Source organism: Bos mutus, chromosome 8 (genome assembly GCF_027580195.1).
Source record: "Bos mutus isolate GX-2022 chromosome 8, NWIPB_WYAK_1.1, whole genome shotgun sequence".
In the NCBI taxonomy this organism is placed as follows: Eukaryota; Metazoa; Chordata; class Mammalia; order Artiodactyla; family Bovidae; genus Bos; species Bos mutus.
The window spans coordinates 51,803,899-51,940,568 of NC_091624.1; the positions used below are offsets into that span (position 1 = coordinate 51,803,899).

Below are 136,670 nucleotides of genomic sequence, written 5' to 3' on the forward strand. Positions count from 1 at the left end.
TCAGTGCTGGGCTTTACTGATAGAGACTAGAAAAGAAGGGAGAGGACTTTTTAAAACAGAGTTTTTATGTGAGAAAAAGCAAACTGGATGTGAAGAGATGAATGGGAATGAAGAGTGGACATTAATCAGAAAATGCTGCTGAGGGTTATGAATACCCTTCATCGTATTTGGGAAATGTAAGAAAATTTTTGAGTCATTTTAGAATTACTCTTTGGTGGTCCAGCTGGTTTCTCCGGTTGCAGCACTGCTTCAAGACCAGACCATGGTTTGCTTCAGAGTCCATAAATACTGATATGTAATGATTAACTAGGAATTTCTGTGCCTGGAGGGGAATCCATGATGCCTAACACTCCTGAACTTCCCAACCAAATTGCAGGAGACAATTCTATTATTTTTTATGTAATTATAAATTCCATAAGCTTTCTACATGTAAATATTTCAGTGGAATTTCTTAGTAGGAATATTCCCATCATTTGCTATTGTGCTCAGTCGCGTCTGACTCTTTGCAACCCTAGTCCGCCAGGCTCTTCTGTCCATGGGATTTTCCAGGCAAGAATACTGGAGTGGGTTGCCATTTTCTCCTCCAGGGGTTCTTCCTGACCCAGGAGTCGAACCTGCAACTCTTGCATCTCCTGCATTGAAGGCAGATTCTTTACCTGCTAAGCCATCAAGGAATCCCATCATTTGGGGCAGAAGAAATTTTTATCGTGCAGGACAATTTCTGACATTGCAAAAAAGTTCTTATCCAGTAAAACTAAAAGCATCTGTTGCTCATTGTGACAAATAAAGATTATCCCCCCCATACACATTTTGTAATACATCCCTTTGAGGTATGGAACTGCCTCCCTTGAGAATGATTGCCACCCAGAGGTAGACGGAGAATACCTGGGAATTTCAGCTCCAGCCTCCCTCAGCCTAACCCTGTCATAATGTTTATTTCACTCCTGCAGTCATCTTGATGGTCTGAGTAAAGGGGCCCCATCCTGAGAGGCATTGTTATGAACTAAACATTTGTGCCCCCCAAACTCACATGTTGAACTCCCCCCAAATATGATGTCTTGGGAAGTGGGACCTTCACTGGGAAGTGGCAGGAGCATAAGAGGTTTTGTGTTTCACCGTCACATGTGATGCTTGCTCTGGATTTTGGTTGTTGTACTTTAATGAGTTAAGGAAGTTTCCAGATATCCTACATGACAAAAAGAGATTTTCTCTTGGTTTCCATTTTTTTAAATTGGAAACAGGTGGAGCAAACACTTTTCCAAAATCTAATTTTTGTAATTTTTCTCTTTTGTTAATGTAACAGATCATATCAAAAGACCTCTAAAGCTGGATCACCCTCACAGTCCAGAGACCAACATTTGGTCGTTTGGTATCATTCTTTTCATACATAGTTAGATTTTATGTACTATTCTTTAAGTCAACTTCACTTCTCAGTTTGTGCCCGCCTGTGATAGTTCAGTAAATGTGCTAGCCTGTGCTCAGCCATATGCTCCCCACTCCATTCATTCATTTTTAAAAACAGCAGTATAGAGTGTTCTCTTCTTAAAAACTGATTATTTTTTTTTGGCTGTGCAGCTTGCAGGATCTTACCTTCTCAACCAGGGATAGAACCCCAAGCCCCCACAGTGAAAGCTCCAGACCACCAGGAAATTCCCCCAAATAGATTACTTCTAATCTTAGCTTTCCTTAAGTAGAATGTACAGTTATGTGGTAGATAAGGCTAGGACGGTGATGTGTTCAAATGAACATACACCAGTGAAATCAAAATAAATCATCAGCTTATATCCCTTGCCACCAATCTGGCTATGGGGGGGTCCCTGAGCCCCCAAAATATAAGATTCCTCCCTTATAAAATGTATCAACAGTTTTCAGTCCTGATGCAGCTTAGATAAAGTGCAACGGTACTGATTTTCCTTCAGTCTCAGGAGACTAAGGGTTTTAAGTATCTTGAGGCCTGTGACTGTGAAGGAACCTTAAATTCTCTTGTTTAATCTCTTTATTTTCCTTCTTTGCTCTAAACAATACATCAGTAAATGTTTTGCCTGTGTGTGAACCAATATGAAGAACACTATTGAGATTTTGATCGTAGATTTTTGTTTCCACCTTTAAGAAACTCAGAGGAAGAAAATTTTTCTAGTGGAAAATAAAATCATCAGATAGAATAGTGCATCCAAAACAGGAAACTAACACTCAGACACTGACTGTCCTACTTCTAAGCTACTGTCCCAGGCAGACAGGAAGAGTTGAGAGTCACATTTTTTTTTTTTTTCTTCCTTTTCAGAGAGGCGGAGCTCAAGATTTAGTTTGAAATTCAGACGGCTATTTATGACTGCTCTGTGGTAGTTAAACCAAGAGAACAAACGGCTGCTCTGCTCACTGATTCAGACACCAGATACAGAGCTCCGGGATGGAAATTAACGTGTATCCTCACCATGCCTTGGGCTTTCCAGGCCCCCATGTAAGTAACTTAGCGATTTGATAGAATTTTATCATTGAAAATGCAATCAGGGAAAAAAAGGAGAAAATGGTCAGGAGGAAGAGGAAAAGCTTTGGTTTTAAATCTATCACACCTAGAAGTTTTTCTAATGTGATTTTTTTTTTTTTAACTGCTGACTCCTGGTAGCAGTAATTCTTTGGTTGCTAGTTGTCTCTAAGTTCCTGTGTTGAAACTCACAGCCTCTTAACAATTCTAAACAAAAAACCGAAAATGAAATATTTCCATAAGATTCCTGATGCTTTCCTCACATAAAGAGGGTAAGCTTTTACTTTTTGAAACATCTGCTTCATAAATGTAGTTTTTTCCCATAAGTGCAGTGTTTACTGCAATTACTTTTATTTTTTCCTTTGCTTTTGAAACATGGTATATAGAGCTGCCTGACTTGTAGTACTTTTTCTCCCAGCTATTTACCTATTGACTGACTATACTGGTGAGGGAAGTACATTTTTTAATTTAATTAGTATCTGAGCCAAATTAAATGGAAATTACTTATGTTTATCTATATATAATATATATCATATCATATGCTATATTATAACATAGCTTATTTAGCCTCAAATTTTTACTGAGAAATATGGAAATGCAGATGTTTCAGAAAATCATCATCACAATTCAGTTTGGTGATTTATTAAAAAATATGTCTATATATATTCAATTTAAAGATCATTTATAGCTAAGGAATTGATTTATAAGCACCTTTCAATCAAATTATGTCATTCTTACAATTATTTTCAACACAGTCTACTAGTTATATCACTAATGCCTAATTTCAATTTATCTTCTTCAATGAGAATTTATTATTTTTTAATAGCACTTCCATTTAAATTCAGGGTCAGATTTTCTGATCTTCTAGTTGGAACTTTGTAGGTTTTTTTTTTTCCTCATGTCATCAATGAAATGTGAGAAATGGTTGTCTCTGGTTACAAAGTTACTCCTATTTTTCAAGTGACTGCTTTTTTAAAATTCACTTTGAAATGACCATTTCATCTATCTGCCTAATGTTTGGTTGTTCTACCACCACATCAGCTGTGAAATTTCACATGGAGTATGGCAGCTTTCAAGTCACTCTCCCACTTGATAGTCCAACCATGTTTTCCAATACTTCTCAACAGAACTTCTCCTGTCAGGGCTAGTCTCAATCCCTCCTTATTATCTTCAACCACACTGTATTCTCATCTAGGAAAATGCTCATGTAAACTGTAAAATGGGTAGGATTTCATGGCAGACTGAGTTTGAGAAAGAAAAGAGAAGTCAGGAGCAGCTCCCAGGTTACTGGGAGGGTGACTACCACCACTGAAAATTAGAATGGAGAAAGGCCAGGTGTGGGAGAAGAGGAAAACTTCACTGCGGCAAACTGAATTGAAATGCCCATGGAACACATGCGGAAAAAGGTATCCTAAAAGGAGTTGGATATTTGGATTTGGACTGAGAAGGCTGGGCCACAAGTTCAGATTTAGAAATAATGTTAATGGTTGTTTTTTAAGCCCCGCAAGTAGATGAGATCACATCGTGCACTAAAATGAGATGAAAGGAAGGCTAAATAGGGAAGCCTAGGAACCTTTAAGTAGGGGTTTGGTGACATATAAGCCTAGGAACCTTTAAGTAGGGGTTTGGTGACATATAGCAGACAGAGAAATTGGAGGTGGGTGGCAAATCAGGAGATATCATGAAGCCCAGGAAGAAGAAAGCTTTGAGAATAAAGCAGTGGGGACTTCCCTTGTGTTTCAATGGCTAAAACTCTGAGTTCCCAATGCAGGGGGCATGGGTTCCATCTCTGGTCAGGGAAGTAGATCCCGCATCCCACAAATACAGATCCCGCATGCTGCAACGAGGGCTGAAGAGCCCGTGTGCCGCAACTAATGCTCAGCACAGTCAAATAAACTGATTAACAACCACAACAAAAAAAGATAGAGCTGTGACCATAAGTGTAAAGAAGGGGTTAAGAGAATAGAAGGTGGAGGGCAGAGAAGATTCTGTGCAATGGGCAGTTGGATGAAGTGAGCTGGAAAAGAGGGAACCTGGCCAGGAAACACCACCGTTTATTGTAACATAAGGTGCAATAAACTGGGTTTCCACGGAACTTTACTCCTCATGCAATTAAACAATGTCGAAGAGTCTATTTAAGACTTATGTAACTACTCTATCTAAAATATTACAGAAAGAGTTCTGAACTGGCCAAGAGTAAAAGCATAACAAACTGGGAGCCAGGAACATAATAAAAATCTGGTGAAACAGGTAGGGCAAGAAATGTAGTTGGCTGCATTAGGCTAAGAGTGAACAGTGTATTTCAAGACAGATACACATTTTATTGGGTGAGTTATGCCTATCACAGGTCTGTCTCTCCAACCCATCTCTTGCTTCAGTCCTCAATCACAAATTCAACGTATCCAGATCAGATTTCATTTTCTTCTCACTTACTCCAGTCCATCCCCAACCTGCTTCTCTACTTCAGGGACAAGCACTGCCAGCTACCCCATTGCTAAAAGTGGAAACCTGTGTCATTCATTCTTTTCCATTGTCATCTTTTCCATCTCATCTCTGCCATCAAGTTACATTCATTTTTTCTTCACATTCTTTTTTTTGGACAGGAAAGTATGATTTATTGGTGGGCATGAGTAAGGAGGGAATAGTGTCAAAGCTCTCACGAGTGCAGGCCCGCTATTTGTCCAGAGGGTCACGATTAGGAATGTATTTGACCCCACAGTCATCCAAGACGAGCCGCTTTTCTGCCACCATGTTTTCAAATTCATCCACATTAAACTGAGTAAATCCCTACTTCTTGGAGATGCAAGTCTCCTGGCAGCCCAGGAACTTGAATTTGGCCCTGTGTAGGGCCTCAGTTGGGCTTCCCTGGTGGATCAGACAGTAAAGAATCTACCTGCAATGTGGAAGACCTGGGTTTGATCCCTGGATTGGGAAGATCCCCTGGAGGAGGGCATAGCAACCCCCTCCAGTATTCTTGCCTGGAGAATCCCCATGGACAGAGGAGCCTGGAGGGCTACAGTCCATGGGGTTGCAAAGAGTTGAACATGCTGCTGCTAAGTCACGTCAGTCATGTCTGACTCTGTGTGATACCATAGATGGCAGCCCACCAGGCTCCTCTGTCCCTGGGATTCTCCAGGCAAGAATACTGGAGTGGGTTGCCATTTCCTTCTCCAATGCATGAAAATGAAAAGTTAAAGTGCTCAGTTGTGTATGGCTCTTTGCAACCCCATGGACTATAGCCTACCAGGCCCCTCTGTCCATGAGATTTTCCAGGCAAGAGTGCTGGAGTGGGTTGCCATTGCCTTCTCCCAGTTGGACATGACTATGTGACTAAGCACAGCACAGGGCCTTGATCATGTACACCTTGTTCTGCAACTTGGACATTATGATTTTGCCAATGTGGACCCTGGCCACTCTGCCCTGGGGCTTTCCAAAGGCACTACACACACCTGTCTGGAACCTAGATTGGGGACAGCATGTCAATCATAAATGTCTACTGGAAAGGGCTGTCTCCAAAATACCTTAGGGCAACCTGCACAGGCTACAGGCTTCCAACACTAAGGAGGCTGCTGTTTGCAGCCCTTGCACACTAGGCCCCCATGGGGAAAAGAGAACAGTTGGCTCAATGGGCTGCAAATCTCTACATTCTTTTGACTCCATTCTCTTGCTTTTCAGTCCCACCACCACCACTACCGTACTGAAATAGTGTTCTTAACTGGCCTACCCTCTCCTAGTTCTTCCTCCTCTTCCCTATCCATCTCCCACAACTCTAATGAAGTAAATCTGATCAGGTCCCTCCGTGACATAGCTGGCTAATTAAAAAAACCTCCCAGTTCCACTGATGAGAAAGAAGGTCTGACCTGCTTAGCATGACATCATGCTAACAAGCCCTGCCCTACATCTTGGCTGACCCAGCCTAACCTGCTGACCCAGCCTTGCCCCACATCTTAGCTGCATCTCAAGACTTTCTGCCTCCTCACATCCACCTTCTAACACTGCTAAGTTTCTCCTTGTTCTTTAACTCACCATGTTCCTTTACATTTGATTTACACTAAAGCCTGAGCAATAGTATTGTTCTACTAAGATCATTAGCTTGGGTGCTGGAAGAGGGCAGAATGGGAGAAGTTGAATATAAGTGATTAGGACCAGCCATAGAGAAAAGAATAGAGGTGGCCATGACCTTCGTTAAGAGATGTGATCCTGCATTGAACTCAGTGCTTATTAGACTGTATTTCTTAAATAAATCACAATTCAAGGGAAACAAGTATATCTAATAGAGATAATGTCAAAGAATTTGTAATTTGATGAGAGAAATAAGACATAGAATGAGGCAACTAATGTGACTGATTTTTCCTAGGTTCATTATAAAATGTCAGATTAATTGCTTTACACTCATAAATATATCACTGACTCAATGGACATGAGTTTGAGCAAACTCCAGGAGATAGTGAAGGACAAGTAAGCCTGGCATGCTGTAGTCCACAGGGTTGCAAAGAGTTGGACATAACTTAGCAACTGAACAGCAACAACATACATATATACAGACATTCAAAGATACTAGATAACTAATAATATATTAGTATAATATTAGTATAATTAACTGATCAATGTACTAATTAATTAGTATAACTAATTATAATTAGTATAATGCTAATATAATATTAGCATAATATTAGTATTAGTATAATAATAATATATGTGAAACATGGTGGCAGGAAAGTGGATCATCCTGGATGGCTGTGGGATCAAGACAAGTCCTACAGAATTTGGAGGACGACAAGAGTATTTGGGGATAGAGTGTTCAGGTTACATTTACAACAGAGATAGAACTTGCAGCCTGAGTAGGGCATACGTAGCAGGAGGAATAACCTTCTAATTATGGGAAATGACACAAACAGAGGCAGAAGAGGATGTGTTCAGGGCAGAAGAATCTGGGTAGGGGAATTATATTGATAAGGACAGGAAGAGGTCAGGGTGTGATTGTGGGGTCCCTTCAATGTGTACTTGACCCCTCGGCATACCTACATACTTTACCTAGCAGAGAATGGGTACCACTGAAGTTGTTGTTTTTTTTTTTAGTCACACCTAGTTCCCTGGCAATGGATGAACCTGTGCCTGCAGTGGAAGCACAGAGTCTTAACCACCGGACATAGTGAATGCAGTCTTTTAAGCAGATTAATCAGGCAGTAGTGTGCAGGACAGATTAGAAAAGAAAGGGAATTCAGGCTGAAAGAGCAGTAGCACAGTAATCTAGGTCTGAGATGTCATAGTTTTTTATTCTAAGACACTATTGAATAATAGGTTTTTGTAATAAAAAGCTCTACATTAAATGTCTACACTGATTATACAATTTTAGGTATATAAAATTACAAAAATGCTGGCATCTCAGAATTAAGAACATAAGATAACGATCTGAACTAAGGTGATAATGAAAGGAATGAGAAGAGTAGATGCAAAAAAGAAAAAATCTTGAAGAATTTGGATATTAAAAGTCAAAGGAGGTTAAAATAAGATTCCATTGTTTTGAGTCTGAATGAAAGTGACAAATTGTTACCATTAAAAGAAGTGGCAAAGTCAAGAAGTAAAAAACCAAACTAAATTTTATGTAGAGTTGGAGGTGAGGAAATATCTAAGCCAATATAAGATATTGGCTTAGAACTAGGAAGAAAGATCAGGCCAGAGTATTATCCAAGGAATTACCTACATACAAGTCATAGTTGGGATGGAAAGCTGAGAGTGAATGACATTCTGAAAGACCAAGTGTGTAGAAGACCAGTGGGAAAAGGTGTCATTGCAAGGGAGTGCCCACATTTCAGGACAGAAAGGAGGGTAGGAGAAAAAAAACAGAAATTATTTGAAAGTTTGACTTAGATCCAGAGTAGGAGCATGGAAAACATGAGGAGAGATTGAGGTCTTCTTTTCACGCTTAGAATTTATTGTCGTTCACCATGTATATTTGAGTGTGTCTTAAGTATTCACAGTCTGGGCTTCCCTGGTGACACAGTGGTAAAGAATCTGCCTGCCAGTGTAGGAGATGCAGGAGACATTGGTTCGATCCCTGGGTCAGGAAGATCCTCTGGAGGAGGAAATGGCAACCCACTCCAGTATTCCTGCCTGGAGAATTCCATGGACAGAGGAGCATGGCGGGCTACAGTCTATGAGGGTCACAAACAGTTGGACATGACTGAGCATGCACACCTCTAAGTATTCACACAGGTATGAAGAAGCCCACAGTGGCATCCAAAGGAACGTCCATGTGGGCCTGCACCTTCATCCTTAGCTGGATGCCAAGTACTAACTGTGGGCTGTTCCTCAGCTCCAGAGGTTCTGGACATATACCTGGGCTGGTTCCTCAGCTGTTGTGAAGAAATCATGAGATTTTTCTGAAGGTTTATTCCTTAGGAGATCCTTTAAAGTCCAAAAGAACATACTTCCCACATTACTCTTTGATGAGCAGTTATTTAGGAATGTAATTTTGTTAATCCAACTTTTTATAACAGGATCAAAGTTAAAAACGAACTAGTTTCTAACACTTTTCCAGTTCAGCTGGAATAACTTTGCCAGTTCAGCTTTCTGGATCCTGCTGGTCAGGGATGACTGAGCTCTCTCTGGCTTAGCTCATTGCCCTAGCAAGACAGATAAGAAACAAAAGTATTTATTAGTGCAAAATATGATACTTTCATAGCCCACAAAAATACATTATGAAATTGTCCAATGAAGGGCAATATTTCACAAAAACACACACATGGTCATTGTATTTATTTGTACTTTTCTTCTATAATTGGGAAAACTAGCACAGGCATGGCTCACCATGGCAGGCACTCTAAAAAGCTAATTGGCTGACATGATTAGTAACTGGGGATGTGAACAGTGATGATATTATCCCCAAATATGAACCTGAAAAAGGCTCCTCTTCTTGTCACAAATATTTTAATCAGGATGTTTGTAAGCATATCTTATAGTCTCATGCTCTTACAAACCTGAAGTTGACCCATACAGTTCGTTCACATTGTTACTGAATTATTTTCAGCCAGTATAAACAACTCTCACATGACTTTCCCAAGAGGAAAAGAAGTGCTTTCTCCTCTATATAGTGAAGCCTCATCAGTGTCACAGAAGTAATTCTCTCTTGTGAGGAAGTACCCACCTGACTTGGTTAGGCTGTAAGCAATCTGGCTTATGCAGTGATACTTCTTTGTAAGGTGTGCTTTATCTCTTTATATACTCAGGAGACTCTGACAATTAAAAGGTCATGGCTGAAATACAGAGTGGGGTAGAGGGAACAGCTAAGGCAAGGATATTTATTAAACAGAAACATCCAGATAATATGGTGATTAATTGCTCAGCTTTTCCCATCTGAGGTCGATTTCTTCATGATACGGGCCAAGAGCAGGAATGGCAAGTTCATGTCACCATTTCCACCTCTTTTCCACACACATCCCACCCACCCCCCCTCCCCCCAAAAAACCCACGTGGAAGACACCACAGTTTTTTTTTCCATTGGACTAAGTCTCGGAGTTTGGTGTTAGTATCTTCTGACTCCAAGGAATAGGGAACCTTAAGAAAAAGAGGGTTTATTTTAAGGATACACATAGTTTGAAGTCAGAGAGTTATTTAGGATCCAAGGCAAGTCAGAGACTGGATTCTTGCCCTATGGCCCCCCTGTTCAACCTCTCGTAATATATCTGTGCTCCCATTCCTTGACTGACCAATCTTCTTTATATTCCACAGTCTAAATGCTTCAGAGAGTCAGTTTAACATGCTTCCTTAATTACCATTGTATCTATTACTAAGCACAGCTTTGGTTCCAGGTTCTGTCATGGGTCATGGATAGGCAGCTCTTGGTTAGGCAGCCCATGGATACTGGTACTTTTTGTCTTTATCTTAGTGGTAGTTATCCAAGTGTGTTCAGTTCATGAAAACCCAAAATTCAACACATGCTTGTTATGTGCAACTTTCTTTGTTGTATTTTAATAAGTTTATTTTTTTAATTATGCCAAACTGATCTCATTCTCTTTTTTGAAGCACATCAGAAGAAAGTCCAGGCATATATGTTCATTTTAAAGATATCTTTAAAAATTTTCTAAGACCATTATGTGTAATTCAGAGAGATATGGGCTGTATAGTAGTTATGTCAATTCTTAACAACTTACCCAAAAATTGACAATTAAGATCACCCTGAAGACAGTTTTCTGTCATGATGTATGCGGGTTCTCCAGTACAGAGAGGAAATGTAGGTCGAGTATGTGGGATCAAGGGCTGGGCTTTTCTGCTTAATAGCTGTTTGACCTTAAGGAATTTTTCCTTCTGTGCTTCAGTATTTCTATCTATGAAATAGAGGTGATAGAGTCTACATCTTAAGATGGTTAGGGGTACTGAGTGAACATAAAGTGTTCAGAATAGCAGGCTACTAACATGTGGGCAGAGAGGCTTTATCATTAAGGTAGAGTAGATGTAGAGGTGGGTAGAGGTAGAGCACTGTATCATTAAGTCACCAAGTTAAAGAGCAATACAAGTCCCTGTTAGGATAAATGTGCCCAAAGTGCCAGATGAACATCTGTCAGGGATGCTGTAGAGAGATCTCTTCTGTTAATGAGAAGGCTGAATTAGATCATCTCTCAAGGATTCTTTGGTGATCTAATTGTGCCCTGAATACTAAATTCTGTTTATGGAGTAATTCTATAGTTTCTCACTAAGAAGGGCTGGAGTCACCCATAACAAAATGGGTGTGCTTTGGAAACATCTGAGAACCCGGAGAACCAGTAGCTCATCCATCTAACGTTAGGTGAAAACATGAGAAAGTTCAATAGCCCCAAGCTTGTGTAAAACAACTACCTGTAAAACTGAAGAATCAAGAAAGAAACAGAGAGGTTTGTCTGCTTCATTTCTTCTTTAAAATGACCACCTGGCTTTAGCCATCATCTGGAATGTACTTTAGGCTCAAAAGGAACAAACATACACCTTCAGTGATTTGCCAAGAGTATCAAGGTAACTGCCTTGCTTTGTTTGCAATAAATGTTTGCTAAATTTTTAAAACTCTGATTTTATTACATTACAAAGCCATCAGTACTTTTTTTGCAGTTTGTAGAGCCCTCAGATTAAAACCAAAGGAAATCAAACCAAACAAAACATAATGACTTGAGGAGTGGCCAAGAAGATGGAGCAGGAAGACCTGGTGTTCACCTCCTCCCAGAGGCACACCAAAATTGCAATTATTTACAGACAAAGTAATGCTCAAAATTCTCCAAGCCAGGCTTCAGCAATACGTGAACCGTAAACTTCCAGATGTTCAAGCTGGTTTTAGAAAAGGCAGAGGAACCAGAGATCAAATTGCCAACATCTGCTGGATCATCAAAAAAGCAAGAGAGTTCCAGAAAAACATCTATTTCTGCTTTATTGACTATGTCAAAGCCTTTGACTGTGTGGATCACAATAAACTGTGGAAAATTCTGAAAGAGATGGGAATACCAGACCACCTGACCTGCCTCTTGAGAAATCTGTATGCAGGTCAGGATGCAACAGTTAGAACTGGACATGGAACAACAGACTGGTTCCAAATAGGAAAAGGAGTACGTCAAGCCTGTATGTTGTCACCCTGCTTATTTAACTTATATGCAGAGTTCATCATGAGAAACGCTGGACTGGAAGAAACTCAAGCTGGAATCAAGATTGCCGGGAGAAATATCAATAACCTCAGATATGCAGATGACACCACCCTTATGGCAGAAAGTGAAGAGGAATTAAAAAGCCTCTTGATGAAAGTGAAAGAGGAGAGTGAAAAAGTTGTCTTAAAGCTCAACATACAGAAAATGAAGATCATGGCATCCGGTCCCATCACTTCATGGGAAATAGATGGGGAAACAGTGGAAACAGTGTCAGACTTTATTTTTTTGGGCTCCAAAATCACTGCAGATGGTGACTGCAGCTATGAAATTAAGACGCTTACTCCTTGGAAGGAAGGTTATGACCAACCTAGATAGCATATTCAAAAGCAGAGACATTACTTTGCCAACAAAGGTCCGTCTAGTCAAGGCTATGGTTTTTCCTATGGTCATGTATGGATGTGAGAGTTGGACTGTGAAGAAGGCTGAGTGCTGAAGAATTGATGCTTTTGAACTGTGGTGTTGGAGAAGACTCTTGAGAGTCCCTTGGACTGCAGGGAGATCCAACCAGTCCATTCTGAAGGAGATCAGCCCTGGGATTTCTTTGGAAGGAATGATGCTGAAGCTGAAACTCCAGTATTTTGGCCACCTGATGTAAAGAGCTGACTCATTGGAAAAGACTCTGATGCTGGGAGGGGTTGGGGGCAGGAGGAGAAGGGGACGCCAGAGGATCAGATGGCTGGATGGCATCACTGACTCGATGGACTTGAGTCTGAGTAAACTCTGGGAGTTGGTGATGGACAGGGAGGCCTGGTGTGCTGTGATTCATGGGGTCGCAAAGAGTTGGACACGACTGAGCAACTGAACTGAACTGAACAGACAAAGTATCCATAAGAGCACCCTGCTGCTGCTGCTGAATCACTTCATTCATGTCCGACTCTGTGCGACCCCATAGACGGAAGCCCACCAGGCTCCCCCATCCCTGGGATTCTCCAGGCAAGAACACTGGAGTGGGTTGCCATTTCCCTCTCCAATGCATGAAAGTGAAAAGTGAAAAGGAAGTCGCTCAGTCGTGTCCGACTCTTAGCGACCCCATGGACTGCAGCCTTCCAGGCTCCTCCGTCCATGGGATTTTCTAGGTAAGAGTACTGGAGTGGGGTGCCATTGCCTTCTCCGAAGAGCACCCTGAGGACTAACAAAAAAGGTCTTCTAAAAGCTAAAGTTACAAAGAAGGAACCACAGTGAGGAGGGGAGGAGGGGAGGAGATGCGGTTAGTCAAGACTCATGTCACCCAGGTAAGTGATGCACAACTGGGAGGATAATTACAGTTGCAGAGGTTCTCCCCCAAAATCAGGGGGTCCAAGCCCTGCATTGGGCTTCCCACCCCAGGGATCCTGTAATGGGGAGACCAGCCCCCAGAACATTTAACTTTGAAGGCCAGTGGCACTTTCTTTAGGGAGACCCAGAGAGTTATGGGAAATAGAGACTCCACTCTTAAAGGGCACACACACAATCTCACACACTCCAAGATGCATGGCAGAAGCAGTCATTGGAAAGGAGCCTGGAGCAAACCCACTTGCTGATCTTGGAGAGCCTCTTGTAGAGGCAGGAGGCAACTGAAACTCACCCCAGGGACATAGATGCAGCCATTTCAGGGAGGTCAACCTACCAGGAGGGCACTGGCGCTGGCAAGCACCACTTTAGAGTCTTCCCTGTAGCTTATTAGTGCTGGAAACTACTTGCCCACCAGCCAGTCAGCAGCAGTCCAGGGATGCCTGAGGCCAGGTGCCCCAGATGGGCAGGGTCTTGACCTCACCCCCTAGCAGAAAGGACTCCTTGAGGCTCCAGCCTTGCGCCAGGACACACCCTCACCTACCAGATGGCCCAGGACGCAGCCCCACCCACCTAGTGTGTCTACATCAGCTACAGAACCTTCAGCCCGTCAGTCAGGGATCCCAGGACACAGCTCCACCTGTGGGTTGACACTAGTCTTGGAAAGAGGCCTCACCCACCTCTGGTAGACACCAGCTCCGTGAACACCAAGACCCCGCAGCCAGCTGTGTCAGGACCTGGTGCACAGACCAGCAGGCTAACACCAACTCCAGGAGCAGCAGGACCTGGCCTCATCCACTAGTGGATGGGCGCCAGCCCTGGGAGCCCTGGGCCCAAGCCCCACACACCGATGGGCTGCCCCACGCTGGGGTCACACGGACCGCTGCCAGCCATGTCAAGACCAGGCCCATCTGTTAGCAGGCCAGCGCCACTTCAGGGTAGATTAAAGACTTAAACGTAAGACCTGAAACCATAAACTCTGGAAAGAAAATAGGCACTACACTCTTTGACACTGGCTTTAGCGATTTTTTTTTGGATGTATCTCCTCACAACAGAGGATGAGATGGCTGGATGGCATCACTGACTCGATGGACGTGAGTCTCAGTGAACTCCGGGAGTTGGTGATGGACAGGGAGGCCTGGCGTGCTGCGATTCATGGGGTCGCAAAGAGTCGGACACGACTGAGAGACTGATCTGATCTGATCTGATCTGATCTCCTCAGGCAAGAGCAACAAAAGCCAAAATAAACAAGTGGCACTACATCAAACTATAAAGTTGCGCACAGTGAAGGAAACTATCAACAAAATTAAAAGGCCGCCTCCTGAAAGGGAGAACATATTTTCAAGTGATACGTGCAATAAGCAATTAATGCCCCAAACACATAACGAATTCATACAACTCAACATCAAAAGACAATTTTTAAATGGCAAGAGATCCTAAATGGACATTTTTCCAAAGAAGACATACAGATGCCAACAAGCATGTGAAAAGATGCTGAATGTCACCAATCATCAAGGAAATTAAAATCAAAACCACAATAAAATATCACCTCACATCTGTCAAAATGGTTAGCATGTGCTGTCAAAAAGATAACAAATAACAGCTGTTGGTGAGGACTTGGAGAAAAAAGAAACTTTGTGTATTGTTGGTGAGAATATAAACTGGCATAGCCACTATAGAAAACGGTAAGGAGGTTTCTCAAAAAATTAAAACTACCATACCATCCAGAAATTCCACTTCTGGGTATTTATCCGCAGAAAATGAAAATACTAAGTATTAGAAAAGATAATGCTCCCCTATAGCAGAGACCCAGAAATCCAGAATGGTCATCTTTACCCATAGAAAAGTGATCTTAAAAACCCAAGAGAAAATGCTTCCTACAGCTTCTTGCTGCAACTTCATCTCAAGAGAACATAGAAGAAAATCCTAAAAAGGGATAATTTAGGGTTAAATGATTCTATGAACACAGAACTATTCAACTATATATGAAACTATAAAATTCTCAATATTGGTCAAAAAACCACAAAATCTATGAGTGGCTTAATAAGTGTATAAATTGTCAAAATTATATTTCCTATTACTACAAGTATTTATATTTCTAGTTACATTTTCCCCAGCTATCATCTTAAGCATTAAGTATTTCAGAAACATATTGTACTTACAATATAAACACAAAAAGTGCACATATTTTAAGTGTACAATATGAAATTTTACAAACTAAACACATCCATGTAATAAGCCGCCAGATAAAAACTGAACATTAACACTGTTTTGATATTATTTTTTATTCAAGAAAAGAAAACTGTTCTGGATAAGGTCTTCTCCAGCACAATTCGAAAGCATCAGTTCTTCAGTGCTCAGCCTTCTTTATGGTCCCACTCTCACATCCATACATGACTACTGGAAAAAACACAGCTTTGACTATGCAGACCTTTCTTGGCAAAGTGATATCTCTGCTTTTTAATATGCTGTCTAGGTTTGTCATATCTTTCTTTCCAAGGAGCAAGCATCTTTTACTTTCAAGGCTGCAGTCACCATCCACAGTGATTTTGGAGCCCAGGAAAGTCAGGTCTGTCACTGTTTCCATTTTCCCCCCATCTTTTTGCCATGAAGTGATAGGACTGGATGCAACAATGATCTTAGTTTTTGAACGCTGAGTTTTAAGCATCAAGAGGCCCTTCAGTTCCTCTTCCGCTTTCTGCCATTAGGATGGTACTACTTGCGTACTATCTACTACTATCTGCATATCTGAGGTTCTTGATATTTCTCCCAGCAATCTTAATTCCAGCTTGAGCCCATCATTTCTCATGATGTACTCTGCATATGTTAAATAAACAGGGTGACAATATACAACCCTGGTGTACTCCTTTCCCAACTTTGAACCAGTCCGTTTTTCCATGTCTGGTTCTAACTTGCTTCTTGATCTGCATACAGGTTTCTCAGGAGACAGATAAGGTGGTCTGGTATTCCCATCTCTTGAAGAATTTTCCACAGTTTGTTGTGATCCACACAGTCAAGGGCTTTAGCGTAGTCAATGAAGCAGAAGTAGATGTTTTTCTGGAATTCCTTTATTTCTTTAATGATCCAACAAATGTTGGCAATTTGATCTCTGGTTCCTCTGCCTTTTCTAAATCCAGCTTGTACAACTGGAAGTTCTCAGTTCATGTGCTGTCAAAGCCTAGCTTGAAGGATTTAAGCATTACCTTGCTAGCATGTGAAATAAGCGCAGTTGTGCAGTGGTTTGAACATTCTTTGGCATTGCCCTTATTTGGGACTGGAATAAAAACTGACCTTTTCCAATCCTGTGCCCATTGCTGAGTTTTCCAAATTTGCTGGCATATTGACTGCAGCACTTTAATAACATCATCTTTTAGGATCTGAAATAGCTCAGCTGGAATTCCATCTCCTCCACTAGCTTTGTTCGTATTAATGCCTCCTAAGGCGGAGCCTGGTGGGCTGCCGTCTATGGGGTCACACAGAGTCAGACACGACTGAAGTGACTTAGCTGCAACAGCAGCAAGGCCCACTTGATTTCATACTCCAGGATATCTGGCTCTAGGTGAGTGATCACACTATCATGGTTATCCTGGTCATTAAGACCTTTTCGTACAGCTCTTCTGTGTATTTTTGCCACCTCTTCTTAATCTCTTCTGCTTCTGTTAGGTCTTTGCCTTCTGTTAGGCTGTTGTTGTTTAGTCGCTAAGTTCTGTTCAACTCTTTTTCGACCCCCATGGATTGTAGCCCGCCAGGGTCCTCTGTCCATGGAATTTCCCAGGCAAGAATAATGGAGAGGGTTGCCTTTTCCTTCTCCAGGGGATCTTCCCAACCCAGGGATTGAACCCATGTCTTGTGCATTGGCAGGTGAATTCTTTACCACTGAGCCCCACCAGGGAAGTCTGAAGGAAGCCTCTAGAATTGGAAAAGGCAAAGATACAGATTCTTCCCTGCAGCCTAAGGAAGACAAAGCTACTGATACCCTTTTTTTTTTTAAATTGAGGTATATTTGACATATAACTTTACATTAGGTTCAGGTGTAAAACACAAGGATCTTGTGAAATGATCACCATGATAAATCTAGTTAACACTGATCATGACACATAGTTATAAATTTTTTTCTTGTGATGATGATATCTATCCTGCTTCTTTTATTTTAGCCCCTCAAAAACCCATTTCAGACTTCTAACCTCCAGATTGGAAGATAATATAATTATATTTTTAAGCTACTAAGTTTTGTGTAATTTGTTATAGTAGCAGTAGAGTTCATCTAGAGTCCAGTGAATCTGTGTGTTCAGATTCATATCTCTTTTGTATATATAATTTATTTTTGGCTGTGCTAGGTATTCGTTGCTGTGCAGGCTTTTCTCCAGTTGCAGAGAGTGGGGGCTTCTCATTGTGGTGGTTTCTCTCGTGGAGCATGGGATCTAGGTGCACATGAGTTTCAGTATTTGCAACTCCCGGGCTCTACAGCACAAGCTCAATAATTGTGGTACTTGGGCTTAGCTGCTCCTTGGCATGTGAGATCTTCTTGGACCAGGGATCGAACTTGTGTATCCTGCATTGGCAGGCAGATTCTTTACCACTGAGCCACCAGGGAAGCCCTAGATTCATATATCTTATTGCCTTTATAATAGTTTCATGTGGCTGTCTCGTAGGCATCTCAAATCTAACACATCACAAATTACACCTTTACTTTTAAATCCCTAAACCTGACTACTCCCCCAGCTTTTCATCTTGGTAAATGGCACCAATCACCCAATTACCAATACCAGACATCTGGAAGTCAACCTTCGTTCTCTCTGTCATCCTTGCATGTGTACTAAGTCACTTCAGTCATGTCCAACTCTTTGTGACCCTATGGACTGTTGCTCGCCAGGCTCCTCTGTCCATGGAATTTTTCAGGCAAGAATACTGGAGTGGGTTGCCACGCCCTTCTTCAGGGGATCTTCCCAGGGATCGAACCATGTCTCTTACGTCTCCTACATTGGCAGGCGGGTTCTTTACCACTGAGCCACCTGGGAAGCCCCGTCCTTTCATACCTAATTCATAATTAAGTTTCATCAATTCTACTTCCAAACTAAATATCATATCCAACCACTTCAATCGAGTTTCACTGCCACCATTTTTTTTTACCATCAATTTTCTTTTCTTTAATATGGAATGCGTGTATATACTACACAATACAAAAGATATTATAAAAATAAATTCAGTGAAAAGTCTATCTCTTCCCAGCTCTGCCAAATGCAATTAGTGGTATGGGTTTTGTGTGTATATGTGTGTGTGTGTATCCTTTCAGAGATTTTTTTTTTCACTACCACAATTCTCAACTTTCAACCAGTCCATTTTCCACAGAATAGCAAAAGTGATATTTAAAAAAGAAATCTGCTGGTACTTCCTTGCAGGAAGGAAATCCCCTAATATCTGTCCTTTTGTGGCTGATGTGACCTCTTGGTGACATCAAGCTAGCTGCAGGGGAACTAACGGTTCACATATATTCTGTAAATTAGAGCATCATTAACTGAAATAAATTAAGTGCAAAAGTTTATTGGGCTTGAAATTCACTTTAGCAAGAACTGACAATGAATCATTAAGCTGTTTAGTTTCACTTGTGGTAAATTATTTACTAGATGTAAAAATATTTTAATATACTGTATCACCAACTCAAAGCTTGTCAGTGGTGACTAAGGAGTTTGAAACAATCATTAGAAAGTGTTCATCAGGAGCTGTGTGAGCCCTTTCCCGCCACTTTCTCTGCCACCTCTATGTTCCTCTCTGTAAGTCTCTGGGGCAGGACGGCCTGGGGGTTCCGCGCATCATAAGGATCAGCAGGTCTCCGCCTTGCCCTGGTCATCAGCATCCACAGATCCTTCTAGTAGACGCGGTTCTGGAGGGGCACAGCTTCACTCGGGAGACGGCTCTGGGTGGACCGCCACACGACCGTATTGTTTTGGTCCTGCCTGTGAAATGACTGCGTGAGAAGGCCTGAGACATTGCCTCTAGGGCTCAAGGCCAAAACAACTACCCGTGAGGCGCTCGGGTTCCGAACTTTCACTTGACAGGCGGAGAAGCTGTCCAGGGGCGGGAACACCGACTGAGAACAAGAGCTGTCGCCTGGGGGCTACGCCACGTCCACGGAAGGCGCCGCCCCGGCCCGTCGTCCTCGCTCAGCCAATCGCAGAATTCCTCGCCGCTGACGTAGGGCGCGTCGGCCGATTTGGCGCTCGGGTGGGCGTGCAGGGCGCGCGGGGTGCGCCAGGAGCGGGTAGAGGCGAGTCATCGCTCTCGGTGCAGAGTGGCGGAAGCCGAAGGGGCTGTCTCGCGCCGGCCTGCGTTCCAGCTCGGCCCTCAGTTCTCACCCGCGAGGTCTGGCGGCGGCGACGCGGGAGAAACAGCGGACCCGCTACTGGTGAGACCTGCGTGCCGCCAGGGACTCGGGGGAGGGGACGCGGGCTCAGGGAACGCCACCTGTCGGGCCCCAGGGCCTTCCTCTTTCGGCCTCCATCCGGAGGCCTCAGATCCCCGGCCGGCGGCTCCGCACCTCATCACGCCGTAGGTCCGCCCCAGGCCCGGGCCTCGCTATCTCCCGTGGGCCTGCACGCCAGGCCCGCTCCTTAGTCCAGTTGTGGGCTCAGCTGTTGGCTGGTGCAGCAGTTTTGAGTGCGGACCCCGGGTGAGTAACCCCGGAGTGGGGCTCGGGGTCTCAGAGGAAGGCCGGCTGCACTCTGTTCCTCCGGCTATCCTGAAAGACGGCGAGCAGCTGCTCACGGAGATGTGCAGGAGAAGGCAGGGAGCTCCGTAAAGATGAGTGGCCCTGGGATGTAAAGTGTCGGACGAAAGATGATCTTGAAGGTCTGTGCCTAACCCTGACTGTACTCTGAGTCTGAGCTTCCTTGGAAGCTTGATATGCATTTATTTCACTATCCCCACCCCCCACCCCCCACCGCGCGCCCCAGCACACTTGTAAAATTGTTAGAGCACGAAAGTTTTTTTTTTTTTTTTTAATCCTGATGGAGAAGAGGCGTAGGGTACAGCTTGGCATTTAGAGATAACTGTTCGAGTCGACTGTGGAAGCTCTGGAAGGAGTCACACCCTAGCATAGCTCAAGATAGTTCTGAATTTCAGACCACTTCAAGATAGACCTCTCCTGATTCTTGTGAGCGTCATCCGGTCTGCACTGAGGGAAGAGAGGGACTCATCATATGTGCCCTTGACTCACGCGGTGCCTGGCAGGAAGGTTTGCACTCATGAGTGCTTATGAAATGGACAGGCAAACACTGGATATGAGGACTATCTTGAGCGCTGATATGGTGTTTGGTTTTGGCAGTTATTAGCTATGATTTGGGGCAGGTAAATTGGTTTTCACTGAGGTATGTCCATTTGTAAAACAGGACATAATAAGATAGGGCTGTGAGGATGAAGTGAGTTAATGCTTGTAAAGTTCTTAACATGTGCTTGGCAATTGTTTACTTTGATGGTTTCCTCTGCTCAGAAGGGCTTCCCTTGTGGCTCAGCTGGTAAAGAATCTGCCTGCAATATGGGAGATCTGGGTTCGATCCCTGGGTTGGGAAGATCCCCTGGAGAAGGGAAAGGCTACCCACTCCAGGATTACTGGCCTGGAGAATTCCATGGACTATAGTTGCAAAGTTACTCAACTGAGCAACTTTCATTTCGCTTCTGCTCAGAAACTGCTTGAGCCAAGTGTCTTTTTCGATAGTTAAACGGGACCACAGTATTTATTTGCCTGGAAAGGGTCACTCACCTTTTTGTCAGTATTTATAATAGTCTTGAGAGAATGTAGGTTTCTCAGATTGCCAGTGAGTTTGAGGTGAAGTCTTATTTTCATACCAGTATCTATGTTTTAGTAGCTCTGGTTACTCTCATGGAATTGAGTGAAATGAATGTAAATATCCAGTCTATCTGCTTTCTGAGCTTTAGGCTTTAAGGACTGTGGACAGTGCATCTTCATTGTTCATTTAAAAGATTTCTCGTTTTCCATACAATATTTTATATATGCTGAAAAGGACAGAAGACAACATGACACCCTCCACCAATCCTCAAGATTTAATACATATTAATATGTTACCATGTTTGTTTCAGATCTCTACTTAAACGATTTTTAAAAAAATGTTTACATAGACAACAGAAACCCTCTAAGCCCTCTTTTCCTTTCCCTTCCCTCCTCCTTCAGAGGTAACTACTTTCTTGAGTTGCTGTATAATTTTACTATAGATCAGTAAACAACATATAGTAATGTTTTACATATTTTTAGATGGTGCCCTATTGTATCTTTTTAGAATATACTGTTGTCATCTAACATTATATTTTAGATGTTTATTAATATTGACACATTTCAATGTAGTCCATTTGTTTTCATTACTCTCTGAGAGTCCACTGTGTAAATAAAAAGTTTTATCTTGTTTTACATTGCACTTTATGCAACTTAAAAACTCCTGGTATAGTTTAAGTCCATTATGTCACATTTATTCATTTCATACTGGTCGTGGAGACTCTGATCACAGTTCTTGGTGTAAAAATGGATCCTTAGACATTCCATTTTATCCAGAACAAATAATAATTATACTGGGCAGTGAAAGAAAATTTGTTACTTTTGTTCCTAGTGCTTCTGTTGGGAAGGTGATCTATTAATGTGGCTTGGTGGCATGTACTAGATTCTAAGTTCCTAAAAACCAGAGGTGAGATCTTCCTCAGCTCCACATCTCTGCTTTCCGTTGCTCTGCACAGAGTCAGTTCTCAATAAACGTTTGTGACACTTTTACTTTCAGGGCTCTCATAACCCTACATATATTTGAAAAGTTGATGGCCAGCAATTTTCAAAATTTCACTATAAAAAATATAATTTTATTTATTTATTTTGGCTGTGCTGGATCTCCATTGCTGTGCAGGCTTTTCTCTAGGTGTGGAGAGTGGGGGCTACTGTCCACTTGGGGTGTGCAGGCTTCTCATTGTGGTGGCTTCTCTTCTTGTGGAGCACTGGCTCTGTGGGATGTGGGCCTCAGTGTTTGTGGCATGTGGGCTCTGTAGTTGCAGTTCCCAGGTTCTAGAGCACAGGTTCCATAGTTGTGGTCCATAGGCTTAGTTGCTCTGCAGCATGTGGGATCTTCCCAGACCAGGGATCAAACACTCATCTCCTGCATGATCAGGCAGATCCTTTATGATTGAGCCACAGGGAAGCCCAGACTTGCACTTTTAGATTTTATCTCTCTGATCTGCCTCTTGAGAAACCTATATGCAGGTCAGGAAGCAACAGTTAGAACTGGACATGGAACAACAGACTGGTTCCAAATAGGAAAAGGAGTACATCAAGGCTGTATATTGTCACCCTGCTTATTTAACTTATGCAGAGTACATCATGAGAAACGCTGGGCTGGAAGAAGCACAAGCTGGAATCAAGATTGATGGGAGAAATATCAATAACCTCAGATATACATATGATACCACCCTTATGGCAGAAAGTAAAGGGGAACTAAATAGCCTCTTGATCAAAGTGAAAGAAGAGACTGAAAAAGTAGGCTTAAAGCTCAACATTCAGAAAACTAAGATCATGGCATCTGGTCCCATCACTTCATGGGAAATAGATGAGGAAACAGTGGAAACAGTGTCAGACTTTATTTTTTGGGGCTCCAAAATCACTGCAGATGGTAATTGCAGCCATGAAATTAAAAGATGCTTACTCCTTGGAAGGAAAGTTATGACCAACCTAGATAGCATATTCAAAAGCAGAGACATTGCTTTGCCAACAAAGGTCTGTCTAGTCAAGGCTATGGTTTTTCCAGTAGTCATGTATGGATGTGAGAGTTGGACTGTGAAGAAAGCTGAGCGCCAAAGAATTGATGCTTTTGAATTGTGGTGTTGGAGAAGACTGTTGAGAGTCCCTTGGACTGCAAGGAGATTCAACCAGTCCATTCTAAAGGAGATCAGTCCTGGGTGTTCTTTGGAAGGACCGATGATAAAGCTGAAATTCCAATACTTTGGCCACCTGATGTGAAGAGTTGACTCATTGGAAAAGACTCTGATGCTGGGAGGGGTTGGGGGCAGGAGGAGAAGGGGATGACAGAGGATGAGATGGCTGGATGGCATCACCGACTCGATGGACGTGAGTTTGGGTGAACTCCAGGAGTTGGTGGTGGACAGGGAGGCTTGGCGTGCTGCGGTTCATGGGGTGGCAAAGAGTTGGACACGACTGAGCAACTGAATTGAACTGGACTGAATGCCTTTAAGGGCTTCCCTGGTGGCTCAGTGGTTAAAGAATCCCTTTGCCGATACAGGAGATGTGAGTTTGATCCCTGGGTCAGGAAGATTCCTTGGAGAAGGAAATGGCAACCCACTCCAGTGTTCTTGCCTGGGAAATCCTGTGGACAGAGGAGCCTGGCGGCTATAGTCCATAGGAGTCACCAAAGAGTTGGACATGACTTAGTGACTAAAAAACTACAACAACAATGTCTTTAAAGTTTCCCATTTTACCACTTGATTCAGAAATGTAATTAAGAACAATTAAAAAGCAAGGTATGTGACAACAATTTGTAGAATATATTGCTAATTGCCTAATACACTCTCTGTATATTTATAAAATATATTTGTATTTATATATGTGAAGAAATATATGTGTATTTTTTGTATATATAGTTTATCTGTAGGAGGATGGATAAGTAACTAGCAACTCTAAGCACCCAGGGAGAACTCCACGTCTGAGGACACAGATGAGAAGACTTTTAGAGCCTCTTGTGCCTTTTCAGTTTTAAACTGTGTGAATGTACTATCTAATCAAAAGTTAGTTAAATTAAAATTATTTTTTAAAAATAATTCTCCCCTTAAAAAAAGGATTTTTACCATTATTACACTTCAAAAAAAAAAAAAAAAGATTTAGCTTTTTTCTTTAAAAAACTTTTGGTCTTAGTAACATTATTGTATTTTTTTCATAGTTTGTGTAATATGGCTACTTTCACTTTTGGTAGAATAACCTTTGAATTATCTGATAAGCACTAAGCATTTTAGAATTGCCAGATAGAAAGTTTACTATTCTAAAATAAATACAAATTTACCAACCATTTGGTTGGTAAAAAAATCCATTTGCTTTGCCTCATCTAGCAAATTAAATATCACCAGCAATTTATTCAGCTCAAATTTAATGAGTGGAAGAAGATTTATGTACAAGAACACTTAGGCCAGCTGGTTTTGGAAAAATATCTTTGTCTCTTTGGTTAGGTAGTGCTTGTGGGAAAAGAAAATGTGAAAGTGTTAGTCGCTCAGTTGTGTCTGACTCTTTGTGACCCCATGGACTGTAGCCCACCAGGCTCCTCTGTCCATGGGATTCTTCAGGCAAGAAAACTGGAGTGGGTAGCCATTCCCTTCTCCAGAGGATCTTCCCTGCTCAGGCATTGAAGCCTGGTCTCCTTCATTGTAGGCAGATTCTTTACCTTCTGAGCCATAGCTAATGCTTAGACCTTACAAATACAACTCTCTTGACAGAATGTTCATTACACTATCTTATAAATGCTTTCCATTGGGTGGAATTAGTTCTTACTGGAGATTATAAATTCTGAGTGGGCCTAATGATGGGCAGTTTGTGTGATTATAGAAGTTCCAGCATAAGAGAGATGAGGTATCAACAGCAGAAGGTTACTGGCAGTATTTCCACTGAGTTTGGGTCTACCTTGATTGAAAAGGCAGCTCCCCTTTTATTGGCACCCTTACTCAAGCTTCTCTGGATTCCTGATCACAAATTCTAAATGTTGATACACTTCCTGAGACCTAAGCATTGAGATTAGTCCATGAAGTTAAACTTTACATTGATATAAGGAAGTTTTAAAAACTCCATGAAACATAACTCTTACACCTTGTCCCTGGTTTTTACTTTTTGAACTGAGAGTACAGGATGGTGGGGGATAGGGGGGCAGAGGAGTTGAGCAGTAGTAGGTGGCTCAGTGGTAAAGAATCCACCTGCCAAGCAGGAGTCTCGGGTTTGATCCCTGGGTTGAGGTGATTGCCTGGAAAAGGAAATGGCAGCCCACTCCAATATTCTTGCAGGGGAAATCCCATGGACAGAGGAGCCTGGAGGGCTATAGTCCATGTGGTCACAAAGAGTTGCACATGACTTAGCAACTAAACAACAACAATATATGTGTATGGTAGGCCACAGTGCTCAGAGGGAGGCAGCGATGAAAAGGGGTGGAGCAGGGAGGAATTGAGGTTTATGTGAAGGCTTTCCAGAAGAGGTGATGCTCAGACTGATTTTAAAGGTTGCGGAAGAATCCAGGCAAGAGGGAAAGGAAGTTTTAGGCAGAGGAACGTGCATCTAAAAAAGGCACAGAAATATGAAGACCCACTGGTTGAACTACATGCACTTCAGCATGGCTTTGGCTCAGAGTAAGGGTAATTATAATGGTTGGAAGAGTGGACTAGGTCCAGATCTGCAATTTGGAATTTATCCATAGGTGATATATGTTTAGCAATGTGATCAGGTTTACAAACTTGGAGAGATCACCCTGAAAGTTTGTGGGAGTCAGGGCAAGACCAGAGACAGGTAATCCACTTTGAGGGGCTTCCCAGATGGCCCTAGTGGTAAAGAACTCGCCTGCCAATGCAGGAGACACGAGAGACACGGGTTTGATTCCCTGGGTCTGGAAGATGCCCTGAAGGAGGACATGGCAACCCACTCCAGTATTCTTGCCTGGAGAATCCCAGGGGCAGAGGAGCCTGGCAGACTACAGTCCATGGGGTCACAAAAGAGTCGGACACAACTTAGACTAAACAACAATCCACTTTGACAGCTATTAGAATTGTTCTGACCCGAGGTCAGGTATTGGACTAGGAGATGTCCTGGTGGGTGGGGATGGAGAGGAGATAGATTTGAAAGATATTCAGAAGGTAGAATTGACAGGGCTGAGGAAGTACTGGGTGAGGAACAGAGAAGACAAGCATGTCAAGGCATTTGGATGAACGGGATTTCATAACGGAGTTAGAGAATAAGGAAGGAGGAACAGGTTTGGAAAAGAAAATGAGTTCCATCTGGGACAGTGACTTTGAGGTGCCTATGGGGAAGGAGATAGCTGGTAGGCATTTGGAGTTGTCAACTTTGTAGGCACTGGCTAGGGATGTGAATGAGGCCTTGAAGATAGGGGGTTTTATTTCGTCTTACTCATCTTTTCCTCAGCACTAATCACAGTGCTTTGTGTGTAGTGTTAGAGTGAGTAACTCATTTGTTATAGGATGTGCTCTTGAATCTTGGGGAAGTAATTTCCTCCCCCAAGGCTTGTCTTTCTCTTTCTGCAAGTGGGGAAGTTGAACTAAATCAGTGGCTCTCAACCAAACTTTTGCTTTAGTCTGGTATGTTGGGATTGATTGTGAGGAATGGCAAGTGATTTTTAATTAATAATAAAGAGCTGATGTTTGCTTGCCTTTTAAATGAGAGATGATTTGTTACTCTTTCCAGACAAACCATACAAAATGGTCACAAGCTTTTGCTTAAAGGGAGAATTCTACACTTGACAGCTAAGTCACAGTGTTATTAGTGAGTTTGTTTAATGTTCCCATTTTGGTTCAATCAAGCTTGTCCAGCTATAGCGTCTAAATAAAGTTAGACTTGATTACAGACCATATTCTAAAGAACTGATTAGTTGCTTTTAACCAGTGCAATTAGATTACCATAAAAGGGGGGAAAGGAGCCCATAAAATTAAAACAAAACTATCTTTCCCTCAACAAAAAAAAAAAAAAAAGAGAGAGAGAGAAACAGTCACACCCTGCAACTAATCCTGACAACTACCTTCATTCACAGTGGTGGTGGTTCAGTCACCAAGTTGTGTTTGACTCTTCCTACCCCGTGGACTGTAGTCCACCAGGCTCCTCTGTCCGTGGGACTTCCAGGCAGGAATGCTAGAGTGGGTTGCCATTTCCTTCTCCAGGAGCTTTATACTTAAACCATGATGGGGAAAATGAATAAAAGCAGAAAGAGGCTATTGCTTTTAAACGTTTCACCACAATCCAGATGATACTTCTAGCCTCTGCTCATGCTAATTTACAACAGTGAATGAGGACAAGACATAGATTTGCTAATGTGCATTTAATCAGCAAAGGACTGGCAGTGTCTGGGCTTTTATTCTGTAATATTTCTAAGACTGTGTCCATTAAATGTAAACAAAAAAGGAAGAAGTCTTGGCAGAACAGCGGAAGTGATGCATACTTGATGATCAGTGGATTTAAGTATTATCTGTGGCATACAGCCTAGTCCATGCTTCAGCTGTTTCTATGGCTTGGGCTTCGTTGGTCTTCCACTGCTCCGCTACATCATTTGTTAATGGATCATCTGGACTGGGAGCACTTAACAAAGACTGGATTGATAGCAGAACTATGCACATCTGCAATGCTGGGGACTACTTGTCTTTCAAAATATCTAAACATTCTTCCCAACTTTTCTACATTGGGATGATAGATTCTGGTCATGAAACATACTTTGGGGGCTGCCATTGGGTATTCTTTTGAAGAAATGGTTCAGGTTTAAAAGTCCCTCCCTTTATCACTATACTTAATGATGGTTAAAGATTTAAGACTGCAAAATTTTATGTTTATATCTTGGATCTATCATTCTGATTATAAATAAACTTTTTGTCTCTGTAATGTCTTATTATTGAAGTACAGTTGAACAATATGTTAATTACTGTTGTACAGCAAAGTGATTCAGTTATACATACATATGTTCTTTTCATATTCTCTTCCATTATGGTTTATCACAGGATATTAATTTTTATTTTTGCAACTTCAGGAACTCTATTTTCAGAACCTCTCAAAAAGAAAACAAATCATGGAGAAGAAAGAGAATAACCGGAAGCTTCGGGTTTGTGTTGCTACTTGTAACCGTGCTGATTATTCTAAACTTGCCCCCATCATGTTTGGCATTAAAATGGAACCTGAGTTCTTTGAACTTGACGTGGTGGTACTTGGCTCTCACCTGATAGATGACTATGGGTAAGATGAAAGCATTTTCTTATGGTATTCTTCATCGCAACATGGTGTACTACTGAGAACTTGGGTCCTGGAGCCATGTGGACCCAGCTTCAAACGCCAGTTCTACCACTTAGTTTTTAGGTGGCCTTGGAGGAGTTGCCTAGCACTTCTGAGCTTCAGGTTCCTCAGTTATAAAACAGTAGGAACTTGTATTGCAGGTTACTGTGAAGAATGGAGATAGTGACATAAAATGTCTATACAGGGATGCTGCCTATTAGATGCTAGTAAATTATAGCCATTATTATTACTATTATTTGCTACTACATTCAGAAATGCCATTTATAAATGTATATTGTGTGACTATAATGTGATTTTATATAATCTGTTTTGTGAGTTCTAATGCTAATCCTACATGAAAAAACTGTATAAAGTAGTAGATACTGAATAGGATTTTAAAAATCTAATCTATAAGATAAAGTAGAATTACCATTACCATTGATACTTATTTTGATGACATTAGGTTTGTTATTGATCACAGTCTAAATATGAAAGATGAAACTTGGGAAATCTTTCAGGGAGCAGAAAGAATGTATATACCAAAGATGAACATTGATTTTGTTATGTGTTAATAATAAAGTGGCTTTAGTGCACCCTTGTGGCATGAAAACATTAATGCAGCCTCTGAAGAAGGTAAAAAATACAATATGAAAGAAGCTTGTGTTAAGGTAAAATTGTCTTTTTCAGACTGTCCTTTAACAATAAGATAATGACAGCAAAAACAAAAACCTGCTTCCAAAAACAAATTTGGCAATTTGCTATAAGAAAACACTTTTAAAGACTAGAGAAGAAACTTATGGATAGCTTAAAAGTTCATAGATTTTTAAAATGTGAAATGAATTTTGGCTATCTAAGAAAATCCGCTTGAGTGTTCTTACATTGTTGAACAGAAATTGGACAAAGTAGAAGAGAAATTTTAGTTACAAACTGAGGTAAAAATCTAAGTGTGTTCTTTTACTTCTTTGAGAAAAGTTTGGCAGAAGACTGGTAGGGGAGAGGCTTTCAAAGAGATGGCGGTAGGTCTCTTACCTGCCTGCCACAGTAATTAAGGGGGAAGGTAGTGTTTGTCAGGTGAGACTGTCAAAATGGAAACTTGACTGGTACTGGAAATACTTGTCTGTAGTGCATTCTCGCACAAGAAACTGGTTGCTCATGGGGAGAAGCACTGGATAACTGGAAAACAAAAGTGAGAAGTAGCCTTTTCACTTATAACCCTTTGTATACTGAGTTTTAAACCATGCGATTATACTATTTAAGAAGACATTAGGGCTTCCCTGGTGGCTAAGTGGTAAAGAATTCACCTGCCACTGCAGGAGATGTGGGTTTGATCCCTGGTCAGGGAAGATCCCACATGCCATGGAGCAGCTAAGCCTTTGTGCCACAACTCTTGAGCCTGTGCTTAGAGCCAGGGAACTGCAACTACTGAAGCCCAAGTGCCCTAGAGCCCACGCTCCACAACAGGAGAAGCCACCACAGTGAGAGAAGCCTGAGCGCTGCAGCTAGAGGAAAGCCCACGCAGCAACGAAGACCCAGCACACCAAAAAATAATACGTAAATAAAAACTATAGGGAAAAAAGAAGACGTTAAATCAACAGAAGCAGTTAGCTACCTTTCTACCTCAGCTAGTTGAATTTTTAAAAAAAAACATCATTTTTATACTCTTAAGAATTGGGCAAAAAAATTCAAATGAATAACAGACTCCTTAGGAATTCATTGGTTCATTTATTCAGCACATTTTTTTTTTCAGATTGGTGTTATAGGTTTTTTTTTTGTTTTTTGAAGTATAGTTGATTACAATGTTGTGCTAATTTCTGCTATATAGCAAAGTGACTCAGTTATATGCACATATACATTCTTTTTTGTATTCTTTTCCATTATCCCAGGAAATTGGATATTGTTCCCTGTGCTATATATACAGTAGGATCTTGTTTATCCATTCTAAATGTAATAGTTTGCATTTACTAACCCCAGCCTTCCAGTCCATCCCTCTGCCTTCCCTGATCGCCCTGGCAACCACAAGTCTATTCTGTTTGTGAGTCTGGTTTTTGTAGATAGGTTCATCTGTGCCATATTCCATTTCATTTATTAATTTGACCACACCATGTGGGCTTATGGGATCTTAGTTCCCTGACTAGGGATTGAATCCTGACCCTCAGCAGTGAAAGCACCAAGTTCTAACCACTGGACTGCCCAGAAATTCCCTGAATTACCTATTTCTTCTTGATTCAATTTTGGTGGGCTCTATGTTTTGTATGTTTCTAGAAATTTGCACATTTCTTCTGAGTGTCAAATTTGTTGGCGTATAATTGTTCATAGTATTCTCTTAGGGGTTTTTGTATTTTGTGGTATTAGTTGAGATTTCTCCTTTTATATTTCTAATTTTTCAAAAATTTGAGTTCTGTCTTTCTTTTTGGTGAGCCTGGCTAAAGATTTGTCAGTTTTGTTTGCCCTTTCAAAGAATCAACTCTTGGTTTTACTGATTTTTTTTTCAATTGTTTTTTTAAATCTCTATTTTATTTCCTCTCTGATAAATTTATATTTTATTTCCTTCATTCTGCTGACTTTAGGTTTTGTTTGTTCTTTTTCTAATTATTTTAGGTGGTAGGTTAGGTTGTTTATTTGAGCTTTTTCTTGTTTTTTTGAGGAAGACCTGTATTGCTATGAACTTTCCTCTAAGAACTACTTTTGCTGCATCCCATAGATTTTTGTATAGTTGTGTTTTCATTGTCATTTGTCTCAAGGTATTTTTTAATTGTTTTGATTTTCTCACTTACCCCCCCACCTTTTTGTAGTAGCATGTCGTTTAGTATCCATGAAATCATTTTTTCTCCTCTTTTCTTATAATTGATTTCTAGTTTTGTGCTTTATTTCAAAGGGATTTTGATTATGGTTCCTGATTCAGATGGTTAGGTATGAACATTCTGTAGGTAGGACAGTCTCAGAATTAAAGCTGTGTTGCAATCTTAGAAGACATACCTGCCAGAGCTTTCCAAATTTGGTAAAAAAACAACCCCAGAAAAACCCAACATTGATGTACATATACAGAAAGGTCAACAACCCTTAATAGATAAATACAAAGAAAACTACATGTAGACATAGCTTAGTCAGTTTGCCGAAGACAAGAAAATCTTGAAAGCAACAAGACCAAAAATTACATTTCTTACAGGGGAACTAATGATAAGAATAATTAACTCACTGACAGTGGAGGCCAGAAGACAATGGAACATCTTTAATGTGCTCAGAAAAGGGGAAAAAACCTCTGCTAACACAGAGTTTTTTCATCCAGTGAAAGTACCTTTTAAAAATAAAGTTGAAGTAAAGATATTTTCAAGAAAAGCTAAGCAAATTATCACTAGCAGGTATGTGCTGCTAAAAATGCTAAGGCAGATGCTTGAAACTGAAGAGAAATGATACCTGTTGGGAACTTAGATCTACAGGAAGGAGTAACTACAAATGGTAAAATACATGCGTATATATAAAAGAAAGAATGCCTTTAAAAAATAGATTTTAGTTTTTAGAATAGTGTTAAGTCCTGCGGCAAAACTGAGCAGGAGGTACAGAAGTTACCCATATACCTCTCTTCCTCTATACATGCATAACACCCCCCACTGTTGGCATCCCCTACCATACCTCATTGGTACATATTGTTCAAACGATGCACCTCCACTGACACATCATTATTACTCAAAGTCATAGTTTAATTGGTTCGAATTGGTGGTGTAAGTTCTATGGGTTTGGACAAATGTATATTGATACGTATCTACCGTTATAGTATCACAGAGTCATTTCACTGTTCAGTTCAGTCAACCAGTTGTGTCCAACTCTTTGTGACCCCATGGACTACAGCATGCCAGGCCTCCTTGTCCATCACCAGTTTCCAGAGTTTACTCAAACTCATATCCGTTGAGTCGGTGATACTGTCCAACCATCTCATCCTCTGTCATCCCCTTCTCCTGCCTTCAATCTTTCCCAGCATCAGGGTCTTTTCAAATGAGTCAGTTCTTTGCATCACCTAGCCAAAGTATTGGAGTTTCAGCTTCAGCATCCGTCCTTCCAGTGAATATTCAGGACTTATTTCCTTGCAGTCCAAGGGACTCTCAAGAGTCTTCTCCAACACCACAGTTCAAAAGCATCAATTCTTCAGTGCTCATTTCACTGTTCACTGCCTCCCAAATCATCTCCTCTACCCATTCACCCCTTCCTCTCCCCCAACCTGTTTCCTGGCAGTAACTGATCTTTTTACCATTTCCATAGATTTTTTGCCTTTTCCAGAATGTCATATTGTTTGAATATCCTATATTATGTAGCCTCTTCTTTCGTTTAGTAATATGCTTTTGAGTTTCTTTTATGTATTTTCATAGCTTGATAGTCATTTCTTTTCAGTGCTGAATAATATTGCATTGTGTGGATGTATGATAGTTTATTTCTGCATTTTCTTACTGAAGGATATTTTGATTGCTTCCAAGTATTGGCAATTATGAATAAAGCATATTTTTGTAGATTTTTGTGTAATGTAAGTTTTCAGCTCCTTTAGGTAGATCAAGGAGCATGATTGCTCCTTGTAAAAAAGTATGTTTAGTTTTGCAAGAAACTGACAAACTATCTTCCAAAATGGCTGTATCATTTTGTATTTCCCCAACAGTAAATGAGAATTCCTGTTGCTCCATATCATTGCCAGAATTTAGTGTTGTCAGTGTTCTGGATTTTGTCCATTCTAATAGGTGTGTAGCAGTATCTCTTTTTAATTTGCATTTCCTTGATGACACATAATGTGGAGCATCTTTTCATATGCTTATTTGCCATCTTTGTATCATCTTTGGTTTAACCCATTTTTAAACTGGGTTGTTTATTGTTGAGTTTTAAGCTCAGGGGCCAAACAAGAAATCCTAAGGGAAATTAGAAAATATTTTGACCTAAATAAATATTACAGTGTATCAAAATTTGTGGGTATAGGTTAATCAGGGCTTATGGGGAAATTTATCATTTTAAATATTAATACTTATGTGAAAAACGAGGTTAGAGGTTAGAGGTTAGTTAAGGATCCATTTCCACTTTAATAAACAAGAAAGAAAATGAAGCCCAAAGTAAGTAGAAGGGAGGACCAAGGGCCAATAGAGTCAAAATCAATGAAATGTAAAAGTAGACTAAACAATAAAGAAAGTTAATTGAGCTAAAAGTTATTTGTTTAAAATAATAAAATCAACAAGCTTCTGCAGAACAAGGAAGGGGTAACACAGAAATTACCAACATAGGATAACAAAGAGGATGTCACTACTGATCTCAGCCATTAAAAGAATAAAAGGAGGATATTAGGCCAGTAAATTGACAATCAATTTAGACGAAATGGACAAGCTTTTGAAAAATACAGCTTACAGTATTTTTTTCTACAGAAAAGATAGAAAATCTCAATAGCTTTATATTAAAGAAATTTGGTTCATTATCAAACCCTATAAAAATAACTTCCTACAGAGAGACCTTCACTTTTGAATCCTATCAAACATTTAAGATCCCATTAAATTCCTATGGGAATTCTCACAGGATTTTCTTTATTTACAATGTCATAGCTTTTGTAGGAAAATCAAAGAAATCTATAAAATGACTGCTAAGCCATCTATAGGATGTATGTAAAAAATCCTTCATAATCTGAGAAAATATCATAGTATTATATGGGTTAAATAGATTACAAAATTGTACTATGATGTATTCTCAACCATTTAAAAATATTATGGGAAAAATTATGTATAAAGTGGTTAGAAAGAGGGACTTCCCTGGTGGTGCAGTGGTTAAGACTCCATGCTCCCATGTAGAGGGTGCAGTTTGATTCCTGGTTAGGGAACCAAGATCCCACATGCCACATGGTGTGGCAACAAAAAAAAGAAAGACATCATGGTAATACTGATGGTGCTGAGTGGTAGGTTTATGCATGATAATTTGCTGTATTTTTCTAATTTTTAAGTAATGTTTTATATATTTCCAGAAAAAAAAATCAGATCTTTTAAAATCTAGTCATAACAAACAGGAAACTTTAAAGCATTGAGAATTGCTATTGCTGTTAAGCATGAAACAGACGTGAAACTGCATTTTACAGCCAATTTAAGCCTACATTTTCATCCCAGTCAGAATTATGCTGCATGAGTGGTACCATATGAAAAGAATTCAGGAGATAATTTTCATCATTCAGAAATTTATAATATAGTACTGTATCGGGTATCCCAGTTCCATACTACTTTTTTAGGAGCATTTATAAGTAACATTTTTTTCTATTAAGTAGCATGATTTCTTTTAAAAAATGTATATATATTTTTCAGTTCAGTTCAGTCGCTCAGTAGTGTCCGACTCTTTGCGACACCGTGGACTGCAGCATGCCAGGCCTCCCTGTCCATCGCCAACTCCTGGAGTTTACTCAAATGAGTAGACTCATGAGTTTACTCATGTCCATTGAGTCGGTGATGCCATCCAACCATCTCATCCTCTGTTGTCCCCTTCTCCTCCTGCCCCCAATCTTTCCCAGCATCAGGGTCTTTGCTAATGAGTCTGTTCTTCGCATCAGGTGGCCAAAGTATTGGAGCTTTAGCTTTAGCATCAGTCCTTCCAATGAATATTCAGGACTGATTTCCTTTAGGATTGACTGGTTTGATCTGCTTGCAGTCCAAGGGACTCTCAAGAGTCTTCTCCAACACCACAGTTCAAAAGCATCAATTCTTGGGTGCTCAGCTTTCTTTACAGTCCAACTCACATCCATACATGACTACTGGAAGAACCCATAGCCTTGACTAGACAGACCTTTGTTGGCATATAATATTTTTAAAAGGAAAGAAAAAGTCGTGATCACTGTAAAATTTAGTCTCTTTTTTCCTAATAAAAACATTCTCCCTCCAGGTGCTCACTGAAGCAGGGCACAGGTGAGACCTGCAAGGTGTGGGAGGTATTGGTCTAGGTGGTGACTATAGGGGTGTTTGTGTAGAAAAAGTAATCAAGTGATCTGTATATTTATGGCCTATGCTTTTAATTTTTGTGTGTAAGTTATACTTCAGTTTATTTTAACAAGGAAATTTCGTGAAATATTTCTCCCTTCAGAGTTAATGTTTTATTAAAATAAATAGTTAAAATAGGGCTATGTTTTTATAGCCCTATATTTAAGAACATGCTCTCACATTTTTATTTCTCCCTGCTTTAGAAACACGTATCGCATGATTGAACAAGATGACTTTGACATTAACACCAGGTTACACACGATTGTCAGAGGGGAAGATGAGGCAGCCATGGTGGAGTCAGTAGGCCTGGCCCTTGTGAAGCTACCAGATGTCCTTAATCGCCTGAAACCTGATATCATGATTGTTCATGGAGACAGGTTTGACGCCCTGGCTCTGGCTACATCTGCTGCCTTGATGAACATCCGAATCCTTCACATTGAAGGGGGGGAAGTCAGTGGGACCATTGATGACTCTATCAGACACGCCATAACAAAACTGGCTCATTATCACGTGTGCTGCACCCGAAGTGCAGAGCAACACCTGATATCCATGTGTGAGGACCATGACCGCATCCTGCTGGCAGGCTGCCCTTCCTACGACAAGCTGCTCTCCGCCAAGAACAAAGACTACATGAGCATCATTCGGATGTGGTTAGGTATGTGTCAGACTTTATTCAGTCTAATGGTGCTTTTGTCCCACAGTTTGGTTATGTTTCAGTCCTTTTGGTAACTGTTGTACATTAGCAGTCGGAAGGCTAAAATTTTATTCATAAATCTTGCCCTGTAGTATGACTTCACCTCTCTGAGACTCATCTTTTCTAAAAGATAGGCTTAATGGACTGAATTTTTGAAATCTATGCTATTTTTATATAACAGAATGCTTTTCATCTGTTAAATACAACATTACAGGTGAATATTTAGTTGCAGGGACAGATCCTGACATATCAAAAAGGGAAAAAAAGGAAGCTACAAATTGTATAATGTGATGCTATTTTTATAAAAAATAATAGCATAATAGAAAAGTTGGTAAGTACACCAAATCATTTATAATATTTACTTCTGGTTAGTAGAATTATGGGTATCTTTTTTTTTTTTTTAGCACAATGAAAAAAATTAATTTTAATGCCTTTCTTACAGGCTTGTTGAAATACTCAGATAATGTTGAAAGCAGTAAGCCATAAGTACTTATAAGGGATTATGATTATTGTTAAAAAGCAGAAGTCATAGTTCTACGATTAGAGTTTGTTAGCCCTGTAAATAAGCCTTAAGGAAGGTTGTTCATTTATCTTCAGATCAATGATCTAGATTCCTGGAAGTTACTTTTTGCTAATCAGAGGCAAATAAAAAAGGTTTGCAAACAATGTCAGTTGGTTAATTTATAATGAGTGTACTATCTTGAGGCTAAATCAGAACTAATTGTCTGTTTAGGTATTTAGGACTCTCTGTGAAAAGGTAGATCAGTTGAATAATGATAATAAATTGATCTAGTGGTAGTATAATTTAAGATTTTAAATCCAGATCACATTAGAACAGGAATGAAATTGGATTTTTTTTTTTACTCTATAGTTTAGCCCATTCTGTGTATTTCTTACCCCTGGACAGATTCATAGCTGTAAGGGAACCTGTTGAGATAATGCTGATGTAACAGACTTCCATCTCTCAGTCTCCCCTTTCTTTTTTAATTTTTTAAATATAAATTTATTTATTTTATTGGAGGCTAATTACTTTACAATATTGTATTGGTTTTGTCATGTATCAACATGAATCCGCCACGAGTATACACATGTTTCCCATCCTGAACCCCACCTCCCACCTCCCTCCCAATACCATCCCTCTGGGTCATCCCAGTGCACCAGCCCTGAGCATCCTGTATCATGCATCGAGCCTGGACTGGCGATTCGTTTCACATGTGATAATATACATGTTTCAATGCCATTCTCCCAAATCTTCCCACCCTCTCCCTCTCCCACAGAGTCCAAAAGACTATTCTATACATCTGTGTTTCTTTTGCTATCTCTCATACAGGGTTATCGTTACCATCTTTCTAAATTCCATATATATGCGTTAGTATACTGTATTGGTGTTTTTGTTTCTGGCTTACTTCACTCTGTATAATAGGCTCCAGTTTCATCCACCTCATTAGAACTGATTCAAATGTATTCTTTTTAATGGCTGAGTAGTACTCCATTGTGTATATGTACCACAGCTTTCTTATCCATTTGTCTGCTGATGGACATCTAGGTCCTTGCTATTATATACAGTGCTGCAATGAACATTGGGGTACACGTGTCTCTTTCAATTCTGGTTTCCTTGGTGTGTATGCCCAGCAGTGGGATTGCTGGGTCGTATGGCAGTTCTATTTCCAGTTTTTTAAGGAGTCTCCACACTGTTCTCCATAGTAGCTGTACTAGTTTGCATTCCCACCAACAGTGTAAGAGGGTTCCCTTTTCTCTACACCCTCTTCAGCATTTATTGCTTGTAGACTTTTGGATCGCAGCCATTCTGACTGGCATGAAATGGTACCTCATTGTGGTTTTGATTTGCATTTTTCTGATAATGAGTTCATGGATCGGAAGAATCACTATAGTGAAAATGAGTATACTACCCAAAGCAATCTATAGATTCAATCCAATCCCTATCAAGCTACCAGTGGTATTTTTCACAGAGCTAGAACAAATAATTTCACAATTTGTAAGGAAATACAAAAAACCTCGAATAGCCAAAGCAATCTTGAGAAAGAAGAATGGAACTGGAGGAATTAACTTGCCTGCCTTCAGGCTCTACTACAAAGCCACAGTCATCAAGACAGTATGGTACTGGCACAAAGACAGAAATATAGATCAATGGAACAAAATAGAAAGCCCAGAGATAAATCCACGCACCTATGGACACCTTATCGTTGACAAAGGAGGCAAGAATATACAATGGAGAAAAGACAATCTCTTTAACAAGTGGTGCTGGGAAAACTGGTCAACCACTTGTAAAAGAATGAAACTAGAACACTTTCTAACACCATACACAAAAATAAACTCAAAATGGATTAAAGATCTAAACATAAGATGAGAAACTATAAAACTCCTAGAGGAGAACATAGGCAAAACACTCTCTGACATAAATCATAGCAGGATCCTCTGTGACCCACCTCCCAGAATATTGGGGAAAAAAGCAAAAATAAACAAATGGGACCTAGTTAAAATTAAAAGCTTCTGCACAACAAAGGAAACTATAAGCAAGGTGAAAAGACAGCCTTCAGAATGGGATAAAATGATAGCAAATGAAGCAACTGACAAAGAATTAATCTCAAGAATATACAAACAACTCCTGCAGCTCAATTCCAGAAAAATAAACGACCCAATCAAAAAATGGGCCAAAGACCTAAACAGACATTTCTCCAAAGAAGAAATACAGATGGCTAACAAACACATGAAAAGATGCTCAACATCACTCATTATCAGTCTCCCCTTTCTGCATGCTTCTAAGCAAGCATTCTTGCACTCTGTTCTGGTTATACTGTTAGCTTTGTATGTTTTCTGAAAAACTTGTAATGAAAGAAAATAACCCTTATAAAGCAGAATACAACAAATTTGTAATTGCAGGGCTTCAGGTTCTATTTGGAACCATTTAAGCAGTTTCTTCTACAGAAGCAGAAGATTTTAAGAAGAGGTGGCAAGAAAACACAGAAGAACTGTACAAAAAAGATCTTCATGACCCAGATAATCACACCCAGAGGGTGTGATCACTCATGTAGAGCCAGACATCCTGGAATGTGAAGTCAAGTGGGCCTTAGGAAACATCACTACGAACAAAGCTAATGGAGGTAATGGAATTCCAGTTGAGCTATTTCAAATCCTAAAAGATGATGCTGTGAAAGTGCTGCACTCAATATGCCAGCAAATTTGGAAAACTCCACAGTGGCCACAGGACTGGAAAAGGTCAGTTTTCATTCCAATGCCAAAGAAAGGCAATGCCAAAGAATGCTCAAACTACCGCACAATTGCACTCATCTCACACGCTAGTAAAGTAATGCTCAAAATTCTCCAAGCCAGGCTTCAGGAATACATGAACCATGAGCTTCCAGATGTTCAAGCTGGTTTTAGAAAAGGCAGAAGAACAGAGATCAAATTGCCAACATCTGCTGGATCATGGAAAAAGCAAGAGAGTTCCAGAAAAACATCTATTTCTGCTTTATTGACTATGCCAAAGCCTTTGACTGTGTAGATCACAATAAACTGTGGAAAATTCTGAAAGAGATGGGAATACCAGACTACCTGACCTGCTTCCTGAGAAACCTGTATGCAGGTCAGGAAGCAACAGTTAGAACTGGACATGGAACAACAGATTGGTTCCAAATAGGAAAAGGAGTGTCAAGGCTGTATATTGTCACCCTACTTATTTAACTTATATGCAGAGTACATCATGAGAAACGCTGGACTGGAAGAAACTCAAGCTGGAATCAAGATCGCTGGGAGAAATATCAATAACCTCAGATATGCCGATGACACCACCCTTATGGCAGAAAGTGAAGAAGAACTAAGGAGCTTCTTGATGAAAGTGAAAGAGGAGAGTGAAAAAGTTGGCTTAAAGTGCAACATTCAGAAAACTAAGATCATGGCATCTGGTCTCATCACTTCCTGGCAAATAGATGGGGAAACAGTGGAAACAGTGGCTGACTTTATTTTTTGGAGCTCCAAAATAACTGCGGGTTGTGATTGTAGCCATGAGATTAAAAGAGGCTTACTTCTTGGAAGGAAAGTTATGACCAACGTAGACAGCATATTAAAAAGAAGAGACATTACTTTGTCAACAAAGGTCCGCCTGTGGTTTTTCCAGTAGTCATGTTTGGATGTGAGAGTTGGACTATAAAGAAAGCTGAGCGTAGAAGAATTGATGCTTTTGAACTGTGGTGTTGGAGAAGACTCTTGAGAGTCTCTTGGAGTGCAAGGAGATCAGTCTTGACTGTTCATTGGAAGAACTGATGTTGAAGCTGAAACTCCAATACTTTGGCTACCTGATGCGAAGAGCTGACTCTTTTGAAAAGACCCTGATGCTGGGAAGGATTGAGGGCGGGAGGAGAAGGGGACGACAGAGGATGAGATGGTTGGATAGCATCACCGACTCAATGGACATGAGTTTGGGTAGACTCCAGGAGCTGGTGATGGACAGGGAGGCCTGGCATGCTGCAGTTCATGGGGTCACAAAGAGTCGGACACGACTGAGTGACTGAACTAAAGCAGTTTCTCTGTGAAAAGAAGAATGACAAAATAGCCAAAACCGGATTTTTTTTTTTTTAAGCCAGTGGGGGAAAAGAAGACATTTTCTGCAAAGCTTTTACCTGCTTCTTGACCTACAATTTCTGATGTCCTCCTTCTCCTTATAGGAAAAATAGCATTGGGTAAGCCACTCAAACATGCAGCTTTGTAACCAGAATATTAATAAATAACAGCCCTAATAAAAATATTAGAAAAGTTAAAAAGACATGTTAACATTTCTAATAATGAAAGAAATACCATAGTAAATATAGAACTTTTGACACAAAACCAAGTAATGGTACCATAATAGAAAGGCTTTAAATAAATGCTTTAAATGTGTGGAAGGACTGAAGCTGCTGAGTTCTGGAGACAAAGGCAGATAATGTCAAAGTCCTACATCACATTAAGGAACCAGTGTGGGATTTGCACAGAATATGTTTTTGCTAGGGATGGGTAGCCGCAGCTCATTGTCCTGTGTTTCCTTTTTCCTTTTTTTTTTTTAAGATGTCTAGTTTTTGCTCTTCTGTTTTCCTTTTTTAATAAAGAAACTGCTTAAATGTTTCCATATAGAGCCTTAAGTTACAAAGTGCAGTCCTGCTTCATTCTGCATTATAGGGTTATTTTCTGTATACTACAAATATTTCTCAATCACACTTAAAGTAGAAGATAAAGAAAAGCTCTCATGGGGTAAACTGCTGGAATTTTTCTTCCTCTTCACCTTCCACTTGCTCCTTAGCAGTAAGTTGTGTAGAATGATCCTCTGCGTGGGACCACAAAAGCTCCATTCATCCCCACTCTCAAAGAACAACTGCTACCAAAAAAGGCACAAAGATCAAAGAGACTCATCCAGTAAGTGTTCTCAAGACAGAGTAAATCGGCAGACTGAACTCCAAGAAAGACCATGGGTTGAGGGGGGCTTGTGACAAACACACTATTTCACTACAGCTTGTTGTATACATTTCCTTTAAGGTTCTTAGCAGTCAGCCTTGGGGAATCATGAATGAATAACTCAACTACTGCATTAAAGGTTGACATCATTCTTCTGTTTGCCAGTCACAGATGAGCTAATTCACATTGTAGAAGCAACACATCATAGTGGGACTAACTTGTACCTGCGGCCAGATTGCAGCATACACATGATGTTTCCATATCTGTTACAGCAGACACCTCTTTAGTTGGTTTTCTTCTCCCCAAGTTTTTAATTCTCTTTGCACTAGTTTCTTTCTAATGGCCCTGATCTATATCTAACAGATGGCCTGAGTTTGTGTTGACGGCATCTTTATGTTTTTGATAGAGTCTCTTAGGCCTTTAGACCTTTTTTCTGCTTTGTACCAAAATGTAATGATGATATCCCCATGCCACCCCCAGTTTAGAACATGATGGGTCCAATAATTTTTTTAAATAAAATTTTGGAGCCTGTAGTCTTTTGAATAATACTGAAGATTCTTAGTAACAACTCTGTGTTACTATTACATCATAAAAAATAACTGCTACTGGTTGAATTTGGATTAATGATAATCATAGTTCATGATAAAGTTGTTCATTAAAATTAATATCACAAAGATATATTTTCTTTCATTAAAACTTAGTGAGTAGGAGCTTCCCTGGCGGCTTAATGGTAAAGAATCGCCTGCCGATGCAGGAGAAACAGGTTTGATCCCAGGTCTGGGAAGAGCCCACATCCCACGGACCACCTCTGCACCGCAGCTACTGAGCCTGTGCTGTAGAGCCCAGGAGCTGCAACGATTGAAACCCGGGTGCCCTAGAGCCTGTGCTCTGCAACAGGAGAAGCCTGAGCACCACAATGAAGAGTAGTCCCCGCTCACTGCAACAAGAGAAAGCCTGCATGAAGCAATAGCAGTTGCTGCCCAGCACAGCCAAAAATAAATAATTTTTAAAAATTAGCAAGTAGAACTAATTTCCAGTTCTATGGGATAATATAGGCACTGTTGCAAAATGGTTTGTATTATTTGACATAGCACTCTTCATCCAAATTTTTACAGTTCACATTTTTGCTGAGGAACTGTCCTTGAGATCCCTGGGGATGAGTGAAGCCTTTCTAGTCTTCTGAACAGAGAAACACTGGCATTCTATTGAATCTGGTGATTGAGAGTGGGGAAGCTCCTGTGCATTATATGAAATTTATTTAATGTTCAGTCAGTCTCTGAACCCTCTGATTTGCAACACATTATTACTCATTGACGATAAGTCATTAGAAACACCAGTTAGAAACTGGAAAGAATCGCATTTTTCTAACACTTTGAAATATTTTGGATTTTAAAACAATGAAGTCTAGTGTCTGCTATTTAAAGTTTTATATTTTGTTTGTGGTAGCAAGCACCTTTGTAAAATGTTAAGTTTGCTGAAGAATCCTTGGACTTGTTGCTAAAAGTTCTTATTGTTAGATCCTAATTTGGATGCCCTGCTTAGATTGTGACAAACTGTTTTTTCCTTAGAATTTTTAAAAGCATAGACCTGGGGGTCTTGCTCTTCAGAAATTGCTTCTTCCTCCTGTAAGATTCTTAATTAATGAAGCCATGTGATTTGATTTTCTTTAAACAGGTGATGATGTAAAACCTAAAGATTACATTGTCGCACTTCAGCACCCTGTGACCACTGACATTAAGCATTCTATAAAAATGTTTGAATTAACATTGGATGCACTTATCTCATTTAACAAGCGGACCCTAGTTCTGTTTCCAAATATTGATGCAGGTAATTGAACTTGAAAATATTCCACCTACCTTTCCAGTTTTTTGCTTCTATCATGTCTTCTTTTGACTGACATTCCTGTCCTGCTCATCTTATCATTGAAGGCCATTCTATTCTGAAATGTATTCTGATTTTCAAAGGGTCATGACCAATTTTTCAGTAGATTGAAGAGTTTGCAATATTATTGTCAAATCTAGTAGAAACTTAGTAGGAAAGAAATACTTCTAAATCTCCACTCTATATTTTCATGTTTAGTCTCTTCCCTCCAGTTTCCATTCATGAGAAAATGCAGTAGCCAAGAGATATAAACCTTAGAAGTTGAGTTGACCACAGTAGAATAGCCATTAGGTATTTCTTGTGAAAATTTTTCCTTTATCTTGTAAACCATTTAACAGTTGGTTCTTTCCATAGGAAGCAAAGAGATGGTTCGAGTGATGCGGAAGAAGGGCATTGAGCATCATCCCAATTTTCGTGCAGTTAAACATGTCCCATTTGACCAGTTTATACAGCTGGTTGCCCATGCTGGTTGTATGATTGGGAACAGCAGCTGTGGGGTACGAGAAGTTGGAGCTTTTGGAACACCTGTGATCAACTTAGGAACACGTCAGATTGGAAGAGAAACAGGTATTTACCTTTATCTTTCAACTGACTAGGCTTACTACATTTGTTTGCATTATTACAGGTATGCATGTATCAGTGCTGTCATATGTGTTTATGAATAAATGAGTAAATGAGGTTAATGACCAACTGTAGCCTGAAACCTGTAGATAGCACACATATTACCAAAGTTTTTAGGGCCCTTCTTGTATTTTTATTGTCTTTGTAATAGCAGAGCTAAAAGTTTCTTAGTTAATTATGGTCTTTAATAGTTGTGTTTGAGAATGTGATTGAATTGTTTAAGTATATGAATGCTAGCCTTTCATCTTCCTGGGTCCAGTAAAATGAAGGGAATCAACAATACCCTTACACTCTTGGTTTGAGCAGTGGGGGGTTCTCTTTCCTGATACGGAGGACCCTGAGGAAGGACAGTTTGGGAGGGGGTAGAATTAAGAGTTCTCTGCGCTGCGCTTAGTTGTGTCCGACTCTTTGTGACCCCATGGCCTGCAGCCCTCCAGGCTCCTCTGTCCATGGGGACTCTCCAAGAATACTGGAGTGGGTTGCTTTTTCCTTCTCCAGGGCAACTCCCTGACCCAGGAATTGAACCAGGGTCTCCTGCATTACAGGAGGATTCTTTACCAGCTAAACCACCAGGCAAGCCCAAGAGTTCTCTGATGGCCATGTTAAGTCTGAAATGCCTTTTAGATATTAGAGTGGAGATGGTGGGTTAGCACCTATATTGTTCCAGGAAGAGCTGAAATTGAAGATACAAATTTGAGAGTGATTGGCAAATGGGTGGTGTTAGTTAGGATATCAGTTCAGCTGCTGTAACAGACACAAGAAAATAGTGCCTCAAATAGATTTTCTTTGTTTCTCACTGGTAAGTCATCAGAGACTTAGCTTCCATCTATCTTTTTTTTTTTCTGTCTTCTTGATGGTTGCTCCAGCTCTTGCTGTCACTTGACACATTGGCACATTTTAGCCATTGGGAAAGGAGTAGAGGGGAAGATACCCTTCCCTCTAAAAGCACAACTTAGAAGTTGCAAGTATTTCTTCCTACATCCTATAGAATGTTGTCACGTGGCCACATCCAAGGGAAGCTGAAATTTATGTATAATCTTTAACTGGGTGATCAGATGTCAAACTAAAAATTCTGCTACTGATACAAAGGATATTGAGGATAATGCCACACTCTGCCAGGAATGATACTGACATTTAAAACCAAGGGTGAAATGAGATTACCCAGAGGGGATCATGTAAATAGGGAAAAGAATGGAGCCCAAGACCAACCTCTGGAGTCTTTCTGATGAGGAGGGAAGAGCCAGGAAGAAAGACTGAAAAGGAACTACCAGAAAATCTGGAGTGTGATATTAAAGCCCAGAAAAGAAAGGGTTTCAAGGAGATGGTGTTGAATGATGCTGAGAGTTCAAGTAAGACATGAACAGAGAATTGAACACTGGATTTGGCACCAGGGTTGTCTAGCAAAAGCAGTGTGTCCTTTCTGCCACCACACTTAAAAACACATGCCCTCCATCCTTTCCTTCTTGCCTTCTTTACATGGGAGGGTGTGGGGTATGGGGTCACCCCTGCCTGTCCATTGCTCAGCCTTCTGTGTTCTAGATCCCCACCCTCCTGCTTCTCAAGGACTATCAGTCATCCTTTTTCTTCCATGTTGCTTCCTTAGCATTTAAACATGCCTGGGCCTCTGGTATGTTAAAACTATAAAACAACCCCTTCTCTCACCCAACAACTCTCCCCAGCCACCACCCTTCTGCTCTGCTCTTCTTCATAGCCAAGTCCGTTGAAAAACATGTCATTGTCACTGTATTTACTCCCTCAAATTGGTCAGAAAATGTATGGAGAGAATGTGACTGTATCAACAGCTGACTGGCTTATCTGACTGATACTCTGGCCTGACCAGCTGATCCAGCAACTGGCTGAGTAGATGGAAGTCAGGGCAGATGAAGAGAGTGGATGTGCTGGATGACTTTATGAATGACAAGTGGATACTGGATTAATTACTTTATTTATTTCAATAAAGAAACCAAAGTTTGATTTATTGTCTTTGGGAATAAAGGAATCTATGGCCCTCAAGTATTTGATATATGGACATATTTCTGCGAGTGCTTGCAAAGGTATAAAGTAGAAAAGTGCATTTCTCTAATAGAAGACGACTTGTTTGAAGCCTTCTGGGTTTCAGGACTAATTATGAGCACGACACACTGCTCATTTCTGTCTTCTCTGGTTTCTCCCACTTCTGAATCACCATGACGTCACTGGACTTACCTAGGGGAGAATGTCCTTCATGTCCGGGATGCTGATACCCAAGACAAAATATTGCAAGCGTTGCACCTTCAGTTTGGTAAACAGTACCCTTGGTGAGTGTATACTTTTAAAGTGATTTAAAAGGGGAGTTGCCTTGGGCACCATGTTCAAGCTGTTTATCCTAACAGCATTCTCACTCTGCATTCTTAGGGGTCCCTGTCTGCTGGTGAGATAGGGCTTGTTAATACCCGCTATGACTCTACCAAGGGTTCCAGTGGAGAATAATTTATTTGTCTTAGTTAATTAATGTAGCACTTCTACCAGGAAATATTGCTTTAGCCTATTTTGAATTTCTGTAAGTATTAGAAAATAATGTAACTGATTTTCTTTAAAAATAATACACTTCAGCGTTTTAATTTAGACTATCCTTTCTGTTTCAAATTAAAGATGTTTTCCTTTACTTGAACCTTTTTTTCTGAAAATAACTTTTTCCCCATAAAAGTAAAGATAAAAAGCAAAAAAAAAAACTTTTTATTATCCCAAACTATGATATATTGGCTTAAAAGAGGTAATTTTCCTTTGATCTTACTGGGATTTTGTTAATGATATCTCAGGCTGGAAGTAGCTGTATTTCAATCAACAGCAGTTTTAGATATTCCATTGATAATATGAAGGTCCTTAATTAAGTGTTGCTGAAGAGATCCAGGTGTTGTTTTATAGTTTAAAGGGAAAAAGCCCAAACTATTAATTACCTGAAGTTTCAGATTCCAATAATACCATGTCCTCCATATAATTTAATATGTGCAAGGAAACACTTAATTTAGTTGACTTTTTGGACATTGCAGTTCAAAGATATATGGGGATGGAAATGCTGTTCCAAGGATTTTGAAGTTTCTCAAATCTATTGATCTTCAAGAGCCACTACAAAAGAAATTTTGTTTTCCTCCTGTGAAGGATAACATCTCTCAAGATATTGACCATATTCTTGAAACTCTAAGTGCCTTGGCTGTTGATCTTGGCGGGACGAACCTCCGAGTTGCAATAGTCAGCATGAAGGTAAAATAACCCCTAAGGTTATAACTTTACATCCCACATGAGTAGTTGATTTTCTTAAAATATGGTTGGAAGGTAGGACTATAAACATACATAAGAGCTTGGACTCATTTGCCAATAGTATTGACGTATAGGTCCATTACAATGCTTGTCTTACTATTTACTAATCACTAACATTTTATTTTTTTATTTTTTTTTTCTAATTTTATTTTTAAACTTTACATAATTGTATTAGTTTTGCCAAATATCAAAATGAATCCGCCACAGGTATACATGTGTTCCCCATCCCGAACCCTCCTCCCTCCTCCCTCACCATACCATCCCTCTGGGCCGTCCCAGTGCACCAGCCCCAAGCATCCAGGATCGTGCATCGAACCTGGACTGGCAACTCGTTTCCTACATGATATTGTACATGTTTCATTGCCATTCTCCCAAATCTTCCCACCCTCTCCCTCTCCCACAGAGTCCATAAGACTGTTCTATACATCAGTGTCTCTTTTGCTGTCTCGTATACCGGGTTATTGTTACCATCTTTCTAAATTCCATATATATGTGTTAGTATACTGTATTTATGTTTTTCCTTCTGGCTTACTTCACTCTGTATAATAGGCTCCAGTTTCATCCACCTCATTAGAACTGATTCAAATGTATTCTTTTTAATGGCTGAGTAATACTCCATTGTGTATAAAGAGGTAAAATTCTCAAGGAATTCAAGTTTGTAGATTTGAGCTGACAATGGGAGACCCATTAGACACCAGAGAGGGCACCTACCATGCAGGAGACCTGAAATTCTATACTCAGTAACAGCTTGGAGCATGAAGCATGTTGATTACTCTCACTGCCCTGGGGAGGGTATCTTCAGATGGTGAGGGGAATTGCTTCTCCTCTGGATCACGATTTTAGTTGAGTTCAGCATACCTTCAATCTCTTAAGTAAACCAGCACCATAACGTTGACAGTGCCTTTATAAAACACCAAAACGTCCATGATAAAATAATCTTTGATGATGTAACAAGGAAGAATAAAGTTACCAGAAAAATCTTTGAAACATTATAGGTGTATGACGTTTCAGGAGTCCATGAGAAATATAAAGGACTTTAAACACAAAGTTGTTTAGATCAATTAAAAAAAAAAGCAAAACAAAACATGATTTTATCTAGTGAAGCCAAAGGGCCTCCTTTATAAAATTTTTTGCGGGGGGCCACACTGCGTGGCTTGTGGGATCCCAGTTCCCTGACCAGGAATTGAACCCAGGACCTTGGCAGTAAGAGTGTGGAATCCTAATCACTGAACTGCCAGGGAACTCCCTATAAAAGTATTATTAGGGAACTTCCTTGGTGATTCCTTCCAAGAATATGCCTGCCAATGCAGGGGACATGGGTTCAGTCCCTGCTCGAGGAAAATTCCACATGCCTTAGGAGCAGCTAAGCCTGTGCACCACAACTGCTGAGCCCAAGTGCCACAGCAACAAAGACCCAGAGCAGCCAAAAACTAAATAAACTAATTTTAAAAATATTACTAGAAAAATGTTTTCTTTAACATATGATGATGATGATGTGAAGTCGCTCAGTCGTGTCTGACTCTTTGTGACCCCATGGACTATAGCCTACCAGGTTCCTCCGTCCGTGGGATTTTCCAGGCAAGAGTACTGGAGTGGGTTGCCATTTCCTTCTCCAGGGTTCTTAACATATATTCCATATCAATGACCAACACCCTCAATAGTGGCAGGTCCAAAGATACACTTATTAAAATCAAGTGGAAAAGAAGGATATTTTCTGCAATGTTATTTAACATAATTCTCAGAGTTAGGAAGGGAGTAAAGCAAGGAATGAACAGCAAAAATGGCAATTGTGCACAGGATAAAAAAAAAAAATTTACTTATAGATAATATGAATAAACCAACAAGCTTGCAGAATAACACAATTGAGTAAAATGGTTAGATATTATGATAAATATGTAAGTATCAATAACTTATATGAAATTGCAGATAAAGATTTGAGTTTTTCTGTAGGTGAGTATTTGTCAACCCTGATTGCACATTATTAGTGTTACATGGAAGCTTTAAAAAATTATATGGATGCCTGGCCCCCACACTAGACTAGACAGATGCCAGTCTCTGGGGGTAGGAACCAGGCATCAATATTTGTTCAAAGCTGTCCAGGTGATTCTGATGCACAGTGAAGGTCAAGAAGCACAATGAGGTTTACTTTTAATGACAATCGTTAGTGACAGTTTTAACCCTTGTAAATGGATAAAAAGCCATTAATGGGCTTCCCTGGTTGCTCAGTGGATAAGAATCCACCTGGCGATGCAGGAGACATGGGTTTGATCCCTGATCTGGGAAGATCCCATATGCCAGACCAGCTAAGCCTGTGCACCACAACTATTGAGACTGTGCTCTAGAGCCCGGGAGCTGCAACTACCGAAGCCCTAGAGCCTGTGTTCCGCAACGAGCCACCGCAATGAGAAGCCCATGCCCCACAACTAGAGAGTAGCTCAGATCACTACTAGAGAAAAAGCCCACACGGCAATGAAGACCCAGCACAGCTAAAAATAAAAAAAAGAAATTTTTTAAGTCATTAGTAACAGAAGAATGGAAAAAGAGATCATATTTAGAACAACATAACTTCTAAGAAAAATCTAAACCAGAAAACTATGTGACCTATATAAAGAACATCTAAAAACTATAAAATAGAAAGCCTTAAAAATCTCCTGGATGGGAGTGCTGAGTATTTTTTAAATGCCAGGAGTTCCCAAATTGAATCGAGTTTAACGTAATTTTAGTCAACATTTCAGTGAGGCTTTTTAAAGTTTAACAACATCATTCTGAAATTTACTTAGAATACACAAGTGGGAAGAGCACAGAAAAAAAAATTAAAAACAAGAATAATTAGGAGGGACTGCTGAGGTCCAGCCCCGGCTGATCCAGGGTATTCGAAGGAGAGACGGCTTCGGCGACCTATTTATTTATTTATTTATCAAAGATATAAAGAGTAATAGAATGAGGATAGCTCAGTAGGAAAATTCAGTGGAGAAAAGAGGCTGAGTAGCTTGGTTTACGCGGAAAATCAATATAACCTGTGACACCAGGTTAGCTCTGACCACGGAGGCCGCAGGTGCCCTCTCGAATAGCGGAAGGTGCCCCACCTTAGATACCTTCTCGAGTGGGTCTTAGAAGCCCAGGCAAATAAATGGTCGCAGAGGATTTCCGCGCTCCAGATGGAGACTCAGCTGGAAGTTAAGGAGAAAAATGACATGGGGAGACCAAGCTTTGGTGAGCAAGGCCTGTAGCTTTATTTTCAACAGAGGCTTTTATACCCTAAGTTACACATAGAGGATAATAGGGGATGCAAAGTCAGCAGTCTTTGATCCTTATCAAAAACCAGGGTTTCTTTCCTGCAAATTTATTGTATACAAATGGTTTAGGTGATTTACATCATCTTCTGGCCAGAAGGCCTATTAACATTTTATGACTCTTGACAAAGACTTATTTTCTCTAAGAGTAATTATTTTAAGGTTTGGCGCCATCTTCCGAAGGTGTTAGATAAAATTGCATTCCTATAGGGCGGATGTGTAATGGGTTTACAACAAAGGAAAGAATTTATTACCTTAAGGGTCTAAAGTTGCTAACACTAAGGCCACTACTTATTTATTCTACATACCAACTATATTAATTAATACACATTCAAGGATACAATACAGGGGATGTGAAAACTTGGCAGCAAGCATTGGCTCATCAATGAAATCTTTTACTAGTTTTATTCTGACAGTTTCTAACTCTCTGAGAGGCTCTAAGCTATTTGAATATCTTAAGCTTCCCATGCCTCTCGAGGCTGGGAGACTGTAAACAATCGTATGCATAGCTGTAGGAGTCCGGGTAAACTTGTCAGGCGAATTAGAGAGCTATCTGAGGGGTTTGGATTTAAACACTCCTAATTGCCCAGGAACTTTATTAATTGGAGCTGTAAGTTAATTCTTTGACAGAGAGAGTGAGATGGTGGTGGGGGACAGCCCCCAGTAAAGTCAGAGGTGAGAGCACAAAGCAATAAAGTAGGCAGACTCCGGTTTTTTGGGGGTAGATGCTCGAGAATATCCAGGGGGACTCCTGAGGCTTGATCCCGCCTTTGCGTATGCCGAGCCTCCTTCCTCATGACCTTTGTCACAAGTGGAATGCCTCACCAGCTCCCGGCAAGGGACTATGCCTGATTGGTACTGAAACATGTCACCAAGCACAGTAATTTAATAAACATCACGGTTTGATACCATTATTGGCTTCAGTTATAGAAGATGATTAAAGTTTACTTAGCATTTTTATTTAGTTGCTTCAGTATTTAAACAAGGGAATTTTGTCAACCTGAAAGAGTAAAATATGACCTTTTAGTGAAGAGGCAGATTAGCCAGAAGTGAGGGCCCCTCTGGTTGGCTGTGGAGTTGTCATTGCTGCAGTGGCCATATGCCAGGTTGGCTTCCTGGAAACTAGTTGGGTGTAACCAAGGGCTGGCCCAAGCCAGCAGGGGCTTATCTGAGTCTGCAGTACTGTGCTAAAGCAATGTCTGATTTATCATGAGAAAGGTCAGAGATTCACTGTATACTCCTCAGCTAAGACCAGTGAGACAGATCTGGTTTTTCTCTTTCAGGGTGAAATAGTTAAGAAGTATACTCAGTTCAATCCTAAAACGTATGAAGAGAGGATTAATTTAATCCTACAGATGTGTGTAGAAGCCGCAGCAGAAGCTGTAAAACTGAACTGCAGAATTTTGGGAGTAGGTGAGATTGTGAATTACATATCCAAGCATGTTCACTCCCATATACAAATTTTGCCAAGTTCTGATGCACGACGCGGAGCATCAGCTCACTGTCGTATGTGTAGATGGCTCCAGTCCTGTCTATGGGCCCTCAGCAAACATTGTGAAAAGCACTGATGGAACTCTCAGTCTATGGGGAGGCACAGGTTTAGCCTTCCATTACCTTGCAGTCCTTGGTAATGTTTGTTTTAGGAGATCTTGGGTGAATAATTTGTGTTCTAAGCCCAGAAAGCCAGCATAGTCTTCTGAGATTGCTCAACAAAATTATTTTCCTTGTGTTTGTTGTGGAGCTCAGGCATTTCTACAGGTGGCCGTGTAAATCCTCGGGAAGGAATTGTGCTGCATTCAACCAAACTGATTCAAGAATGGAACTCCGTGGACCTCAGAAGCCCCCTGTCTGACACTTTGCATCTCCCCGTGTGGGTAGACAATGATGGCAACTGTGCTGCCCTGGCAGAAAGGAAATTTGGCCAAGGAAAAGGCCTTGAAAACTTTGTGACACTTATCACAGGCACAGGTAAGAGTAGAGAAGGCTGCTTCGGTTCAGGCAATTTTCACCTTCCCTTCCTGTAAAGCCTGAAGGTGAGAGCTGAGAATACCCAGGTCTTTCCTGAGCATGTGCCAGGCCCTGGGCACGAATGTGACCTTCTAAATTGCCAGGAACTGTCAGAGCTCTTCTAAGCCCTTATTCTGCAGAGCTTCTCATTGCTAGTTCCCCAGCCTTTCTTCCCACTCTGGTTAGTGTATTGTTTGTCACAACTACCATCTATTGCCCTCAGCAGTAGAAACTAGTAAGTATGTCTTCCTTTACATGTCTTTGACAAGTGCCCCCTGGGTAGCCTCTCAGCCCTGGGAGAGTTCTGAGGAGGGTGAGATAAAGACCAGCCCTTTGAGCTAGTCCACCAGGAGCCACCAAGCAGGTCTAAACAAAGCACCACAGTGTCTTGAGAATAGTTCATTCTCCTCCCTCCAGTATTGCCATCCTGGGCAATACTACATACTGGGAATATAGGCTGTTACTCATGGCCATCGCCAAGCTGGGAGGTAAAGGGTGGGGGTGATGGGACCAGAAAATGCCAGAAATCTCTAAGATTCAGCTTGTTTTCTCTCAATTCCCCTGTTTGCTGTAAACGTTTGGTTAGTTTCCAGAGTTCCAAAAAAAGTTGATTCTGACAATTTTTACTAGTTTATCATTGCTTTAGTGGAGGGGTGGACTTTTGGAGTTCCTACTTCTTCACTTCTGATGTTCCAATTCGTTTTTTACACGAGGAAACAGATTCAGCTAGTCAGTGTTGGAGGCAACACTTGGTCTCACATGTTTCTCCCTTCAAACCCTGTGTGCTCTTCAGCTCCACGTCAGACTCCCTCCCTAAATGGAGCATGCACTTAGTCTCGGACACAGTTTTAACAGCTTGGATATCATTTCCTAGTTCAGAGGAGTACATGCTTAGTCACTTCAGTCATGTCCAATTCTGCAACCCTATGGGCCATGGCCTGCCAGGCTCCTCTGTCCATGGGATTCTCCAGGCAAGAATACTGGAGTGGGTTGCCATTCCCTTCTCCAGTAATAACCTGCAAATTAGAGGAGTGCGGATTGAGGAGTAGGTGCCACAGAAAGTAAGAGAGGACAGTTCTAAAATGCAACACCTATTAAGGCAAAATGCCCTTTCTAACTCCTTAGCTCCATGACAAAATTCACTGATATTCATAATTATTGAATCATACATTTTTAGACAAGGTGGCATTAAGAAGAGCCAAAACTATTTAATATTCTGTTTAAGAAAGCAGGTGTTTAAAAAAAAAAAACAGGTGGTGTATGAAACCTTTTAAAAAGATTATCTTATCTCGGATTTTCCCCAAAGCAGAGCCTGAGGCAAGGAGTTTGGTGTGGGTATTTTATTTTGGAGGTGATTCTGAGACACAGGAATGAGGCGGTGTAAAGAGTAGAGCAGAGCAGGAGAACTGTTAGAAGATGCATTATCAAAGCTACCTTGGAAGCCTGTAGAATCCACCCAGAGCTGTCCACTACATCTGCTGGCTCCTGTCTCTCCTTGTTGAAGGTTGCCTCTGGGCAATGTGCTTCCATGGCTGCTGGCTCTTACTTGAGTGCTAGAGAAGACCTTGGTGAGAACCAAGTTGAAATCACAGTGATTCCAAGCAGATGCAACAGAGGGCATCAGAGGACCAGCTAAACATTTCCATCCAAAAGGATTCCAGGTGAAGTTTTGATACTTAGTAAAGTTTTAGCTATTTAAGGAAGTAGGCACCATACAGGACCTCACATTCCGAAGTCTGCTAACAGAGGAGGCATCGCCATTAGCTCAGGTTTCTGTTTTCAGAGCCACTTCAGTGATTGTCATCTCTCACTATAGGGATCGGCGGGGGGATCGTCCACCAGCATGAACTGATCCACGGCAGCTCCTTCTGTGCTGCAGAGCTTGGCCACATTGTGGTGTCCCTGGATGGGCCTGATTGTTCCTGTGGAAGCCACGGGTGCATTGAAGCATATGCCTCTGGAATGGCCTTGCAGAGGGAAGCAAAAAAGCTACATGATGGTGGGTTTCTTTCATCTGAGGGATAAATAGCCAAGTGGTAGTATTTTCAAAATAGATATTCCAGAAAGAGCTAAATGCTGGAAGCCAGAACTTTCAAGCTTTTTACTCTCTAGAGGAAAATCAGGACTCCGCATACTGAAGCTCAAAGCCCCCCTGGTCCTGACCCCTATTAACACTCTTCCTGTCCAGCAGTGGACAGGGACTAGGGTCTTGAGCTCCAGGAGAGCAGGGGAGATTTCTGTCATTTTTGTCTTCTCAACCCCTAGCACAGGTTGGGTATCTTATTACAGATGTAATGGAGAAGTAAATGGATAAACACACAATTTTTCAAGTCTGAGCGGTCATTTGAATTACAGCTGTTCCTGGACATGTTATAAAAATCAAGATGGTTTCCAGTCTAATATAAGAGGGAATCATTTAATATCATTATAATATGGTGTGTCAAGTGCAATGAGAATGATGGCCAAGGAACATAGACGCATATAGGAAGGACACCAGTGTCCCTTCCCTTCCCTCTCCAAACAGTGAAGGGAGCTTTAGGCTGTCTAGTTGAGTCAGAGGGTAAACAGAATTACTGAGGCAAGTTTGGATGAGCCAGGCAGCACTTCCAAGCATAGGAAACAGAGGTGTTGGTGCATAAGGGCAAGGCAGGGTATAGTGTAGCCAGAGGTTTGCCAGGACCAGCAGCTAATGGAGAAGCCACTAAAAAACGTTTAGGGAAAAGACAGATCTGAATTTTAGGTTGTTCACAAAACTTGTTTTCTAGGAAGACAATGATAGTTGAATGGAGGATGGGTTTAAGGGGGACAGTGTTCTGTATGACTTGCAGTTTTCTGGTTGGGTAACTGTGGTTGGGAATGTAGAGAAGGAATAGAGTCTGGCAGATGATGATGGTTGGGAACCAGTGGGATGTGCAGGAGCAATGCGCAGAAGGCAGCTGGCCACAGGGATCCGATGCTCAGGATAGGTGACGGGGCTGGACTTGGAATCCCTGGCACTGAGGTGGGTATTATGCCTGTGAATGAGACTTGGAGTGAGATGAACTGAGGGTGGAATCCTGTGAAACATGAGTACTTGTAGGCAGGGAGGAAAACCAGGAAAGGGTAAAGCCACAGGAACCAAAGAGGGAGTGTTTCAGGGAGAGAGTGGTGGGTAGTGTCAAGTGCTGAGCAGAAGGAAACCGGAAAGTTCATTGGTTTGACCCTGAGGAAGGACACCATCTGAAGCCCTGAAAACAGTGTTGATTTTCTACCTCATTTTTATCATCACCCCCACTAAGAAGTCTAAATGCTTAGACACTTTTTCCTAGTCATTCCACACCATGAAACTTGAATACCACAGATACGTTGTTTGTTTATGTACTCTCTGTATAAAAAGAAAATTTTTTTGCCCCTAAGAATCAGTTTTTGCCCCCATGGGGATAAATGCTTATCTTAAAGAAAGTTTGGTCAGGTAGTAGGAGCAGAAAACTAACTACCCTGAGTAGGAGGGAAGAAGAATGCCTTGAGCGCGAGCCATCTGGGTGCCTGCACGGGCGGAGAGGAGCCAGCGAGGGTGTAAGGAGACAGTGGGAGCGGAAGTGGGGGTTGAGAACACAGGAGAGGATCTGGGGAGGAGCCCATACAGGCCCTGGGGAGGCAGGGAGGAGTGGGCTGCGAAGCCCAGGTGGGGGTTCGAGAAGGAGAGGAGCCAGGTCGTGAGAACACAGCCCTGTTTATAGGCAGGGGCAGAAGAGTAAAGGGAGTTCCTGCCTGGAGGTGTCCTCTCCCTAAGAGGCCAGAGATATTGACAGTGGGGGCAGGGATAGACAGTCTGAGGAGATGAAGGCTTAGAAGGGCCCTGAAGGGGACTGGCAGAGTGGACAGGGCAGCTGTGAGGGCCCCTGAAGACAGGAAGCCCCCAGCTTTTGTCTAGATAACCGTCTTCTTGGTTGGGATTTTCTCCCATCAGAGATGGAGTAATAGCAGATGAGGAGGGAGAGTGATCTAGGTTGGTGACTTGGCAGCGTCGGGGCAGAGGACAGGGACTGTAGATAACAACAGAAATATATACATTTAGCATTTCCTCTGGCCAGCACCTGGAATCCTGCTAGGGTAGGTATTGTTACCCTAGCCTTAGAAGAGAAACGCGTGGAGGTGACGCATGTGGGCAGGGTAGCGTGCAGCCAGTGGGAGTGGAGCTGACAGCTGAACCCAGGTCCGTCAGCTTCGGAGGCGCTGGGCCTTCCTGCTGCTGTGGGGCACTGGCAGCAGCCTTGCATCTCAGCTAGACAAGGAAGGAGATGAATGCAGAGAAGTGCTGGTAATTTGCAGGAAAAAACACTTCATGACTGTTTAATACGGAATGGAGAAGCAAGGGAGGATTTCTAGTTAGAGAAGTTTTGGATGATGTATAACCAGGCTGCAAAGGCCTCTTTGGCAGATGTAGTATATGGATATTTATGATGATTGCAAAGCTTTTCAAGTACAAAAAGATGATCAACTTCCCACTTGGGGGCCTGCTGCCCACAGACACAGTTCTAAGTGTGGCCTTCCCACGGGGCTGCTGCAGCTTGTGAATGACTGCTGCTCCTTCTCGCCTCTGCCCAAACAGAAGACCAGCTCTTGGTGGAAGGGATGTCAGTGCCAAAAGATGAAGCTGTGGGCGCACTCCATCTCATCCAGGCTGCAAAACTTGGCAACGCAAAGGCCCAGAGCATCTTGAGAACAGGTGAGCACACAGCTCTGGGCAGCTCTGCCTGGGGGGAGCCTGGAGCTCCCGCAGGCGCCCAGCTGGCCACAGGATCAGTGCTCTGTCATGTCTGTGAAGAGGTAGTTTTTCTGCTTACTGAGACAAGGAATTGCATTCAAGGTATTTGGTAGCATTGCCTTTTTTTAATTGGAGTATAAATGCTTTACAGTGTTGCATTATTTCCTGCTGTACAACAGTGTAAATCAGCTCTAAGTGTGTGTGAGTGTATCCCCTCCCTCCCACTTCCCCTGTGCTTCCCCTCTAGGTCGTCAGAGAGCACCGAGCTGAGCGTCCCACCAGCTGTCTATTTTACACGTGGTAGTGTATACATGTCAATTGTCCCACCTTCTCCCCTCCCCCACCCCTTGTGGCCACAGATCCATTCTCTGTCTGCACTTCTATTCTTGCCCTGCAAATAGGTTCCTCAGCACCATTCTTCTAGATTCCATATGTATGCGTTAATACATGATGTTTTTCTCTTTCTGACCTCACTCTGTATGACAGACTCTAGGTTCATCCACATCACTACAACTGACTCAATTCAGTTCCTTTTTATGGCTGAGTAATATTCCATTATATTTATGTGCCACAATTTCTCTATCCATTCATCCGCTGATGGACATCTAGGTTGCTTCCATGTCCTGGCTGTTGTAAACAGTGCTGCAGTGAACAGTGGGGTGCATGTGTCTTTTCGATTATGGTTTTCTCAGGGTATGTGCCCAGTAGTGGGACTGCTGGGTCATGTGGTAGTTTTATTTTCAGTTTTTTAAGGAACTGCTACTGTTCTCCATATTTAATTTTTTAAAGACCTTCCTTACTGTCCTGGTTGTACTGTACTGTAATGGTTGTATCAATTTATATTCCCACCAACAGTGCAAGAAGATTTCCTTTTCTCCACACCCTCTCCAGCATTTATTGTTTGTAGACTTTTCGATGATGGCCATTCTGACTGGTGTGATGTGATACCTCATTGTAGTTTTGATTTGCATTCTGTAATAATGAGTGATGCTGAGCATTTTTTCGTGTGCTCATTGTCCATCTGTATGTTTTCTTTGGAGAAATGTCTGTCTAGGTCTCCTGCCCTTTGTCTGATTGGGTCATTTGTAGTATCGTCTCTGCGGCTTCCTTTTGTCTGTGTCGGGTCTCCACTGCTGCTCAGGCTCTCTACAGCTGCAGGCTTTTCGCTGCAGTGGCTTCTCTTGGGGCACAGTGCGGGCTCTAGGGCACACAGGCTTCAGTAGTCGCAGTGCATGTCTTAGGAGTTGCGGCTTATGGGCTCTAGAGCACAGGTTCAGTAGTTGGGGCGCATGGGCCTAGCTGCCCCGTGGCATGTGGAATTTTCCCAGATCAGGGATCGAACTTGTGTCCCCTGCACTGGCAGGCAGATTCTTAACCACCAGATCACCGGGAAAGTCCATAAACAGCTTTAAAAGCACTACTTCCCATGAGGCCGTATAGGTGAACTATTCCTGGCTAGTGCCCTTTTTCACATTCCTCTTTGACTTTGGATAGAGCTCTCTCCCCAAAACTTATTTTAATTTTTGTTTTCCTGTAGCTGGAACAGCTTTAGGTCTTGGGGTTGTGAACATCCTCCACACTATGAATCCTTCCCTTGTGATCCTCTCTGGAATCCTAGCCAGTCACTACATCCACACTGTCAAAGACGTCATCCGCCAGCAAGCCTTGTCCTCGGTTCAGGATGTGGACGTGGTGGTTTCCGATTTGGTGGAACCTGCTCTGCTCGGCGCCGCCAGCATGGTCCTGGACTACACGACTCGCAGGATCTACTAGGCCTCCCAGGAATGCACGAGGACAGAGACTCGAGAGCTCCTTGGTGGAATCAAGTTGTCTTCTAGATGAGCATTTATTAGGCAATCTGGCAGGTGACTATGGCAGAGAAGTTTTTGCTTTTAGTCTCCTCTTCCAAAGTCAGTTTTCCCAACCTGATCTTGTAGATGCTGTTCCTCCTGGGGTTATTTCAGCTCAAACCTTGTCATACTCTTCTGTGCCAAAAGGAGCTACAACAGTAGCCAAGGACGCCTTAGGACTCCGTTTACTAGATGTACCACTCAGACCTGCAGGCCTTGCTTGGGATGGGACCTTGATACTGGAGTTTTGGTTATTAATCCTTCCTCCTCTGACCCTAAATTCAGAACACAGAAAGGGATCCAGTCAGGGAATGGAAGGAAATCTCACCACGAAAGGCTTAAGTAAACTCTTAAAAAGCAGTTTTATTGAGGTATTTTTTTAAGTGCACAATTTGATAAGTTTTGACATCTATATGAAATCATGGCCACAATCAAGACATCAGGCGTATCTCTCACTGCCGTACGTTACTTGCTGAAAGACGTCGTTTGCTATTACTCTCTCAGAATCTTGAGCAACTGTAGATCAGAGGTCTGAATTACAGTGGCCTTAGTGTCCTTAGTGTCCTTATCTTCTTAAGGACCGCTGAGAAGCCACTAGGACTTACAGTCTCTGAAAGGAGATTAACCGTCCCAGAAGGATCTTTGCTACTGAGAACAGACATGTCTCTCTTCAGTAGCTTTTCATATTGTGTTGAATATGACTGGAGTACTGATAAAGGCAGTGTTTATTGTGTGTTATATACCTAGAGCCCTGGTGGCTCAGACTTACCATCTGCCTACAATGCGTCTGCCTACAAAGCAGTAGACCCAGATTCAATCCTTGGGTCGGGGAGATCTCCTGGAGAAGGAAATGGCAACCCACTCCAGTATTCTTGCCTAGAAAATCCCATGGACGGAGGAGCCTGGGAGGCTACGGTCCATGGGGTCATGAAGAGTCAGACACGACTGAGCGACTTCACTTTTGCCTAGAGCCCACATCCGTGAATCTGGATTCTGGCTAAGTAAGATTCCATGTTTGTATTAGTGTCAAGATGCAGAGGCCAAGGTTCTTGCTATCAATTTCAACCTGGAAGAAATACTAATAGCCACCACTTATTAAGTGCCTACTGTGTGCCAGGCTCTGAACTTGGTGCTTCATATACATTATTCTAAATTCTCACAACCAGTAAGGTAGGTGTTTTAATTCCCATTTTATAGAACCCCAAACTAAGTCTTAAGTGGTGTGCCTAGAACCACGTGGCTAATAAGTCTTAAAGATAAGGTTTGAGGCGGGTCCCTCTGTGCTTTTTCTGCTAAGCTACACAACCTCTAGTCATATCAAAATCTTCCAAAGTGCAAATATATTCTGATTTACTCCAGGCTACCGAAAGCTTTCACAAGAATATCTCAGTAGCAAATGAATTGATTTATCCTTGACACTATCTGTCAGTGGTGAATTTAATAAAATATTCTTGTATGCTATGGAAATTTTGCCAATATAGTATTTCATCTAGTGACAGGTTTTTATGGGTACTTTTAGACAATCTAAAAATTAGCATATGTTTTTCAGATTTATTATTTTAGGGAAACCTAAAGGTTTCTACAACATATTATTTCACTTGTTCACATGTAAAGGAATCAAGATTGTATTTGAATTCCTTCCTTCCTTGTGGGTTAATGTGAAAAAATGGGTTGGCTGATTCCTAGAAGTCTGTCAGCTCTGAAATAATCTCCAGGTCCTGGTTGAAACATTCCATGTTGACTCCTGGGAAGGAAGCTTGTTGGCTTGGCCATCAGTGTCTGGGGCCAGTCAGTGTACTGTGAAGGGGCATCCATTGTTCCTTGGTGAAATCTGCAACCACTGTATATACCAGACAGTTGCATTGCTATCAAGTTTCATACCAAATATTTGGAAGAATGGTACTGAATCTATAAAATCAGATCTCAGTTTTTATTAAATTCATGGAAAGGCTAATATATTCCAACATAATTATTACAACTAGCTAAAATCACATAACTTATTTTAATGTAAATATTTTTATGTTACTGTTCTGAGCCAAATTCTAAAGAAAAAAATAAATTATTTCCTTGTGGAAATCCTGACATTTTTCTATTTTGTTTTGTTCTTAATTAGCTCATTAGCTAAAAACATTTCCCTCCCCAAGAGATTTGTTATACTGCTTACTATTTGAAGGTCTTTAAGGTATTTAATATTGACTTAACAATCCCCCCAAAAAAAACCTTAATAGAAAAGCATTGTTATATAACTTTAAAAATACATATATTGCAAAATGATCACCACACTGTTTACCTAACATCATCACAATCCATAGTTAAGTTTTTTTCCTTGTGATGAGGACTTTTAAGATTGATTTTAGTAGCAACTTTCAAATATGCCTTATGGTGTTATCAACTATAGTCGCCATGCTGTATATTACATCCCTGTGACTTTTATAACTGAAAGTTTGTACCTGACCCTCTACACCCATTCCCCACTTCCCAACCCCGTCTGTGGCAACCACTAATCTGTTCTCTGTGAGCTGGGTTTTGTTTTTTTAAGATTCCACATAACACTTAGATCATAATGGTATTTGTCTTTCTTGGTCTGCTGTTTACTTATTTAGTATAATGCCCTCAAGGTCTATCCATCATTCACAAATGGGAGGATTTCATTTTTTTTAATGGCTGAATACTATTCTGTCATATATATTTACACATTTTATCCACTCATCTGTCAATGGACACTTAGGTTGTTTCCGTTATCTTGACTGTGTGTGTAAGGCTGCATGTACCTCTTGGAGTTGAGTGCTTTTGTTTTCTTTAGATAAATACCCAGAATTGGAATTGCTGCATCATATGGGAGTTCCACTTTCAGTTTTTGAGGTCCCCCATACTGCTTTCCATGGTGGCTGCACCAGTTTGCAGTCTCGCCAACAGTGCACAAGGGTTCCCTTTCTCCTCCTCCTCTCCAGCACTTGTTATTTCTTGTCTTTTTGATAACAGCCATCCTAAGAAATGTGAGGTGGTATCTCACTGTGGTTTTCACTTTCATGATTAGTGATACTGAGCACCTTTTTCATTTCCCCAGTGGCCAGCTGTATCTCTTCTTTGGATAAATGTCTATTCAAATCGTCTGCTCATTTTTAAATTGTTTTTATGCTATTGAGTGTATGAGTTCATATATTCTGGATATGAACCCCTTATTGTATATATGATTTGTAAATATTTTCACCCTTTCCGTAAGTTGTCTTTTTGTTGCTTTCGTTTTGCTGTGCAGAAGCGTGTTTGTTTGCTGTGGTCCTGCTACTGACCATATACGTGAGTTTATTTCTGGACTTTTTACTCTGTTCCGTTGACCCATGTGTCTGTTTTTATGCCAAGTATTGTTTTGATTACTAAAGCTGTGTAATACAATTTGAAATCAGGGAGAGTAATGCTATCAGCTTTGTTCTTTCTCAAGATTGCTTTGGCTACTGAGGTCTTTTCTATTTCCACACAAATTTTAGGACTTTCATTTTTGTGAACAAAATGCCATTGGAATTTTGATAGGCTACACTGAATCTGTAGATTGCTTTTGGTGGTACGGACATTTTAACAGTATTAATTCTTCCAGTCCATGAGCATGAAGTCTGTTTAAATTTCTTTCATTGGTGTCTGATAGTTTTTAGTGTTGGTTATATTCTTAGGTATTTTATTTTTTGATGCAGTTGTAAATGGGACTGTTTTAATTTCTCTTCCTGAAATTGTTATTAGTATACAGAAATGCAACAAATTTCTGTAATTGTTTTTATACCCTACAACTTAATTATTAGTTGTTATTGGTAACAGTTTTTAGAGTTTTTTGTATATAAAGTCATGTCATCTGCAAATAGTGACAGTTTTATTTCTTCCTTTCCAATGTGGGCATTTTTTTTTTTTTTTTTCTTGCTTAAGCGCAGAAACTAAATGCTGAGCACTCACTGAGTTCTTGGACCAACCCCTTCCTTTTTTATGAAGCCCCACGTGGGTAATGTAGGCATTGGAGACAATTCAGAGTTACCACTGCTGTGTAACAAACCACCTCAAAGCTTAAGAGGCTTAAACAGTAATCATTTTCGCTCATGGTTCTGTGGGTCAGGAATTTTGGAAAGGCTCTACCTGGCAATTCTGACTCAGGGCATCTGATGTGCTTGCAGTTAGGCAGTGGCTGGGGCTGGAACAGGGCTGGCCATGCATCTCTTTGCTTGTAGTTTCAGGGTCTCTCCAGGTAGGCTGGTCTGGGCTTCCTCATAGCATGGTGGCCTCAGGGTGGTAGAGATTTTTACATGGTGGCACAAGGACTACCAGCTTGTTTGTTTCAACAAACCAGCCGTAAACTATGTTGCCCTTTACAACCTAGCCTCGAAAGCATATAGCATTACTTCTGTCATATGATGCAGTCACCCTTAATTTGGAGAAAAGTCAGACTTTACGGACCTAACTGCCACATCTACCTTCAAGACACCCATCCTATGTGAGACGCAAAACCAGGCCAGATGACACCATCAAGACATTATCAAAAGGTAAGCTGTCCCACGTAGAGAGGGTCATGGGAGCTCAGGGGAAAGGAAAGGCATCACGTTAAGTGGCCTTTGAGCTAGTTCTTAAACTGGACTGTGATCTTTTCAATGACATTAACAAGGCCTAGAAGCAACAAATGGTTGGTGAACAGCAGCAAGCAATTGCTTGACTGAAATCTCGGGTGGCTAAAGGGGAGGAAGAGCAGTAAGACCAGCAACGCAGCCCAGATCAAGGAATGCCCAACTAAGTAGCTTGGCGAGGGGAAGATAGGCCAAAAAAGTAAACATTCCTGTCCCTCCCAGACATAATTACCAAAGAAGAGACGGTGGACTTTCCTTCTTGGCAATGGCAAGACCTAACCCTGCTCACCCACCTCCTGAGTGTGGCACTACAGGTGTTTACACCAGTCTGTATCCTGGAACTAGTATCAGGTAACTCTAGCACATTTCTGAAATACGGTTTTATTAGTCACTCCATCCATCACCTATAATGTGACAGGTTCTGAGAGCAAGTAGTGAATGTGTTGATGCCTGAAACGGGAGTACGTCTCCTACAGGTACCTGTTATGTGGATCCGTGTGGTCCAGAATGTTATGTGATGATGTAAATGTTCCATAGTCTGCCCTGTGCAATCCAAATGCATCCTAACTACATGTGGCCACAGCACATATGAAAAGGAGCTAGGGCTAGAATTGTGTTTTTCATTCTGACTGATTTAAATAGCCACTGTAGCTACTGTACTGGCCAGCAAGGTCTAGATGAAGGATTTGACAACAGGAATATGAGCAAAGTGCTAGGAATGGCACAGATCTCAGTGTGTACTACAGGGATTCAGAGAAACAGGGCCAGGCATGCTCATGCCATCCTGACTCAGGTTTACCTGGCTGAATCCTAAGGAGCAAGTGTCTCACTAGGTTCTATTGCCCAGGGAGAACCCTGCTGAAATACACTACCCAGGCTCCTACAGTCAGGGACAGTGACAAACGAGCCACCTGGGAGAAAATGTCCAGGGTGAAGAGGGGATTCATAGCTCTATCTTCAGTGGGCAGTGAGAGGTTAATTTTTAGCCAACCTTAGTGGGCTGCCGTCTATGGGGTCGCACAGAGTTGGACACGACTGAAGTGACTTAGCAGTAGCAGTCCTCTTTCAAATGGAAACATCCACAGACTCCTACTACAGACAGCAGAAACTCAGAGCTGTTTTAGTTCAAGGCAGGGTGGGCACCCAATGGCTGTGCCTCCTTAGCCCTAGAAAGGATAAAAGGAAATTCCTCACTGACCTCACTCCCAACTGCAGCACACCTTGAGATCAATAATGAAGCTTCATGTTTATTTCTTGGAACAGAAATTTATTCTCAGAATAATGCACAAAAGCATAGGTTGAGGCTGCCGTTGGGAGGCCTCCCTCCCTTCCTCTGCCGCCACCTCCCCTCCTCTTTGAATGCCAGGGAGAACACAGTTGAAGGAAACATGCAATCACAAACAATGATCAACTCTAAAGACAAAAGGTTTGGTCCAAAAGAACTCAACATAATTAATCCAATTACCGTGAAGAGCTTCACTGAGTAGGATTAAGATATTGCAGATGTAGTGTTTCCACAGGGCGGCTCTTCAGTGCACCAGGGGGGCCTGCTTGAGGGAGATGAGGACAGAACGCATGCGGGAGACATCTTTGGCCTGCTTGCTGGACTTGGGGTTAAAGTCACACAGCCGGGCCACCCGTTCCCACTCAGTGCCTGGGGACGACTCCTCAATGTCATTTACAAAGGCTTCTTCTGCTGCCCTGGAAGCAACAACAAAAGATGCTGATTTAACGCAGACTCCCCACGTGAGCTACCTAGTTATGGAAACAACTGCCTCTGAATGCCTAACCTAAAAGCATTCTGATTTTCCGAAGACTAACAGCCCTGGCCCAGGTCAAACTCAGGAGTAGACACATGGCCAGCTTTCCTAGGCACAGGGTGCCCGGACTGCTGTGTAAAATGTTGGAATACAGGTGTTTGGTTCAGGGCTCTCTCCCTCTCTGTTGATACAGAGAATTAAAGCAAGTCCTTAGCCAGCTACCCACTGCCTTCATTAGCAAGGGCAAAGCAGCAGGCTGGCCAAGAACTTGAACAGCAGTTTATGCTGGCCTGTACTGAATTTCAAGTAAATTTAGAGACTTCGAAAGAAGCCCACAGGTCACTCTGCACAACAGCCTCTGGATTTATTCCAAAGGCTGGAGAGAAACAGGGCAGATCAAAAAGAATTCAAGACAAAGCGCCCATGCTAGCAGGCACTAGAGACTAAAGCCATTCTAGAAGGGTTGCTAGGACATTTTCCAGTTCAGCCAAAAGTTTTGCCATTTTCCCTCCAGCCAGGTGCTGTGGGCCTCTCGGGACACTCTGGCAGGGGTGGGCACCCAGCGGCTAAGAGCCGATCAGTGTGAGTTGCTTTTTGGTGGGATGCTCTTCCAACATTCGTTCACACCAAAGTCAGCCCACCCCAGCTGGGCACTAATTGGTGGGAGCTACAGCCTAAAAGGACAGTGGTAAGAGGAGGGAAGACACACTATTTCATCTACTCCAACAGGCATCACGGGCAAAGCAAAAGCAATGGAGATGACTGGTCTGTGGCAACAGAGGGGTGGCACTCTCACAGGGATGGCCGTGGCAAACACCGCTGAAGCCCAGAGCCACTACAACACTCGACTTCATGGCACACACAGGGGCAGTGAGGAAGGTTTACTTAACTGTTCTAGGCTGTAGCAAGGATGGTTTATGTTTGTGCTTAAAGGTGAAGAGAAGAAAAACGAGAAAAACTTTAGGTCAGATACAGAAAATGAGAATGAGCTCAATGCAGATGGTCAGTAAGCTAGACATGCCCTTGCCACTCTGTACTCTGAGGGACGTGCAGCTGGCTTTGCTGGGCCACCTTGCTGCCCAGCAAACCCAGACTCGACCTTTCTAGTCTCCATCTCTACTCCAGAGAGACTGTGCAAAAAGCAAACCCAACACCACCTGTAAGTCCAGCATTTCACAAGTCTCATTGCAAACGCACCCAGGGGCCCAGGAAACTCAGCTCTACCTCCTAGCTGGTTGACGAGCTCAAGGTCAAGGCCCTAAGAGGGTCTACCAGACCTCAGCCTGTGGTCTGCCCTTCCCACAAGTTCTTCTCTTCCTCCATTCCACCCTCACCTCCCTTATGTCAAAAGGCTAGTAAGCTAGTCGTAAAAAGAGGAAACACACAGCTGAGCAATACTGCTTTGACAACAGGAATTCTTAAAAACAAACTCTCCCAGAGAAGATGCAGTTTTCTTCGGGGGTAAAAGCCACCATGGCCTGTATCAGACAGCTTTGGCTATCTTGACCTCAAAGTTGGGGGTCTCTCTATGTCAGTGTGGGGGACAGGACATCAGAAGCTGGCAACTAAACAACTATTTCTGATATGAGGCCACAGAGAAACAACTGCAGACCCCCAGAGGAGACAGCCCCCTCTGCTCTGACTCTTCTGCCTGGAGGGAGAAGCAACCAACCCCATGTTCTTCAAAGGAATCAAGTGTGGAAAATGCTGCCCACACTGGTTCCTAACCCAGGACTTTCCCCTCCCCGCCCCTTCCCACCTGGGGCAGGGTGGCAGCAACAAGAGGTCAGAGTCTCCAACCCCCAATTCCAAAACCTTCCCAGATGAGATCACAAATGACCCACATTTGTAAAGTGTTAGCTTCCTTCCCTCCAAAACCCCAAAATGAAAAATGGCAACCAGAGTTGCAGAGAGCGGTGATTCTGTGATCATGGAACATACCCCCAGCCTACCAACTCTTAGGCAGCCCCCACAGTGCCAATCTGAAATAATTTAAAAAGCAAAGCAACTTGTGACATAAAAGGAGCATTAACTCTAAACAAAAAGTAGGAATTAAAACAAGAAAAGGAATTAGTTTTGCAACATACACATAACCAATCACGTCAGCGAAGGGTTGTTTGTAGAAAGCTTCATCTGCCACCCTAGACAGCAAGAGGTCCAAAAGGCAGGCAAGCAGGCAGGAAAAAAGAGAGAACATTGAGAAGCAGAAACATCTCAAATCCACAGTAGGGGCACAAGTACTCTGGGGAGCTGCTCCCAAGGCTCCATCCTAACCCAGCGAAGGTTCTAGCACTGACACTCTGCAGGTAAGGCTCCCTGCTGGCCTTCCCCACAGGCTTCTCCAGACAGTGCCGTCAACTTCACCCCCAGGCCTTACCCCAGCAACGACGAGCATCTCCTAAGTATCCACTGACGGGCTGAGCCTTTTGACAAGACATTGTGTCCGTTCTATCCTCAACACCAAGCAACCTAGGGCCACTGAATGTTACTTTAGAGATGACGTGATAGGATGAAGCAAACCTGTTAGGCAATAAGTGGCAACAGGGGCAGCAGAGCTCACAACCAAGGCTGCCTGATTTCTTCCTTGTAGTTACTGCTGCTCCCCAACTGGTCCACACTCGGGAAGCCATGCCCCTTCCTGCCAGCCTCAGTAAACATCCCTGGGTACCAATGCTGCCAGACACTAGGCATGCTAGGGCCCAAAGCCAGCTTAATCTTGGATTATCCAACTACTGCTTCCGCACATTGACTGGCTGGGACCAATTTTCTGTATTCTGGGACCACACAGTCATCTCAAAATGGCACCTTAAAGAAAAATGCAGCTGGAGGCAAGCAGTGAGAGACCTGCAGACAAGGGTCCTGGCTCCAGCACCAGTGAACTGTGGGTCCCTGAACACAACTGTCTGTCCACTCAGTTCCTGCCGGACTTGACTGCTGACGATGTACAGCCCAGAAACCAGCACCTCATCCTGAACTCTCACATTGGAATGGGTCAAAATGGGAACTCTGGGACAAGGAGGAAGGGGGGTGAGCTGGGTGGAGGAGTTCACAAAGCAGGGGAGAGGCTCAGTCCCTGGGCTGGCCGGCCCCCCTCGCCCAGCACAGGTGGACAGGGAACCTCCCGCAAGGAGTCTTACCCTGTCCTTTGCCTGGTGAGTTTGGGGCATAGGAGTGGGAGGGAGGTTTTTAAAGACAGTCATGACTGGTCATTAACCTAAGCTCACAAATTTATTTGAAGAGAAATTCTAGTAATTTATTTTTAAACTCAGACCCTTGCTTTGCTCCCATTTTGGTTTATACATAGGAGGTGTTTTGTGGACATTTAAAGAAAGCCTGATTGTAACTCCCAAGTGAGTCAGGAGAAAAACAGAGTAGTTTGTGGGCACACGGAGTGGGAGGGAAAGGGAAGGCAGGCCAGCTTGTAAAGCCCCAATCCTTTCAGTTTACACAAAGGCTGAAACCTAATCAATTTCAACTTGTGTCTGCCTCTACTGGGAGAGAATAAAGGTTTAATGACTCCTGTTCAAGGCGTGTCTAAGACAAAAGTTTGTGTCAGGCTTTTACTCCTTTGCAGCTAGCTTGAGACGAAGGAGCTGTTGGTAACAGGACAGCACAGCACCAGAACAAAAGGAAAACCACACACGTCAGCTCAGGCGCCCTTCTATCTGTTTTGTTCTTTACCCACCAGACAGAGGGCCTGAAAGCAGCAATCCTTAGGCAAGGCAGAAAGGGACCCTGAACGTGGAGGGTCAGCCGGGTTTTACCAAGTACTCAGAGCAGACCCAGCCTGAGGCAACTCACTAGGGTAAAGGGGGCCTCTCACAGTGTGTGTGCAAAGCACCCACCCTTCTTTCTTCAGAAATCTGAACTTGCACCTGGGGGAAGTAATCTTGAATGAGTACATTATAAAGGAACCGGGGCCCATCAGCTTCAAACTAACCACAATCTCTCAGCAGAAGCCCCGGTAGCTAATGCTGCTCTTAGCAACTCAACTCCAACCAGAGAGCAGCCCCACCATATCTGCAACAGAACTTCAGGGGGAACCGGACAGCACGCCTGCAGAGTCCATGCCCCACAGGAAGGTGGCCAGGACAGAGGCTCAAGCCTGGCGCCCGAGGGAGTGACAGAACTGAGAATGGCCAACGGGAGACAGGCGGTGAAGGCTGCTGCACACACAGGCCACCCATTCTGCCGTGGCTGCCCCACAATGGCAAAAAGGTCAGCTCCCTCTTGTCTGGAAGATTTCCAGCTAAGAGCTACCAGAGACAAGGGCACAAAGGTTCTTTCCCATGCAAAGTACAAATAGCTGCAGGCCGAATCTGATCTATCTTTACACTGAAGTGAGTGGAATGACAGTGCAGTGACAGCCAGTTCCAGGTCTGGCAGGGGAAGCCAGCCCACTGCCTGCACCCAGGTAGACGGTGCTGCCCCCGTTTCTCTTTCTGAGCTGCTTCCAAGTGGACTCCGAGCTCAGAGCTTTTAAAGACCATAGTTTCTGGTCGGTGGTCATAGGAGAGTGACCATGTTTACTCCCTCCAACTACTCAACCTTCAGTGAGCATGGAAATTCGGAAAAGAGCATTTTTAAAAAGTCACCTCAAGATTTTCTTAGACACAGATGATAAGCACCCAGAGAACCTTTAATCCTGAAGTCACTGTGTGGGAACATCTTGGCCACCTGCTGACAGCACACATCCCCACTACTGGACCCTGTGGGGAGCAGCCCTCAGAGATCTAAGCTGGATTTAGGGGCAGGGACATGACGGAGTCTATAATCATCTCTGAAGTACTGACATCCTGGAATAGTGATGAAAGCGGCCTTTCATTTCAGGGTTAGGTTTTTAGACACGGACTTATCCATGAGATGATACTGCCTTCTGTGGAATCATACCATTACAGGCGGTGCAGACTAACCAAACTCTCAGCTGCAGAGCCAGATTCACTGCAACTAGGGTGGTGAAAAAACAGGCTGAGTTATTCTTGTAAAGACCCGAGAGACTTGCAACTTTCATGTTTCACATATATTTTTTAAAACTTGCAAAGACATTTCACACTAAAAGAGGCGGCAGCTGAAAACCTACAACGGCTGTGGAGACGGACCTGACCGTACAAGAAGCAGCGCAGACTGACCTGTTGTTGGCTTTTGTCTTCTGTAGCTGCTCATCCTGCCTCGCATACCACTCGTCCAGCTCCTTTATTGCTTTTTCTTTCCACTCCGCTTCCTGCTTCCGAGAATTGGCATCTTTAAGGGAAGGAAAAGAAAGACAATACAAATGAGGCAAAATACAAACTAAAGTTCATTTATTTGGGGCTTATTAACCTCATGCTGTGTGTGGGTGCATGTCAGAAGGCGAACAGTAGGGAAGAAAGATAAAATTCTGTTTTCCTCATTTGTGTGTCCAGCTCTCTCTATCAGCAATTCTACTCAAGGTGTTTCAGCACAATTTATCCCAGTCCACCTACACCTTAGTGGATCACTAGTCTGGGGGTTTGAGTAGAGACAAGTGGAAATACTGACTTAATTTTTAAAAAGGCTTTTGAGACACCAACTGGGTAAGAAGCAACTACAGATGATTCTTTAATAATGCTGCCAGGTCAGGGTGGACTATTCATATTAGGTCATCTTCTAATAAAATCTCCTCACAAACTATATTCCACACCCCAAGTTGGATAATTAATGGTTTTGTGAACAGAAGGCAGCACTCTCTTCACCAGATGCACATTTACAGAGCAGTGTGATATCAGAAAACCTATTAAAGGTAGAGATGATTCCAGAACCAGGCAAGAGCAGAATACAGATGGAATTGAGGGGACCACAAAATATCTACTCCTGCTTAGACAGCAGAGTGAGTTTGTGGCCGAGCTAGGAAAGAAGAGAAAAATTCCAATGGGGAGAACTGTAGGGTGAGGTGAGAGATCGTTATTAATGGCTTTCCACAAGGTTCTAGACGAGAGCGCAAAAGCACACCCAGGCCTGCTACACTGGATTCTCAGCCATCAAGTTTCTCAGAACTAAATATGAGCTCCCCTAAGATACTGAGCTAAAGACACGTCAGTAAACGGTAGAGAGAAAGAAATACAGATCGTACTACTGCCACAGCTGAGCCCTGAAGTCACCCTGCGACTCCACTTTAAGCACATTCTCAAGAATGTCCTCGCTGGCAGGTTACTTCACACACATCTCATTTAATTTTACAACAATCCCAAGAAAGCAAACTAGTTCCATCTTCAACAGTGAGAAAAACTACAGCTCAGCAAGTCTGAGTAACTTTCCCAAAAGTTCTAAGTGGCCAAACCAAGATTCACACGAAGATTTGACTCTAAAGCTCACACGTTCTTACTTCACTGTGCTGTCTCCACAGGGAGGGACGGAAAGGGAGGCAGAGCCAACAGTAATCACAACGGGCACCAGTGATCCCGGGCTAGAGTCTGGACAATGCAGAGCCAGAGCCCAAAATGTAACGGGTGTCCTTGAGGAGGAGAATAGAAAGCAAACAACTTCTTGAAGGAAGAAATGACGCTTTCAGGGGCAATTTTAGGGCCTTTGCAAGAAAGGTCTCACTGTCTGTAACTACTAGAAATAGCCTGGTAGCAGCTAAAAGATCCCCCAAAGTTTCCTCTTATAAAGAACTTTTACCCGGTTTCCTAACTTATCAGAAGGTGACCAACCTAACACTCAAGAGAATTATTTCACTCAAAATTTTCCACTGATAAGTATACCAGTAAACTTCTGATGTATGTTTGTCCATGGCATTAAGTGTATGTGGAATGGAGGGCACTGTGATGCAGGGAAAGATGCTGTGGGCCAATGGTACCCTGTGGACATGAAAAAAATTTAAAACATAAGGTCTCCTTTTCAGGAGTTGTGAAATTACTTCCAAAAAATTAGTTTTGGATTGGGGAGTATTTTCCTTTTGTGTCATCTAATGATTTTTTAAATAAAGGTTATATATTAGAATCAAAATATGGAAATTTATCTCTGAAAAAGTAGTCAAAAACTGTGTCCATTTGCACAGATTATAGTTAATGCATAAAATAGTGTCTGTAAACCATCTTCTTCCTTTTATAGATTTAAGAAGTGACACTGGCAATAAGAATTTAGAATTCTTAAATGCTTAGCTTGATGCAGCAAAGATCTAAGCTGTAATATCCTTTTTTATCTGGGAGGGAGAAGGTAGAGCAGGGTTCACGGACAGCTGTCTTCTCTGGTCATGCTCATTACTGTTCACAGCAAATTATTGGAAAACACTTCCCATAGCTAAGCTGAAAACCAGGGATACTGCTTCTCTATTTTTAGCATCTCGCACTTTCTCATAGTTCTTGCAAGGAAAAAGGTGAAACTGCAGGAACACCTAATTCATGGACCAACTTAATTCGATTCCATTGGAACATGAGGCCAAATATTTGACTTCCCTCAGGAAGGCATCTTCAGAAAACGACACTTTGTGGAATATTCCCAAAGAGCCCAAATTGTTAACTGAAAAAGAAAATGAAATTTTTCCATACACCAAAGTGTACACTTCTCCATGTAGAAGTCAACTTTGCTAAACTTTGGGGAAAGAGAAAAGATATACCTGAGTTCTGCAACACGAAGAAGATTCCAGTAGCAATAATAGTTGCTACGTAAGTCTTGCCTCAAAGTCTACTCAGAAGAGATACTTGGAAGAATAGGAAGGAGCAAGGCTGCTAGCACCACGAAGACCAACCTTCACCTTTTAAAAACTACACTATCCAGTACAGTGACCACTAGCTTCATGTGGCTATTTAAATTTATTAAAATTAAATAAAATTTAAAATTCAGTTTCTCAGTCATACTAGCCACAAGCAGCTAGTGGTTACAGACAGATCAGCACTGACACAGAACGTTTACATCATCAAAGAAACTGCTATTGAATAATGCCGAGAGATTAAGCGTGCCCGCTGTTTGGAAAGCCACATAAATTACACTGGAGAGACACTAATTGGCTGTATTATCTGGGTCAAGTCCTTTCCTATTTCTAGGTGTCAGTTACACCGTCTGAGTCATGTTTTTACTAGTTCAGTCATTCTCAAGAAGGAATAATAATGCTGTCACTGTGGTTACAGATGCATATTGCTATTTCTAGATGTACAATAAAATATTTATGCGTAAAGTATCTGGTGTCTATATCTGAATGGATCAGAGAAAAAATTATGTGTATATTCACAATACACATATAAATGTGTGGGCATGTGAGTGGGCTTCCCTTGTGGCTCAGCTGGTAAAGAATCTGCCTGCAATGCAGGAGACCTGGGTTTGATCCCTGGGTTGGGCAGATCCCCTGGAGAAGGGAAAGGCTACCCACTCCAGTATTCTGGCCTGGAGAATTCCATGGACTGTATAGTCCACAGGGTCGCAAAGAGTCGGACACGACTGAGCGACTTTCACTTCACTTTCACGTTAGTGTATAAAACCTATACAGGATCTCCCTGGTGGTCCAGTGGTTAAGAATACACCTTTCGATGCAGGAGACATGAGTTCCATCCCTGGTTGGGGAACAAAGATTCCACATGCTAGGGGGTAACTAAGCCTGCGTGCCACAACTAAAACCTGCCACAGACAAATATTTAAATACTAAAAATAAAAACATATACACACACCTCATTTATACAAAGACAGCCAAATATTGCAAAATGTTCACTACTGAACCTGAAGGAAGGGGCACGTTTTACTCTCCCTCTTTCTGTGTTTGAAATTTTAATAAGAAGTTGAGAACAGTACTGTATGGTTAACATCCCCTGCCCCATTATACCTTTTCAACACGCATGGACAGATACCAAGTCTCTCCTAATCTTGACCAACAGCTGACACTCCATGGCGAAGGCTCTTCACCAAAGGCTGGGCTGACTGGCACTGACCTCAGGCTCGGCCTGCCCCCAAAATGTTGTGAGCTAAGTGCAACGCTGCTGAGAGATGGGTATGGATTCTGAAGCAGGGCAGACTTAAGGTGAAATTCTGACTCTACCACTTTTAGCCGTGTGATTCAAAAACTTACTCTTCCTATGATCCTCCTTTTCCTCACCCATAAAAATGTAAGAACTCACAGGATGTTAGGGTAAGAAGACCCAATTGTATGTACTTCCTAACATTCCTCACATTTTCCTCTTAAGCATTACCTTAAATTCAGCCTTCAAATTGTCAATGGACTGTGCAGTCCCTCGCATGGATATAACATCTTCAGGTTTATGAAGCACTTTCATATATACCATCTCAGACTACCCTTGGGGTTGGTAACACTGATCTTACTTCACAGATGAAGAAACAGGCTCTAAGGTTTGAGCAACCAAGTGCCTGCAACTAGTAGAGTTACGGTTTGGCCTGGAACCCAGCCTTTCACTCGAAGACTCCACAGCACCACTCTGCCCTTCCCGAGAAGAGAGGATGCACTTGTGACTCTGGGCTTGTGATGAAGCATCTCCACGCAGGTGGTGGTGTGATTTTCTCATTGTTAAAGATACCCTCCCCAAAACTGGACACGGACATTACGGCTAATTCAAGTTAAAAATGGATAACAGTAGAGTCAAGGTCAACTATTCCACTGAAAACAAACACCCAAAGACAGAAAGGGATTCCTTACCAAGGGCTTCCAAGCGTTCCGTTTGCTCTTCTCTCCATTTACGGATACTTTCAGGCTCTGACTGCAATCGATCCACTTGTGAAATAGCTGCATAACTGTCTGTCGGCCCATTACTCTCCTTAACAGAAAACACAGGTGTGCTCTATCAGTACCAAAGCCTCCTCCCAGACATGCTCTTCACCCAAGTTAGAACCCCTGGTTGCGCACCACACTGATGGTTGCTCTAAATGTAAAGGAGCAACAACAGCGGCCTTACATGCTGGTAGGAAGCTTTCAACGTGATGCGCTCAAGCCTTACAACCCACAAGGGAGGCAGAGTAGTTGTTATCCGGCTACTAAATGAGACATGAGTGGGAGAAAGCAAAGTTGGGGAAGTGGGTAATGGACTTACTAGGAAAACAGTATTATGAATTTTGCTTTCCTTACTTGACAAAGAGACTGTAATATCTTCAAAGTAACAAAGATGAATACACAGTACAGTAAGGACCAGAACCTGACACTTCCAAATGCTTATTATACAATACAGGGAAAAGTTCACTTAATACCACCTCGGCAAAATACAGTGGATTCTAGGGAAAAGAGAGTCCAAAAGAAAACGCATAGTTAGTACAGTCATACCAAGAAAAAGAAAAAAAGGCAGGCAAATGTGAATCACAGTGTATGTGGCAGGGGGGTAGGAGGGAGCGGGTGGGTAGGGGGCTGACTCTTCTTTATAGTGGTTAAGATTGGGGAGCTAGTAAACAAGTTGATGAAGATTCAAATGGAATCTAATCTTTAGAGAATTATTGCACCTACTGAACTAGGAACATGACCAGCTTAACCTCAGCAGACTATAAACAAAGATGTAAACAAACTACTTACAGTAGTATTTACTTATTATTAGCACCGTCCATGTTTCAGCCACATAAAACCTTTATCTCCCAAACACCGTGCAAGGCAAATTTTTATTCCCATGGCACAGCTGGAGGATTAAACTGAGACCCAGGGAAATGACATGTCCAAATACATAGCTAGTAAGAGACAGAGTCAGGACTGAACCCCATTCCATCTCCCTCCAAAGGCCAAGCTCTAAACCAGGGTTTGGAAACTACAGCCAGCTCAGCCACCTGTTTCTAGAATTAAATTTTATTGAAATAGAGCCATGCCCATTTATTTACATACTGTCCATGGATTTTTTCATGTTATAACAACATAGTAGTCTGACAGAGAACTTACACTCTATCAAAGCTTAAAATGTTTACTATTAATATCGGTCCTTTACAGAAAAAGTCAGTCCACCCTTGGGGTAAACCAATTAAGACTAATCTCATCCTTCTTGACAGTTAACTGGTTAAGGCTGCGCAGAAACCCAGGCAGAGGCAAAGCACCAAGCTGTTTCCCTGGACTACAGTGGAAAGGGAAACATCTAGTCAAAAGGGATCAGAGGACTTTTGTTGAGTGGTTGGGAGAAACCTTCATGCTGTTCTAGATGGTGTGACATGCACATGTTGCGACCTGGAAGTGCTTGTAGTCATTCTGCCACAGTGAAAGAGTATAAAACTGCACAGTCAGCCAGCGGAACCAGAATCCTAGAGGAACTGAGTCAGAATCCTGGTCCGAGGACCCCTGGCCTATCAGAGTTCTTTCAATTATAAGAAATAGTAAATTCTCTGTATTTAAGCCCATGTCAAGTTGGGCTGGTGAGCTTCCCTGGTGGCTCAGTGGTAAAGAACCTGCCTGCCAATGCAGGAGACACAGGTTCAGTCCCTGGGTCGGTAAGATCCCCTGGAGAAGGAAATGGCAACCTGCTTCAGTATTCTTGCCCGGAGAATCCCATGGACAGAGGAGCCTGGCAGGGTACAGTCCATGGTTTCGCAAGAGTTGGACATAGTAACTAAACAAGTTGGGCTGGTAACCAAAAGCTCAACAACACAGAGGGAAAATAATGGTAGTCATCACAAACACCAGCCACCCCCAGCATCACTATAATCTAAAAGCTAAATGGTTCGAATGCTGGTCCTACCACAGACTACCTTTGTACTTTCAAACTCCTGATTTCACCTCTGTATGCCTTATGTGTAAATGGGAATAACAACAGCATAGACCCCTCAGGTTGCTGTGAGAATTAAAAGAAAATTCAGTACAGTGTTTGACACCGCACGGCACACTGGCAGCCACTGTCGCCACTGCCACCATCATGATGAAGGGTCATTTCTTGAGAATAAAGTTGCTAACGCTGGAGCCAGGCCAATCACGTTTTAAAAGAATGCTCTATCAATGTCTCTCTTCAAATCCTTCCACTTTGGCAGGTAACATATCAGTTACTGATACACCCAGGAAAGTCAAAGGAGTGGCATCCTTTCTAGGTCAGTCAATTCAAACCACAGAGAAGGAAGACTCTCAACACTATCATTCAACATCATCAGAGCTGTTGTACAAAGTCTGTACCTGGTAGTAGTCTCCATTCGTCACTCCATCAACAGCATCTGCAAGACATAAGATTTCAATCTGTCAGTGAGTGCTGGGCAAATGCTGGGCCAAAGGGTTATAAGGTATGACATAATATCATGTGTTATAAGTACTCTAAGTTACTAAACACTATCCCCGTGCGAGATATCAGAGAGAACAATGCACAACTTTCTAGTCAATGAAACCAAGATGTGCATACACAAATGACTTCACTAAAATGTGGACAAATCTGTCTAAAAGCTTTTCATGAATATCTTCTGGCTTACAGAGATAATACTTAGAAGCCTGGCAGAAGAGCCTCACAGAGCAAGTTTCTCTATGAAGGTTCTAGAGAAGGCAAAGGTATGAAAGGGTGGCCTAGAATCCTTTACAGCAAGCAGAGATATGCAGCTTCATGTTTCAACCAAGTTGCTTTCTTGGAGGTCAGGACTCTCCATCCTTTGGCTGGAGCAGGTTTGGCACCTGAGGGAGGGTCTATAGTTGAGACTTCTTGCTAATTCCTCTAGTTCTCTTGCAATTAGTCCAGAACAGTAAGATTTGGGCATATCAAAATAAAATCAGTGTTTTCAAGGATGCAAGTTACAAAAACTCAAAGTATATACAATCTGATCTTATTAGCACAATTAATTACTCATGAGCTAAATGAGAAAGTCGATCTCAGAAATATGAAAAATGTCTAAGACCTCGACATTTTCAATCCATACAGTATAAAATGAAGGTCCACAGGCTGAACATATTTTCTTTAAAATACAAAGTACTTAATCAGGAAATTCCACAAAATCAGGATTTCTTGTGTGTGTGTGTGTGTGTGTGTGTGCACGCGCATACGTGTGTAAGTGTGGAGCGAGGGAGGGTGTACAGACAAGATCTGGTGATACTGGGCCTACGTTCCTTAAATGAAGGCAGCCTTTATGTGCAGCATGCTCTGGACAGCCTGCCAGTCCCCACTGGCCCCATTTTATGTTTTTAACCCATTCTGTGTGTCACTAATTCAAGTTACCTGTACAGGGCCGCACAGCAGCCCTTCAAAGTGGCCGCTCTGCCTTCCCTTGAAAGCTTCAATACAGGCACCATAAAATGCAGTGTCCACCTACATATTCTACGTGTTCTTTATCTGTTGGCTGACTTATCTTTACTGCTTACCATGCAGGACTTCTAGTATTTTGTCCAACTGTTTTCAAACTACCATGACTGTGTTACTGTGTAAGAGAGAAGAGATGAACCTAAAAGATACAAGAACCCAAGGAGGAAAAGGAATGCGGAGGAGCTGGTGTGAGCCACCATCACAAGGCCCTCAGAAACATCAGAGCTTTTCCGAGCAGCCAGAGGCAAGGTGCCCTCAGCCACATTCTTTCCTTTGAACAGGCAGAGGTTACAAACCACTCCTCCAGTCTTCTTGGTTTCTAACTACGATAATTAAATCCAACTTAACTGCCTATTTTCCAAATCAACTTCATTGTCTTGCTTCTCCCAATTACCCTCCACTTGGCTTTGGGAGCACTGAAAACTTTCATTTCCTCACTTTTAAAAAAAAAGAAGGAAAATGGAGACAAAAGAAAAGGCCACATAATTTCATTACTCGGCCTATTGGTTTCTATTTTTTTTAGTTTATCTAATGCATATACATAAAATTTCTTTGAGCAAAATTAGACTCCTATAACAGGTGCTTTTAGTAGTCCATTTATCTATATCATTAAATTCTCAACTTTTTAAGAATGAAACACCCACTACTTATTGCTTCCAATGTGCCAGGCACAATGTTAATTAAACACTTTCTATACATTAAGTTTTAATCCTCACAACAAATATCTATGTATCAGCAATTCACAAATGACCTTAAAATATGTGTATAGTTGATTCCTTGAGAGGTAAGTAAAGTGTTCTTTGAAGGAGCAGGTAATTGGTGACTGTTTTCCCTCTTAAATTTACTTTTGAATTTGAGCATGTTTTAAAATTTTTACTAAGGTGACAGCAGGAAAACAACTTTAAGGTCCCCTTGTGGTGCCAAACTTCTATCCTGAGGTAACTACCTGATATTTGAATTTCTTCTTTACTAAACTGCCTGCATTTTGCCCATTTTTCTGCTATCTTTTGATCTCTAAGTATTCTTTCTGTATTAACTATTTGCTCTCTCACATTACAAATATTTTCCCCATTATCTTTTTGTATGATTTATAATAGTTAATACCTAGAACTACTTAACTTGTATGAGACATTATTGGGCTTTTTTTCCTTTATGAGTTCTCTATCTGTTCTTATGATGAAGGCCTTTCCTACTCTTAGGAAAACAAAAAGGTATTTACTTTTCTTCTGGTACTTTAAAAAAAAGCCTCTTCCATCCACTTGGAGTTTATTTTTGTATAAAATTAATAAAGTGAAGTAACTGTAAATCTTTGAGCCTCAATGGTTAGTCCAGCCAGGCCTACTTTCTGGTTAGTATATTATAGTTAACAATTATCCAGTTAATATATTCCAACCCAGGGCCACGCAGTAGGAGAGACTTTGATCACTACTCCAGACACAACAATTCTCATCCCATAGCTCCAAGTCACATGTTGCTTGTCCTGTAGGTCTGAAGACTCACCCAGCGTTGGCAAGTCCTTTGAGCTTTCATTAGTTACTCTTCTACTGTACTTAACTGACATTCAACTGGCTCAAATGAAAGGCCTGTCTGTTGCTATAGAAACATGCAGAAGAAAGGCCACCCCAGGGCCTTGATTCATTAGGACAGCTAAGCTAGGCAACTTAATGCTCCAGAAGGAAACTTTCTAGGCACCTCAGACAGAAACAAGGGCCAGAATAAATTTCCAGAGATGAAAGACTATCCCAAGCCCACTTCAACTTCATTTTCCCCAACCACTGCAAGTCAGGAAGACCTGGGTCTGAATTCCTATGGAGTCATGTATTAGCTTGCCACTTTCTGAACACTGCTTAATTTCCACAATGATCAGTTCTCCCCTGAAACAGAATGACACCACCACCAGAGTTACTGCATGGATCTCAAAGTACAGGGCACCTGGGCACAGCAAATGTGAGTATCACTAAGTATCATGCCTGCAATTTCCCCGAACTTTCCTCCACCACTGCTACCAAGAAAATCACTCTCCTTAAATTCACATGCCTCTCTTACTGTGAGTACCTCACTGCCTTACTCTCTCAGCAGCTCCTTGATCGCTTCTCTTCTCCTCCTCCATCCTTAGTGCTCAGGATTGAAGGCTTTTCCTTAGCTCTGCTGCTGCTGCTGCTGCTAAGTCACTTCAGTTGTGTCCGACTCCATGCGACCCCACAGACTGCAGCCCACCAGGCCCTGCCGTCCCTGGGATTCTCCAGGCAAGAACACTGGAGTGGGCTGCATTTCCTTCTCCAGTGCATGAAAGTGAAAAGTGAAAGTTAAGTCGCTCAGTCGTGTCCGACTCTTAGCGACCCCATGGACTGCAGCCTACCAGGCTCCTCCGTCCATGGGATTTTCCAGGCAAGAGTACTGGAGTGGGGTGCAATTGCCTTCTCCCTTCCTCAGCTCTAGACTCTGCCTTCTCCTGACCATTTGTTCTTCCTCAGTATCCAGGAGCCACTTCACTCAGCTGGTTACCTCCCACCTCTAAACTTATGTTTTTCTCATCTCCTAACGACTGAGGGCATCCAAGGCTCAGGCTTAGCCCCTCCTTCATGGACATTTTCCCCAAGTCTGGGGGAGTTCAGATATGTTCCTCTTTCCTCCGTCTCTGTTACTGCCTCCTGTCTGTATAGCTCTGTACAGTAACACATCAGATACAGAGTTCCCTCTTAAAATCTGTTTCTTCAGTGCACCCCAAAGCCTATCAGCTTTGTAACACCCTTCTCACCTCACTCCCAAAGAATAATGTGTATACACATAATAACAACGTGTACAGTAATTACTGTACACAGCAGGAACTGTGTATAGTAATAACATACCAGGTTCTGTGTGTAAGCACTTTACAGATGCTCTCCAATATAATCCAACCCTGTGTGGTGTTTATCTGCACCTTTAACAAAGAAGAACATTGAGGCAGGGCAGTAGGAGGTTATGTGAGTTGTATGAGACCACAGAGCTAAACCCGCCCTCAAGCAGTCCAGGCCAGCACAGGATCTTCACCACTAGAGACAGAGGGAGAAAGAGGAGAGAGAGGAGTAAAGAGAGAGAAAAAGAAAACATGTCCAACTAGTGCTCTAATCCCTAAGGGAAGTGCTGACCACTGCACGTTGTTTTTTTTTTTTTTTTCTGACCACTACACTGTTACCAACCTCAACTACACTGTCAAGAGATCTGGCTTTAAGTCTCTAAATGCTTAGTTCACTAAGAAAGCCCTTCCTAGGAACTAAGTCAGCAATCATCCCTTCCTTCCCTTTGCTGAAAGCTTGATGACCAAGGGATCCGTGTGTCCAATTATACTCTTTCCATTTTACCTCTCCAAACTGCCGTCGCCAAGATCTGCCATTCTATCTAGGACCTCTGCAGCTGGATGTGCAATTTTTGCACATTCCTGTGTACATACTGTGTGCCTGCCCTCCTTCCTACTAACTGGTCTGTGTAGGCTCAGATTTGCCTTAAGTCTGGCCCAACTGCGCCAATGCGGTTGCGCCTCTGAGGCCAGGCTTAGGGCACAGCAATTGCTCAAGGAAAAGTTCCTGAACTGGATGGGCTTCCTCTGGCTCCTAAGCTTGTCATCCCGTTTTCTTGGCTTCTTTAGCCCGTCCGTGCCCAAGAGCGCTCAAACACACTCTTTGGACGGACTAAGCCTGCCGAGCCTGGGTTTCCGGATGACTGGGCCCGGGGCTCGTTTCCTCTTCGCACTCAACCTCCCGGACGGAGAGGCACAAGAGTTACATAGAGCTCTCAGACCCACTGTGGGCCGAGTTTCCGGAGCAGCGCTTCCGCCCCGAAAGCACCCACACTTACCTGGAATCCCCGGCGGCTCGCCGTGAGGCTGGGATCCGGGGGCGCCGCCGTCCAGGATGGCGAAGGCCTCGTCGTTCTCTATGCCCGCAATCTCGCTCTCCTGCTGCGCCAAGAAGGCCGCGGCAGGATCCTCTTCGCCGGCCACTCCGTTCCCCAGGGCGGGACCGCCAGCGGGGACGCCGAACGGATCTAACTCAGCCATGGCGGAAAGTTCGACGGCACCTACTTTCAGAGAAACACCAACCGACCAGCAAACACCAACTCCAGCAGCGGCCGCTGTGCTTGCGCCTGCTATCAGAGGCAAGTTGGAGGAGGGAGAAGGCGGAAGCGGAAACCCGGCCCCAATATCCGGTCGGTCCAGGCAGTGTTGGAGAGCCGAAAAGGTAATACCCAATCAGAGGGCAGAAGTAGCTCCAGAGTTAGCAAATCAGCAAGAGGAGAGGCGGACCCCCGAGTAAAACTCGTGACTCGGGAAGCACCTGCGTGGAGGGCGCTGCGCCGAGCCAGCACTGGGCAGGCGGAAGTAGTAAGTGATTTAAGGTAGCCTTGCTTGATCCGGCTTTGGGGCTGTACTGACCCGGGACCGCCATCTCGGACGGGACTCGCTTGTTGAACTGGGAAGTGAGGTAAAGTTAGGGCGGCGATGATTGGCCGACTGCAGAAGAGTCAAGCCACGTAGGCTTTCTGAATCTCAGTTTCCTCATTTGAAAAATAGGAACAAGAATCCGGCACTACCTCCCTCATAGGATTACTGGAAAAACTGAATCCTTTTATGGCTATGTACTGGCTTTCTTAAAAAAAAAAAAAAAAAAAAAAAAGTGTTTGTTAACCCGTTCACTCCTTCTGGGTGGTTTTCTCCCTTAGTGCCGCCTGACTTAAATGTAATCAATTCAAATCCACTCTGACTTTTCTCCCCCATGGTATTATTATAGGGCTTCCCTGGTGGCTCAGATGGTAAAGAATCTGCGTGCAGTGCAGGAGACCCACGTTCAATGTCCGGGTCAGGAAGATCCCCTGGTAAAGGAAATGGCAACCCACTGCAGGATTCTTGCCTAGAAAATTCTGTGGACAGAGGAGCCTGGCGGCCTGCAGTCTATGGGTTATAAAGAGTCGGACACGACTGAGCAAGTAACAGAACAGTATTATTATAAAAACACGAATATATCCCCTTTTACAAACTCCTTTTGCAGCCGTTAGTCTTTTCAGAGCTAGACTGAAGTTTCTAAAACTGAAAAATTCCTTAAGGATCTTCTGGTTCCTAGGAAAACTGAGTTCCCCCTCCCGCCCCGCCCGGTGTAGGAAGGAGTCAGTCCCAGAGGAAACCTAGGTCTCCTAGGCAATTCCAAATGGTGCTAGCCACAACATCTTGAATATATACACACCTTTCCCAACTAAGGACTGCAGGAATTTTGTTTAAAAACAGAGTTCTGTCAGTATGTTAACATGGATAGTTAATTTTGCCTATACTGTAGAGAGGAGGGAGAAGGCAATGGCACCTCACTCCAGTGTTCTTGCCTGGAGAATCCCAGGGACGGCGGAGCCTAGTGGGCTGCAGTCTATGGGGTCGAACAGAGTCGGACACGACTGAAGTGACTTAGCAGCATAGAGAGGATAATGCAGTGATTTCCAGTTACTCATATTCATGTGGAGGCGGGGTCTTATGCACTGGTGAAAAGAAGGACCTTTCTGTTTCACCACCATCACGCCAAAAAATAAAATGTTAAAAACAGAAACAAACCAAGAAACCCGCCAGAGGTCTAAGTTGCCTCTAGTCAGCAAGGGACAACAAAGTGGTTTCTAAAATATATACACTAATACTTATTGACACAAAAGGGTAATTGTTTCCTTAATGCACGTATTACCTTTAAAATCATTTAAAGTGTGGAGTGTAGAAAAGTTTTGAAGAAAAACATTAAAGAACATAAAATTGTAGGGCCTGAAATTTACTCAATTCCCTCCCCGCTTTTTGTTTTAATGCTCATCCCTGAACATGAATTGGCTCATCTCTAACATAAATTTGCAACAATGCATGAAGCAGTTTCATATTCATCTTCTCTTTGAAACAATATATCCTGCCCCTGTTACGGGGATAAGGAAGAGGGACTACCCTGAGAGGGTCCAAGGAAGACAACCTTTGGCTGCTTACAGCAGTAGTACCTGAGGGACAGACAGCATTCTTTTGGAGGCAAGGGCATAACTCTGGGAAAGCCATCCGGAGAGTCACTCGCTAAAGGAGGAAGCACTTTTCATCATGCAAAGTCAATAGGTGTTTATACAATCAAAATTGGGGAAATCGGCTGAGGGCTTTAGGGATGACAGAGGTGGCTTGGAGCTTGGATATGGAATTTGGTTAAGATTTAGAAGAGATTTAGAAGAGTTTTCCCAAAGAGAGGCAATGCCAAAGAATGCTCAAGCTACTGCACAGTTGCACTCATCTCAGTTCAGTTCAGTTGCTCAGTCGTGTCCGACTCTTTGCGACCCCATGAATCGCAGCACGCCAGGCCTCCCTGTCCATCACCAACTCCAGGAGTTCACTCAAACTCATGTCCATCCAGTCGGTGAACCATCCAGCCATCTCATCCTCTATCGTTCTCTTCTCCTCCTGCCCCCAATCCCTGCCAGCATCGGAGTCCTTTCCAATGAGTCAACTCTTCGCATGAGGTGGCCAAAGTACTGGAGTTTCAGCATTAGCGTCATTCCTTCCAAAGAAATCCCAGGGCTTATCTTCAGAATGGAGTGGTTGGATCTCCTTGCAGTCCAAGGGACTCTCAAGAGTCTTTTCCAACACCACAGTTCAAAAGCATCAATTCTTCGGTGCTCAGCCTTCTTCACAGTCCAACTCTCACATCCATACATGACCACAGGAAAAACCATAGCCTTGACTAGATGGACCTTTGTTGGCAAAGTAATGTCTCTGCTTTTGAATGTGCTATCTAGGTTGGTCATAACTTTCCTTCCAAGGAGTAAGCGTCTTAATTTCATGGCTGCAGTTACCATCTGCAGTGATTTTGGAGCCCCCAAAAATAAAGTCTGACACTGTTTCCACTGTTTCCTCATCTATTTCCCATGAAGTGATGGGACCAGATGCCATGATCTTAGTTTTCTGAATGTTGAGCTTTAAGCCAACTTTTTTTTTTTTAAACTTTACATAATTGTATTAGTTTTGCCAAATATCAAAATGAATCCACCACAGGTATACATGTGTTCCCCATCCTGAACCCTCCTCCCTCCCCATACCATCCCTCTGGGTCGTCCAGTGCACTAGCCCCAAGCATCCAGTATCGTGCGTCAAACCTGGACTGGCATCTCGTTTCATACATGATATTTTACATGTTTCAATGCCATTCTCCCAGATCTTCCCACCCTCTCCCTCTCCCACAGAGTCCATAAGACTGTTCTATACATCAGTGTCTCTTTTGCTGTCTTGTACACAGGGTTATTATTACCATCTTTCTAAATTCCATATATATGCGTTAGTATACTGTATTGGTGTTTTTCCTTCTGGCTTACTTCACTCTGTATAATAGGCTCCAGTTTCATCCACCTCATTAGAACTGATTCAAATGTATTCTTTTTAATGGCTGAGTAATACTCCATTGTGTATATGTACCATAGCTTTCTTATCCATTCATCTGCTGATGGACATCTAGGTTGCTTCCATGTCCTGGCTATTATAAACAGTGCTGCGATGAACATTGGGGTACACGTGTCTCTTTCCCTTCTGGTTTCCTCAGTGTGTATGCCCAGCAGTGGGATTGCTGGATCATAAGGCAGTTCTATTTCCAGTTTTTTAAGGAATCTCCACACTATTCTCCATAGTGGCTGTACTAGTTTGCATTCCCACCAACAGTGTAAGAGGGTTCCCTTTTCTCCACACCCTCTCCAGCATTTATTATTTGTTTTAAGTCAACTTTTTCACTCTCCTCTTTCACTTTCATCAAGAGGCTTTTTAGTTCCCCTTCACTTTCTGCCATAAGGGTGGTGTCATCTGCATATCTGAGGTTATTGATATTTCTCCCGGCAATCTTGATCCCAGCTTGTGCTTCTTCCAGTCCAGCGTTTCTCATGATGTACCCTGCATATAAGTTAAATAAGCAGGGTGGCACTCATCTCACATGCTAGTAAAGTAATGCTCAAAATTCTCCAAGCCAGGCTTTAGCAATATGTGAACCGTGAACTTCCAGATGTTCAAGCTGGTTTTAGAAAAGCCAAATGAACCGGAGATCAAATTGCCAACATCTGCTGGATCATTGAAAAAGCAAGAGAATTCCAGAAAAACATCTGCTTTATTGACTATGTCAAAGCCTTTGACTGTGTGGATCATAATAAACTGTGGAAAATTCTGAAATAGATGGGAATACCAGACCACTTGAGCTGCCTCTTTGGAAATCTGTATGCAGGTCAGGAAGCAACAGTTAGAACTGGACATGGAACAACAGACTTCTTCCAAATCGGGAATGGAGTATGTCAAGGCTGTATATTGTCACCCTGTGAAAGTGAAAGAGTGAAAAAGTTGGCTTAAAGCTCAACATTCAGAAAACTTAAGATCATGGCATCTGGTCCCATCACTTCATGGCAAATAGATGGAGAAACAGTGGAGACAGTGGCTGATTTATTTTGGGGGGCTCCAAAGTCACTGCAGATGGTGACTGCAGCCATGAAATTAAAAGACGCATACTCCTTGGAAGGAAAGTTATGACCAACCTAGACAGCATATTCAAAAGCAGACGTTACTTTGCCAACAAAGGTCCGTCTAGTCAAGGCTATGGTTTTTCCAGTAGTCATGTATGGATGTGAGTTCAGTTCAGTTTAGTCGCCCAGTCGTGTCCGACTCTTTGGGACCCCATGAACCACAGCATGCCAGGCCTCCCTCCACATCCATACAAAGGTCTGTCTAGTCAAGGGTATAGTTTTTCCAGTAGTCATGTATGGGTGTGAAAGTTGGACTATGAAGGAAGCTGAGCACTGAAGAATTGATGCTTTTGAACTGTGGTGTTGGAGAAGTCTCTTGAGAGTCCCTTGGACTGCAAGGAGGTCCAACCAGTCCATCCTAAAGGAGATCAGTCCTGGGTGTTCATTGGAAGGACTGATGTTGAAGCTGAAACTCCAATACTTTGGCCACCTGATGTGAAGAGCTGACTCATTTGAAAAGACTCTGATGCTGGGAAAGATTGAGGGCAGGAGGAGAAGGGGACAACAGAGGATGAGATGGTTGGATGGCATCACCGACTCGATGAACATGAGTTTGGGTAAACTCCAGGAGTTGGTGATGGATGGGGAGGCCTGGCATGCTGTGAGGCCTGGCATGCTGTGATCCATGGGGTAGCAAAGTCAGATACAACTGAGCAACTGATCTGAACTGAACTAGAAGAGTTACTCCTGGTGGCCTAATACTACACTGGTGTAAGGTTTCATAGCTTGGCATGTTTGGGGAACAGAGAGTAAGTTAGTTTCGCTGGGCCTGAAGGGCTTAAGAAGAGGAATAATTGAAGGTAAATTTAGAGACACATGCTGGCACCCTGAATGCTAATAAAACAAGGAGTCTTTTTAGCAACAGGGAATTCTGGAAGGTTCCAGAAAAAGGAATGCTTTGATCAAGGTGCTACTTAGGAGATTAATCTTGTCCCTATGTGCAGGATGGATAGGGACAGAGGCTGTGGGAAAGAAGTTGAGGAATGACATGATGAAGGTCCAGATGGGGCAATAGTACAGAGCTGGCTGGGGAGCATTGATGGGAAGTCCCTACTACCACAGGAAGTAGGGGCTAGGAGAGATGCAAGGAGGAAAGAATAATCATAAAGTATATCTGCAGTCGCCAAAGCCACTAGTTTACTACTTCTGGGGAGTTCCAGTGATTGACAGGAGACAGAGAAGACCTAGGAGATACACAGGAGGTAGCTACAAGTCTACACAAGGAGGGGAGCTCCTGGCCTGGAGTGGGAGAGATCGGGAGAGGGAAGTACTGGGTGACACAGCTGGGAAGAGCGCTCGGTTCTGGGGAGAGGCAGAGATGAGACGGCTCAGGTCCTTCCTCAGCACTCTGCCAAAGCCTGACCGAGGGCCACATGGTGATGTCTGAAGGGTCTTTGTTGAGAGATTAATACACAGAGCTCACTCTCAAAAGCCAGAAAAGATCTGATCCAGAAGAAGGGTGGTAAGAATTGCATGTGTGCTAAGTCGCTTCAGTTGTGTCTGACTCTTTGCAACCCTTTGGACTGCAGGCCACCATGCTTCTCTGTCTGGAAGCACTGGAGTGGGTTGCCATTTCCTCCTCCAGGGAATCTTCCCAACTCAGGGATTGAACTTGTATCTCTCACGTCTCATGCTTTGGCAGGCGGGTTCTTTACCACTAGTGCCACCGGGAAGCCTTACAAATTACTGTATGATTGGTGCAGATGATGGTGCAGTAGGAGTGTGAAGAGGACAGTGGTGAGCAAAGAACTGAAAAGACAGAAGGGAGGCAAGTCATATTTGATTGAGAAGTCCTAGAAAAGTTTTATACAGGAGATAAGTTGAGTATCTGTTTCTCCCACTAGACCTTTAGGGGAGGGCAGGGGCCATGTATGCCTTACTTATCTGTGTATTCTTAGGGTCTTGCATTATGCCTGGCACATAGCAAGTGTTCAATAAATATTTGTTGCTGGACTTGAATGGCACTTGAGATGGGTCTCAAAGGAGACAGGTCGTGCAATATATATGATGGAGAGGAGGAAAGGCAGGCTATCCTCTGGGAATGATTCGGCTAGATGATGGAAGAGCAGGAAAGTAAATGGGCACAGCTGAAGAAAGTGTGTGGGAGTCAAATCATGGAGGGCTTGAGTGCCAGGTAAGAGTTATTAAATTTGCAGAAGCTGTGAGGAGCCTTTTAAGGATTTTCCCCTGCCAGGGACTCAGTCAGAACCCTCTTCTGGAAGCTTAGGCAGTTAGCTAGAAGAGGATTCTGAAAGTAGAGAAAACAGTTAGGAAAGACTGTTTCAGTGGCTCAGGAGGAGAGGCAGGGGGCCAGGGCTGATAGGTAACAGATTCTAGGTAACAGAGCAGTGAGCTTAGGTGGAAGGAAAATAATGCAGATAATATACATAGTATTTGGTAAGTGGGAGGCAGAAGCAGAGATTAATATTTACAATGTATTAGAAATTATGTCCCTTGCAACTAATTAAGTTTTGAAAAAATTTAGATGTCACTTTAAAAATGCATAAGGAGCATGTAGATTTTGAACAGTTCTTTTAGGGAGGGTATTTTTTATCTTGTTTGGAGTTCATGGTGATTCTCTTGAATCTGTGGTTTGATTTCCTTTACCAATTTGGGAAATTCTTAGCCATTTTCTCTTCTGCCATTGCTCCAGTCTTTCTTTATTCTCCTTGCTAAAATTACATTATAAAACCTATCCCTCATATCCCATGTTTTTTTAATGCTCTTTTCTGTTTTTTTAGGAGGCAGAAAGAGAAAAAGGAGATTCACTGATAAGTTTTATAGCTTGGAAAACCGTGAACAGAAATAGCCACAACAGGAAAAGCTGGTTGTGTGGAATGGGGAAGGAGATGAGACAAATGAAGAGGTCAGGTGTGGACGTATCGAGCACAAGTGACCTGTGAGATATTCAGGAGACATTCCACAGGATGTTGGAAATCTAAGTCTGAGGTTTGGGAGAGAGGAGGGTCTAATTGCAGCAATGGTGAGCAAGTTATTTAATAGTGGTTAGACATAGTTGAAAAGAGAATTAGTGAACCAGAAGATAGAGCAGAAAAATATCCAAGCTGAAACAGAACCAAAAGGATGAAAAACACAAAAAAGAGCATTTTTTAAAAAACGGTATGTGAGGGTAAAGGAAATCAAACCAAAGATTCAAGAGAATCACCATGAACTCCAAGCAAGATAGAAAGTACCCTCCCTGAAAGAATTGTTTAAAATCTACATGCCTCTTATGCATTTTTTACTTGTCATCTAAATTTTTTCAAAACTTATTTAGTTGCTAGGGATATAATTTCTAATTATTGTAAACATTGATCCTTTCAAATAAAATTGTTGCATTGCTTTTTAAAATGTATCTGGTGGCATCTAAATAACCATAGTAATTTTATACTCACCATAATCCATTTTAAAATGATAGCTTTTCATTAAGAAATTTCAGATTCTTACTTTTGCTCCATGAACACTTGCCCCATCTTCCTGATAATAAAAATATGTAATATAATTAACTTTTTAAAATACCCCATTACTATAATAAAACTCTGAATGTTAAAATTTAGTTTTGCATTGACATCGTTATTAGCAGTATACATTTAATCAAAGCAACAAAATAAACCAGAAAATTTTATAATTATTAAATATAAAAAGTAAGACTTTATTAGAACTTCACGTCTTAAAAGATCTTGATGGGCTTGTATTATCTATTGCAGTGTAATTAGAAATTAGTACCTTAAAATAACCAACATTATTTCTTACAATTTCAGAGGGTCGGGAATCTAACGGGGATCTCTCATGAGGCGGTTTCACATAGCTGTTGTCAGGAAGCCTCAGTTCCTTGCCACATGGGCGTCTCTAAAGAGTTGCCCATGACACAGATGTTGACACCCTCCAGAGTGAGTAATCCAAGAAAGAAAGAATGACCAAGATAGAGGCATGGTATCTTTTTAATAACTTTATTGAGATAAAATTCACAAACCATATAATTCACCCATTTAAAGTATACAGTTCAGTGGCTTTTAGTAAATTCACAGAATTGTGCATGTATCACCACTATAAATTTTAGAACAGTATTGGTGGTGGAGGTGGTCTAGTTACTAAGTCATGTCTGACTCTTGTGACCACATGGAAAGTAGCCCACCAGGCTCCTCTGCCCATGGGATTTCTCAGGCAAGAATACTGGAGTGGGTTGCCATTTTCTTCTCCAGGGGATCTTCCTGACCTAGGGACTGAACCAGGGTCTCCTGCATTGCAGGCAGATTCTTTACCGACCCAAAAAACTTTGAACTTTTAGTTTCCACTTCTCAGTACTCTTATGTCTTCCAGCTCTAGACAACCACTAATTTTCTGTTTTCTGTCTCTACAAAGTTGCCTATTATGTACACTTTATAAAAATGGAATTATAGAACATGTGATCCTTTGTGACTGACTTCTTTCATTTAGCAAATGTTTTCAAGATTCATTCATGTTGCAGCATGTCCCAGTACTTTATTCTTTTTTATGGCTGAATAATATTCCATTGTATGGATATACCACTTTTACTTACGAGTTGATGAGCACTTTTAAACTATTATGTATGATAGTGCTATGCACACTCATGTACAAGCTTTTGTGTGCATATATGTTTATTTCCCTTGAGTATGTACACCTAGGAAAGAAAGTAATGGGCATGAACTCAGCATTCAAAAAAGTTTAGAACCTGAATTGCATGTTGTTGGGCACTTTTCTCATCTCGAGAGCAGATTAGTAGGTCATCTACATATTGTAATATTTTCCCATTAGGTCCCAGGTCCAGATCTAGTAGATCCCGGCTAAGGGCCTGTCCAAACAGGTGGGGGCTATCTCTGAACCCCTGAGGTAATACTGTCCAAGTCATCTGTTGGTGTTTTTCTCCTGGGGCCTCCCACTCACAGGCAAAAAGGTATTGGGATTCTTTAGCCAGTGGTATGTAAAAAAATGCATCTTTGAGATCCAAGACTGTAAACCATTTGGCACTGGGTGGGATTTCTCCCAAGATTACATAGGGATTGGGTATTGTGGGATGGAGGGGGACTACAGCTTCATTTATAATCCGGAGATCTTGAACCATTCTCCAGGTTCCGTCTTTTTTCTTTACTGAGAGGATTGGGATGTTACATGGCGAACTGGTGGGGACCAATAACCCACAAGCAAGGAATGTATTTATTAAAGTCTGTAGTCCCTCCCGAGCCTCTCTTTTGAGAGGATATTGTTTCCGGTTAGGAAACCGGGTGGGATCTCGGAGGATAATGATGACCGGTTCAGCTTGGTGGGCTCGTCCAGGAATCCCCTGATCCCACACCTGGGGTTAATTTTGTCTTCCCATAGTTTTTGGTCCCTCTCTATTGAAGGTGTAATGGGTTCTTCAGTAGTAACCAGGAGCTGTAGAGCTCTAGGGGCTGAAAAACTTCCCATCACAAGGGTGGTCCCCAGTTTAGTGAGTATATCTCTTCCCAATAAGGGGGTAGGACACTCAGGGACCACCAGAAACTGGTGGGAAAATATTTGTCCATCCCAGCAACAAAGAAGTGCTCGGGTGAATCTTTAGGTAGTTGCTTTTCCTGTAGCACCCAAAATGGTACAGGTTTGGGAGGAGAAGGCTCCGGAGTAGGAGATCAAGACAGAGTAGGTAGCCCCTGTGTCAACCAAGAAATTCTCAGACCTACCTGCCACATCCAGTTGCACCCTTGGCTCCAGCCCCATGATGGTTATCTGTGACAGGCGGGCTGGCTGGAGCGGGCTGCTTCAGTCCTCTTGAACCATCATGAGGGTAGGCTTGGCACTTGACCTTGAGGCTCTTGGGTCCCGAGGGCAGAGTGCCACCCAATGTCCCAGTTGATGGCATTTGTGGCAAGCCATTCTAGGAGACTTGTCATGGTTTGGACATTCTTTGGCCCAATGCCCCACCTGTCTACAGATCAGGCATCTGTCTCGTGCCTCTTCCCTCAAGGACTCGAGGTTTGCCATAGGGCTTCTCTGGAGGGCAGCCAGCATCTGGGTATGCCTTGTCTCTTTCTTTCTCTCCTTCTCCTTGGCCTTGGCCTCCTTCTCCTGTTCTCTGTTATAAAAGGTATTGCTGGCTGTCTGGACCATCTCATCTAAAGAGGCAGCAGGGTCCTGCTGTTGTAGCTGCTGTAACTTAATTCTGATATCTGATGCACATTGGGACAGGAATTTGTCCTTTAAAATCACCCATCCCTCATAAGAGTCTAAGTCCAGGTTGGTAAACTTTTGGAGTGCCTCTTTTAGCCTCTCCAGAAAGGCAATGGGGTTCTCATTGGGCTCCTGAGTTATTGCTGAGACTGGGTACAGTCCCACAAGTAATAGGCTTCTTTCTGTTTCCATAGGTAGACTTCCTTAGGGGTGAGTCTTTCTGAAGCTTATCCTACCCAGAACTGTTGCAACCTGAGAGCCAGGCGTCCCCGGGTCAGGGTGCAGATCCCCAGGCAGGCTGAGGCGTGACAGCCTCCTAGAGATCGAATCCTCGGGCAGGTCAAGGCGTGACAGCCTCCCGAGGATTGGGTCCCTGGGCAGGTCGAGGCATGATGACCTCCTGGGACCCCTGGGACTAGAGGCTCCCCAAACAGGTTGAGGCGTGACAACCTTTCGAAGACCGATCCCTAGGCAGGTCAAGGCGTGATGACCTCCTGGGACCCCCCGGACTGGAGTTTGGGCATCCCCAAGATCTCCAGTGTTACCAATGCTGGGTAGAAGTAAGAGGTTTGTTTTGCCCACCGTGGATGGGAATAGATATGATGTAAGTTCATCCTACCTAGTACTGTTGCAACCTGAAAGCCAGGCGTCCCCGGGTCAGGGTGCAGATCCCCAGGCAGACTGAGACGTGACAGCCTACTGGAGATCGAATCCCCGGGCAGGTCGAGGCATGACAGCCTCCCGAGGATTGGGTCCCTGGGCAGGTCGAGGCGTGACGACCTCCTGGGACCCCTGGGACTAGAGGCTCCCCGAACAGGTTGAGGCGTGACAACCTTTCGAAGACCGATCCCTAGGCAGGTCAAGGCGTGATGACCTCCTGGGACACCCCCGGACTGGAGTTTGGGCGTCCCCAAGATCTCCAGTGTGACCAGTACTGGGTAGAATTAAGAGATTTGACGGGAATAGATATGATGTAAGTTCATCTTACCCAGAACTATTGTAACCTGAGAGCCAGGCGTCCCGGGTCAGGGTGCAGATCCCCAGGCAGGCTGAGACGTGACAGCCTCCTAGAGATCGAATCCCGTGCAGGTCGAGGCGTGACGGCCTCCCGAGGATTGGGTCCCTGGGCAGGTCGAGGCGTGACGACCTCCTAGGTCCCCTGGGACTAAAGGATCCCCGAACAGGTTGAGGCGTGACAACCTTTTGAAGACCGATCCCTAGGCAGGTCAAGGCGTGGTGACCTCCTGGGACCCCCCCGGACTGGAGTTTGGGCGTCCCCAAGATCTCCAGTGTGATCAGTATTGGGTAGGATTAGGGGGTTGGATATTATAGAGTATTTCCCTCCCAAGGCCAGCTATTTTCTGGTTGTCTCTCCAGAAGATTGTAGAGGCAGTCTTGTGGGTCTGGATGGGGCTCAGGAAAAGAGCATGAAACAGGAGGGAAGGGGGCAGAGCACAACCTTTGAAAGAATGACATAGCACAAGGGTATAATGTAAACCAATTAAAATCAATTGGGTCCAAGATGACCAGTCAAATTCAAGTGAACCTTAATCCCCAGTCTATAAGCCAACAGACACACCCAGAGGTGGCAAGACAGCTCCAAGGCACAAGGTCAGAAGAGGGAGAAGTGGGTGGTTCCCCAATGGTTGGGATGTTCCTCTCACTCATTAGCATATAAATTCCATCCCCTCACAAAACCTAGCCAGGCCTAATTCCATGGCCGCAGCCCTTGCCCTCGGCAATGGTTCACACCCTGAAGGGTGGCTTCTCTCTGGATCCTAACAAGTTACCTCTTATTGCTTTGTCTCTCGGTGAATTTTTGCAATGAGACATCAGAGCCTGAGTTTCATTAGTTTTGGCTGGGCTTGAGTCCCGGGAGAGGGCTGAAGGACAGGAGGAAAAAGCAGTGGGAAAAACATGCCAAGGAATCCCCTTCATAGCCCACTGGAAGATTTGCTAAATATCTGACCGTTGGTAGATATCATTGGTCTGATCTTTGGCACAGAGAAGAGAAAGGACAGACGAACCCCCACCGACTTGTGTAACAGCTACTGGGGCTCAACAGATAGCGCCCTTGGGACATACTGAGGAGTAGCCTCTCCAGAGTCCCTCAATTGTGCCCCTGCCGCCCGCCTGTTTGCGGGAGGTTCAAGGAAACAAGAAACGAGAGATTGTAAAGGTCCCTCCAGCCATAGGAGCGAGGACCTCTTACCTTAACCGGAGGTCTTCTGGAATCTGAGACTGGGCCGCGTGAGCTTTCTGCTGAGTTCGTTCTTCGCTGTCTCGGTTTCCAGCACGATGGGCCTTCCCCTGCGCTGGGTTTCTTCGCCTTCCGCTTCTAGCGTGGGAGCTTCCCTGAGTTGGGCTCCTGCTGTGCTTGGCCTCTTCCACGCAGAGGTTGTTTCAGCCAGGTTATATCCGAGTCACGGCACCATAGATGCGAGTGTATGTTCCTCGGTTCTTTGTCTCGTCACAACAAAGATTTGGAGCAACGGACATTAAAGCCCTGGGCGCATCACAGCTCTCGGGTCTTGGACAAACCGTGTTACAGCTCTTAGGCAAATCAGTGTTACAGCTCCATTTTATTTAGAAGATAGCAGGAGAATCCAAGACTCAAGAGAAGAGAGTGGAGGAGTGCGTGGGGAGGGAGAAAGAGAGAGAGAGAAAGAGCGTGCACATGCACGCAGGAGAGAGTCCGAGAGAAAGCGCTTTGGCTCCTCCTTTTATGTTTTTTCCTCCACCTGGGCCTGCCCTATGCAAAATGGGCTTAGCCAGGAGTGCTGTTTGTTCTGTTTGTTCTGCCTGAAGTCTTCACTCTGGTCCTCGGACCTTCCTTGTCTTTTAGCCACCACCATTTTGGACTCCTTTTCCCTATTCTACCTACCTAACAGGTGTCTCCTGAGGAGGTAAGGGTGAGCAGTGGACTGCTTCAGGGGCAGGGGCTCTGGGTGCAGTAGACCTGGGTACAGCATAAACCCTCTTGGAGGAGGTCACCATTAACCCACCAGAGCCGCCAGAACTTACACAGAACTGGGGAAACACTCTTAGAGGGCACAAACAAAACCTTGTGTGCACCAGGACCCAGGAGAAAGGGGCAGTGACCCCACAAGAGACTGACCCAGACTTGCCCATGCGTGTCCTGGAGTCTCTGGTGGAGGTGTGGGTCGGCAGTGGCCTGCTGCAGAGTTGGGGGTGCTGAGTGTAGCGGTGCATGCACGGGACCTTTTGAAAGAGGTCACTATTATCTTCATTACCTCCACTATAGTTTGGCTTCAGGTCAAATAACAGGGAGGGAATGCAGCTCCACCCATCAACAGAAAACTCGATTAAAGATTTACTGAGCATGGCCCTGCCCATCAGAACAAGACCCAGTTTCCCCCTCATTCAGTCTCTCCCATCAGGAAGCTTCCATAAGCCTCTTATCCTTCTCCATCAGAGGGAAGACAGATTGAAAACCACAATCACAGAAAACTGACCAATCTGATCACAACCACAGCCTTGTCTAACTCAGTGAAACTATGAGCCATGCCATGTAGGGCCACCCAACACAGATGGGTCATGGTGGAGAGTTCTGACAAAATATGGTCCACTGGAGAGGGAATGGCAAACCATTTCAGTATTCTTGCCTTGAGAACCCCATGAACAGTATGAAAAGGCAAAAAAATAGGACACTGAAAGATGAACTCCCCAGGTCAGTAGGTGCCCAATATGCTACTGGAGATCAGTGGAGAACTAACTACAGAAAGAATGAAGACACAGAGCCAAAGCAAAAACAACATTCAGTTGTGGATGTGACTGGTGATGGAAGTAAAGTCCAATACTTTAAAAAGCAATATTGCATAGGAATCTGGAATGTTAGGTCCATGAATCAAGGCAAATTGAAAGTGGTCAAACAGGAGATGGCAAGAGTGAACACTGACATTTTAGGAATCAGCAAACTAAAACGGACTGGAATGGGTAAATTTAACTCAGATGACCATTTTATCTACTACTGTGGGCAAGAATCCCTTAGAAGAAATGGAGTAGCCCTCATAGTTAACAAAAGAATTCAAAATGCAGTACTTGGATGCAATCTCAAAAACAGCAGAATGATCTATGTTTGTTTCCAAGGCAAACTATTCAATATCACAGTAATCCAAGCCTAAAGAAAGAAAGTGAAGTCGCTCAGTTGTGTCCAACTCTTTGAGACCCCATGGACTGTAGCCTACCAAGCTCCTCTGTCCATGGGATTTTCCAGGCAAGGGTACTGGAGTGGGTTGCCATTTCCTTCTCCAGGGGATCTTCCCAATCCAGGGATCGAACCTGGGTCTCTAGCATTGCAGACAGACGCTTTACCATCTGAGCCACCAGGGAAAGCACCAACCAATAATGCTGAAGAAGCTGAAGTTGAATGATTCTATGAAGACCTACAAGACCTTCTAGAACTAACACATACAAAAAAGATGTCATTTTCATTATAGGGGACTGGAATGCAAAAGTAGGAAGTCAAGAAATACCTGGAGTAACAGGCAAATTTGGCCTTGGAGTACAGAATGAAGCAGGGCAAAGGCTAACAGAGTTTTGCCAAGAGAATGAACTGGTCATAGCAAATTCCCTCTTCCAACAACACAAGAGAAGACCCTGTACATGGACATCACCAGATGGCCAATACTGAAATCAGATTGATTATATTTTTTGCAGCCAAAGATGGAGAAGCTCTATACAGTCAGCAAAAACAAGACCACAAGCTGACTGTGGCTCAGATCATGAACTCCTTATTGCCAAATTCAGACTGAAACTGAAGAAAGTAGGGAAAATCACTAGACCATTCAGGTATGACCTAAATCAAATCTTTTATGACTATCCAGTGGAAGTGACAAATAGATTCAAGGAATTAGATCTGATAGAGTGCCTCAAGAACTATGGACGGAGGTTCCTGATGTTGTACAGGAGGCAGGGATCAAGACCATCCCCAAGAAAAAGAAATGCAAAAAGGCAAAATGGTTGTCTGAGGAGGCCTTACAAACAGCTATGAAAAGAAGAGAAGCAAAAAGCAAAGGAGAAAAGGAAAGATATTCCCATTTGAATACAGAGTTCCAAAGAATAACAAGGAGAGATAAGAAAGCCTTCCTCAGTGACCAATGCAAAGAAATAGAGGATAACAATAGAATGGGAAAGACTAGAAATCTCTTCAAGAAAATTAGAGATACCAAGGAAACATTTCATGCAAAGATGGGCTCAATAAAGGACAGAAATGGTATGGACTTAACAGAAGCAGAAGATATTAAGAAGAGGTGGCAAGAATACACAGAACTATACAAAAAAGGTCTTCGTGACCCAGATAATCATGATGGTATGATCACCAACCTAGAGCCAGACATCCTGGAATGTGAAGTCAGGTGGGCCTTAGGAAGCATCACTACAAACAAAGCTAGTGGAGGTGATGGAATTCCAGTTGAGCTATGTCAAATCCTGAAAGATGATGCTGTGAAAGTGTTGCACTCAATATGCCAGCAAATTTGGAAAACTCAGCAGTGGCCACAGGACTGGAAAAGGTCAGTTTTCATTCCAATCTCTAAGAAAGGCAATGCCAAAGAATGCTCAAACTCCCGCACAATTGCACTCATCTCACACACTAGCAAAGTTAATGCTCAAAATTCTCCAAGCCAGGCTTCAACAGTATGTGAACCGTGAACTTCCAGATGTTCAAGCTGGATTTAGAAAAGGCAAATGTACCAGAGATCAAATTGCCAGCGTCCGCTGGATCATTGAAAAAGCAAGAGAGGTCCAGAAAAACATCTACTTCTGCTTTATTGACTATGCCAAAACCTTTGACTGTGTGGATCACCACAAACTGTGGAAAATTCTGAAAGAGCTGGGAATACCAGACCACCTGACCTTCCTCTTGAGAAATCTGTATGCAGGTCAGGAAGCAACAGTTAGAACTGGACATAGAACAACAGACTGGTTCCAAATAGGAAAGGAGTATGTCAAGGCTGTATGTTGTCACCCTGCTTATTTAACTTATATGCAGAGTACATCATGAGAAATGTTGGACTGGATGAAGCACAAGCCAGAATGAAGATTGCCAGGAGAAATATCAATAACCTCAGATATGCAGATGACACCACCCTTATGGCAAAAAGTGAAGAAGAACTAAAGAGCTTCTTGATGAAAATGAAAGAGGAGAGTGAAAAAGTTGGCTTAAAGCTCAACATTCAGAAAACGAAGATCATGGCATCTGGTCCCATCACTTCATGGGAAATAGATGGAGAAACAGTGGAAACAGTGGCTGACTTTATTTGGGGGGGCTTCAAAATCACTGCAGATGGTGACTGCAGCCATGAAATTAAAAGACATTTACTCCTTGGAAGAAATGTTATGACCAACTAGACAGCTTATTAAAAAGCAGAGACATTACTTTGCCAACAAAGGTCTGTCTAGTAAAAGCTATGGTTTTTCCAGTAGTCATGTATGGATGTGAGAGTTGGACTATAAAGAAAGCTGAATGCTGAAGAATTGATGCTTTTGAACGGTGGTGTTGGAGAAGACTGTTGAGAGTCCCTTGGACTGCAAGGAGATCCAACCAGTCCATCCTAAAGGAAATCAGTCCTGAATATTCATTGGAAGGACAGATGCTCAAGCTGAAACTCCAATACTTTGGCCACCCGATGCCAAGAACTGATTCATTTGAAAAGACCCTGATACTGGGAAAGATAGAAGGCAGGAGGAAAAGGGGACGACAGAGGATGAGATGTTTGGATGGCATCACTAACTCAATGGACATGAGTTTGAGTAAACTCTGGGAGCTGGGGATGGACAGAGAGGCCTGGAGTGCAGCAGTCCATGGGGTCACAAAGAGTGGGACATGATTGAGCAACTGAACTGAACTGACGTCCCAGATTGGTCACTAGGTGGCCCAAACATGGGACAGATTCAAATACCGGTACAAAACCTTTGAAGATTGGGATGAAATTCTAACCACAGTCCAAAGGAGGTCAGTTAGAACTTATATCCTGAAACTAGTTTGGTCAATTAAATACTAGTACAAAAATATCCACATTCTTTATTCTTTAAATAAGACCCAAAGTCTCATGTCATAGTATTCAAAATATTTAAGATACAATCTAGAATTACCTAGCATATGAATAACCAGGAAAATCTCAACTCACACACACACACACTCACACAAGACAATCCACACATATCAATACCAAGATGATTTAGATATTGGAGTTATCTGACAAAGACTTACATCAGCTATTATAAAAGTGCTCTTACAAATAATTGTAAACATCCTTGGAACAACTGAAAAATTAGAAAACTTCAGTAAAGAAATTATAAATATAAATAACAAAATGGAAATGTTTGAACTGGAAACTTTTAAAAACAAAAATTTACAAACTCAGATAGATCCCAAAGCAAAATGGAGATGACAGAGGTAAGAGTTACTGAATATGAAGACTGATCAGAAGACATTAGTCTGAACAGTGAGGAAAAAAAGCTGAAAAGAGCCCCAGGAACCTGTGGAACAACAACAACAAAAAGTGTAACATTTGTTGCATCAGACTTCCAGAAAGAAAATAGAAAGTGTACAAAGCTGGAAAAAATATCTGAAATAATAAGAGCTGAAAACTTGCCAAATTTGGCAAAGATATAAATCTACAGATTCAAAAACCCAATGAAGATCATGGCATCCGGTCCCATCACTTCAGGACAAATACATGGGGAAACAATGGAAACAGTGACAGACTTTATTTTCTTGGGCTCCAAAATAGCTGCAGATGGTTACTGCAGCCATGAAATTAAAAGACGCTTGCTCCTTGGAAGAAAAGCTATGACAAATCTAGACAGCATATTAAAAAGCAGAGACATTACTTTGTTGACAAAGGTCCATACAGTCAAAGCTATGGTTTTTCCAGTCATGCGTGGATTTGAGAGTTGGACTACAAACAAGGCTGAGTGCCGAAGAATTGATGCTTTTGAACTGTGGTGTTGGAGAAGACTGTTGAGAGTCCGTTGGACTACAAGGAGATCCAACCAGTCCATCCTAAAGGAAATCAGTCCTGAATATTCCTTGGAAGGACTGATGCTGAAGCTGAAACTCCAATACTTTGGCCACCTGATGTGAAGAACTGACTCATTTGAAAAGACCCTGATGCTGGGCAAGATTGAAGGCAGGAGGAGAAGGGGATAATACAGGATGAGATGGTTGGATGGCATGACTGACTCAATGGACATGAGTTTGAGCAAGCTCTGGGAGTTGGTGATGGACAGGGAATCCTGGCGTGCTGTAGTCCACGGGTCACAAAGAGTTGGACATGAGTGAGCCACTGAACTGAACTGAAATGGATCATGCTTTTTGCATGTCATATCTAAAAAATCTTTGCTTAACCCCCAGTTACAAAGATTTGGTCCATGTTTTTTTCTAAAAGTTTTGTAGTTTTACATTTTACATTTAGAGCTATGATTCATATTGAGTGGAGAGAAGATATTTACCACATGTACAACTGAAACAGCTCACATCTGGAATATAGAAAGATCCCCTACAATCTGCTAAGTACAAAATCAATATACAGAAATCAATGTATTTCTATAGACTAAAAAGAAGAAATGAATTTTTCAAAGAATGCTATATATTTTAAAAGAACATATCTAATATATATGACTATATATTTTTTTTAATAAAATATATTAATTTTAAAATGTCCGGAATAAATCTAACAAACATTATGTGAGACCTCTACAAAGTATAAAACATTAAGAAGAATTACAGAAGACTCCCTAAAATGGAAATATACCATGTCAATGAATTTTAAAAACTGATATTGTAAATATATGAAATTTCCCTAAATTGATCTATAAATTCAGCACAATCACAATCAAAACCTCAACAGTTTTGTGGATCTTGACAAACAAATTCTAAACCACATCGGATATGACAAAGCTATAGAACTGGAGGCTGTACTATTAGTGTAAGGTCAGAGGAATAGACCAATGGAATAAGAGAGCTCATAAGCACGTCCCCATGTATGGACATGTGATTTACAACAAGGGTGGCACTGCAGAGAAGTGGGAAAATTGGTTCTGGGACAATTATGTATCCATATGGGATATTTGTGACCTCAGGGTAAAGAATGGTTTCCTCAAGTATCAAGAGCAGTAACCAAAAATGAAAAGACAAATCAGACTAATTAGAATTAAAATATACCATTATGAGTGGAAGGGCAAGCCACAGAATGGGAGAAGATATTTACCACATTTGAAACTGGTAGACGACTCGTATCTAGTCTATATTAAGAATTCCAGGGACTTCCCTGGTGGTCCAGTGGTTAAGACTTCACTTTCCGACGCAGAGGTGTGGGTTCGATGGTTCCCTGGTTGGGGAGCTAAGATCCCACATGCCTCCCAGCCAGAAAACCAGAAAATAAACAACAGAAGCAATATTGTAACAAATTCAATAAACTTTAAAAATGGTCCAAATCAAACTTTAAAACAGAAAACTTTTTTAAATGGTCTAACTCAAAAAAATTGAAAAAAGAAAAAAAAAAAGAATTCCAACAAGTCAAAAAGAGAAAATAACCAAATAGAAAAAAAGATTTCACAAAAGAGGGAATCCAAATGTCCAATAAACATTAAAAGGTGTTTAACCTTTAATTATCAATCAAGAGAATGGAAATTAAAACTGCATTGAGATAATACTTCATATCTGATTGGCAATAATAAAAGTCTGACAATACTAAGTATTGATTGGGAAGCATGTAGAAACAACATGAGTTCTCAAGTACTGCTGATGGCAATGTAAAACTGGCACAACCACTTTGCGAAATAATTTGGCATTATCTAGAAATGAAGACAGCAATTCCACTTATGTTCTAGATAAAGTTGAGTACACATGTATCAAGATACATTCACAAGAATAGCATTGTCTGTAATTGTCCAAAGTGGAAACCACCCAGATATCCATGAACAGGAGACTGGATAAATAAAAGGATATACTCATACAGAATACTATACAGAAGATGAATGGGAAGAACTATACCTAGATACAACAACATGGATCAATTGTGAAAACAATTTGAGTGAAAGAAGCCAGACACAAAATAATTCATACAGCACAAGTCTCTTATGTAAAGTTCAAAGGCAGGCTGAACTAATCTATGTATTAGAAATGCCTACTTAGACAGTAAAGCTATGTGCTGTGCTTAGTCGCTCAGTCGTGTCTGACTTTTTGCAACCCCATAAACTGAGGGATTTAGCGACTTCCCTTTCACTTTTTACTTTCATGCATTGGAGAAGGAAATGGCAACCCACTCTAGTGTTCTTGCCTGGAGAATCCCAGGGATGGGGAGCCTAGTGGGCTGCCATCTATGGGGTTGCCCAGAGTTGGACACGACTGAAGTGACTTAGCAGCATGAACTGTAGCTGGCCAGGCACCTCTGTCCTCGAGGATTCTCCAGGCAGGAATACTGAGCAAGAAACAGGGAATTCCCTAGCGATCGAGTGGTTAGGAGCCTGTGCTTTCACTGCTGAGGGTTTGAGTTAGATCCTGGTCAGGAAACGATGATGAAAAAAAAGCAAGGAAGGCATTATCATAAAGCTCAGAGAGCAGAGAAGAGGTGTAATCAGGAAGGGGCCACATTGGAGACTTTTGAGATATTGGCAATATTCTGTTGCTTGAACTCAGTAATAGTTACATGGATATTTACAATAGTTATAATTCATTAAGCTATACAATTACGTATTGTTGCTTTTCTGTGTGGGTTATATATTCCTAATTAAAAAGGTTTTAAATGTTTCATACAACTCTGAATAAAGCATTCTAATAATAAGCGTTCTAACGTGATATATTTACTTTTGTTCAAAGATGTAACATTGTTCTTTTGAACGTAAGTGTAGAATTTTTTATGTCATCTTTTAAATTGTACCAAATAGACCCAGGAGAATGGGAGCATTTTTCTCATTACTGAGAATGGTGAAAATGCAGAGAGGATGTGCTTGGTAGTGGATATTTTCTCACACACTTTAAAAAATCTTTAATATTCTAAGATAGATGGCTTGGTAGGAAGGAATAGATACTTGTTACGATTCTGTGGCCTGAATGAAATAATGGCACAAAGACTGTCATGTTTCTGAGTCCCACTACCTTTGTACCTTGAGAACTCTTCCTCAAGAATAATACTTTCTCTGATAACAACTGTCATCAAAAATAAGCCCCTGAAAAGATATCCAGCATCTCTAGGCATCAGGGCAATGCAAACCAAAACCACAATGAGATGCCGCTTTCTCTCACTAGGATGACTGTTTGTGGAAAGACAGATAATAAGAAGTGCTGGTGAGGGGGCGGAAAAGTTGGATCCCTCATATATTGCTGGTGGGAATGCCACCAGCTGCTTTGGGAAACAGTCTGGCAGTTCCTCAAGTGATTAAACACAGAGTTAAAATTTGATCTAACAATTCTATTCCTAGGTGTAGAGAAATGAAAACCTGTGTGAACACAAAACCTTGTACACAAATGTTCATTGAGTACTATTCATAATAGCCAAGAAGTGGAAGCAAACCAAATATCTATTAACTGATAAACAGATACATAAAATGTGGTATAACCTCACAATGGTATAGTATCCAGCCGTAAAAAGGAATGAATTACATGCTACAACATGGGTGAAACTTGAAAACATTATGCTAAGTGAAAGCCAGAAAAGAAGGTCACATTTTATATGAAATGTCTAGAATAGACTAATCCATAGAGTCAGAAACTAAATTATTGGCTGCCTGGGGCTAGGGAATTGAGGGGGCTAGAGAGTTAGAGCTATGGGGTACAAGAGTTCTTTTTGGAGTGATGAAAATGTCCTAAAATTGATTGTTGCAATAATTGGAGAACTCTGTGAATATATAAAAGCCATTGAATTCTATACTTTAAACGGGTGAATTACTAGTCAGTGATGATTTTTAAAAATATGTCCTCATAGCACTGTGCTACTTAACATTTTTAAAGACCTATCTTGGACCAAAATACCCCAGTTTAAAACACCGGGCTTCACATGTCAACACAGACACTAGATAAGTTAGAAAAGTATTAATACCACAAACTCTTCTTTGGATATTGGTGTCTTGATGAAAGGAATCTTCGCTGACACTTCATTGACACTAGCTTATATCCCCATATGGCATCCGGGGCGGTGCACCCTGGGAAGATTTGGAGTGGTTAAATGTTGCTCTCTGTGTGTGTAAAATGTTTGACAGATCGTTTTGAAAATGAAGATGGGGAAAGAGAACTAGAATGAAATCTCCACCACAGGTGTATTCTCAGGCCAATTTTAGGGAAAAAGTTGAGGATCTGAAAACTAATTCCCTTCAAACTATGCTTGTCTGAATTTCCCTTGGAAAGACTTCATGTATTCCAGTTTGAAGACATGGATTATAGTATAAAAGTCACGTCTTTCAAGACCATAATCTCTGCTATGAATTGCTGAAGCTCTTCTAGCAACAGAAGCCAAGAGTTGAGCTCTGATTCCTACATTCAGCTGTGCCAACCTCCTCAGGGCAATAAACCTTGAAGCTTCAGCTTCATGGTCTAACTTTGAAGGAGCAAGGAAGGACCACATTGGTTAATATATCAAATTATAATCTCTCTATTCTAAAAGGACAGAGAAGGCAATGGCACCCCACTCCACTACTCTTGCCTGGAAAATCCCGTGGACGGAGGAGCCTGGTGGGCTGCAGTCCATGGGGTCTCGAAGAGTCGGACACGACTGAGCAACTTCACTTTCACTTTTCACTTTCATGCATTGGAGAAGGAAATGGCAACCCACTCCAGTGTTCTTGCCTGGAGAATCCCAGGGACGGGGAAGCCTGGTGGGCTATAGTCCATGGGGTTGCACAGAGTCGGACATGACTGAAGCGACTTAGCGGCAGCAGCATTCTAAAAGGAAAGGAAGGAAGGAAATCCCACTGCAAGGAAAAGAAAGAATCCTGAGAAAAAGACAACAGTGTCATCAGGAGACAGTTTGGTGGTGTGCTGGGAACAGAAGCCAGACTGAGTGGGTTAGAGTTTGGTCTGGAACTGGAGAGCAGAGGCAGCATTCAGGAGGCTCAGCTGAGGAAAGCGACAGGCAGATAGCAAGAGCTGGACCTCAAAACTGAGGAGGGTTTGTCTTCAGGTTAGAAGAACCTTGAGAATATTTCTGGAATGAAGAGAAGACATCAGGAAGGGAATGTGGAGAGGGAGGGAACTGGGGAGCCTAGCAAGTTGTAAGGAAACAGAACGACAAGACAGGAGATTGCTTTGAGTCATGGAAGGACACCTCTTCCTCAGAGGTGCATAAAAGCAGTGGAAGCTCTGGAGAGGTTTTTCTGGGGACAACAGATTACTTATGGCGCCAGATCATCTGACCTCTATTTCTCTAGAGTTCTGGCAGCAAAATGAGAAGTAAGTGGCTGAGAAGAAACAGAAAGGAGGGCAGGGCCCCAGGACACCAGAGAAGGTTGGAGAATCAGCAGAAGGGAATGGCCATCTGGTGTCATAAGAGGTGACTGGGTTAGTGAAGCCTGGTGGGGTGGGGGCGGGGCAGCTGGGCTTAGCTGTGTGGGTCTGTGGGACCCTCTTCTTCCAGCTGGGAGATGCAACAAGATGAGCAGAGGTGGGGGCTGCCCAGGATTGGAGAAGAGAGAAATGTGGGGTAAGTTCCCAGGGGAGAGAGAGTCAGCTGTGAAGTCCAAGGTCCTGGACTGGAGGGAGCGAAGTAAGACCTGGACAGAGGGGTAGGCTTTGAAGAGAGAGGCCACCCTTCAGGGAAGTCAGGAAGCTGCAGCTGAGTGGGTGCAGCAGGATTGAGTGGGAAAATGAAGGGGATGGAGCAGATGTGAACCATGAGGATATGTAAAGTATCCCACATGTATAATACAGTAGCCATTAGCTTCGTGGGCCTTGAGGTATGTAGTCAGTCCAAAATGAGCCATGCTGTAAGTGTAATACACACTGGGTTCTGAAGACTCAATATGCAAAAAAAAATGTTAAATACCTCATTAATAAATGTTTCCATTGACTATTGGTTTAAATGTTAATTTTTAGGTATATTGCATTAAATGAAATATATTATTAATTTCATTCATTTCTTTTTACCTTGTTAATGTGGCTGCTAGAAAAAATGAAATTCCCTATGTGGCCTGTGTACTACTCTTGTTGCATGGCACTGGTGGACACTCTCCCAGGGACGGGGACTGTCTGTGTCATCGCCCAAGCACCCAGCACAGAGACCTGCAGAGAGGCCCCAGTGAGCGTGCGTGTGTCTGTGTGTGTGAACTGATGAGCAGATGAGTAAGTGAATTCATGAAGGGACAAGTGAATGGATGAATGAGGATTATATGTGGTGTTCAAGGACTTGGTCAGTTTCTTCTAAATTGTTTAGGCTTCTATGGAAACACAAATGAAAGGGAAACAGAAGTAGTTAGAATTCAGGAGAGCTCACTAGGCTTTGAGGCAGGGAGTCCCAAAGAACATTTTATGGAACCTAACTTAATATCAGCGTCCAAGAACCTAGACCCTTGCCTCATCCCTCTTTTCCTTTTTTTTCTTTTATAAAAGTGCTCCTGCAGCACTTTAACATATGCCAGGGACTGTCCTCGGCACTTTGCACATCACATCACCCAGTGAGGCAGGTGCTCTTGTTGTCCCCCCTTTACAGATGAGGGAACTAAGGCACAGAGGTGTTAATAACTTTCTCAGGATTACCCAGTAAGTGGTGGGACTGGCATTTGAACCAGGCCATCTGTCCCCAGTAGTCAGGCCCCTAACTACTAAACCATCCTGACTGTCATCCCATCATCTCCCTTATGTCTCCAATAGAGATGTGGGTTTCTTTTTTCTCCCTTTACTTGCCTCTCTTCCACCCCCAGTTCCTCAGACCTTGTATTCCTGGAGAAAGTTCCCAATGAACCTTGCTTACTGGAAACATGTAAGTAACCCTACAACTTGCTCACAAATGAGACACACCATAGCTGCATGGTCCATCCCAATAGCCAAGCAACCCTGCCTTCTCTCCTGTCCCAACCCCACACCCTCTGCCCACATCCTCGAGCCTGGCTCACACCACCTTCTCCCTCCCTAACCCAGGAGGCTCCTCTCCCAGACCTGGGATTAGCCCTCCCCTGCCTTCCTGGGCAGACTCAGAAATGAGTGTTGGAGGAGCCTGAGGCTTCACAACTCTAAGCAGGTGCTTTACCTGTCAGTCTAGCATGTGTCTTCAAGGTGACCTCAAGGGTATAGGATAGGGGGCCTTTCAGACATCACCTTGGCCGGGGCCTGGGAGATGCCTTGATTTCACCCACCCAGGATCCCCTTCCAGCCTCTCCTTGGATCCCTTCAATGATGGAGTAGCCCTGAATCTTCACCCACTGGGAGCCAGTGCCCGAGATATGCCTCAATCCCACCCACCAGAGACTTTTTCAGCCTCAGCTTGGATCCCTTCAGTAACAGGGCAGCCCTGAATCTCCCCACACTGGGAGTAGCCAGAGCCCAGCATCTCCACCTTCAGGGCCAAACAGAGACTAAAAAGGAACCAACACCTTCCTCTCTATTTCTCTCTCATTAAATTGTGAATAATAATGCATTTACTTATTCTCCCACTTAAAAAGTTGTTTAAATCCTTTGAAGAATCTTGCAAGGTAGCTTGGCTAGACAGCAGGCAGGACAGTCCAATGCTTCCGGTGGGGGGGCCAGGGTCTTCCACTCGCCTGCCTTTTGGTCCAGAAGGTAGGCATTTGGATTGATGGTATAGTCCTTTGTCTGGACATCAGTGGTTGTGGTGACACCTCCGCACACAAACACTTTGTTGTCTCCAACAGAGCATATAGCATGGGACACATCCAAGGGGCAGTTGTTGGGCAAAAGAGGCACTGAGGTGGTTGTCTTGTTGGCCTTTACCTTCTGCAGGTTGATCTCTACACTCTGCCGGTGGCTGTACACGCAGAGGATGTTGTCCTGATGAAAAGAGAGCAGGGGCCGGTGGTTGAACTCAATAGGAAAGGTGATACACTGGACCACCTCCCCAGTGTTGGTATCGAAGCAGTCCACCACCCCAACCCGGGAGATGTAACCCTTCACCAAGCACCGCCCAGTGACAATATACAGGTTCCGGTCACCCCTGGTGATCACGGCTGTGCCGTCCATAGGAATGCTCATCTTCCCTGCCAGGCACCAGGTCTCCTTGCGCTCATCATAGCGATAGATGTTAGAGACATAGCGCCTTGGGGCAATGCTGCCTCCCACTGAGTACACTGTCCCCCCGCAGGTCACCATGGTGTGGAAGACAAGCCCAATTGGCAGGTCGGGCAACTTGGTCCAGGAGTTGTCATCCATGTCATACCGCCAAGCCGTCTTCAGCCCTGAAATCTGCTCAGTGGTTCCACCAGAGATGTAGATGTAGCGACCAGCAGAGGTGGCACTCAGTGCTGCTGCCCTGTAGGGCATCTCTGAGAGCTTCAACCACAGGTTCTCCTGGATGATATAAGCAAACACTCCATCGTTGAACTTTCCGTGGGCCTTCTGGCCACCTAGGATGACCACTGAATCAAGCAGGGCCCCTTTCCGCTGGTAGCTCAGCAGGCTGGTTGGCCTCTCCTGCTTGCGGTCCACAAGGACGCTCTCAATCAGGGTTGAGTGGGCTGAGCTGTTCTCCATGCCCATCAGCTTGTTGCTGGCATACATTAGCGTCTTGTTGGAGACAGCATTGAGGTTGATGTAATTGAAGAACTTCTTGAAATACTTCTCCCGCTCATCCTTCCGGAAGCATACCCAATTGATGAGTGCGTTGAGAGCCTGGTCTTCATTGAGTACATGCAAGTTTTCATCTCGGAGCAGGCGGCCGAAGATGACAGGTGGACAGCGCATGAAGTGCACGCAGCCCTCAGGACTGGCCCAGTAGTGGAAGTTGTCACGGATGCCAGAGTAGGCCAAGTCTGACACCTCTTTGAGCTCAAACAACTCAGCCAAGAAGAGGTAGCGCAAGCAGTTGGCACGGCGGATGGACTTGATCAGGAAGTCATTGCAGTGAATTCGAAGGCGGGGTGTGTTGAAATACTGGGCCCCACGAAGGAGCTCTTCCACATTCTGTTCTGAGATCACCACCTTGCCACTGTAGAAGTAGTCTAGAAGCTGGTCCACTGTGGTCGGACTCAGGTAGTTGGGGTCAATGGTGATAAAGAGCTCATCGGTGGTCTTCATGTCATGGTTGGAGATGAGGTTCTTCACCAGCGGAGAGACTGCAGCCAGCACATTGCGATGTGCAAAGAAGACATGGTGGTCCACAGTCAGGGCTATGTCCCAGTACTCTTTGCGTTTTCTCTGTTTGTTCAGGTTCTGCAGTACGAAGCTGTTGTAGTTTTTCTCGGTGAATTCCAATTTCATGGTGCTTCTTGCTGGGTGAGACAGAAGATCAGCAGCAGGTACTGGAGAACAGACTTTCTCAGGCCTTTGGGATTCAGATTGATGGTTGTTTGCAGAGCAGTTGACCAGGGAGGAGTGGGAATAAGAGAGAGGATGATGTCATAGAATGGATGAGGTCATCACAATGCAGGCCCCCTCCCTGAGGCCTTTCTCAGAGGCACAGGGCTTTTCTCCCCTCTGATGGCTCTGATCTGCCAAGGCCAGATACCCTGCCAGGACCTAGTCCAGGGCCCAGAACTCAGGAGGAAACTCAGAGATGGGTCACAACTCCCACCTGGGACCTTCAACCTCACTTCAGGGCCGCTTCTGGAATGTCAGGGCCAGTCTGGGCAGGGCTAGTATGGGGAGGGCTATTAGGAAGGCTGGGGTAAGGATTTTTACATCATCTAGAGGAATGTACATTGCACAGGAGGGAAACCGAGGCCCATAGAAGAGCATGAACTTGCCCAAGATCACGTAGCTAGTTGGAAGCAGAGCAGGGCCTGAAACCCAGTCCTTCTGGAACCCACCCTCCTGGGATGCTCCTAACTACTCAGCTTTCCTCTGTCTCTGATTCTCAAGCCCCAAAGCACCTTTCACTGCCAAGGCTCCTGGATATTAGAGAAGAAAAAGCTCTGTCCTTTGGTTTCTGACCTTTACGGCTACAGACATCATTCTTCACATTGGGCTGGCCCAAAAGGTCGTTCGGATTCCGAATGAACTCTTTGACCCACCCAATTAAACGGAGAGGTGGCGGCCCCTCAGGGAGCAAGGACGCAGGAGTTACTCTCGGACCGGGGGATGGGAGGGCCCTCGAAGCCCTGATTATTTCAGTTTCACGGAAAACCGGGCCATTCTGTCCACACTGCCAAGTCTCTAGCTTGTAAAATGTTGGGGGCTGGGATAGGTCAGCTCTCCCCATCAGCTGGGGACTTGGACAAGTTTCTCATTCTCTCTAAACCTCAGTTTTCTCGAGAAACGCTGTGAGATGGGAATAATAGCTGCATCCGCTTAAAAGATGATTAAGAGTTTACAAGAGAAAAGGACCGGAAAATGTTAAGCCCAGTGTTTGGTTCGCAACAATCGTTCAACAGCTAGCTGCCATTTCACTAGTTCGCCAAGTTTCGGTGTTCCTGGCTGGCTGCTCCTTTCGTAAACACTTGTGGTTCTCTGTGATCGTTGGCAAGTCTGGAAATCCCCATCGCCTCGGGGTGGGCTCCGTGCGCCGCCTCAGCCACGCGGTGGCGCTAGAGTCATCTCCAGCCTGGGAACGGTGAGCTCCTTACCGACCCCGGTGCCGCCCCCTCTTCCCCGACCGGATCGCGGCAAAACACCCTGTGCCCATTTTTCAGACAGAGGTAAAGCCCTAGATAGCGGGCGCACGGCCGAGCGGCTAGAAAGGAGACATCCAGAACTCTAGGCGTCCCCCTTGGTGCCCCACCGGGTGCCACGTCCACGGCCCACCCCGCCTCCTAGCCGGCGTGGGGCTCCCCGAGTTCCCGTGGCGCTGCTGTGCCCAGGAGGGGATAAGGACCCGCCGGAGCCTCCCACGGAGGAGGGCCGACTCCTGCGAGTCCCAGCCGGAGCAGCCTTCGGGGGCTCCCAGCACCCGGCTCAACAACGTAGACCCTGGCGGCAACGGCAAGGTCGAACAGAGAAGACTTGGGCTCGGACCGCACCCTTGATCCCTGAGCCCCACTCCTGACCGTCAGGCCGTCTTTAGCGTCCTTACTAGGAAAACTGACGCTGCAACCTTGGAAATGTGAGCCTGCCAGCTCTTTCCCTCCCGGTGTTGTCAAGTTCTCATTATTAACTGCCGGTCTCTCCCTCCTCCCTTCATTCCAGATCTGGCTTTTTCTTAATTCGAAAATTATTTTAGAGTACTTACCTTTTAATGCTATATTTATTCACCTTGACGTCTCCAGGGTGAGAAGCGCTCAGTCTCTTGAGATACGTGTCTGCACAAGGCTAGAACCTTCTGTTTTCCCCAAGGGAAGAAGGTTTGGCTTTCTGCCCTTCCAGGACTAGCTCTGTGGCTTAGGTGAGTTCCACCTGGTCCCGTCTCTCCTTGTGAAGATAATTAAGCTCTAATTGCTTCTCCCGCTCTGATCTCTGGAGAGGAGAGGCCGCTGTGATTCAGATGGAGAAGGATGAAGCCTCTTGGTGCTGAGGCCAGACACTTATCATTTCCATTGGCTTCTAGGCCTGCCCACCCAGGGGTAGGGGATGAGTGGGTCATTCATCACTCCTTTGCCCCCACCCCCACGTTGATGGCGGAGGTGGCCATGCCCCTCTGTTTTTGTTTCAGGTCCCAGAAACCATGGCCAGAAGATCTCTCATCAGATGCTTCCTTCTGGTTTAAGAAAGTTAGGTTTACAGGGTGTCCTGGAGAACTTAGAGGACCCAGTAGACTTATTTCCATGTGCCAGACCTTGTACAGCTAGACAGATTGTGGCCCAGAGAGGGGAAGGGGCGCACTCAACTCAGTTCACAGAGCTAGGACTGGAAGCCAGGGTGCCTGACTCCTTCCTCTACCCTCTGGCTGCAAAGGAGAGATGGCAATCTGGCTTGTCTTCTGCTTACATGGAATTTATGGTGGTGGTGATTTAGTTCCTAAGTCGTGTCCAACTCTTGCGACCCCATGGACTGTAGCCTACCAGCTCCTCTGTCTATGGGATTTCCCAGGCAAGAATTCTGGAGTGGGTTGCCATTTCCTTCTTCAGAGGATCTGTGTGACCCAGGGATCGAACCCATATCTCCTGCATATTTCAGGCAGTCTCCTGCATTGCAGGCAGATTCTTTACTGACTGAGCCATCAGAGAAGCCCTTGAACTTGTAGGAGTTGTCATCTTTACAAAATCCATTGTAAGAAATTAGATTTGTGCCCACTCACTCAGCCAGCTTTGTTCTCTGGCTTATCTTCAGCTTAGAAAGCTCCCCTGGTCAGTTTGTTCCTTATTCCAGCCAACTGAAGAAACAGACTCCAACCTAAAGGGGCTGGCTGCCTGCCACGGTCCATCAGTTGGTTAGGTATATGTGTATTGAGTAGAGTATGTCCCTAGGAGCTACGGGATGTTCAATGACTGGTCGTTGAGTTTGTCTTGTTTGTGGTAGCTGCCCAGGTATGGCCAAGGCCCTCAGATTCTTGCACAGGTCAGCATTTTCTGTTGCTGGAAACTCCCTGGAGGGCGGGGGTTGGGGGGCCTCTATCTAATAGTCTATCCTTCTGGGGAGCATCAATTAATATATCAATTTGTTGGGAAGCCCTGAAGAAAATGAAGGGTATGTTTTAAACATAGATTTGGCCTGGAACTGGAAAGGATAAGAGTCTTCCTGTCTTTCCACCAGTTTTATACCTCTAACAACTGGCTTTCTCACTTCCATATATTTCCAACTCATAACTGGGCTTACACATAGCTTTGACTTGCCATGGTCTTAATTCAAACTCATGGCATCCTTATTTTTTCAGTTCCACTGGTCAATTCTCTCTGTATTTCTTAGCTCAAATTCCTGGTCCATGGCCAGGCTAGGGATTGGCTGCCATGAATCACATGTCCACTCTAGTCCTGTCAGCTATGTGACAGTAGGTCACGTGACTCAAAACAAGTCTACAGGGGAGGGGTTGGAGGTATTCAGAATCTTGAGTTACCTAAGATGGGAACTCAGAGTTATTGATTACCTTAGTTACTGGTTAAGAATCAGGCATGAGCAACTTCCCTGGTGGTTAAGACTTCACCTTCCAATGCAGGGGATGTGGGTTTGATCCCTGATCAGGGAACTAACATCCCATATGCCTTGGGGCCAAAAACATAAAACAAAAAACCCAGAAGCAATATTATAACAAACTTGATAAAAGATTTTAAAAATAGTTCATACCAAAGAAAACCTTAAGAATCAGGCATGAATCATATGGGAGTAAGATATTACACTAAAGATTTTATTGCTGTCCCTGGGTGAGATGAAGGGCACAGCAGAAGCCTGTGTTCACAACAGAGACCTTCAGGAAGCACGTCTCAAAGACTGGCCCGCACAGACTCCCAGCCCTGCTATCTCACTACCTGGAGATGTCATGATTTCAGGGACTCACAGCTTGGCCTTTCCCACCTGGACCACATGGAGTCCTGATTTTAGAGGACTTTGTATAGTTTGAGGCAAAATGCAGAGCTAAGTTAGCGCCTCTAAGCCCCCGCATGGGATATCTCTTTGGAACACTTGGGCCTGTGACACATTCCTGGAGGAGCAGCAGCGCAGCTGCAGTCACAGCTGCCAGGAAAGGCTGGGGCTCCCACCCTGTGTGGGGGGAGGGCACAGGCTGGAGGGCTTCCTCTGGGGACTCTGAGTGAGCTCACCCTCACCCCCGTGCTCACTGACTTCATCATCCAAGGCTGCTTGGCCAAGAGCCCAGGCAGAGTGAGGGGCTTTCTCTCAGAACAGGCCCCGGGCCACCAGGCAGAGTGGGGGATGGGTGAGTTGCAGGCCTAGCGCTGCTCCCCAGAAACCAAGGTGGTGGTGGAGGGGCGGCATAGAGAGCTCTGAAATGCCAGAGGATCTTTAGAAAAAGAGGGTGGGCCAAGGGTGGTGGAAGATAGAAAAATGCAAGGAAGTCAAGCTTTTTTCTCCATTTGTTCTTTGGCAATCCCACTAGAGAATTCCAGGAGGCGTGCAGATGACATCATGTCTTACAACTGAGAAATCTCAGTAATTCCGTGAAATGGAGTCCCTGCCTACCCTGTATTTCGGATGGAAACTGCTTTGTATTGACATGTTTAAAGCTGTATTTTTGTCACATTTAAATGAGGGTTTAATATTCTTAAATATCTACCAAAAGTAGATTACAATGCATGAAGGTCCCATAAGATGAACTTCACTTTCTCAGCATCACAAACAGTTGGAATACAGAAAGTCCAGGGATTAGGGATGGATATAAGTAAGGTACAAAAAAAGTTTGCTTTAAAAATTTTTTAAAAAGTTTAAAAATTGAATTTTTCCCCTCAAAGTCCAAATAATTGCAGCTTAGGGACTCATCGAGATAAAGGCTTTGTATGCTCATTTCTTTGATGAGAATGATTTCATGCACAAGTGTCTAACCAAGTGTGTGTGCAAGAGACTCAGCATCACACACACAAGCACACACACCCACAGGGACAGGCACACAGCTGAGTTTTGTTGTTCTAGGCACTTCATATCCAAGTTCTTGAGTCTGCCACCTTCCCATTCCACTGGACAAATTACTTCTTTGGAGGCAGGACATTTTCCTCAAAGAAGCCCTGGTTGACGACATTCCCTGCTGGGAAGTATCTGGCCACCACAAAAGAGGACCCGTCACTTGCAGATGCCTTCCCCACTCCCATCTTCTTTGTATTCTTCCATACCATGGCTGTGAAGTGTCCTGTAGGAACAGGCATGGGGAGAGGGAAACAGGCTAGTTAGCAAAGCCTGGAGAATGGTGTTCCAAGGGACTCTTAAACTCCTGCACCATTCTGCCATGCGGGGGGAAGCTTGATCTTCAACTGCCAATCAGAAGGAGACACAAGACACTGACTAATTTTCTAACACATTGGGTGCTCTCAATCAGCCAGATAGACCCTACTCATCTCACTATCCAATGCTCAAAAGTTTCATGGTCTCCTAGAGATTATGGCAAAGCCCAGTGACCCCAACAATTAGAAGGTCACCCTACCTGGCACCTACTTCTACCCCTCGCCCCAAACCACACTTTCAAGGTCACCAACGATCTCTGTGTTCCTTCCCAGTGGTCACTGGTTGTCCTCATCTTACTTGACATCTCAGGAACATTAATAGAATAGATTCCTGCCCCTTTCAAAGGACTCTCCTCTTTTGGTTTCCTCTCTTGGCATTCACCCCACATCACTCTCTTCCTCCTCCTCTTCCATCTCACTTGTGAATACTGGAGGACCTGCATTTCCCAAGGTTCAGTCCTGGGCTCTCTTTTCCTGTTGCCCTCTTCAGACAATTTCATCTTTCCTTGGCTCTCAAATATCTTTGTCCAGCCCAAATCTCTCCTCTGTGTTCCAAACACAACTACTTACTTGACATTTCCACTGGGATGACTCACAGGCATCTCAAATGTAACCTACCCAAACCTCACTCTTGATTTTGGTCTCTCCCGTTTCCATGACCAGTACCTCTGTGCACACAATCCTCAGGGTTGCTCTGCATTCCTCCTTCACCTTCATTTCCCCACAAACACTCATTCAATCCTGAAGAATCTAACTTCAAAATACATCTCTAGTCCTTTCATTCCCAAAACCATGGTCTCAAGCATGAACTTTTCTCACTTGCATCACTGTGATAGCCTTCGCCTGACTCTCCAGCATCCACCCTTGCTTCCTCAATTTACTTTCCATTGATGTAGCCAGAGTGATCATTTTGAGACATAGATCATATCTGTTTACTTCTCTACTTAAAAATCCTTCCATTGCTTCTAGTTGCACCTAAAATGAAACTGAATGCTTTGGTCCAGTGGCCTCCTTTCCATCCCTTGAACACATCCGGATATTTCTTACTATGGAGCCCTTGCACGCACTGGCCACTGTATGCAATGCTCGTCTGATGACCAGTGTTTTCTTATCCCTTAGGTCTTGGCCCAGATGCCACTTGTTCAGAGAGGTCTTTCTCAGTCACTCTTATTTCCTGAACACCTCCCTCTCAAGATGGCCTTACTGTACTGTTTCCCCTCTCACAGCATTCTTACCATTTGCAGTGATATATTTGTTTGATTACTTGCGAAGCACTTGGCCCCTTCACTAGGCTATGAGCCCCATATGGGCAGGAACCAAACTGATTTATTTATGAAAGTATGTGCAGTACTTGGCACAGCCTGACACATGGAATGTGAAATAAAACTTTGTGGAATGAATGAATGAATGAATCAATGAAAGCATATGGAAGAACCAACTTGGACTAAGTTCTGCCGTCACTGAAAGTGCAGGCCTTGTATGTTTTGAGCTCTTTGAGACCCAGACAAGTTAGAGCCTCCTTCAGTTTCCTCTGCTCTCAGCCACATAGCTAAGTTCCTTCTCAAGCTATTGCTGGCCCCTCCAGATACTTCTGTGGCTGCTGAAGCTTCCCAGCATCATTCTCTCACTGCCCAGGCTGCCTGCCCCGCACTCACTGGTCTTTTCCAGCTGCTAACATAGCTTAGCCTCTAACTCTGCTCTTGTTTTGGCGTCAAAGAACTGATGCTGTAATGTACTCTTTGCTCAATGACCATAAATTCTCATCTCCTGGGAGCAGAGATCAGGAGTTCATCCTTTCCACCTTTACTGCTGAAGATTTCAGAGAGATCCTTTGACAGGTCAGTGGGATATTTACTTCCATGTCACAGTATGGCATTCATTTTCTAAAAACAACCCTGAAGAGATTATGTTTCCTTTTTGAGAGCAGGCACCATATTTGTCTTCTTGACCAGTGGGCTTGGTACACAGTAGATGCTTAATTAATATCTGATGAAGAAAGGAAGAGACAGAGGGAAGGAAGAAGGAGAAAAATTGTGATCAGAGTAGCTAAGCTTCCCACTGGGTGGTTAAGAAAGAGGGTAACCACTTTATACTCATTAAGATGGATATTATTTTTTAAAAAAAATAACATGTTATTTGTTGATGGGGATGATGGGGAGAAGTTGGAACCCTTTTGCTTTGCTGATGAAAATGTAAAATGGTGCAGCCACTGTGGGAGACAGTATGGCAGTTCCTAAAATAATTAAATATAGAATTACCATACGATCCGATGATTCCACTTCTAGGCATACACCCAAAAGAACAAAAAGCAGGGATTCAATATTTGCACACCAATGTTCATATTATTCATAATAGCTAAAAGGGGGAAAGAAAACACTGCCCATGGATAAACAATGTTGTTATATAAGTAGAATAGTCAAATTCGTGGAGAAAAGTAGAATAGTCGTTACCAAGGCTTGGGCAGGGGGTGTTAGGAAGGGATAGGCGTTATTGTTTAATGGGTTCAGAGTTTCAATTTGGAATGATGACAATGTTCAGGAGATGGACGGTGGTGACAGCCGCACAACAATATGCCTGTACTTAATCCCAGTGAACCGTGTGCTCAAAAATGGTTAAAATGGGGCTTCCCTGGTGGCTCAGTGGTAAAGAATCCGCCTGCCAATGCAGGAGATGTGGGTTTGATCCCTGGTCAGGAAAGATCCCACATGCCTTGGAGCAATTAAGCCCGCGCACCACAACTGCTGAGCCTGTGCTTCACAACAAGAGAAGCCGCTGTGATGAGAAGCCTGTGTATCCAGCTGGAGAGCAGCCCCCGCGCTGCAACTAGAGAAAGGCCCGTGTGGCAAGGAAGACACACCACAGCCAAAAGCAAAGCAAACAAAATTTTAAAAAATTATACAAAATGGTTAAAATGGTAAATTTATGTTAAGTGTGTTTCACCACACAATGAAGTAAAGGAAGGAGGGAAGGAGACAGGGCTGGTGTCCACACTCTCCAGTCAGGGAAGAGATGAAGTTCCCCACTGTGTCTTGTATTTGATAAGGACTAAATCAACATTCATTGATTAAACTGGTTTTCTCCTGTAGATGAACTCTATTTTTATAATTTAAAAATTTTATTTATTATTTTTATTGGCTTCACTGGGTCTTAGTTGGAACATGTGGGATCCAGTTCCTTGAACAGGGAACCTGGGCCCTTTGCATTGGGAGCTCAGAATCTTAGCCACTGGACGAGCAGGGAAGTCCTCATTTTTATAATTTTAAAATTTAGGCATTATTTCTTTGTCTACATCTCTAAAAGATTTGTGATTACTAAATTCTTTGTGAAAACAACCAAACATAAACACTAACCTCCGGGGCTGCTGTGATCTAATCAAAACAAGAATTAAAAGGAAACATTAACTACAGTTATGCATCCTGACCATTTACCCTTAAGCTCATGTTAACTGTTGCTCAATACACCCTGAGTCTCATCTCAGAAAAGAGGAAGCACTATTTTCCAATTCATCCTTGGTCCTTAAACTTTTAATCACATTTCTTTCATCTCCAGCTCTTCAGCAGCTTTGCCAGGTGTCACTGCTTCTATAGACTGTTTTTTCATTAAGGCTCACACCCTTTTGCCCACAAGCCTTTTCTCCAAGAGACCACATGCTCTGGCCACTGACCTACCCACTGTCTCCATCACCCAGACAAGGAAGAGCTGCCATTTATCCACTGGTTGCCAAGAAAATGATTACAGACGCCCTAGCAGCAGGGTGTCTAGCACTACTGCACACGTGCACACTAGCAGTATGAATGTCCATGGAAGCCCTTTCCAAACAGATAAAACTAAGTCATCTTTCCTCTGACTTTGGAGGTTTCAGTCTGCACACAGATAATTAAGCCTGGGTATTTAGAGATGAATTAGAGAGGACACAACTTCCTTAGCAACCATCAGATACACACTGGTTTCTAACCCTAAATTACTAACAGCTTCCTTCTTTTTCTTTTTTTTCCCAAAAGGATCACATCCTCTTTCCTGCTATGGACCCAAACTTTCCAGAATATACGTCTGAAAAACACATTAAATAAGTTACAGTATATCCTTGCAAGAGAATAAAAGAGAAAGCTCTTTCCCAATTGATATGATACAATCTCTGTCAACCTGCTGTGTGAAGAAAGCAAGTGTGAAAGAGATCATCTACCTGACACCAGAGAATAACAAAAGGGAAAACCACAAATGTTGGTTCGAATGACTCTAAAGGATACACAGAAACTGGTATTACTGGTTGGGAGGCAGAGCGCTGGAAGTCAGGGATGGAAGGAAGACTTTCCACCTTATACAGCTTGCAAATCTCATGTCATATATCGTATTACTTATTCAGAATAAGTCAACAAGCCTATGCATTAAAAAAACAAACAAACAAAATAAAGGAACTGCAAGAAGCTATTTCTCTCTACTCAGCAGAAACCGAATTGTGTCCTTCATCACAAGACTTTGACCTGGGTAGGGGAAGGGTGGGGTCAGGGATATTTTGAAGGCTCTTTCACCTACAACCTGGGCCCAGGTCAAGGACTCCCTGAACCATGATGCAGTGAGAAGCAGCTCCAGGGGTGGCTGACGCAGGGGGGACAGGCCTGAGCATCTTTAAGAGTCTTGTAAAACCCCCGCTTCTATCACCACCCAAAGCTGTGCTTCTGTCCAAGGGTCAGGCTCTGTGTGACCCCATGCACTGCCCACTGGTGCCTGGGATGGAGTAGGGGCTGTTGGCTCTAGGCTTTTCCTCTTGAGGGATGGGAGATGTAGGATAACAGACAAGACAGAGGGTCAGTGATCATGGAAAGTTGAGACCAATCCCCAGCTCTGACACTTGAGAGATTCCTACCTTGCAGCAGGGACCATGGAAAAAGCATCAGATTGAAGATAGAAGGTAAAGAGAAGTCTTTTCCTCTTTCTGGGCCTCAGCTTCCTCCTCTGCAAAATGGGTGGAATAAAGTCCCACCTCCAAAAGGTATTGCAGGTCACGTGGCCGTGGAGGTGGAGACGCTTTTTACTATCAAGTGGCATGTACACACGAGCGACACCAATAACTTGCTCTGACACATGTGTGATTGCTCGTGAATCTTGCTCACAGGATGAAATAAAACATCTTCTGGACATTGATCTTTATGAAAAGAAGACCAAGTTCTGCCTACACATTGTTAATCACTGTTAGGAGGTTGTCATTGTTCCTGCTTCACCTCTCAAATCTAATTACCACAGAACCAGCAGTTCTCTCCCAGGGCCTGGCTGCAGCCTCCTGGTCCTGCCCCACAGGACTGAGAGGAAACGCCTCGGTTCAGATGCTGCTATCTCTACCCACACGATTGCAAGAACCCCTGCCCCAAAGGGTAAGCGCAAACCACAGGAAATGGTGACTGGCTCTGGGAACATGTCACTTCCTGCTTCTGAAGAGTCCTGCAGAGGGTGGGAGGCTGTAAGTGTCTCCACCCATGGGTGGGATGGGGTTGGGTAGAGGAATAGCAGGATGGACAGAGAATCCTCTGTTCAGTTCCTCTGGTGCCTTCTGGTCAGAGGAACTCCCAGCTCCTTTGAAACCATCCTGGGCCCTGGGTGGACGTGAGTCAGTTCTGAGGAAAGACGAGCCTGGTGAGGCCTGTGAGGAGCAGGGGGAACCCAGAGCGGCTGCCCAGGGCTTTGGTAGGCTAACCATTCGCTGCTCACATGGAGGTCCATGGGAAAGTCTGGATGGTCCCATGGCCGGCTCCCTGTGTCTAAATCCCAGCTCTCAGAACATCCCATAGAGGCCACCACCTTGGGCCTCTCCCTTGGGGTCAGGGAAGGACAGGGTGCTGACCCAAGGTCATGCAACTCATAGTGCCAGAGCTGAGACTAGATCCAAAAATCTCTGCATTCCAAGCTCACCTGAACCACAGACTAGTGTGTAAAGGAGAAGGGAGAATACTGGGACGTTGTGGGGAGGGGCTGGGGGGAGGATGTGAGGGCAGGAGGGAGGAGGGTGTTAAGACCAGGGCAAGAGTCAGTGGCTCAGCAGTTTTCCTGATGGCCCCAGGAAGCCACTGGCAGTTTAATCAGAAGAGCAGCATGAACAGAGAAGGTCTTAGAATACTCTGGCTCCTGGAGAGCAGGCCCAGAAGTAGGATGACAGATGACAAGTGCTGAGGTACCACTCCTGAAAAGACACACTCAGCAGCTTTTACAGTCCACAGCCTGTTCATGCCACACTCCAGTCATCTGAAGATGACTGGGGCAGGAACCGGCAGCTTGGGTGCTCTTGGATGGAGGAGTGTGTTACGTGTGTGTGTATGTGTGTGTATGTGTGTGTTTTCGAAGAGGTGGGGATGGTTTTGCCCTCTGGGCAAAGTCAAACCAGAGAAATATGGAAGTAAAACAGAAGGAAAGTGATTGATTTTTAGGGGGTTAGTTCCTCTGTAGTCAGACCCAGACTACAACCCCACCCCGGGCCAGGTCACTGCTGTGTCCACATCACTCACCTGTCCCAGAGGTGAAGCCAGGCTGCTGAAAGTTGTAGTTCTTGATCTCACTGTACCATCTATCAGCTACCTCCTTTCCTGTAAGGAGAAGACCCTGCTGACAACTCAGCAGCAAAATTAACCGACTCCCTATTCCTTCCATCTCCCATTAGCCCCGAAGCACCCATCCCTCAATCAGACATTTCATGAAGCACCAACGGGCTGACATGGGGACTCTTGCCCGTGAGCACATCCAGGCTGAAGGGAGGGCCTTCTTGGGGGTTGGGAAGAGCCCTGACCTGAGGTCAGGGGACCTGCATCGTGTCCCTGCCCTGCAACCAATTCGCTGTGCAATTCTGGGCAAAGCCTGCCCAGTTCTGGGCCTCTATACAACAGGCCTGAATGCAACATACTCCAAGGGCTTCTAACAATGCTGTGAGCTTTCCGGAGACTCTGCCCTCATCCCACCACAACTCTTGCTCCTGAAACATCCACAGGAGGACGTGTAATTGGGCTGGTGGGCCAGGGTCTCTGCTGCAGGCAGAAGGGCCCTCTCCTGGAGCATCCACTGGTCACAGGATTCCCCTGGGAGCAGCTGAACTCAGGGCCAGGGAGCTAGGAGCCTTGGGCCTCAGGGCAGTAAGTCTTGAACTTTAACAAGTGCACGAATCACCTGGAGCTTTTGTTAAAACGCAGCTTTGGACTCCGGCAGATCTAGGTAGAGCCTTGAGTCTGCACTGCTAACACATTTCCAGGTGATGTGGCTGATCCATGGACCACACCTGGAGTGGCAGGGCCTCTGAGAGCAGTGGGAAGTTTTTCAAAATTACTGATGCCTGATACTGATTGTATCAGTGTCTCTGGAGGAGAGATCAGGGTCCAGCCAAGATGGGAAACTGCTGCCCTAGAGACCACCCACCCAACCCCTCTCTGTAGGGATGGGGACACTAGAGCCAGGAAGGGTAGCAGACTTGCTCAAGGCTCCACGGGGAGCCATCGTGAGGCTGGGAGGGAGCCTCATCTCCTGCTGGCTCTTTCCCGCCCCCCTCCCTTCTCCCCATCCAGGCCCACAGCCTGAGCCTGGGGAGGGTCTGCGGGCCTTGGGCTCCACCCTCCTCAGGGGCAGGCCCATGCTTCTCGTGGAGAGCTCTGCCTGGAAACATAGAGGCTGTCCAGGGCCTCCCTGGGGAACCCCCAGGAATGTGAGGCCAGGGAGGGAACAGTCATTCTCCTGCAGGGGAGGGAGGCGGTCAGAGCGCGAGGTGGCTCTCTCCAGCATTTTTCCTAAAAAGCCACGCCAGCCCTGTCAGAGCCAGGAAGCTCCACAATGTTTGGTCAGTGTGGTGGGATCACCATCCAGGCTGTGACCTTGGGTGAGGAATTGCCTTTCCCGTTATTATTACTTTGTCCAACATGGAAAAAAGCTCTATTGCACTTTTCTCATGAAAACAGTTAATACACGAGCACTGAAAAGACTTTTAGCAGAACATGAGGAAAGTAAAATTCTTCTGTAACTGGGGATGCTGCAGTGCCCACAGGGTCAGGCTGAGACTCAGCACACAAACAGTCTTTCCCCCGCCCCCACTCTCAGCTGGGAGTTCTTTTCAAGGGAGTGCGGGGGCGGGCAGTCTGACTCATCTCTGTGTCCCTGGCACCCCGCACAGGCCTGGCCCTGAGCTGGCCCCTGGAGCCCTTGTGGTGAACTGCAGTCAGCCCCTGGGGGCAGATAGAGAGCTCTGGGGTTCTTTCCCCTTTCTGGGCAGGTAGCGGCATCATGGGGGCATTATGAGGGCACTGGGGCCAGGAGGAGCCTGAACACTGGATGTCCCAGGCCCGGCTCAGGCAGTGGGTGGGGGGCTGAGAAATGACCCACCTGTCTGATCGTAGGATGCCCATGCCAAGTTCTCTCCACACTGGCCACGACTGGACTCTGGGCTGTGCTTGAGGATCCTCGTGCTGGCCAGGGCCTCTGAATACCTGCAGGAGTCCACGGTGCTTCCTTAGAGTGCGTACAGCCTGGGGAAGCCTCAAAAGTAGGAGCCCTAACCTAGCGTGGCTGAGCTTCCGTCCCTGCCCTGAGGCTCGCGGAGGCAATCAGGAACATCACACCTGCATCGCTTCTAAGCCCCTGCTCCAGTTCCACTTTACAGAGGAGCAAACTAAGGCTCAGAGGAACAATGGGACCCACCTAGGTAAATGGCAGAGGGGCTATTCAAGTATGGCTGTGTTTGCCCCCCAAGCCCACATCTCTCCTGCATCCTAGCGCCCATCCATGACTGCGGCAGCAGCAGCACCATGAAGGGCCTTGGGCACTGGGGGGCACTCACTGCTGAGCCTCCCGGTTGAGCTTCTTGCAGAGCTTCAGTGGGGGGACACCATGCTGCTTCCGGTACTCATTGTGGGCCTTCAGGACCTCGTCGTTAAACTGCTTGGAGGCTGCAAGGAGTTCAAGATGGAGACCATCTCAGTGAGGAGAAAAGAGCCACAGGAAGTAGGAAAGTACCCTGCAGGCTTCAGAGCATGGCCCAGCTCAGACCTGAGGCCACAGGGCCAGGCTTGCTGCCCCAATCTCTGCACACCAACACCCCCAGGACTGTGTAGGGCCCCATGGGCCATGTAAGGTATCTGGGTCTTTATTCATGACAATGGGAAGTGACTGACTGAGGGAAGGGAGGTGAGCTAAGGAGACCTCTGTTTCTGGAAGACCTTGCTGGCTGCTGAGTGGAGGATGGGCTGGAGGCGCAGAGCAGATGGAGAGAGGGGTGCTGGACAGGGAAGAGCAGAACATCTGAAAGAAAATGTGTGAAGGAGACTGGATATCTCAGATGGGACCTATGGTGCATGCTAGGGGGAGGACTGGGAAGGGCTGGAGTAGGGAGCTCAGAGAGAACAGGCCTGGCTGGAGTGCAGGGGTACCTGCACTGCCCCAAGACAGAGGGACAGATGGAGAGAGGAGGACTGACCAGGGCAGGACAGCATCAGGAAGTGGAGAGAGGGGAGAGTGTGGGAAAGAATGCTGTGGGGGTGGGGGGGGGGCAGGGCGGGGTGTGTTCAGCTGGCTCAGCAGGTGAAGGAAGGTGTACCCAACTGGGTCACAACCTCAGAAGGGGCAAAACCAATGGGGCTGGAACTGGGAGGGGAGAAGTGGTGAAGTCAAAGGTAGGCCAGGTCAGTAGTGGACAGAGGTCATATCAATTCGAATCTGAAATGGAACTTCATCTATCCCACATTCTCCATCCATCTCTCATCCATCCACCTATTGATTCATGATGTAAGTAGCAGCATCCAATCACCCATCTATCATCCATCCAACCCCAACTCATCTATCTGTTCATCTGCTCTCCGAGTGTGTCCGCTGTGCCAAGTCCCATACCATACGCCAGAGGTTCGGACAAGTTAGCTATGTCCTTCCCTCAAAGAGCTCATACCCAGAAGGGACAGAGTCTTGAAAACAACAGCCAACAGTGTGGCAGGGTCAAGGTGCAAGTGAGCACAGTTCAAGAGGAACTTGGAGAAAAGCAGCCTAACATGGTTAGGCCTGATTTGAGGCCCCGCAGATGTCTGAACAGGAGCTGGTTAGGCTAAGACTCTGAATGTGCTGACCTCAGCCTTAGGAGTCTGGGAGGACCCCCTGCCATCACCATGGAAATGGTTGAGTTATGTGTGAGGGCCACAGGGGGGTCCATAGAACTGAGCTAGTCCCCTCTGGCAGGAGCCTGTCCCTGAAGCCTGCTGTGGGCAGAGGGTATAAACCAGAGGATGAGAGAAGCCTCCCTCCATCCACTGGCCCAAGTCACCATCACCAGCCACCTTTCTCCTCCTCTGCGGTCTTTTCCTCCAGAGGCCATGGAGATTAACCAGCAGGGGTCCTCTTCCCCTCCCTCAGCCAGATCCCTCAAGTCTCCCGGGCCTTCAGATTGAATCCCATTGGGTCGCTAGGGGACTTGAGGGAAGAAGACCCAGGGCTTGCCCTCCAGAGCTTTGGGCTAGACACTGACCAGGAGAGGGAAGGAAACTGCAGGCCATGCCAGTGGTGGGCAAGTGGTCACAACCTCCACACTCTGGGAACTGGTGGGGCAGTCTGGTGGGGTCTGGTCATAGTAATGGGGAGTGGGACAGGGTGGGAAAAGGGTGCCAAATGCCAGGATCTGGGAGGTCTGGATTGACAGGCAGAGATGGGGAGATGCTGTGACAAAGGCATGTAGGTGAAAACCATGGCCATGGTAACAAGTCATAAGGCAGAGGGTGGAGCTACCACCTAAAGTCCTCAGGCCTCTGTGGCCAGGAGGCCCACTGAGAGGGAAGGTGCTGTTGAATGAGTACAGAGTTTCAGATCTGCAAGATGAAAAAGTCCTAAAAAAGTGGTCAAGATGGTGAATTCTGTCATGTGATTTTTACCAGAATTAAAAAAAAGATTTTGGGGGACCTCCGTAGTGCTCCAGTGGCTAAGATTTGGCACTCCCAATGTGCAGTGGTCAGGGAACAGAACCCACATGCCACAACTAAAGATCTCATGTGTCACAACTAAGACTCAGCACAGACAAATAAATATTAGAGAAAAAATTGGGGTTTCACATGTTACTCTGGATAATGGAGTCACAGAGGCTTTTAAAGAATATCTCAGGTGGAAGTGGCAGGAATCACAGCAACTTATGGGAACCACACTGGAGCCTCACTAACAGGACGCTAAGGAGTCACCAGGGTGGCATGGTGGCCAGAAATCCATGGGCTCCTGGGCGATGTGCTGCTTGCCCTGCACAAGCCAGTGTCCAGCTGCAATTCTTCACCCAGCCCAGCCCCCACCTTGCATTAGAGTCAGTGACAGTCTGAAGTGTGTACAGAGGTGGTGATGAGGTGAAGAAGGGGCTGGATATGTGGTCTCATAAGGGATGGTAGCAAGAACTAGAGAAGATCAGACTTTGGAAGATGCAGGACAGGGCCCTGCTGAATTCTGGGGCCCCACCGGGCAAAGTTGGGAACAGTGGGTGGAAAGGCAGGATGACAGATTTCAGCTCAGCCTAAGAAAGATCTCTGTCTCCATCAAAGCTTTCTGAAGACTGAATGTGCTACCTCACATGGTAGTGAGCTCTCCAGCACGAGGGCATACAAGCAGGTGATGCCTCTCAGAGGAATTCAGGCAACAGAGGCCCAGTCAGATGACTTTTAAGTCACTTCCTATCCTGAGGGTGAGGGTGAGAGGAGGCAAGATGACCGACTGACCCCGGACTTCCAGGAGTTCAGTGTGTGTGTACACGCGAGGGCGAGTGTGGATGCACACAAAGTAGCAGAGGGGCTCTGAGTGGCAGGCCTGGCTAGGCCCGTCCTGCAGTCCCTTCCAGCTCTATGTACCAGGCAGGCCACGGTGGGACACCATGAGAGAAGCATGGGACTGAGTGGCACGGGCAGTGGTGACCACGGATGTATCAGGGAGGGCTCCCTGGAAGAGATGAGGAGGAGGCAAAGGTGCAGAAAGGGCCAGGATTGCAGGGGTCTGGTATAAATTGTGCTGTGAGAAAGAGGTGGAGTTAAGGGGAATGGGTGGGTCACTAAGGCAAAGCCAGTTTAAAGATAGCCCTGTGTGATACAATGGACCCTGGACTGCTCAGGCCCTGACGTCTCCTTGGCAGAGAGGGACATATAAGGCTGCTAAAAACTAGGTCACTGCATTCCCAGAACGCGGGAAGTACTGAAAGTAGTGAAAGTTCCAGCACCAGGGTTTCTAGGAAGGAGTCAGCAGGGTCGCCCTCTCTCCCTGCCACTGACTGGAAAGACTGGGGGCCCTATAACCACACCCCTGGCTGACGCAGGGGTTCCCTCCCACCACAGCAGCCAGTCCCAGCCCAGGTGGCCCCTCTGAGCAGAACCGAGCCCCACGGAGGCAAGATACCTCCCAGTGACCACACCCAGCAAGAGACACACCCACTTCTGTAAAAAGACCTGAGGACAGATAAACATCAGAAAAAGAGGCCTCAAAGAAAACCCACCCATCCCCACATCAGGCAGGGAGAGACCTCAGAGCCATCCCACGATGGGGGAGGGAGGGTTATGGCTTCATTTTGTAGGAGGGCAAAAGAGCATTCCCAGGTGGCTTAGCAATTAAAAAAAAAAAAAAGTCCATGTGCCAATGCAGGAACCACAGGAGACGTGGGTTAGATCCCTGGGTTGGAAAGATCCCTAGAGGAGGGCATGGCAACCTACTCCAGTATTCCTGCGTGGAGAATCCCATGGACCGAGGAGCCTGGTGGGCTACATACAGTCCAGGGGGGTCACAAAGAGTCAGATGCGACTGAGCACACACGCTCACAAACTGAGGCTCAGAGAGGTCATACAGCCCTAGGGTACCAGCCTGGAATGAGGGAGGGCCTTCCTTTTGCTTGTTGGCCAACCATTTCTGGGTGCCAGGCCTGTGCATCATCTGATTTACTTTTCACCACCTTTGCTGGAGCTTTCACCATTGTACCCATTTTTTGGATGAGGAAACAGGCTCAAGAACATACTCTGTCCACATTCCCACAGATGGTCTAGGGGTAGGCCCATGAGGAGGGGAACCCCGCCCTGAACCCCAGCCCACTCCAAGGGTCACCAGACAGAGGAAATCACTGAGAAAAGGGGGCCACCAGACCCAGGAGGAGCATCAGTCCCAGTGAGGTTGACAGCTGCCTTCAAATCTTTGAGGAGAAAGAGGAGGAAGAGGGAAGAGAAGAAAAGAACTAAGATTTCTCAAGAGCCTCCTCTGTGCTAAGCCCTTTGTAGACAGACCTGCCCAAGTCGTCCCAGAGGAAAGCCAGGGGCTCTGGAGTAGAAGCTCCAGGGGGCACAACTGGGGCTTAAGGTCAGAGCTGCTGGAAGGGTCTGCCTGGGCCTGGCTCCTGCGGCCAAGGGGTGGTGGCAGGCCAGGGCATCTCTGCTAGGTGGAAGACAAAGGCGTCTTGGGTAGGGGCTCTCAAAGGTCCTTAGGGCAGAGCTTCTAACTATGGAATAGACTCTGAGGAGGTCCGTGCCTCTCCTCCCTCACAACTGTTGGCTGAAACAGGCCCCTCCCTCAGCATTCGTCCTCTTCTGGCCTCCCAGAGCCCAGCTGACTCATTTCTCAGCCCTCTCCCAACTCCGCATCAAAGAGGCCCAGGACCGGCAGGGGCCAGAGCAGGAATTATGAACAGGCCCCTTCTGTCCCTTGGCAAGAGGCTAGAAAGCCTTTGGGGCAAAGCTGGTTTTGCTAGTTTATCAGGAAGGAAAGAATAAAAAGTTGATTTAAAAAAATAAAAAGAATGAGTTCCAGATGGGTAGCTTTTTCAGCCTGGGTTCCAGGAAATTCAAGAGGTAAATCCCAGCTCTGCCTTTTATTAGCTGTGTGATCTTGGTAAAGTTGCTAAATCACTCTGTGCCTCATTTCTTCCATACACAAAATGGGGATAACAGTATCTACCTCACAGGGTTGTTGTGAGAATTAAATAAATCAATCTTTGTAAATGCTTTAGATCAGATCTGGAACAGAGTGAACAAACTATAATTCAACTAAATGTCACCTATAAATCATTACTGTTGGGCAGAGACCCATTAGCCTCCTGGCTTTGTGGGGAACTCCCCTCCCTGATTTTAATGGGAGCAGGACTGCTGGTATTTAACCTGGTCTTTGATGACCTTTTTCAGTACCTCTGAGCTCAGGTACTTACTGAGTGAAAAAGTGAGCACAAGAGCAGATGAATGAGATTCTCATACCAGCACTGGGGAAGCCTGAGGACATGATTCTTCTTTATAGACAAGGAAATTTTGGTCTTTGGGAGGACATGTGACTTGCCTGAGGTCACACGATGAGTCCACACTGGACATTCAGATCCAAAAATGTCCCTCCCTTGCCCTGGATCTCACACTTTCCACCTTACATACTTCTTTCTGTCCCTAAGCGAGAATGACAAAGATGTCCCAGGGTATGCCTTAGGCTGCCCCTGTGTGAGCGGATGATGGTCACAGAACTGAGGGAGGCAGGGCAGGGAGAGCGCTTGTTCTGCCAGCAGAGAGGCGGTCTCTCTCCAGTCCTGCCCGCCGCCACCCAGGCCTGCTTGCCAGCACGCTGCCCTGTTTCCTCATCTGTGTTAGAAGGAAGGCTGACATCTGTGGTTTTCAAAATAGCTTCAAAGCAGGGAAACCCTTTTTTGAACCTTTCTTTAGAATCAACAGATGAAAACAAAACTGTGGGGACTAACCTGCCCACGTGGCCTTCCCCTGCAGAGGTGTGAAGGCCCTGCTCTGTAGAAAATTCCTGGATAATTTGGTCCCTGGAGGTCTTTCTGCTCTGATGACCTCGGGCTAGGAGATGTGGATTGAGGGACAGTAAGATTCTTAGCGATAGAGAGTGTGTGGTTGTCCTTCAGGGCTGGAGTCGAGGCTGAGAAGCAGGGTGACAAATGATCAGTGTGGCAGACAGGTCAGCACCCAGCTGGGAAGTCAGAGAACTGGGTGCAAATCTGTTTGTCCAGGGTGTGAGCTTGGGCAAAGTACTCAATCTCTGTAAATCCATTCAGCTGATAATAAGGGCCTCATAGGCTGTTATAAAAGTTGATAACACATATGAAACACCCAGCTTCAAGCCTGGCACACAGTAGAAGCTGAATAATTGGCAATTGCTATTATTAGGGACCATATTAGAGGCTTCCACTGAGCCCCAGGCTGTTTCTTTTCTCTGCTCAGCTACAAACTGAAGCCCAGCAGGAAGATGTGGGCCAGGGCTGGACCTAGGAGTCTCTGAACACTGGACTTCCAGAATTTAAGCTGTGTTGGTTATGAGACACTTTTCCAGCAATGCCCACTACCCCAGTAGCTCTGCTGTATATCTGAGGTTAAAGATTAAAAAGAGATGGGCTCCCATGCAGTGATGAGGAAACTGAGGCCCAGAAGAGGCAAGCTCCTTACGAAGGTCTTTATGGAACCACAAAGGGCCCCTCTGTGGATGCATGTCTGTGATGCTGCCTGTCCTTTGGGCACAGACAGTCTCAGGCTGGTAGCCTGGAATGACAAGTTTAGGCCTGTGTAACCCAGGAAAGTAATTTTCTCTTGCAGATCCTTAGGGGACCCGGATACTATCCAGGGGGCTCAGAGTCTTCGGAAGGAGATGAATAGAATGCATGTGGCTAAGGGCCAGTATTCTGGAAGGTCCCCAGGTCTGAGGAGGTTAACGATAGGAAGGGGGCGGACACTGCCTGAACCGGCTCTAACTTGCTTTCTGCCACCATCCTGGAGACTCTGCATCTCCAGTCCTAGAAGGTGTCATCACTTTCCTGCATCCAGACTCACACCGCTGACCTTTCCTTCTTATTCACAAGTTAGTCACCAAGTCTGCTTGAGGCTGCTGCTGCTGCTGCTAAGTCACTTCAGTCGTGTCCAACTCTGTGCGACCCCATAGACGGCAGCCCACCAGGCTCCCCTGTCCCTGGGATTCTCCAGGCAAGAACACTGGAGTGGGTTGCCATTTCCTTCTCCAATGCATGAAAGTGAAAAGTGAAAGTGAAGTCATGCAGTTGTGTCCAACTCTTTGCGACCCCGTGGACTGCAGCCCACCAGGCTCCTCCATTCATGGGATTTTCCAGGCAAGAGTACTGGAGTGGGGTGCTATTGAGGCTACCATCTTGAAAATCCATCCCCACTTCTTCTCCAGTCCCTTAGATGTTTCTGTTATCTCTTGCTTGAGTAACTGCAACAGTTTCTCCCTGATCTCTACCTCCACTCTCTCTCCATCTGATTCACCCTCCACCCTGGAACAATTCTGGTCCCGCAGCTTTTAGATCAACACCTTTCAGTGGCCCCCCAGGTCTCATGGAGAAAGTCCAAAGTTCCAAGACACTCGAGAGTCTGACCATCTCTTCCAAGAATCTTCACTGGATGCTTGGGAAAGAGATCCACCCCCCACCCCCAACACACCACAAGCTCCCACTGCTCTTCACCTGCACCTGTCTTGTGGCATGGATCACTTTCCACCTCTTGCTAGAGTGTAGTGCCTGTCTATCCCCCAACCAGCTTTCTGATGCATTTCATAATCCACACAAACACTCCTAAGGGCAGGGGCCATGCCCTCTGCAGCACTAGGTCTGCAGGTTGATACAGAGCTGACAGATGATGGAAGGGAAGAACAAGGGAGGGAAGGAAAGATGAAGGGGGGGAAGGAAAAATGGAGGGAGGGAGAGAGGGATGGATGAACAGAGAAAAATGGGCATTCAGCAGTTCTGGAAAACGGTTTCTTAGGAAAGAATCCAGAAACAACTGATTAGAATGTAGCTTTAGATAATTTGTGGACTTTCTCCTAATCTGTAGAGAATGGGACTTCCCCAGATAGGAATTTCAAAGGGTCCTCTCACATCTGCCATGCTCTCCCCTACCCCCCACTAGCCAACGGCATAATAACTATGCCACCTTTCCAGTCTGCAAAAGACCCTGGGGATGATACCGGCCATCTTCTTTGTATAAATGAGGAAACAGGCACAGAGAAGGAAAGGGCTTTGCTCAAGATCACACAGCAAGTGGTTAGCAGAGCCAGGGCTGAAAGCCAGAGCTGCCACTACAGATAAGGCAGGCTAGGCCCAATGCCAGAGAAAGTCACTTATTCCAACACCGGTACCTCAGAAGTAGAGGACAGATTCAGGAAGAGACCCAACCTTAAACCATCTGAGGCTGACAACCTCAACTTTCCATGAAGTGGGGCTTTTGAACTCTGTTCAAAATCTTTCATTCAAAAGCCTCCTGTGAGGCACGAACTATACTGAGATAGACAGGGCTCCTGGCTGTCAGAAGTGAGGAGTTGGTGGGGAGCAGGTTTTTGGTTGGGTAGAGTCCCAACCTGATAGCTGGGAGGGCTGCAAGGAAGAAGACACCAGGTCAGGAATCGGGGTGCGGTACTAGTATAGGTGTTGAGCCTAGAAGGATGGGGAGGATTTTCAATTTCACCGAAGTGGGAGAGGCAAAGTGGTGGTGGTGGTGAACGCTGGGAAGGGGAACCCAGGGGAAGGATCCAGTGCCATAGCTGAGTGCAGAGGCAAGAAAGGGGTGATGGCCAGCCCCTGAGAGCCCCACGGTAGAGCTGAAGAGTGTGTACTCTTTCAGACTATGGGATGGAAGTTGTTCGGGAATAACAAGAGGAGATCTGGGTTTTAGAAAGTTCACCGTGGCAGCCACGGTGGTGAGGCTGGGCAGCGGACAGGTCAGAGAAGAGGGAAGCCGTTGTGTGTACTCCTGTGTAGCCTGAGTCTGGCACGGGGTGGGAGGGGGGTGCTTAGAGGAGAAGGCACAAAGACAGAAGAAAAGGATGCTCAGAGCTGTCTTTCGCAGGGTTGGTCCGGGCAAGCTGCTTTGCATCAAGAGATGTTGTCACAGTTCTGTGGCTTTTTCCAACTCTAACCCTGTCCTGAAACAAAGCAAAAGCCACGCCTTGGCCGGACTCAGCGCTAATCCCATCAGCGCCTGGAAGCCCTCCCTGACGCAATCTCTGGCTCGCAGACAGGAGGACCCTCCCTCTGTCTCGCTTTCGCTCCCTCTCTCCCGGTGGCCCGACGGCCACCTCGGCTTCCTGGCTGCCCCGGAAACTGCCAGCTCTGTGAGCCCCTCCATCCCGCACCCTGTGGTCCCATAGCGCGGCCAGAGCCGCGTCGCCCCGGCGGAGGTGGTCGACCCACTGCCCCTGGGGATCCAGCCAGCTTCGGAAAGAGTGACAGAGAGGACCTCGGAGCCCCGAGCCATCACCGCACCCCGGTCCTGCTGGCCCGGCGGGCTCACCTGATTTGCCCATGGCAGGCTCGGCACGCTGCTCCGCTCCCGCTGCGCTGCGCTGCGCTCCCTCCCGGCCCAGCGCCGTTCAGAGCTGAGGAGGAGGCCTGGCGGCTGCAGCCCCTCCCCCGGCGCCGCCCGGCCCCCGCCTTATATGGCAGTGGCAGCTGCAGGAGGAGTTGCCTGGGGTCATCCCGCCGGCTGCCTGGAGGAGGCACCGCACCCCGGCGCCGCGCGGGCCTCTCACCGACTCCGGAGAAATTTGCCAGCATAGGGCCGCTCAGAGCTCTCCAAGTGCGGACGGGAGCCCAGGCTACTGGCCCCGAGCTGCCCCTCTCCGGAAACCGAATGGGGGTGAGGAGGGAAGCCCGCGCTTCCTACACAGTTGGTAGATGCTCAGAGACTGATACGCTAAGGGTTCCGCAGGGCTTATTGTCGGGGAGTGAGGGACGGTTCCGACCCGCATCACCAGGGCTTGGTGCTCTCCCTGCACCGGCCTGACCCCAACAAACCCCTGAGGCCCCGGGCTCCGATGTACGTCTTGTCCTCTCTGCAGCACACACCCTCTGGTGCGGGTCTGGGCACTTCCCAACACTCCCCTTCCCCGCGTGGCCGTCCCAGGGAGGCTTCTGCAGAGGCTTCTTCCCCTGTCCTCTGTCCCTCGTTGCCTGTCAGACCAAGCCAAATCCCCCACCCCTGAAGTCTGGGGGCAGACCTGTCTCCTCAGCTTCCTAACTTCATCCCATGCTCCAGTCAAATTAGACTTATGAGGTGGGGGGTTGGGAGCCCTCGCCGAGTGGCTTGCAGATTCTTAAGAGTCTTAGATCCCAGACCAGGGATCAAACCCAGCCCATGGCAGGGTCCAAACCGCAGATTCCCAACCACTGGACTGCGAGGGAATTACTCAAACTAAAAAAACTAAGATCATGGCATCCGGTCCTATTACTTCATGGCAAATAGATAGGGGAAAAGTGGAAATATTGGTAGATTTTATTTTCTCGGGCTCCAAAATCACTGCGGATGGTGACTGCAGCCATGAAATTAAAAGATGCTTGCTCCTTGGAAGAAAAGCTATGACAAACCTAGACAGCATATTAAAAAGAAGAGACATTATCTTACTGACAAAGGTCCAAGTAGCCAAAGCTATGGTTTTTCTAGTAGTCATGTATGGATGTGAGAGTTGGACTATAAAGAAAGCTGAGCGCTGAAGAATTGATGCTTTTGAACTGTGGTGTTGGAGAAGACTCTTGAGAGTCCCTTGGACTGCAAGGAGATCCAACCAGTCCATCCTAAAGGTGATCAGTCCTGAGTGTTTGTTGGAAGGACTGATGGTGAAGCTGAAACTCCAGTACTTTGGCCACCTGATGTGAAGAGCTGACTTATGTGAAAAGATCCTGATGCTAGGAAAGACTGAAGGCGGGAGAAGAAGGGGATGACAGGATGAGATTGTTGGATAGCATCAGCAACTCAATGGACATGAGTTTGGGTAAACTCCGGGAGTTGGTGATGGATAGGGAGGCCTGGCGTGCTGCAGTCCATGGGGTTGCAAAGAGTTGGACACCATTGAGCGACTGAACTGCACTAAACTGGACAGCAAGGAGATCCAACCAGCCAATCCTCAAGGAAATTAACCCTGAATATTAATTGGAAGGACTGATGCTGAAGCTGATATTCTAATACTTTGGCCACCTGATGCAAAGAGCTGATTCATCTGAAAAGACCCTGATACTGGGAAAGATTGAGGGCAAGAGGAGAAGGGGGCGACAGAGGATGAGATGGTTGAATGCCACCACGACTCAATGGACGTGAGTTTGCGCAAACTCCAGGAGATGGTGAAGGACAGGAAAGCCTGGTGTGTTGCAGTCCATGGGGTGGCAAAGAGTTGGACATAACTTAGTGGCTGAACAACAACAGACTTTCTGATATTCCCCAAACATGTTCAGAGATTCCTTACCTTCTTGCCTTCCTTGGGCTATTTGTTCAGTCTGGTGTGCTGGCCCATCTCTGCCCATTCAAATCCTACCCTTCCCTTAGGGTGTATGGGTCCCTTCAACTTCCAGAGGTCCTGACCTCTTTTGGCCTTGGGGCAGTGGTCAGTACACACCTGGCACTAAAGAGACTTGGTCTCACTCATGGCCCCACCCGTGTGAG

At 44.2% G+C, this 136,670-nt stretch overlaps 4 protein-coding genes, 1 long non-coding RNA gene and 1 other non-coding gene across 10 annotated transcripts; 2 read left to right on the forward strand and 4 right to left on the reverse strand.

The window, feature by feature from the left end:
- Positions 1–2,305: 2,305 nt before the first annotated feature.
- Positions 2,306–61,311, forward strand: GNE (glucosamine (UDP-N-acetyl)-2-epimerase/N-acetylmannosamine kinase). Of its 3 annotated transcripts, none has more exons than XM_070375656.1 (12): positions 2,307–2,458; positions 28,191–28,393; positions 35,607–36,058; positions 43,214–43,366; positions 43,775–43,987; positions 46,251–46,338; positions 47,071–47,281; positions 51,915–52,044; positions 52,378–52,599; positions 54,455–54,637; positions 57,230–57,346; positions 58,923–61,311. In XM_070375656.1, exons 1-12 carry the CDS (start codon positions 2,408–2,410, stop codon positions 59,156–59,158), a joined length of 2,259 nt encoding a protein of 752 aa, XP_070231757.1. In that variant the 5' UTR covers positions 2,307–2,407; the 3' UTR covers positions 59,159–61,311. The 3 variants fall into 3 exon arrangements, 2 of the variants coding, with proteins under 2 accessions (XP_070231757.1, XP_070231758.1); XM_070375657.1 differs by lacking the exon at positions 2,307–2,458 and adding an exon at positions 19,639–19,819; XR_011465122.1 differs by lacking the exons at positions 57,230–57,346; positions 58,923–61,311 and adding an exon at positions 54,143–54,299 and having other exon boundaries at positions 2,306–2,458; positions 54,455–54,592.
- Positions 5,987–6,118, reverse strand: LOC138989022 (small nucleolar RNA SNORA70). The gene has a single exon (XR_011465268.1). It is a non-coding gene; the product is annotated as a small nucleolar RNA SNORA70 (small nucleolar RNA).
- A 3,768-nt stretch (positions 61,312–65,079) lies between the features above and the next one.
- Positions 65,080–82,884, reverse strand: CLTA (clathrin light chain A). Of its 2 annotated transcripts, XM_005908591.3 has the most exons (6): positions 82,555–82,884; positions 77,616–77,653; positions 75,189–75,306; positions 70,723–70,834; positions 66,484–66,519; positions 65,080–65,534 (listed from the first exon to the last, which is right to left on the reverse strand). In XM_005908591.3, exons 1-6 carry the CDS (start codon positions 82,754–82,756, stop codon positions 65,363–65,365), a joined length of 678 nt encoding a protein of 225 aa, XP_005908653.1. In that variant the 5' UTR covers positions 82,757–82,884; the 3' UTR covers positions 65,080–65,362. The 2 variants fall into 2 exon arrangements, with proteins under 2 accessions (XP_005908653.1, XP_005908654.1); XM_005908592.3 differs by lacking the exon at positions 66,484–66,519 and having other exon boundaries at positions 82,555–82,881.
- A 25,650-nt stretch (positions 82,885–108,534) lies between these two features.
- On the reverse strand, positions 108,535–112,572 carry CCIN (calicin). The gene has a single exon (XM_005908588.3). The coding sequence runs from the start codon at positions 110,795–110,797 to the stop codon at positions 109,031–109,033; it is 1,767 nt and encodes a 588-aa protein (XP_005908650.1). The 5' UTR covers positions 110,798–112,572; the 3' UTR covers positions 108,535–109,030.
- A 2,159-nt stretch (positions 112,573–114,731) lies between these two features.
- GLIPR2 (GLI pathogenesis related 2) lies at positions 114,732–134,680 on the reverse strand. 2 transcript variants are annotated; one of them, XM_005908587.3, is made up of 5 exons: positions 134,529–134,678; positions 125,096–125,204; positions 124,642–124,745; positions 122,790–122,867; positions 114,732–116,204 (listed from the first exon to the last, which is right to left on the reverse strand). In XM_005908587.3, exons 1-5 carry the CDS (start codon positions 134,539–134,541, stop codon positions 116,044–116,046), a joined length of 465 nt encoding a protein of 154 aa, XP_005908649.1. In that variant the 5' UTR covers positions 134,542–134,678; the 3' UTR covers positions 114,732–116,043. The 2 variants fall into 2 exon arrangements, with proteins under 2 accessions (XP_005908649.1, XP_014337992.1); XM_014482506.2 differs by lacking the exons at positions 122,790–122,867; positions 124,642–124,745 and having other exon boundaries at positions 134,529–134,680.
- Positions 117,729–121,458, forward strand: LOC138988890 (uncharacterized). The gene is made up of 2 exons (XR_011465123.1): positions 117,729–118,133; positions 120,297–121,458. It is a non-coding gene; the product is annotated as an uncharacterized lncRNA (long non-coding RNA).
- Positions 134,681–136,670: the final 1,990 nt, after the last annotated feature.

Excerpts from the sequence above, each read along its gene's own strand:
- GNE (XM_070375656.1), top strand. The coding sequence starts at position 2,408 with ATGGAAATTAACGTGTATCCTCACCATGCCTTGGGCTTTCCAGGCCCC. Across the intron at positions 47,282-51,914 it reads TTGCAATAGTCAGCATGAAG|GGTGAAATAGTTAAGAAGTA; the intron begins GTAAAATAACCC and ends TTTCTCTTTCAG. Across the intron at positions 52,045-52,377 it reads CTGCAGAATTTTGGGAGTAG|GCATTTCTACAGGTGGCCGT; the intron begins GTGAGATTGTGA and ends TGTGGAGCTCAG.
- CLTA (XM_005908591.3), bottom strand. The coding sequence starts at position 82,756 with ATGGCTGAGTTAGATCCGTTCGGCGTCCCCGCTGGCGGTCCCGCCCTG. Across the intron at positions 77,654-82,554 it reads CGAGCCGCCGGGGATTCCAG|ATGCTGTTGATGGAGTGACG; the intron begins GTAAGTGTGGGT and ends TATGTCTTGCAG. Across the intron at positions 75,307-77,615 it reads CGAATGGAGACTACTACCAG|GAGAGTAATGGGCCGACAGA; the intron begins GTACAGACTTTG and ends TTTTCTGTTAAG.
- CCIN (XM_005908588.3), bottom strand. The coding sequence starts at position 110,797 with ATGAAATTGGAATTCACCGAGAAAAACTACAACAGCTTCGTACTGCAG.
- GLIPR2 (XM_005908587.3), bottom strand. Across the intron at positions 122,868-124,641 it reads GGCATCCTACGATCAGACAG|GAAAGGAGGTAGCTGATAGA; the intron begins GTGGGTCATTTC and ends TTCTCCTTACAG. Across the intron at positions 116,205-122,789 it reads TGGCTTCACCTCTGGGACAG|GACACTTCACAGCCATGGTA; the intron begins GTGAGTGATGTG and ends CTGTTCCTACAG.